Genomic DNA, 103163 nt, shown 5'->3' on the forward strand with positions numbered 1-103163 from the left:
TTCAATGGTGAAGTGGAGAGGGGTTGTAAAACAAGCAATAATCCAGGGTCAGGGAATGCATGGTGTGGACTGAGAAGAATCTTTGAACTGGCAGTATCTCCAACACCAGGGAATATGCCACCATAAAAAATGTTCCAGCTGCCATTCACTTTCCCAAATGTATTCACCTGTGGGAGGATCTAGGAATGTACTCATGTTTTCTTACCATTCTGGTAGTTTCAGATCTGTTTCTGATCCAACTCACTGTCATTTTAAGCTTTGCAAACTCTGAGCATTTGGAACAAGCTGGAAGTTCTGCTCCAATTTCACACCCCTTTTCTTAATACAAGTACATCCCTCCATTAATTTTTTAAAAATTAATTATCAGGATGTTGGCGTCACAGGCTCATGTATTATTTAACCTGCAGGAAGTATTCTTGAGCAGATCAAAGCCTGAGTGCAACGATGGTGCTCCAAAAAACCTTTGGCTTAGTGCTCGGCTGTCTTCTGTGTGCTTGCACTAAAAACTGTTCCAGTGTAAAGTTGGTGAACAATGGATATAGAGACATAGTTATTGCTATTAACCCTGGCATCCAACAGAATGACAAGCTCATTGAAAACATTCAGGTGAGGTACTGATTTTCTGGCATTGTATGTTCCTTCCGTTGTATTTTATTGTTCTGAATTTAGGATTTGGTGAGGGGAGTTACAGGAATATATTGTATCCTTTTCCCTTCACCATTTGATTAAAATGCAGCGAGGTATTGATATTAAACCTGTGGTTGCTTTCAGGAAATGGTGACTGAAGCCTCCTCCTACCTGTACAGAGCTACCAAACAGCAAGTTTATTTTTCAGATGTTAAAATCCTGCTGCCTGTCAATTGGACAGTTAATTCTAAGCAGGTTCGAAGACCGACTAATCAATCCTACGAGAAGGTAAGAATTGAGAGGAGAAGACTGAAAATTTCCTCGGGGCTTCTCCCGTTCCACCGGAGGAAATTCCCGGCAGAATTTGACACTTTCTAAGGATTTTCTACCCCTGAAGATTATCTATTAATTAGCAGCTTTCCGCAGCGAGTCAGGTGATAGACTATTTGACAATAAGAGGGAGTTATACCTTGTAATGAATAATTATATTATCAGTCACTGGTGACCGAATAAGATTAAATTTGATTTTTATTGTATGTTTTTCTGCAATTTTTACTGGTGCTTTAGGGATTGTGTTCCACAACTCTGTCTATCTTTCCATGGAGACAGTAACTCAGTGGCTTTGAATATTATTATATGTTCCTTTACCTGTGTATTCGATTTTTATCTCTTACCTATTTGAAAGCCGAGCATCCATTGTTTCAGCAGTACTGGGGACTGGGTTGTGGGATTCTGGAGTAGTTATAGGGGTTGCTGGGCTTCAGTAGCATTAGGAGGTAGTCTGGGGTCTGGCACTAATATTAGGTGGATGGTATATTGGGCTTGGGAACAGTGGGCAGAGGAGGTCGGTCCAGATTCTGACAATACTGGGAGGAGTGGGAGTATGGCTGCACTGGTTTTGAAGTTTGGCAGCAGTGGCAGCAGGTGTGGGGTGGGGGACCAAGAAGATCTAGACTGACCTGGACTGTTCTAGGTCATCAGGCACTCCTGCACAAAGTTCTCAGACTGTGAGACATGCTCCCAGCCAGTTTTGAGCACACAGGGCACTTTAACACTGTAGTTGCTGACTGTGTACTTATTCTATAACGAACACAGCATTAATTAATTAGAATGTTTACAATTGGACAACACAGGCCAAAGTTGTGGCAACAGATTGGGAGAATCCCCACAGAAATTCTATTCCAAGTACTGCGACAGGATCTACATTTCTGCTCAAAGCAGTGCAACTCTTCATAGTGTGTGTCTGTGTGCCAGTAATTTTCAAATGAAAACATGCAATTGTCTCTTCATAGGCTGACGTGATCATTGCTGAACCATACCTTAAATATGGAGATGACCCATACACCCTGCAGTATGGTGGATGTGGTGAGAAGGGACGGTACATTCACTTCACCCCGAACTTTATACTTAAACAATAGTCTGACCCCAGTTTATGGCTCCAGAGGTAAATTACTTTAAGTACGTTAACACTGTTGTAGCCTGTGCTTTGAGCACGGGATTAAGTCTGTTTAGTTAGTGGATATGACACCAGTTGATATAACCCTGATTGTGATGAATGTTTGGATTGGGGTTTCCCTGGCCTCAAATGGGGGGGTTGGGGGGGTGTAAGATGAAGGTCAAAATGGAAGTAAGCTGTCTTGGTGAAAGAATTAAATCAGCAATATTACAAATAAAACAATACATTTCTAAGCTCCTCTCCCATCAGTTTAATAGAGCACTAAAATTTTCAGCTAAATCCTTTGGCACAACAATTTTCTCAACCTTTCTCAGAGACATTGCAGCAGAACAGAACAGAATATTATTTATTTTTGTGATGCCACGAAATAACTGGACGCTACTGAATATATTTGCCATTGTTACATCCATGAGAGAATTGTGCCATCATTGAAACTTTCTGAAATGTCAAGTGGAAGTATCATTTATATCTCACAGAAAATGGAAGAATTGGTTTCATTATTTTGAACAAAAATACTTCTGTTTTTACAGGTAGAGTATTTGTTCATGAATGGGCCCATTTTCAGTGGGGAGTGTTTGATGAATATAATGATCTGGTGCCCTTTTATTTGTCTACCAACGGAATCACTGAAGCAACGAGGTAGAACAAATCTAATTGTATGATTCCGTTCAGTGAGAAAAGTCTTTTGGGACTTCTAGACAAGGATACAATACCGAGAAATGCCTTTCCGTTCTTGTAACCTGCTGCAGTAGATGTGTTGACACAGTTAAGCCAGCAAATTGCTTGGTGGTGTTGCTATGTCATGGACGGGAAGGACTTGTGTTTCTGGCAACAACTGCCAACAAAGGTGGTGAAATTCTTCCTAGCTGTGCAGCCTCTTAACCGCTATAAATAGTGCAATGTGGGCAATCCAGCTGTGGAGTACACAATGGCCCATGCCCACTTTTCCCAGGTTCTTCCATCGGGCAGCCTAAGTGCCCATTTGAATTTTTTTTTATTGGTTCATAGGATGTGGGTGTCGCTGGCAAGGCCTGCATTTATTGCCCATTCCTAATTGCCCTTGAGAAGGTGGTGGTGAGCCGCCGCCTTGAGCCACTGCAGTCCGTGTGGTGAAGGTTCTCCCACAGTGCTGGTAGGCAGGGTTTTCCAGGATTTTGACCCAGCAACGGTTAAGGAACGTTGATATATTTCCAAGTCAAGATGGTGTGTGACTTGGAGGGGAACATCCAGGTCGTGTTGTTCCCAGGTGCCTGCTGCCCTTGTCCTTCTAGGTGGTAGAGGTCGCGGGTTTGGGAGGTGCTGTCGAAGAAGCCTTGAGCGAGTTGCTGCTGTGCATCCTGTAGATGGTACACACTGCAGCCACGGAGCACTGCTGGTGGAGGCAGTGAATGTTTAGGGTGGTGGATGGGGTGCCAATCAAGCGGGCTGCATTGTCCTGGATGGTGTCGAGCTTTTTGAACGTTGTTGGAGCTGCAGTGGAAAGGCTTTGGGGAGCCAGGAGGTGAGTCACTCGCCACAGAATACCCAGCCTCTGACCTGCTCTTGTAGCCACCGTATTTATGTGGCTGGTCCAGAATCAGGTGAAAGACTGTTGGGAAAGACACGTTTTTTGTAATTACGTGGGAGACACAGACACCTAATGTGTTTGTACGTGACCCCAGTGGAATGATGTACAATAACGGTGACTTTAACTTCAATAGAACTGCACTTACAGCCCAGCTTAGGATTAATGGCACTGCACAGGTATGGATCAAAATACTTCCTTCAATTGTTTCTGTTTTGCAGTCTATTTACCGTTAATCTAATTTTTTTCTGGTAGTATTGTCTAGTTGAAGCCTGCTTACTGTATCCATCCTCTATTCAGAGAAGTCCCAGTTCTAACAACTGTCTGTCATTGGCCAGTTGACTACACAATGCAAACAGAATAAAGCAAATGGTTTCTTTCCTTCCGATTCCCACGATGTGAAATGTATCACATCTGCGTGATACAGCTTCCAGTGCATTGGTGAGAAAGCTGGGTACGACAACAACAACAACTTGCATTTATATAGCACCTTTGACTTAGTCCCAAGGCGCTTCACTGAAGCGTTATCAAACAAAATTGACACCGAGCCACATAAAGAGATATTAGGACAGATGAACGAAAGCTTGATCAAAGAGGTAGGTTTTAAGGAGTGTCTTAAAGGAGGAGAGAGATGCGGAGATATCTAGGGAGGGAATTCCAGAGTTTAGGGCCTAGGCAGCCGAAGGCACGGCCGCCAATGGTGGAGCGATTAAAATCGGGGATTCATAAGAGGCAAGAATTGGAGGAGTGCAGAGATCTTGGAGGTTTGTAGGGCTGGATGAGTCTACAGAGATAGGGAGGGGCGAGGCCATGGAGGGGTCTGAAAACAAGGATAAGAATTTTCAAATCAAGGTGTTCCTGCACCGGGAGCCAATGGAGTTCAGCGAGCACAAGGGTGATGGGTGAATGGGACTTGGTGTGAGTTAGGATACGGGCAGCAGAATTTTGGATGAGTTCAAGTTTATGGAGGGTGGAAGATGGGAGGCCGGTCAGGAGAGCACTGGAATAGTCGAGTCTAGAAGTGACAGAGGCACGGATTAGGGGTTCAGCAGCAGATGAGCTGAGGCAGGAGCAGAGATGGGTGAGGTTACAGAGGTGGAAGTAGGTGGTCTTGATGACGGAGCGGATATGTGGTGGGAAGCTCATCTCAGGGTCAAATAGGATACCAAGGTTGCGAATGGGGCTGGTTCAGCCTCAGACAGTGGCCAGGGAGAGGGATGGAGTCAGTGGCTAGGGGACGGAATTTGTGGCGGGGACCAAAGATAATGGGGCAGAAATTGCTCGGAGCAGCAAAGTAATGGTTACCTTAATTTTCAGCCATGGTCATAAGCAGACCTCCGTTGCCACTGATTCCATTCCCCTCCCGGGCTACTTGCTCAGGCTGAACCAGATCATGGAAAACCTCGGCATCTTCTCCAATCCTGAATTGAGCTTCAAACCCTAAATCCTCATTCCAGCTGAGCAACAATGCTTACCTCAACCTCTACCTAAGCTCCTCCATACTGACACTCTTATTCACGTCTTTGTTACTTCTGGACTCAATTATTCCAATGGCCTCCTTTCTGGCCTCCCATCCTCCACAAACTCCAACTTATTTACAATGGCCTCACCTGTACTCTGCACGAAGTCCCGTTCACCCATCACCCCCATCACTGTCCACATTGGCACCCCCCACCCCACCCGTGTATCTTCAAATCCCTCCACATCCGATCTCCCTTCCTTTCTTTGCAACCTCCTGCAGCCTTCTATCTTCCATTATATCTTTGGTCCCAGACTGTGGCCTTTTGTTCGTTCACCCGCCACTTCACTCAACCATTGCTGGCAGAGTCTTCAGTCGCCTTGATCCCACTCTCTGGATCTCCCACCCTAATTCCCGTTGCTGCTCCACTTCTCTGTTCCCCCTTTAAAAGCTTTCTCAAAATTCACCTCTTTGATTCGGGGTTTGGTCACTCAATCTCTCCAACCAAGGCTCAGCCTCCCGTTCCTTGTTAATTTCCATTTGTGAACCTCGTTGGTTTATTTTGTCACATTAAAGGTGCCACGTAAATGCAAGTTATTATTGTTGACGATTTTAAATATGGAACTTTAATTGTATAAATCACTGGTTTTTAAACTTTTATGTGCGAGGGTCCAACTCCAAATATTGTCACAGTTCCAGGAATTCTCTTCACTAATTTCTGAAAGATGGTGTCAGCCACCCAAAGAAAACAATGATATCGCTGATGAAAATATTTTTTTTATTAATGCAGAACGACAGAAATAACATCAAAATAAATCAACAAATACAATACAGATTCCTTCCCTTTGAGGACACATGAAATTTCCCAAATACAGAGAACTTAGACGTAAGTTGGCAAGAGCCAAAGTTTAGATACCCTGGAGTACTACTGGAGTTTAACCAACTAAAACCATGTAGCCTTCCTACCTCCCCCAAGAGGATAAGCAAAGAGTTAGGGGGTGAAATTCCGCAGGGATTCTCCCGAGTGTCCGCTGTAACTTTGGCGGAAGAGCCGTGGAAACCCTGGAAAAATGGCGTAAATGCTGGAGAACCCCTGTGGATCTCCTCAACCTCCCCCCATTCCACACCCACCCCTCACCCCCCAAGTCTATATTTGTATAAAGTGCAACCTGATTAAGTGTTTGGATTATGAGCCTCATTAAGTGCGTGCTGGCTGTTCATTCCCACTGCGAGGACGTTACACAAGCACGGAACTTCAATTGTGGATTTTCTTGCGCACAACGTAAGCAGTGATCCCAGCGAGCAAGCACACAATAATTACGACAACTACTACAATCCAAACAATCTTCGACACATTATTATCTTTTGGGTGCTCAATCAAAGGCACAAAGACAAAAACCTTGGCTACATTAGACATTTCAGAGGATGCATTGCTTTTATCATATGCGAGGAGAGCGAAGTAGACAGTTGTCCCATTTTGCAGTTCTGTATTCTCAGGAACAATTGTAACTGTTTCCCTGGAGCCATATGGTCGTGGATTCAAACTGGTCAAATTAACCATTGCGGCTTTTGTGAAATTGTCCCGCAGCTGTAGTAGGTTGTCACTCATTCTCATGTCATAGCGGGATGCTAAGAAAAGAAGAAATAAAAAAATTGAAAAATAAATGAATGCATCACGTGTGATTGAAAAAGCATACGGGATCCTTGGCTTTATAAATAGAGACACAGGAGGTTGTATTGGATAGCCCCCGAAACCGGGCGTGGGGGTGGCGGTGCGCGATTAACTCGCACCCAGTCGTTGAGATGTGTAACATTCGTGCTGCCTGCTGATTTACCTGATTGTTGCAAGCAGCCAGGCCAACCTGCGCTGTTGAGTGGCTGCTCACCATCAGGAGGGCCCCGATATCGCGAGTGGCCAGCACCACTTAAAGACAGTCTGCACCTCTTATTTGGAAAATAGAAAATACGGGTCCGCACAGATCTGAACGGAGATCAGACATCGCACACGTAAAACACAGATGCGGGTCCTGCCCCTATGTTTACAAACTGTTGAGTTACTTTAAAACATTGAATAAATGTTGCACATTAATAAATCTCACATCCTCCAATCTGCACGCCAGACCTCACCAATCTGCTGATTTGAGTTTTTACCTGGTCTGCAAGACAGCGTGCACCAAGGTTCTCTGCTGATGCACTGGAGACCTTGGTGCAAGAGATGGACAGAAGGATGGGCATCCTATATCCACGAGGGAGGGGGGGTGAGGTGGCTAGAGGGGCTCCAGACATATGCTCCCTAGGGCAGTGGGAGGCAGTAGGGGATGAAGTTAATGCCAGGCGATTAGCACCACAAACATGGATGCAGTACAGGAAGAAATTCAATGCTTGACACGAGACGTCAAGGTGAGTGAAGTCAACTGGCAAGTGGCGTCTCCCACCAACTGTACCACTAGCCACATCCACTGGTCCACGCACTAAAGCACCCATCACCCACATACCAACAAACTCTTTCAATCAGTATTCAACCCTTCCAATCAGATGCTTCCTCTCACCCTCACACATTACCACTGTTGCAAGCTGCACACCCTCAACTCACAGGTCATACGCACTGACAGTTATTCAACCATGACAGCCACATCACCCAAACATCTTGTAGAACACTCACCGACACATGTTCCGCTTTCTTGCAGGAGAAGGTGGCGCATAACAGGAGGCTGCAAGTGGCAGAGGCTCCATGGAACATGAACCTGCTGTCCTCTCTCAGGATGACAGCATTCCTGTTCCACCCCGGCCACTCCACTTGCGGAAGAGCGTTCCAACCTTCTACCACCCTTTGCGTGTAGAAGCATGGCCGAACTTCACTCCTGCAAGTCCCGGCTCTAATTTTTATGTTATGTCCTCTGGTCCTAGTATTCAAGTATAGGAGACCTCCAAAAACAGGTACAAATGCATCAGCAGCCAGAAGCAGTAATCCAGCAACTAATCTGTAACTCCTGCATGATCCCTTTAAATAGGGCTGGTGGGGGTTCTCCATCCTGTTTAAGACCTGTTCAGCTGTGCGAGGTTGAGATGGTTCGTTGGCTGGAGCTTTGAGTTCCAAAATTGCATTTGTCACTTTAAATCAGCATTGCACACTGATCTACCGCATATTCCCCCTACTTTACATGGTGCCAGAGTCCATTATCTGCACATGCACGAACACCTTTACCAAGATGGCGTCCGGCGCACATCACACTAGAAGTGTGCTTGCACAATCCGGATGCCATTTTGGGTCCTTAGGAATCCACATGGCGCCTACAAAACGGGCACTATGTGGCCTAATTTAGAACTCAGAGTACAAAAGCAAGGAAGTTGTGCTAAACCTTTGTAACTCACTGGTTAGGCCTCAGCTGGAGTATTGTGTCTAATTCTGGGCACCACACTTTACGAAGGATGCCAAGGCTTTGGAGAGGGTGCAGAGGAGATTTAATAGAGTGGTACCAAGGATGAGGGACTTCAGTTATATGGAGAGACTGGAGAAACTGTGATTGTCCTCCTTAGAGCAGAGACGGTTAAGGGGAGATTTAATAGAGGTGTTCAAAGTTTTGAAGGGTTTTGATACAGTAGGTAGGGAGAAACTGTTTCCACTGGTAATCAGAGGACACAAATTTAAGATGATTGGCAAAAGAAGCAGGGGGTCGATGAGGAATTTTTTTTTAACACAGTGTGTTGTTACGATCTGGAATGCACTGCCTGAAATAATAGTGTGTGTGTCTGTGTGTGTTTTGGGAGGGGGGGTGCGGGTGGGGATGCTGTGATTAAACAGCAGTTGATTCCAATTCACTTTGTGACCAATTGGTCATGAGTTTGACTTCATGACTGTCTGATTTTGGGATCTGTCTGAATTAAGATTTGCAGAAGACACAAAACTTGGAAGTATAGTAAACAGTGAGGAGGAGAGCAATAGACTTCAAGAGGTGAAATGGGCAGACACACAGCAGATGAAATTTAACGCAGAGAAGTGCGAAGTGATACATTTTGACATGAAGAATGAGGAAAGGCAATATATGCTCCAATTCTAAAGGGGCACAGGACCACAGAGACTTGGGGGTAGATGCACACAAATCTTTGAAAGTGGCAGGAAAGGTTGAGAAAGCGGTTAAAAAAGCTTACGGGATCCTGGGCTTCATAAATGGAGACAGAGTACAAAAGCAAGGAAGTAATGTTCAACCTTTATAAAACACTGGTTTGGCCACAGCTAGAGTATTGTGTTCAATTTTGGGCACTGCACTTTAGCAAGGATGTGAAGGCCTTGGAGAGGGTGCAGAAAAGATTTACAAGAATGGTTCCAGGGATGAGAGTTTTGAAGAAAGACTGGAGAAACTGGGTTTGTTCTCCATAGAGCAGAGAAGGTTAAGAAGAGATTTGATAGAAGCATTCAAAATCGTGAGGGTTTAGATAAAGTAAATAAAGAGAAACTGTTCCCATTGGCGGAAGGGTCGAGAACCAGAGGACACAGATTTAAGGTGATTGGCAAAAGAACCAAAGGCAACAGGAGGAAAAACTTTTTTACGCAGCGAGTAGTTATGATCTGGAATGCGCTGCCTGAAAGGGTGTGGAAGCAGATTCAATCGTGGCTTTCAAAAAGGAACTTGAAGGGCTCGATGGGCCGAATGGCCTCCTTCTATGCTATAACCATTCTATGATTCTAAGATTATTTTTCGCCCTGAACTCAGCAATGTGAAGTGTATCGCAAAGCAAACTATTTTAAGAGGAAACATGGCTTACGCACGAAACAACACCTTGGCTCATTCGTAGCACTCTCACCTCTGGGTCAGAAGGTTGTGAATTCAAACCCCACCCCAGGACTTGAGCATATGGCCTAGGCTGACACATTGAGTGTGCTGCCTTGTCATCTTTCAAAACGAAACATTAAACTGAGGTCTTGCCTGTTCAGTGGTACTATTTCAAGAAGAGCAATCAAGTTCCCTTGGTGTCCGGACCAACATTTATCTCTCAACACCACTAAAACTGGTCATTTATTTCATTGCTTTTTGTCACACTGCTCACATCATACACCATAAACCATCCCTGGAAACGGAACACAGGCAGCCCAAGTCACTGGTCTATCTTGAATTGACCAAATCTCCCAGGCTTGACTTGGCCGTCAATATTCCTTGGTCCCTGTGGGCAGGTGCTTTTCTTCTGTGCGTGAAACCTCCGCTGGTCAGCAGCATTCATCAACTATCTGTTCAGTTCACTCCTAGAAAGAAACATTCCTTACAAGTAACTTGAATTCAGCAACAATTACCTGTTCCCTGATCATAGTCTTCTCCTGGTGCTGTCCATTCCAGCTCAAATTTATCTTTAACTATTGTTGCTTGAAGGTCTGTGATTTTAGATGGTGGAAAGTCAACAATGGGTGTTCCTGGAGGAAGTGAAATTGATCCTCCTGATTTGACCCTGCTGAAGCTTCCGAATTGAGGCTGAAGATCTTCCTCATTGACTGGAGGCCTTGGTGGATTTGTCTGAATATTGCCTACATGAAAACAAAGACATGCATCTCTTAGATCCAGACCACATAAACTTAACCAGCACAACTCTTTAACAAAATGCTGCTCTTTAATGGAAATCCATTAGACCTTGGTCTACAGGGCTTGCCTACAATTTCCCACATGGTGAGCTTCTGATCTTGGCTGAACGATGTGGGGGGGGCGGGGGGGGGGGGGGGGGGGAAGTGAGTAAAACTCATCACTTCCTCACAGAAGGAGAAAAGATCACAGCTTGACTCAATCCAGGATCCTCTTGTAGTTGGGGACCAGCAGGCAGAAAGCCTACAGGACCAAAGATCTGTTTTACTCTGACTCTTTCTCTCGGTTGTTTTATCCTGACTTGTTTCTTTCTTTAAAACAAAAAACAAAATACTGCAGATGCTGGAAATCTGAAATAAAAAAAGAGAAAATGCTGGAAACATTCAGCAGATCAAGCAGTACGTTCTGACGAAATGTCATCAACCTGAAACGTTAACTCTGTTTCTCTGTCCACAGACGCTGCCTGACCTTCTGAGTGTTTCCAGCACTTTCTGGTTTTATCCTGAATTTCTTCTCTTTGTTTTATTTTCTTCTTATTCTGACTCTTCTTTCTCTCTGTTGTTTTATTCTGAGTCTTTTATCTATCAGTTTTATTCGGACTCCCTTCTTTCTCTCTGTTGTTTTATTTTGAAATTTAATAACAATTAATATTTTGCTGATTTGGCTCCAGTGTGGGTCAAATCCCTTATAACAGGAGCCGAACACGTGAACTTTCTCAGGTAGTCCCGGGAACAAACTTTTATGGGACAAATTATTTTTATAGTAAATGTTTCGATTGGATTATAAGGCTTACCGGTGTTGATTGTTGACGTTAAAGAATCTAACAACAGATATTTGGCACTTTCACTTCTAAGATACTGCTGTCCACTACGGTTCAAAATTAGCGGAAGTACATCAAGTTCTTACAAAGATGACTCTGTCTGAGGATGGGCAGGTATAGATCATTAAATAGAATAAGCTAGTTGGCATTATATAATATTGAGCTAGAGTTATTAGGTTAAAACACAGATTCCTATCAGCAAGAGAAGTAGCACACTTCAGAACAAACCTTCTCCCCCCCCCCCCACTGCCACCCACCCCCAACCCATCATTTTAGGAACTTAGGAACAGGAGTAGGCCATTCAGCCCCTCGTGCCTGCTCCGCCATTTGATAAGATCATGGCTGATGTGTGATCTAACTCCATATACCTGCCTTTGGCCCATCTCCCTTAATACCTTTGATTGCCAAAAAGCTATCTATCTTAGATTTAAATTTAGCAATTGAGCTGGTATCAATTGCCGTTTGCGGAAGAGAGTTCCAAACTTCTACCACCCTTTGTGTGCAGAAATGTTTTCTAATCTCACTCCTGAAAGGTCTGGCTCTAATTTTTGGACTGTGCCCCCTACTCCTAGAAACCCCAACCAGCGGAAATAGTTTTTCTCTATCCACCCTATCCGTTCCCCTTAATATCTTATAAACTTCGATCAGATCACCCCGAAACCTTCTAAACTCCAGAGAATATAACCCCAATTTGTGTAATCTCTCCTCGTAACTTAACCCTTGAAGTCCGGGTATCATTCTAGTAAACCTACGCTGCACTCCCTCCGAGGCCAATATGTCCTTCCGAAGGTGCGGTGCCCAGAACTGCTCACAGTACTCCAGGTGCAGTCTAACCAGGGTTTTGTATAGCTACAGCATAACTTTTTCTTTATTTGTTCATGAGATGTGGACGACGCTGGCGAGGCTGTCTTTTATTGCCCATCCCTAATTGCCCTTGAGAAGGTGATGGTGAGCCACCTTCTTGAACCACTGCAACCCGTGTGGTGAAGGTTCTCCCACAGTGCTGTTAGGAAGGGAGTTCCAAGATTTTGACCCAGCGACGATCAAGGAACGGCGATATATTTCCAAGTCGGGATGGTGTGTGACTTGGAGGGGAACGGCAGGTGGTGTTGCTCCCATGTGCCTGCTGCCCTTTCCTTCTCGGTGGTAGAGGTCGCGGGTTTGGGAGGTACTGTCGAAGAAGCCTTGGCGAGTTGCTGCAGTGCATCCTGTAGACGGTACACATCGCAGTCACTGTGCACCGGTGGTGAAGGGAGTGAATGTTTAGGGTGGTGGATTGGGTGCCAATCAAGTGGGCTGCTTTGTCCTGGATGGTGTTGAGCTTCTTGAGTGTTGTTGGAGCTGTACTCATCCAGGCAAGCGGAGAGTATTCCATCACACTCCTGACTTGTGCCTTGTAGATGGTGGAAAGGCTTTGGGGAGTTAGGAGGTGAGTCACTCGCCGCAGAATACCCAGCCTCTGACCTGCTTTTGTAGCCACAATATTTATATGGCTGGTCCAGTTAAGTTTCTGGTCAATGGTGACCCCCAGGATGTTGATGGTGGGGGATTCGGCGATGGTAATGCCGTTGAACGTCAAGGGGAGGTGGTTAGACTCTCTCTTGTTGGAGATGGTCATTGCCTGGCACTTGTCTGGCGCAAATGTAACTTGCCACTTATGAGCCCAAGCCTGGATGTTGTCCAGGTCTTGCTGCATGCGAGCTCGGAATACTTCATTATCTGAGGGGTTGTGAATGGAACTGAACACTGTGCAATCATCAGCAAACATCCCCATTTCTGACCTTATGATGGAGGGAAGGTCATTGATGAAGCAGCTGAAGATGGTTGGGCCAAGGACACTGCCCTGAGGAAATCCTGCAGCAATGTCCTGGGGCTGAGATGATTGGCCTCCAACAACCACTACCATCTTCCTTTGTGCTAGGTATGACTCCAGCCACTGGAGAGTTTTCCCCCTGATTCCTATTGACTTCAATTTTACTAGGGCTCCTTGGTGCCACACTCGGTCAAATGCTGCCTTGATGTCAAGGGCAGTCACTCTCACCTCACCTCTAGAATTCAGCTCTTTTGTCCATGTTTGGACCAAGGCTGTAATGAGGTCTGGAGCCGAGTGGTCCTGGCGGAACCCAAACTGAGCATCGGTGAGCAGGTTATTGGTGAGTAAGTGCCGCTTGATAGCACTGTCGACGACACCTTCCATCACTTTGCTGATGATTGAGAGTAGACTGATGGGACGGTAATTGGCCGGATTGGATTTGTCCTGCTTTTTGTGGACAGGACATACCTGAGCAATTTTCCACATTGTCGGGAAGATGCCAGTTTTGTAGCTGTACTGGAACAGCTTAGCTGGAGGTGCAGCTGGTTCTGGAGCACAAATCTTCAGCACTACAGCCGGGATGTTGTCAGGGCCCATAGCCTTCTGCCCCCTTGTACTCTCGTCCTCTAGATATAAAGGCCAGCATTCCATTAGCCTTCTTGATTATTTTCTGCACCTGTTCATGACACTTCAATGATCTATGTACCTGAACCCCTAAGTCCCTTTGGACATCCACTATTTTTAACATTTTACCATTTAGAAAGTACCCTGTTCTATCCTTTTTTGATCCAAAGTGGATGACCTCACATTTGTTTATATTGAATTCCATTTGCCACAGTTTTGCCCATTCACCTAATCTATCAATATCGCTTTGTAATTTTATGTTTTCATCTACACTGCTTACAATGCCACCAATCTTTGTGTCATCGGCAAACTTAGATATGAGACTTTCCATGCCTTCATCTAAGTCATTAATAAATATTGTGAATAATTGAGGCCCCAAGACAGATCCCTGCAGGACTCCACTGGTCACATCCTGCCAATGTGAGTACCTACCCATTATCCTTACTCTCTGTCGCCTTTCGCTCAGCCAACTTCCTAACCAAGTCCGTAATTTTCCCTCGATTCCATGGGCTTCTATCTTAGCTAACAGTCTCTTATGTGGGACCTTATCAAATGCCTTCTGGAAGTCCATATAAATAACATCCATTGACATTCCCCTGTCCACTACTTTAGTCACCTCTTCCAAAAATTCAATCAGGTATGTCATGCACGACCTACCTTTCACAAATCCATGCTGGCTCTCTCTGATTAACTGAAAATTCTCGAGGTGTTCAGTCACCCGATCCTTAATTATAGACTCCAGCATTTCCCCCACAACAGATGTTAGGCTAACTGGTCTATAATTCCCTGGTTTCCCTCTCTCTCCTTTCTTAAAAAGCGGAGTGACATGTGCAATTTTCCAATCTAGAGGGACAGTTCCTGAATCTAGAGAACTTTGAAAGATTATAGTTAGGGCATCTGCAATCTGCTCACCTACTTCCTTTAAAACCCTGGGATGGAAACCATCTTCCTCAGGCCTTGATATGGGTTGTAAGAACTGATATGAATTCCTGTACTTCATTATGAGAAAGCATAAGCATTATGTAAGTTCTCTGGGCAGCTGCAGGTAGGAATCTTATAGAATCATAGAATCTGACAGCATAGAACGAAGCCATTCGGCCCATTGTGCCTGTGCTGGTTCTTTGAAAGAGCTATCCAATTAGTCCCATTACCCTGCTCTTTTCCCATAGCCCTATGATTTTCTCCCCTTGAAGTATTTATCCAATTGCCTTTTGAAACTTACTATTGCATTTGCTTCCACCACCATTTCAGGCAGTGCATTTCAGATCTTAATAACTAAGAACAGGCCAGTTAGGGCCGAGCACAGTCAGGTTTCTTGTGCAGCCGCACCAGATTCTAAACCTACAGCTTGGGCTGCGGTGTTTTATAGAACGTTATGCTTGATAAGGGGTTTATTCATTTTTGTCTACCCATTTGTTTCTAAATGATTATATTGGGAGAGGTCTAGATCACTGAATCACCACTGAGCCAAGTCAACAGCTTTGTGTCCTCTCCAATTAACAGCAGGAGTGAGTGTGCACGTGAAGAATTGCTTTGGACCCTGATGTTCTTTTCTTGGCCTTCCCCCTTACTCAGTCGGAGTGTCTGCTGGGGGAGAGGGGAGTTACACAGCTAGGTGCTGAATCCTAAACAAGCTGGTTAGCACTCAGTTCATATAGCTGACTTACAACTCAATAGTGCACCATGGTATAAAATCATACACCACTGCGATGGCTGCTCTACATACTCTTCTTTGCCATTACCAAATATTTATTACCATTTTCCGTGTATCCTGGTATGTACATGGCACGTCCCCCTTTTCTGATTGCCATCCTTGTAGCCCCATCCTTTCCCTGTACACGCAATTTAAAGTTGTATCTTCCATAGTCTTTGAAGTCGAGGAAATACTTAGAGTAGATACCATCATTCCTGACAATATCAGCACCTAAAGGCAAGCAAAGGATAAATAGCTGTAGACTGAGAGGAGCATGAATACTAATACTGTACTAAGGTTACATCGAGTTACATCAAAACTACAGCACTGAAACAGGCCATTCGGCCCAACTGGTCTATGCCGGCATTTATAGTCCATGCGAGCCTCCTCCCTCCCTACTTCATTTAACCCTATCAGGATACCCTTCTATTTCTTTCTCCCTCATGTGCTTATCTAGCTTCCTCTTAAATTTATCTGTACTATTTGCCTCAACTACTCCTTCTGGTAGCGAGTTCCACATTCTTACCACTCCTTGAGTAAAGAAGTTTCTCCTGAATTCCCTATTCGATTTATTAGAGACTATTTTATGTTCATGATCATTAGTTTTAGACACCCCCAAAAATGGAAACATTTTCTCTACGTCTATCCTATCAAACCCTATCATTATCTTAAAGACCTCTATCAAGTCACCCCTCCGCCTTCTCTTTTCTCGATTAAAGATCCCCAACCTGTTCAACCTTTCCTGATAAGGATATCCTTTCACTTCTGGTATCATCCCTGTGCATCTTCTTTGCACCCTCTCCAATGCTTTTATATCTTTTCTATAATACGCAAGTGTGGTCTAAACAAGATTCTAAACAAGTTTAACATAACTATTTTGTCTTTTAATTCTACCCCTCTAGAAATGAACCCTAGTGCTTGATTTGTCTTTTTTATGGACTTATTAACCTACATCACTACTTTTAGTGCTTTGTGTATCTGTACCCCGAGATCCCTGTGCTCCTCTATCCTATTTTAACTCTTATTATCTAAGCAGTATGTGGCCTCCTTATTCTTTCGACCAAAATGCACCACCTCACACTTATCTATATTGAAATTCATTCGCCAATTACACGCCCATTCTGCAAGTTTATTAATGTCCTCTTGCATTTTGACGCATTCTTCCTTTGTATTAACTACATCCCCCAATTTGGTGTCGTTCACTAATTTTGAAATTGTACATCTGATTCCTGAATCCAAATCGTAATTGTGAACAACAGTGATCCTAGCACTGATCCCTGTGGAGCATCGCTTCCAATCTTTTGCCAGTCTGAGGAGCTACCCTTAACCCCTACTCTCTGTTTTCTGTTTTGCAGCCAGCTTGCTATCCATTCTGCTATCTGTTCCCTGACTCCACATGCTCTGACAGTAGTCATGAGTCTACGATGCAGTGCCTTATCGAAGGCCTTTTGAAAATCCAAATATATTACATCTACTACATTACCCTTGTCTACTCTTTCTGTTACTTCTTCAAAGAATTCAATATGGATATTATGTGCTTATCCTTTTAAAACAATGAATCCTCTGGTAAACTGTGAGCAGTCGCATGGAAAATCCATCAGTAATATATTCAATATTCTGCTCGTTTCAGTTGTCGCACTTTAAAAGTGCCCACACTACAATAAAATCTGGTGTTTGATTTGTTCAGATTACCCATAAAGTAAATAATTATCCTGATTGGCTCAGATTTTGAACCAATTAAAAATACTGCATTATCCACTTATTTCACCATGTGTCACCAGATCTCTCTCAAACTTTCATCATATCCTCCATTTCATTATAAGCAACTTCACGAGTTCCACTTCTATTGTTTAAATTTCAACGATCTGGAAAGTTGAATCATAAATACAAAATTCTTGTACTCTAACTCTTATTTTATTGGATGGGCAATGGAAAATGCAAAGATCTTCCAAAGCTAACCCATGTCACAAAGCTTTTCTGCACTTTTTTTAATATATCTTTTGTGGAAGGGAAGCTGAAATTATATTTCAGATGCTGAAAATATAAGTATATTTTCTATTTCACGCAGTCAGTTTATGTATCCTACCTAGGCCGTCATCAGAAAGTTTAAGTACAATCGGAGGACCAGTGGGACGTTCAGTAATAGCTGTCACATTTGCAAACAGGACTGGTAAAAATCCATGACTGACTTCCGCATAGACTATAATTGGGCTGGTTGAATCCTTTCTGCTGATATGCCCATTGACTGTGACTGGGGGAACTTTCTCATCTGCTGCTCGGGATGTTACCGTGATGGTTATTGCCTGTTTGATTCCAGGATTCAGGATTGCGTACATCCAAGTTCCTGTCTGGGAAATAAATATTCATTATTAATTTTAGGACAGATAGGAGCTCCCTTAATGTCTCATTGATTTTTTTTCCATTCATTCTCACGATATCAGCAGGAATTTATTGTCCATCCCTAGATGCCCTTGAGGAGGTGGTGGTGAGCCTTCTTCTTGAACCACTGCGGTCCATGTGGTGAAGGTGCTCCCACAATCTTGTTAGGTAGGGAGCTCCAAGATTTTGACCCAGTGACCATGAAGGAATGGCGTTATATGTCCAAGTCGGGATGGTGTGTGATTTGGAGGGGAACATGGAGGTGAAGGAGTAACCCTTGCAACTGCTGCCCTTGTCCTTCTAGGCGGTGGAGATTGCGGGTTTGGGAGGTGCTATCGAAGAAATCTTGGTGAGTTGCTGCAGTGCATCCTGTAGTTATTCGATACAGTCCAGGCAAGTCCCAAATTTAAATGCTGGCCTGTGCCGACTGAGCTGATTTCAGCCAAGGTAGTGTTAGAGGCTCTACATTTAGCCTCAGTGCCACTTGTTGGGGAGGGAAAGAACAGCCAAGGCACCTCCTTCTGATCGACGCTAAGTTAGGTGGCACAGTAAGTAGTGTAGATGGAAGCAGAAAGTTGCAAATGGACATTGATAGATTAAGTGAGTAGGCAAAACTGTGGCAGATGGAGTTCCACGTGGGGAAGTACAAGGTCATCCAATTTGGACTCAAGAAAGATAGATCAGAGTATTTTTTAAATGGCGAGAAGCTAGGAACTGTGGAGGAGCAGAGAGAGTTAGGGGTCCACGTACAGAAATCACAAAAAACTAGTGGACTGGTACAAAAAATAATTAAAATAGCTAATGGAATGTTAGTCTTCATCACAAGGGGGCTAGAATTCAAAGGGGTGGAAGATATGCTACAGTTATATAAAGTCCTGGTTATACTGCATCTGGAGTATGGCGTTCAGTTCTGGGCACCGCACCTCAGGAAGGGGATATTGACCTTGGAACATAGAAACATGGGACCAGGAGTAGGTCATTTAGCCCTTTGAGCCTGTTCCACCATTCAATGAGATCATGACTGATCTGTGACCTAACTCTAAAAATCCACTTTAACATCATATCCCTTAGATTTTTGTTAACCAAAGGTATTATCAATCTCAGATTTAAAATTAACAATTGAGCTAGCATCAACTGCCATTTGCAGAAGAGAGTTCCAAACTTCTACCACCCTTTGTTTGCAGAAGTATTTCCTAACTTCACTCCTGAAAGTCCTGGCTCTAATTTTTAGGCTATGTCCCCTAGTCCTAGGCTCCCCAACCAGCGGAACTAGTTTCTCTCTATCTACCATATCGGTTCCCCTTAATATCTTGGGGTTTGAGGGGCTAAGGGACTCAAGGGGGTACAGTGCAGATTCACCAGAATGATACCGGGGCTAAAAGGGTTAAATTATGAGGAAAGGTTGCATAGACTGGGCTTGTATTCCCTCGAGTATAGACGATTAAGGAGTGATCTAATTGAGGTGTTTAAGATTATTAAAGAATTTGATTGGTTAGCTAGAGAGAAACTATTTTCTCAGGTGGGGGAGTCCAGAACAAGGGGGTGTAAAATGTCAAAATATCTCATTGAAACATACAAAATTCTTACAGGGCTCGACAGGGTAGATGCAGGGAGGATGTTTCTCCTGGCTGGAGAATCTAGAACCAGGGGTCACAGTCTCGGAATAAGGGGTAGGCCATTTAGGACTGAGATGAGGAGAAATTTCTTCACTCAGAGGGTGGTGAATCTTTGGAATTCTCTACCCCAGAGGGCTGTGGAGGCTCAGTCATTGAGTACATTCAAAACAGAGATCGATAGATTTCTAGATATTAAAGGTATCAAGGGATATGGGGATAGTGCAAGAAAATGGTGTTGAGGTAGAAGATCAGCCATGATCTTGTTGAATGGCGGAGTGGGCTCGAGGGGCCGGATGTCCTACTCTGGCTGCTATTTTTTATGTTCTTATCTTCCTAACCTTAAAATTAGAACTAGGCTTTTCAAGGGTGATGTCAAGAAACACTTCTTCACACAAAGGGTAGTGGAAATCTGGAACTCCTCCCAAAAAGCTGTTCAGGCTGGGAGTCAATTAAAAATTTCAAAACGGAGATTGATAGATTTTTGTTCGGCGAAGGTATTTAGGGATATGGAATGAAGGCGGGTAAATGGAGTTCAGATCATGGCTGATCTGTATCTTATTGAATGGCGGAACAGGCTCAAGGGGCTGAATGGCCTACTCCTGTTCCTATATTCCTACGCTATCTAGCCACCATCGCTACAAATATGTCTGTGTGAAAATCAGGTGAACTCAGGATTAGACTCAACTGCGATGCATCCCAAGGCCATCATTCAGATTGAATGAATGTTTCCCAGTACCTCTCCTCATCCTTCTCGATCACGGTTGACCACACCATCTTCCTCCATTGTCCAGTTGGTTGGGACTGCGCTTGCCTGGTTCCATTCTTATCTATCCAGCCGTAGCCAGAGAATCACCTGCAATGGCTTCTCTTCCCGCTCCTGCATCGTTACCTCTGAAGTCCCCCCTGGATCTATGCTTGGCTCCCTCCTAGTTCTCATCTTCATGCTGCCCCTCAGTGACAGCATTTGAAAACACAATGTCAGGTTCCACATGTAAACTGACGACACCCAGCTCTACCTCACCACCACTTCTCTCGACCCCTCCACTGTCTCTGATTTGTCACATTGCTTGTTGGACATTCAGTACTGGATGAGCAAAAGTTTAATCCAACCAAATATTGGGAAGACGAAAGCCAATTGGTAAAGAACGGTGAGCTCAATAGAGCTCTCCGTCGTTAGTGGCGAAATGGAGGAGCAAGTTCCGGCATTCGCACATGGGCAGTGAAATGCGGAAATCTGGAACTTGCACCTAGTGGTTCGTCGGTGATATGACAGCTTTGAATTAAAGGGCCATCGCACTCTGCAATCAGAGAAATCATTGAAAAAACACCAACTTGCTCATTTGCCCAACTGGAAAGTAAATAATATCGCCACAAAACAAGTACGCTTAAAAATACCAGGTTTAAACTAAGTTTTAATGACTGCCAAACAACTAAAAATTAACTTTTAAAAATGTGGAGACTCATTGCACCTTTTTTTATTAGTTTTTGCTCATTTAAAAAAATGAAAATTTTTTTTTACTTTTTCCTTCTGTTTCTTTTATTTAATTCCATTATTTCTCACCCTCTCTTTTCTTCGCTGTCTATAACTGCTTTTACATTGATTTTAATGTTGTACCTTTCACTTCCTGGTTTTCACATTCCAAGCCTGCAGAGACAGTTAACGCAGCTTGTCAAAAATGCTGTGATCTGATTGGTCGAGGAGAGAGTGTGATCCTTTTGCTTCTCCCACAGGTCTGAGCTTCACTTGAACTGACGCTGGGCTCTTCTCCAGTTCTTATTTGAGGAAGTGCCTGAAGTAAGTTAGTTCGTTAATTTAAAACTAACGAGCGGCAGTAACAGTTACTTTGCTGCTCCGAGCAATTTCTGCCCCATTATCTTTGGTCCCCGCCACAAATTCCGTCCCCTAGCCACCAACTCCATCCCTCTCCCTGGGCACCGTCTGAGGCTGAACCAGCCCTGTTTGCAAATTTGGCATCCTATTTGATCCTGAGATGAGCTTCCCACCACATATCCGCTCCGTCATCAAGACCACCTACTTCCACCTCCGTAACATCACCCATCTCTGCTCCTGCCTCAGCTCATCTGCTGCGGAACCCCTCATCCATTCCTTTGTCACTTCTAGACTTGACTATTCCAGTGCTCTCCTGACCGGCCTCCCATCTTCCACCCTCCATAAACTTGAACTCATCCAAAATTCTGCTGCCCGTATCCTAACTCACACCAAGTCCCATTCACCCATCACCCTTGTGCTCGCTGATCTCCATTGGCTCCCGGTGCAGGAACACCTTGATTTGAAAATTCTTATCCTTGTTTTCAGACCCCTCCATGGCCTCGCCCCTCCCTATCTCAGTAGCCTCTTCCAGCCCTACAAACCTCCAAGCTCTCTGCACTCCTCCAATTCTTGCCTCTTGTGCATCCCCGATTTTAATCGCACCACCATTGGCGGCCGTGCCTTCGGCTGCCTAGGCCCTAAACTCTGGAATTCCCTCCCTAAATATCTCCGCATCTCTCTCCTTTAAGACACTCCTTAAAACCTACCTCTTTGATCAAGCTTTTGTTCATCTGTATTAATATCTCTTTATGTGGCTCGGTGTCAATTTTGTTTGATAACGCTCCAGTGAAGCGCCTTGGGACGTAAGTCAAAGGTGCTATATAAATGCAAGTTGTTGTTGTTGTAGTATCCAGCTTTCTCACCAATGCACTGGAAGCTGTATCACGCAGATGTGATACAATTCACATCATGGGAATCGGAAGGAAAGAAACCATTTGCTTTATTCTGTTTGCATTGTTTAGTCAACTGGCCAATGACAGACAGTTGTTAGAACTGGGACTTCTCTGAATAGAGGATGGATACAGTAAGCAGGCTTCAACTAGACAATACTACCAGAAAAAAATTAGATTAACGGTAAATAGACTGCAAAACAGAAACAATTGAAGGAAGTATTTTGATCCATACCTGTGCAGTGCCATTAATCCTAAGCCGGGCTGTAAGTGCAGTTCCATCGACCTTAAAGTCACCGTTATTGTACATCATTCCACTGGGGTCACGTACAAACACATTAGGTGTCTGTGTCTCCCATGTAATTGCAAAAAATGTGTCTTTCCCAACAGTCTTATCAATATCAACTGTACCATTGAACCAATCGTTGCCCTCAATCCTCATTCCGGAATTTTCAAGCTGGGGCCAAACACACAGAATTTTTTTTTTTTAAACTGTAAAGCACTTGGTTTGCACAAGAATAATTAGAAAGTAGTTCTCTGAAAGGTAATCATACCTGGATTGACTGTTGGTTAATGTCGCCATTTCCTGATACTAATCCAGTGAAAGCATCAATTAATCCACTTGTATTCACATTATCAGTGGCTGCAAACTGTAAACCCCCTAAAGAATGAAGATTAAAAATTATAAACACAGATTATCCCCATGGTCAATGCTAATTAAGAACTAAATTCAGAAATAGAAACCATGGATTTTTACAATTCAGCAGAATCTGTCCAATGAAAAACAGTTGGGAATAAAACTATTAAACACGTTAGCTCCGATTTTAACACTATCCGTCCGGTGGGAACGATGGGGGTTGGGAGGTGAGGGTTAAAATGGCAGCTGGGCTCTAGCCGCTGTATTCCCGCCACCCGCAATCTTAACGGGAAGCTTGGGGACTCGAGTGTGGCAGACCAGAAATATGCACAGGCATAATAGGAACATAGGAACAGGAGTAGGCCATTCAGCCCCTCGAACCTGATCCGCCATTCATGGCCAATCAGTATCCTAACTCCACCGCCTTGGTTCCATATCCGTTAATACCCTTGGCTCGCAAAATCTATCGATCTCAGATTTAAAATTATTATTTGAGCTCGCATCTACTGCTTTTTGTAGGAGAGAGTTCCACATTTCTAACACCCGTTGCATGAAGAAGTGTTTCCTAATTTCTCTCCTGAATGGCCTGGCTCTGATTCTAAGGTTATGTCCCATTGTCCTAGATTCCCCCACCAGCGGAAAAAGTTTCTCTCTCTCCATCCTATGAATTCCTTTCAAAATCCTAAAAACCTCAATCAAATCACCCCTTAACCTTCTATATTCCAGGGAATACAAGCCTAGTTTATGTACTCTCGCCTCATAATCCAACCCTTGAAGCCCTGGTAACATTCTGGTGAATCTGCGCTGCACTCTTTCGAAGGCCAATATATCCTTTCTTTAGTGCGGTGCCAAGAACTATACACAGTTTTCCAGATGTGGTCTAACCAGGGCTTTGTACAGCTGTAGCAAAACTTCCCTCTTTGTGAGAGAGTGTTTCACACATCCACCACCCTTTGTGTGAAGAAGTGTTTCCTAATTTCTGTCCTGAAAGGCCTGGCTCTGATTTTAAGCTTATGTACCAGTGTCCTAGACTCCCCCACCAGCAGAAAAACTTTCTCTCTATCTACCCTATTAATTCCTTTCAAAATCCTAAAAACCTCAATCAAATCACCCCCTAATTAGCCCTCTAGTTATAAAAGCTAACATTCCATTAACCTTTTTGATTATTTTTTTGTACCTGACAACTACATTTTAGTGATCTGTGTACGCGGACCCCTAAATCTCCACTGTCCTTAGCTTTTCACCATTTAAAAAATACTCGGATCCATCCTTTTTTTGGTCAAAAATGGACGACCTCACACTTACCTGTGTTGAAATCCATCTGCCACAGTTTTGCCCACTCACTGAATCTATCAATGCCTCATTGTAATTTTATGCTCCCACCTACACTACTTATGATGCCACCAACCGTCGTGTCATCAGCAAACTTGAATATATGGCTCTCTATTGTGTTATCTGTATAATATTTTTATTATACTATTATTGAATTTTCTGTGACATTGCTTATGATAAATTAAATAATACACTAGGGCTAGTTTTCTTCTTGTTACCACTGTGTTTATGGCTGAAAGGGGGAAGCAGCAGGACCAAAATCTGGAACAAAAGGTCCCACCAACTTTCTTTGGGAGGTCCGCCAATTCCAATTTTTGGGTGGATCTCAATTTAATGCAATCACCTGAAATTCCTTTGTCCATTATTTTAGAAGAGATGTTGACCAACTTATTGTAAACCTGTTAACACCTCCACTACAATAGCGGAGGGAAGAATTTGAAATAAACACATGTTGGATAAATACTTGAAGGGAAAAAATTTGCAGGGCTACAGGGAAAGAGCGCGGGAGTGGGACTGACTGGATTGCTCTTACAAAGAGCCGGCATGAGCTCGATGGGCCAAATGGCCTCCTTGTGTGCTGTAACCATTCTATGATGTGTTCTCACTCCAGTCTCCCAAGGCAGAATTGCAGGGCCTTTCAGTGCTAATTACCTGTCATAGCTGATAGCTTTTCTAATTCAACAGCTGCATTTGGTCCTAATGCTATGGTGTGGATAACAGCTCCACTTTGTTCCACCTCTCGAAAGCAAGTGCTTATTCTACCGTCCTTCCCATCAGTCAGCAAAACTATTTCATCACCATTCGTAACACTGTCATCCCCACGAAGTACCTGCAAAGCAATCAGTTATCATCAACTTGGGAAAAATGTAATAACTGAAAATAATGGATTATTGAAAATTCCTTAAGCTTTTCGGGTCTTACCTGAAAACTAGATTGAATCCCTGCACAGATATTTGTTCCACCTCCAGCTAATGTAGGTAGCAATTGAACAAGTTCATTCCTTATATCATCATTATCAATCGCTTTCAAACCTGTTTGAATAGTTGCAGAACTGCTAAAAGTGACAATTCCAACATGTGATCTTGTTTCAATGATCTGCAGTAAAAATATCTCTGCTGCTTGTCGGAGCCTGTTAATACGATTCTCCTATTTACAAAAAGAACATATCAGATATTAGATGAAATGTCTAACAAACAGCCATTTGTTTGTTTTCTTTATACCTGTATTAAAAAAACATTTTTAAAAATTAATTTAAAGTTAGTGTCGATGAAGCAGACTGCTTTGCCCTGGATGGTGTCGAGCTTCTTGAATGTTATTGCAGTTGCTCCCATCCAAGTGGAGCGTATTCCGTCACACTCCTGACTTGTGCCTTGTCGGTGGTGGATTTGGGGAGTCAGGAGATGAGCCACTCGCCACAGAATACCGAGCCGCTGACCTCCTCTAGTTTCTTGTGTGAAGCCACAAAACAGCAGGGACTTGTTGCAAAATTAATTTTACAAAAGGCCTTACCGAACCCATGCTTCCGGAAACATCAAGGACTAAACATAGCACTCGGTCTTTGGCCTGTAGCAATGTAAATGTTGGCACCAGTGAACCATTATGGGGAAGGGAATTGTTTCTGAAATCTTCTGACTTGCTGATCACATCCCAAGTGCTCCTGAGGTTGCACATCTTGTTCTGCATGTTTGGTGCTTCAGGGTTGTGAGTCTTATCGTCACAGAATTCAACCACCTGAATATTTGAAAAACAGATGTAATGTGTTAAAGGAGCTGTGTCTAGTACAAGGGAAACAGCTCTGCATAAAAGCGCTGAGCAAATTCTTGCAAAATGTAAAAATCTCAAATATATTAAAAATCTTACTGGGGCTTGAACCCATGACCTTCTGACTTAGAGGCAAAATTGCTACCATTGAGCCAAGCTGACACATAGGAGGAGTAATTTTTACCTTCACCGCCTGGGCGGAGCCATCACCCGCCTGTAGAACACCCACCTGATTGGCATCGGGTTTCTATAACAGGTGGGAAACCACAACGCCAGGTTTACACCTGCGCGCAAGGTTGAAAACTTACCCTATAATGTGTTGATAAAATCATAAACAAGCAAAAGACAGATCTGCCAAATGCTTTTTCATAAAGCCCCTCTTTATAGGCGATAGCTTGCCCTCAACAACAGGTGCATACTGCCCTCCTCAATCAAAGTCATCCTATAATATAAAGAAGGAACACTCTGCATGTTCAACAGTCTCCAGGGCCCGACTCTTGGTGTGTCCCGAAAGAGGAGGCTGGAGGTATGGAAAATGCAGGTTTTTTCTATTGGCCATCTAATGGAGACTGTTTCCTCCGAATATGCTGTAAAAAGGGGGGAGCGATTCTCAAAGATTGCAGATCTCCATTAAAGTGAAACGCTACCAGAGAGGTGGCACCAACACAAAAGCCCCCTTTAAAGAAAATATATACTGAGGAACAAAACTGTTAACAATGAGAAAAGTACCTTCCAGTGACTCTACTTACATTTGACAGTCCCTGTAGGTACATGATTGAAGATGATGAACTCTGGCCCTTCTCTGGGAAAAATTTACAACCAACATTATACAACCCTGTGTTAGCATCAGTGCTACATGGTGAACAGGAACTGCCTGTGCAAACAGCAGTCTTTCCTTTTACTGCTATTGAACATCTGAAAGTGAAAAAAATAAAAAAGAATCTTTGATTCTGAGTAACACATCTATAACAAGAAAATATTTAACAAGATTTACATCAGTTTATTTGGAAAAGATTAAGAAGAGGAATTTCCTTTTGGGCACATTTTCGCTCAGCCCATTTATCCTTCTAGATTGCACTGGGGTTCTACATTTGTAATAGGATCTTGATTTACATACAATAACGAGGCTTCCACCTGATTCTGGTCACCATTGACCAGAAACTTAACTGGACCAGCTACATAAATAATGTGGCGACAAGAGCAGGTGAGAGGCTGGGTATTCTGCGGTGAGTGACTCACCTCCTAACTCCCCAAAGCCTTTCCACCATCTACAAGGCACAAGTCAGGAGTGTGATGGAATACTCTCCACTTGCCTGGATGACTGCAGCTCCAACAACACTCAAGAAGCTTGACACCATCCAGGACAAAGCAGCCCGCTTGATTGGCACCCCATCCACCAGCCTAAACATTCATTCCCTTCACCACCGGTGTACCAAGGCTTCTTCGAAAGCACCTCCCAAACCCGTGACCTCTACCACCAAGAAGGACAAGGGCAGCAGGCACATGGGAACAACACCACCTGCACGTTCCCCTCCAAGTCACACATCATCCTGACTTGGAAATATATCGCCGTTCCTTCATCGTTGCTGGATCAAAATCCTGAAAAACCCCGCCTAACAGCGCTGTGGGAGAACCTTCACCACACGGACTGCAGTGGCTCAAGGCGACAGCTCACCACCACCTTCTCAAGGAGAATTTGGGATGTGCAATAAATGCAGGCCTTGCCAGCGACGCCCACATCTCATGAACGAATAAAAAATAATGCAAATGGGCACTTGGGCTGCCCGACGGAAGGACCTGGGAAAAGTGGGCATGGGCCATTGTGTATTCCACAGCTGGATTGCCCACATTGCACTATTTATAGCGGTTAAGAGGCTGCACAGCTAGGAAGAATTTCACCACCTTTGTTGGCAGTTGTTGCTAGAAACACAAGTTCTTCCCATCCATGACATAGCAACATCACCAAGCAATTTGCTGGCTTAACTGTGTCAACACATCTACTGCAGCAGGTTACAAGAACGGAAAGGCATTTCTCGGTATTGTATCCTTGTCTAGAAGTCACAAAAGACTTTTCTCACTGAACAAAATCATACAATTAGATTTGTCCTACCTCGTTGCTTCAGTGATTCCATCGGTAGACAAATAAAAGGGCACCAGATCATTATATTCATCAAACACTCCCCACTGAAAATGGGCCCATTCATGAACAAATACTCTACCTGTAAAAACAGAAGTATTTTTGTTCAAAATAATGAAACCAATTCTTCCATTTTCTGTGAGATATAAATGATACTTCCGCTTGACATTTCAGAAAGTTTCAATGATGGCACAATTCTCTCATGGATGTAACAATGGCAAATATATTCAGTAGCGTCCAGTTATTTCGTGGCATCACAAAAATAAATAATATTCTGTTCTGTTCTGCTGCAATGTCTCGGAGAAAGGTTGAGAAAATTGTTGTGCCAAAGGATTTAGCTGAAAATTTTAGTGCTCTATTAAACTGATGGGAGAGGAGCTTAGAAATGTATTGTTTTATTTGTAATATTGCTGATTTAATTCTTTCACCAAGACAGCTTACTTCCATTTTGACCTTCATCTTACACCCCCCCAACCCTCCCATTTGAGGCCAGGGAAACCCCAATCCAAACATTCATCACCATCAGGGTTATATCAACTGGTGTCATATCCACTAACTAAACAGACTTAATCCCGTGCTCAAAGCACAGGCTACAACAGTGTTAACGTACTTAAAGTAATTTACCTCTGGAGCCATAAACTGGGGTCAGACTATTGTTTAGTATAAAGTTCGGGGTGAAGTGAATGTACCGTCCCTTCTCACCACATCCACCATACTGCAGGGTGTACGGGTCATCTCCATATTTAAGGTATGGTTCAGCAATGATCACGTCAGCCTATGAAGAGACAATTGCATGTTTTCATTTGAAAATTACTGGCACACAGACACACACTATGAAGAGTTGCACTGCCTTGAGCAGAAATGTAGATCCTGTCGCAATACTTGGAATAGAATTTCTGTGGGGATTCTCCCAATCTGTTGCCACAACTTTGGCCTGTGTTGTCCAATTGTAAACATTCTAATTAATTAATGCTGTGTTCGTTATAGAATAAGTACACAGTCAGCAACTACAGTGTTAAAGTGCCCTGTGTGCTCAAAACTGGCTGGGAGCATGTCTCACAGTCTGAGAACTTTGTGCAGGAGTGCCTGATGACCGAGAACAGTCCAGGTCAGTCTTGATCTTCTTGGTCCCCCACCCCACACCTGCTCCCACTGCTGCCAAACTTCAAAACCAGTGCAGCCATACTGCCACTCCTCCCAGTATTGTCAGAATCTGGACCGACCTCCTCTGCCCACTGTTCCCAAGCCCAATACACCATCCACCTAATATTAGTGCCAGACCCCAGAACTACCTCCTAATGCTACTGAAGCCCAGCAACCCCTATAACTACTCCAGAATCCCACAACCCAGTCCCCAGTACTGCTGAAACAATGGATGCTCGGCTTTCAAATAGGTAAGAGATAAAAATCGAATACACAGGTAAAGGAACATATAATAATATTCAAAGCCACTGAGTTACTGTCTCCATGGAAAGATAGACAGAGTTGTGAAACACAATCCCTAAAGCACCAGTAAAAATTGCAGAAAAACATACAATAAAAATCAAATTTAATCTTATTCGGTCACCAGTGACTGATAATATAATTATTCATTACAAGGTATAACTCCCTCTTATTGTCAAATAGTCTATCACCTGACTCGCTGTGGAAAGCTGCTAATTAATAGATAATCTTCAGGGGTAGAGTGTACAATTGAGAAAATCTTTAGAAAGTGTCAAATTCTGCCGGGAATTTCCTCTGGCGGAACGGGAGAAGCCCCGAGGAAATTTTTAGTCTTCTCTCAATTCTTACCTTCTCGTAGGATTGATTAGTCGGTCTTTGAACCTGAGTAGAATTAACTGTCCAATTGACAGGCAGCAGGATTTTAACATCTGAAAAATAAACTTGCTGTTTGGTAGCTCTGTACAGGTAGGAGGAGGCTTCAGTCACCATTTCCTGAAAGCAACCACAGGTTTAATATCAATACCTCGCTGCATTTTAATCAAATGGTGAAGGGAAAAGGATACAATATATTCCTGTAACTCCTCTCACCAAATCCTAAATTCAGAACAATAAAATACAACGGAAGGAACATACAATCAATACCTCACCTTGATGTTTTCAATGAGCTTGTCATTCTGTTGGATGCCAGGGTTAATAGCAATAACTATGTCTCTATATCCATTGTTCACCAACTTTACACTGGAACAGTTTTTAGTGCAAGCACACAGAAGACAGCCGAGCACTAAGCCAACGGTTTTTTGGAGCACCATCGTTGCACTCAGGCTTTGGTCTGCTCAAAAATGCTTCCTGCAGGTTAAATAATACATGAGCCTGTGACGCCCACATCCCGATAATTAATTATAAAAAAATTAATGGAGGGATGTACTTGTACTAAGAGAAGGGGTGTGAAATTTGAGCAGAACTTCCAGCTTGCTCCAAAACCCAGCCAACTGGCTCCTCCCCTGCGAAACAAACTTACTTTGACTTAAACTGGTGACGCAGCAGATTTTCTCCCTCTTACTCACAACAACAACTTGCATTTATTTCGCATCTTTAACATAGTAAAGTGCCCCAAGGTGCTTCACAGGAGTGATTATCAAACACAATTTGACACTGAGCCACATAAGGAGATATTAGGACTGGTGACTAAAAGCTTAGACAAAGTGGTAGGTTTTAAGGAGCGTTTTAAAGGAGGAGAGAGAGGTAGAGAGGCTGAGAGGTTTAAGGAGGGAATTCCAGAGTCTAGGGCCTAGGCAGCTGGAGACACGTCCGCCAATAGTGGAGCAATTAAAAATGGGGATGTGCAAGAGGCAAGAATTGGAGGAGCACAGAGATCTCAAAGGGTTTTAGGGCTGGAGGAGGTTACAGAGATAGGGAGAGGTGAGGTTATGGAAGGATTTGAAAACAAGGATGAGAATTTTAAAATCGAGGTGTTCCCGGACCGGGAGCCAATGTAGGTCAATGAGCATAGGGGTGTTGGGTGAACAGGACTTGGTGCGAGTTAGGATACAGGCAGCAGAGTTTTGGATGAGCTCAAGTTTATGAAGCAGGGAAGATGGGTGGCCGGCCAGCAAAGAATTCAATTATTTTAGAACCACGGTTTCTTGTCAACAAGATGTGTTTTGATACCAGTTTCAGTTATGTATTGGATAGCTCGTGTCCGAATAAGTGAAAAATATACCGTGCATGAAGCAGAACCTTGCATGATTCAAGTTGCCTTATTCAGGCAACCAGCTGAAATTCTGGGTATTGTTGAGCTTGATTCCATTGTGACCTGTGTCCTTCTCCACCAATTGATAAATTTTTCTCTTCGTCTGAATAAACTGATTAATCGTATACGTCTGTGTTGAGCACTTCATTCAGATTTGTTGACAGTGCAGGAATTTATGGTCTGTGCTAAAAGAATTGGACCACCAGATGTGACACTTAGTTACAGATGCACAAAAGTCGTCTTCTTATAAAAGGAAACTAAAAGCCAGTTATTGACCTGGAAACTGAAATTAACAAGTAGTAACAGCTGCCCTCCGATTGACTTATAAGCAGCTACAATTACCTTGATTTGCCCATTTAGAACGTGGCCTGAAAGGCACAGGTCAGGTTAATAACTAAACAATGACAACTCGATTCCAAAGCCAACACTACCTGTAAACCACCAGCTCGTAGTCCAAATTGTCCCCTCCCAAGATAATCACTAAATTTCATCTATCTCAAGAGGTTGTTTTACCTACCCCATTCTTTGGAGGTGGCCCACCATTGTGAATCTGCCAATTAATCTTTGCCGTTTATGTTCAGAGAAGAATGACTTCTATGCAACGAGATAATTATTTGTTTCTTGAGGTTCTCAAACTGCATGTATACTGTCACTCTTGCATCGAAGTTAACTGGTTTTGGGTGCAAGTTAACACAGAAGTGACAGTGTCACTCAGGAGACTACTGAGCGCACTAAAGCCCTGAATTGTGACATTGCCTCCAGGAGGCAGGAAGAAAATTTTCTTGAATGATTTAGGTCTCACAGACTCCACCACTATTATTCAAATGAATCTTGCCTTATGCCTGATAAAGGCGGGCGTGCTGCTCACCCATTTACAAGCCCACCTGAATATTGCATCGGGTGGGCCTCGGCCGTCAATGGGGTGGCCGTGGAGCCCCTTCCCCAATTTTCAACTGTCGGACACCTGTTTTTTTCAGGACAGAAACAGGCGGCCGGCAGTTGAAATTCACCCTCGATGTGTTTTCCCAGAGCACATAGTGACCAGAGGAACTCGAAGCTCATTGATTCTTACAAGTCAATGTCGGGCTGCAATTTTAACTTTTCTTTACCTGTATAAATTGGTTAATAACATCAACTCCCCAGGTTAAAGTTAAGGAGTGAAATTCTTTATCATATAGCTATAAATATTACTGTTCAATGGTACCATTGATTGAGTTTGACCCTCAGATTGTTTTATAACATTATCTGCAAATCACCATCATTTGCACAATCTGATAACCTAGATCCTCCCACAGGTGAATACATTTGGGAAAGTGAATGGCAGCTGGAACATTTTTTATGGTGGCATATTCCATGGTGTTGGAGATACTGCCAGTTCAAAGATTCTTCTCAGTCCACACCATGCATTCCCTGACCCTGGATTATTGTTTGTTTTACAACGCCTCTCCACTTCACCATTGAAGGCAGACCCTTCAGCCATTGCAACCCACACTCTCGAATTCTCTTTCAAAACCATTTTTCCCAGCTACCCCTCTGTCTGCCTTCGAAAGGCTGCTCAATAGTTTACCTCTTTCACCGTGCCTTTATTCCTAAATCCCTTCACTCACTGCTTGATGTATATCTCTCCCTCCTACAGAACATTGTGAGGTGTATGTTTTCTTACACGAGGAGCACCACATAAACACTGTTTATTGCTCTGTAAATGATGGTACCGGTTAGACCCCCAGCATTGGGACCCAATTAAAACAATAATTATGGGCAAGATCCAAAAAACTGCCCCAGTTTCAATTTTGAAACTCAAACAGCATTAAGCACTCGAGATAATAAGGCTAATTGAAGTTCGATATACGTCTGCTGGACTAGTAGAGAAGTGTACTAAGATGTACCTGACACAACATTTTAGTGCTCTGTGTACATGGACCCCTAAATCACTTTGGATCTCCACTGTTCCTAGCTTTTCACCATTTCAAAAATACTCAGATCTATCCTTTTTTGATCCAAAATGGATGATCTCACACTTACCCCTGCGTTCAAATCCATCTGCCGCAGTTTTGCCGGCTCACTTAATCGATCAATGTCTCTTTGTAATTTTATGTTCCCATCTACACTACTTACAATGCCACTTATCTTTGTGTCATTGGCAAACTTGAATATACGGCTCTCTATTGTGTTATTAAGTCATTAATAAATATCATGAATCGTTGAGGCCTCAGCACAGACCCTTGTGGGACGCCACTAGTCGCTTCCATCCAATTCGAGTACATACCCATTATCCCTGCTCTAAGTCTTCTACCGCCTAACCAATCTCCTAACCAGGTCAATAATTTGCCTTCAATTCCATGAGCTTCAATTTGAATTAACAGTCTCTTATGTGGTACCTTATCAAAAGCCTTCTGGAAGTCCATATAAACGACATCCATAGACATTCCCCTCTGTACTACTTTAGTTACTTCATCGGAACATTCAATTAGGTTCGTTAGACATGACCTACCCTTTACAAATCCATGTTGGTTCTCTCTAATCAGATCAAATTTCTCTAAGTTCTCAGGCACACTGTCCTTAATTATAGATTCCAATTACTTCCCCACTATAGATGTTAGACTAACAGATTTATAATTAACTGCTTTCTCTCTCATCTTTCTTCAAAAATGGAATTACATTTGCAATTTCCCAAACTAAAGGGACAATTTCTGAATCAAGAGCTGTGGAAAGTTTTGGCTAAAGCATCTGGAATTTCATCATCGACTTCCTTCAAAACCCTGGGGTGGATCCATCAGCTCCTGGGGATTTGTCAGATTTCCCATTAATTTTTCTAACACTATTTTCTTCCTTATCTTAACTCTACTGAGTTCCAGTCCTTGATTCATTATTAATTTCCCTGGAATGTCAGGTATATTATCCTCTTCCTCCGCTGTGCAGATTGACACAAAATAATTATTCAACAAGACTGCCATTTCCATATTTTCATTTGGAATATTACCCACATCTGTTTTTAAAGAGCCCACATTACTCTTGATTACCCTTTTTCTTTTAATATAATTGTAAAACGTTTCGTGTTAATCTTGATATCCCTCGCAGGTTTCTTTTCATATTCCCTTTTGCAGCTCTAACTACCTTTTTTGTCTTCCTTTGCTGTTCTTTAGATGCCCCACCCCACCCCACACCTGCTCCCACTGCTGCCAAACTTCAAAACCAGTGCAGCCATACTGTCACTCCTCCCAGTATTGTCAGAATCTGGACCGACCTCCTCTGCCCACTGTTCCCAAGCCCAATACACCATCCAACTAATATTAGTGCCAGACCCCAGAACTACCTCCTAATGCTACTGAAGCCCAGCAACCCCTATAACTACTCCAGAATCCCACAACCCAGTCCCCAGTACTGCTGAAACAATGGATGCTCGGCTTTCAAATAGGTAAGAGATACAAATCGAATACACAGGTAAAGGAACATATAATAATATTCAAAGCCACTGAGTTACTGTCTCCATGGAAAGATAGACAGAGTTGTGCAACACAATCCCTAAAGCACCAGTAAAAATTCCAGAAAAACATACAATAAAAATCAAATTTAATCTTATTCGGTCACCAGTGACTGATAATATAATTATTCATTACAAGGTATAACTCCCTCTTATTGTCAAATAGTCTATCACCTGACTCGCTGCGGAAAGCTGCTAATTAATAGATAATCTTCAGGGGTAGAAAATCCTTAGAAAGTGTCAAATTCTGCCGGGAATTTCCTCCGGCGGAGCGGGAGAAGTCCCGAGGAAATTTTCAGTCTCCTCTGTTCTTACCTGCGCGTAGAATTGAGGAGTCGGTCTTTCAACCGGAGTAGAATTAACTTTCCAAGTAACAGGCAGCAGGATTTTTACATCTGAAAAATAAACTTGCTGTTTGGTAGCTCTGTACAGGTAGGAGGAGGCTTCAGTCACCATTTCCTGAAAGCAACCACAGGTTTAATATCAATACCTCGCTGCATTTTAATCAAATGGTGAAGGGAAAAGGATACAATATATTCCTGTAACTCCCCTCACCAAATCCTAAATTCAGAACAATAAAATACAACGGAAGGAACATACAATGCCACAAAGCAGCGGCTATTAGATCTCTTCAGACAGCAAATCAATACCTCACCTGAATGTTTTCAATGAGCTTGTCATTCTGTTCGATGCCAGGGTTAATAGCAATAACTATGTCTCTATATCCATTGTTCACCAACTTTACACTGGAACAGTTTTTAGTGCAAGCACACAGAAGACAGCCGAGCACTAAGCCAAAGGTTTTTTGGAGCACCATCGTTGCACTCAGGCTTTGGTCTGCTCAAGAATGCTTCCTGCAGGTTAAATAATACATGAGCCTGTGACGCCCACATCCCGATAATTAATTATAAAAAAATTAATGGAGGGATGTACTTGTACGAAGAAAAGGGGTGTGAAATTGGAGCAGAACTTCCAGCTTGTTCCAAATGCTCAGAGTTTGCAAAGCTTAAAATGACCGTGAGTTGGATCAGAAACAGATCTGAAACTACCAGAATGGTTAGAAAACATGAATACATTCCTGGAATAAATCCTACTAAAAGGCTTTGGGAGGCCCTTGTTTGAGGGACAAATTGAGTCAAATGGGGTCAACTTAATTTGTGACTTCAGTCCCATCAAATTCAATGTCCTGCTTACCAAGGCTTAAACACCCCAGGCAGATTGATAATCAGAAGGATGCCAGCAAACACATATCTTCCTACACTCACATAGTCTACATACCAACAATGCATGGAGTAACAATGTGGACAAGTGTTTACGGGCTTAGGTTATCATTCTATTTTGATACCTGGGAAAAAAACCCAGCCAACTGGCTCCTGCCCTGCAAAACAAACTTACTTTGGCTTAAAGTGGTGACGCAGCAGATTTTCTCCCTCTTACAATAACAACTTGCATTTATCTCGTGTCTTTCACGTAGTAAAGTGCCCCAAGGTGCTTCACAGGAGTGAATATCAAACAAAATTTGACACCGAGCCACATAAGGAGATATTAGGACTGGTGACTAAAAGCCTAGACAAAGAGGTAGGTTTTAAGGAGCGTTTTAAAGGAGGAGAGAGAGGTAGAGAGGCAGAGAAGTTTAAGGAGGGAATTCCAGAGTCTAGGGCCTAGGCAGCTGGAGGCACGTCCGCCAATAGTGGAGCAATTAAAAATGGGGATGTGCAAGAGGCAAGAATTGGAGGATCTCAAAGGGTTTTAGGGCTGGAGGAGGTTACAGAGATAGGGAGAGGTGAGGCTATGGAAGGATTTGAAAACAAGGATGAGAATTTTAAAATCGAGGTGTTCCCGGACCCGGAGCCAGTGTAGGTCAATGAGCATAGGGGTGTTGGGTGAATGGGACTTGGTGCGAGATGGATACGGGCAGCAGAGCTTTGGATGAGCTCAAGTTTATGGAGTATGGAAGATGGGTGGCCGGCCAGCAGAGAATGCAATTATTTTAGAACCACGGTTTCTTGTCAACAAGATGTGTTTTGATACCAGTTTCAGTTATGTATTGGATAGCTCGTGTCCGAATAAGTGAAAAATATACTGTGCATGGAGCAGAACCTTGCATGATTCAAGTTGCCTTATTCAGGCAACCAGCTGAAATTCTGGGAATTGTTGAGCTTGATTCCATTGTGACCTGTGTCCTTCTCCACCAATTGATAAATTTTTCTCTTCGTCTGAATAAACTGATTAATCGTATACGTCTGTGTTGAGCACTTCATTCAGATTTGTTGACAGAGCAGGAATTTAAGGTCTGTGCTAAAAGAATTGGACCACCAGATGTGACACTTAGTTACAGATGCACAAAAGTCGTCTTCTTATAAAAGGAAACTAAAAGCCAGTTATTGACCTGGAAACTGAAATTAACAAGTAGTAACAGCTGCCCTCCGATTGACTTATAAGCAGCTACAATTACCTTGATTTGCCCATTTAGAACGTGGCCTGAAAGGCACAGGTCAGGTTAATAACTAAACAATGACAACTCGATTCCAAAGCCAACACTACTTGTAAACCATCAGCTCGTAGTCCAAATTGTCCCCTCCCTAAATAATCACTGAATTTCATCTATTTCAAGAGGTTGTTTTACCTACCCCATTCTTTGGAGGTGGCCCACCATTATGAATCTGCCAATTAATCTTTGCCGTTTATGTTCAGAGAAGCAATGACTTCTATGCAACTAGATAATTATTTGTTTCTTGAGGTTCTCAAACTCACTCTTGCATCGAAGCGACCTGGTTTTGGGTGCAAGTTAACACAGAAGTGACAGTGTCACTCAGGAGACTACTGAGCGCACTAAAGCCCTGAATTGAGGCAGGAAGAAAATTTTCTTGAATGATTTCGTTCTCACAGACTCCACTACTATTATTCAGATGAATCTCGCCTTATGCCTGATAAAGGCGGGCGTGCTGCTCGCCCATTTACAAGCCCACCTGAGTATTGCATCAGGTGGGCCTTGGCCGTCAATGGGGTGGCCGTGGAGCCCCTTCTCCAATTTTCAACTGTGGGACGCTTGTTTTTCTCAGGACAGAAACAGGCGGCCGGCAGTTGAAATTCTCCCTCGATGTGTTTTCCCAGAGCACATAGTGACCAGAGGAACTCGAAGCTCATTGATTCTGACAAGTCAATGTCGGGCTGAAATTTTAACTTTTCTTTACCTGTATAAATTGGTTAATAACATCAACTCCCCAGGTTAAAGTTAAGGTGTGAAATTCCTTATCATATAGCTGTAAATATTACTGTTCAATGGTACCATTGATTGAGTTTGACCCTCAGATTGTTTTATAACATTATCTGCAAATCACCATCATTTGCACAATCTGATAACCTAGATCCTCCCACAGGTGAATACATTTGGGAAAGTGAATGGCAGCTGGAACATTTTTTATGGTGGCATATTCCATGGTGTTGGAGATACTGCCAGTTCAAAGATTCTTCTCAGTCCACACCATGCATTCCCTGACCCTGGATTATTGCTTGTTTTACAACGCCTCTCCACTTCACCATTGAAGGCAGACCCTTCAGCCATTACGCCCCAAGTTCTGGAATTCTCTTTCAAAACCATTTTTCCCAGCTACCCCTCTGTCTGCCTTCGAAAGGCTGCTCAATAGTTTATCTCTTTCACCGTGCCTTTATTCCTAAATCCCTTCACTCGCTGCTTGATGTATATCTCTCCCTCCTATAGAACATTGTGAGGTGTATGTTTTCTTAAACGAGGAGCACCACATAAACACTGTTTATTGCTCTGTAAATTATGATACTGGTTAGACCCCCAGCTTTGGGACCCAATTAAAACAATAATTATGGGCAAGTTTCCAAAAAACTGCCCCAGTTCCAATTTTGAAACTCAAACAGCATTAAGCACTCGAGATAATAAGGCTCATTGAAGTTCAATATAAGTCCGCTGGACTAGCACAGAAGTTTACTAAGATGTACCTGACATGACATTTTAGTGATCTGTGTATATGGACCCCAAAATCTCTTTGGATCTCCACTGTTCCTAGCTTTTCACCATTTAAAAAATACTCAGATCTATCCTTTTCTGATCCAAAATGGATGATCTCACACTTACCTGCGTTCAAATCCATCTGCCGCAGTTTTGCCCATTCACTTAATCTATCAATGTATCTTTGTAATTTTATGTTCCCATCTACACTACTTACTATGCCACTTATCTGTGTCCTCAGGCAAATGTTTCAAGATCTCCTTGAAGCCTACGCATAAATGCGTAGGCTTCAAGGAGATCTTGAAACATTTGCCTGAGGAAGGAGAAAATCTCCGAAAGCTTGTGAATTTAAAATAAAATTGCTGGACTATAACTTGGTGTTGTAAAATTGTTTACAATTGTCAACCCCAGTCCATCACCGGCATCTCCACATCATGACTTATCTGTGTGGCATTGGGAAACTTGAATATATGGCTCTCTATTGTGTTATCTAAGTCATTAACAAATATAATGAATAGTTGAGGCCCCAGTACAGAACCTTGTGGGAAGCTATTACTCGCTTCCTTCCAATTCGAGTACATACCCATTATCCCTGCTCTAAGTCTTCTACCACCTAACCAATCTTCTAACCAGGTCATTAAGTTGCCTTCAATTCCATGAGCTTCAATTTTAGCTAACAGTTTCTTTCGTGGAACCTTATCAAATGCCTTCTGGAAGTCCATATAAACGACATCCATAGCTATGCCCCTGTGTACTACTTTAGTGATTTCCTCAAAAAATTCAATTAGGTTCATTAGACATGACCGACCCTTTACAAATCCATGTTGGTTCTCTCTAATCAGATCAAATTTCTCTAAGTTTTCAGTCACACTGTCCTTAATTATAGATTCCAATAACTTCCCCACTACAGATGTTAGACTAACAGATTTATAATATCCTACTTTCTCTCTCTCACCTTTCTTAAAAAATGGAATTACATGTGCAATTTCCCAATCTAAAGGGACAATTTCTGAATCAAGAGAGCTTAGGAAAGTTAAGGCTAAAGCATCTGGAATTTCATCATCTACTTCCTTTAAAACCCTGGGGTGGAAACCATCAGGTCCTGGGGATTTGTCAGATTTGTCATTATTTTTTCTAATTCTATTTTCTTCCTTATCTTAACTCGACTGAGTTCCAGTCCTTGATTCATTATTAGTTTCCCTGGAATGTCAGGTATATTATCCTCTTCCTCCACTGTGCAGATTGACACAAAATAATTATTCAACAGGACTGCCATTTCCTTATTTTCATTTGGAATATTTCCCGCATCTGTTTTTAAAGAGCCCACATTACTCTTGACTACCCTTTTTCTTCTAACATAATTGTAAAAACTTGTGTTAATCTTGATATCCCTCGCAAGTTTCTTTTCATATTCTCTTTTGCAGCTGTAACTGCCTTTTGTGTCTTCCTTTGCTGTTCTATATCACTCTCCCAGTCCCTTGGATCTACACTATTCTTTGCACTTTTATATACTCTTTGCTTTATTTTTATGTTATCTCTCATCTCTTTTGTAGACCATGGATATTTTATTTGGTAAGTAGAGCTCTTGCCCTTTGGGGTATATACTGGCCCTGCATTAAGCTAAATTTTTTTTTGAACACCTCCCACTGTTCTTCTGTAGTTTTACCCCAATAATAGTTTTGACCAGGTGCTGTCGACAGTCTTTGTCTCATCACCTTAAAGTTAGTCTTACCAAAATCGAGATTCTTAGTAACTTGTGTTAAGTTTCTCCATTTTAAACCTAACATTGAATTCAATCTTATTATGATCACTGTTAGATAAATGTTCCCTTACTGTTAGATTATTAACTAAGTCTGGCTCATTACTCAATACTAAATCTAGTATGGCCTGCTCTCTTGTTGGTTCCAGAACATATTGCTCCAGAAAACTATCTTGAATGCACTCTAGAAATTCACTACCTTTCTGACTTGAGCCACTCTGCTCTTCCCAATCTATATGAAAATTAAAGTCTACCATTAAAACAACTCAACTACACCTTTTCAGGCAGTGCATTCTAGATCACAACAATTCGCTGTGTAAAAATATTTTTGCTCATTGTCGCCTCTGGTTCTTTTGCCAAGCACTTTAAATCTGTGTCTTCTGGTTACCGACCCTTCTGCCACTGGAAACAGTTTCTTCTTATTTACATTATCAAAACCGTTCATGATTTTGAACACCTCTATCAAATCTTCCCTTAACCTTCTCTGTTCTAAGGAGAACAACCCCAACTACTCCAGTCTCTCCACATAACTGAAACCCCTCATCCCTGGTACCATTCTAGAAAATCTCTTCTGCACCCTCTCTAAGGCCTTCACATCCTTCCCAAAGTGTGGTGCCCAGAATTAAACACAATACTCCAGCTGAGGCCTAACCAGTGATTTATAAAGGTTTAGCATAACTTCCTTCTTTTATACCCTATGCCTCTATTAATAAAGTCCAGGATCCCATATGTTTTTTTAACAGCCTTCTCAATTTTCCTGCCACCTTCAAAGATTTTTGTATGTGCACCCCCAGGTCTCTCTGTTCCTGCACTCCCTTTAATTTTGAACAATTTAGTTTATATTGCCCCTCTTCATTCTTCCTACCAAAATGCATCACTTCACACTTCTCTGCATTAAATTTCATCTGCCTTGTGTCTGCCCAACTCACTAGTCTTCTACGTCCTCCTGAAGTCTGTTACTATATGCTCCACATTGTTGACGACATTTCTGAGTTCCGCGTCATCTGCAAACTTGGAAATTATACCCTCTATACCCAAGTCCATGTGATTAATATATATCAAAAAGACCAGTGGTCCTAATACCGACCCTTGGGAAACACCACTGTATATTTCCTTCCAGTCTGAAAGACAACCGTTCACCACTATTCTCTGCTTTCTGTCCCAAGCCAATTTTGTATCCATGCAGCCACTGTCCCTTTAATGCCATCGTCTTTAATTTTAATAACAAGTCTATTATGTTGTACTTTATCAAAAGCTTTTTCAAAGTCCATATATACAACATCAACAGCACTACCCTTATCAATCCTTTCCATTACTTCATCAAGGAACTCAATCAATTTAGTCAAACATGAATTACTTTCTAAAAATCTGTGCTGACTTTCATCTATTACTTTTCCAAGTGCCAATTAATTTTGTCCCTCATTATTGTCTTTAAAAGTTTCACCACCACCGACAGGCTGACTGGCCTGTAATTGCCGGGTTTATCACTCTCCTCTTTTTTGAACAGGGGTGTAACATTTGCAATCCTCCAGTCCTCCGGCACCGTCCCCATATCTAAGGAGGATTGGAAGATTGTGCCCAGAGTCTCCATAACTTCCACCCTTACTTCCCTCAGTAACGTAAGGTGCATCCCAGCTGGACAGGGTAACTTTTCTACTTTGAGTACTGCCAATCTTTTAACTAACTCGTCTTTATCTATTTTTATCCTATCCAATATCGCTACTATCTCTTCATCCTTTACTGCTATATCTTAGTTAAGAGCAGATTTTATCTACAAATAGAATCTATTTTATGACTGCCAAAAACATTTTTGCTTCAAAACATGTTTGATCTGGAAAAACACCATTAACCGCTGACATTGCAGATATACAATTGTATATATGCAATGCCTTTATTGCAACTGAATTTAAAATTGCAGATGAAATTGCTATTGCACACATCCATGGATTAGAGTTCAGGTCCTGTGCAAGTATGTGCTTGATTTAAAAACAGAAAATGCTGGAAATACTCAGCAGGTCTGGCAGCATCTGTGAAGAGAGAAACAGAAATAAAGTTTCAGTTCGATAACCTCTCCATAGATGTTGCCTGACCTGCTGAGTATTTTCAGCATTTTCTGTTTTTATTTCAGATTTCCAGCATCCGCAGTATTTTGCTTTTGAATTATGTGATTGATTGTCTGAAATTGATCCTTTAATGAAATCCAGGGCAATCATTTGCTTTGACGTGGATAAAGAGGTTCACTCTTGTGCACCCCTGCTCCTCCTGGCCCCACAAGTAAAGTCAAAAAAAGAAAAAGGACATCTTTTTGGGCCTCTTCTGGCCCTGACTCCTCTTCCCATAGATGGTTTGAACAGATTAATTGATGCATTTACTGGAATATCTTCCAGATCTTGTGATACCAGTGGGGTTCTGCAAGACTCAGTACTAGGTCCCTTGCTTTTTGTGGTACATATTAATGATTTGGACTTCAATGTGGGGGCTTGATCAAGAAGTTTGCAGATGATACAAAAATTGGCCATGTTGTTGATAGTGAGGAAGAAAGCTGCAGACTGCAGGAAGACATCAATGGACAGGTCATAGGAACATAGGAACTGTAGTAGGCCATTCAGCCCCTCGTGCCTGCTCCGCCATTTGATAAGATCATGGCTGATCTGTGATCTAACTCCATATACCTGCCTTTGGCCTATATTCCATAATACCTTTGGTTGCCAAAAAGCTCAGATTTAAATTTAGCAATTGAGCTAGTATCAATTGCCGTTTGCGGAAGAGAATTCCAAACTTCTACCACCCTTTGTGTGTAGAAATGTTTTCTAATCTCGCTCCTGAAAGGTCTGGCTCTAATTTTTAGACTCTGTCCCCTACTCCTAAAATCTCCAACCAGCGGAAATAGTTTCTCTCTATCCACCCTATCTGTTCCCCTTAATATCTTAGAAACTTCGATCAGATTACCCCTTAACCTTCGAAACTCAAGAGAATACAACCCTAATTTGTGCAATCTCTCCTCGTAACTTAACCCTTGAAGTCCGGCTAATATGTCCTTCCGAAGGTGCGGTGCCCAGAACTGCTCACAGTGCTCCAGGTGCGGTCTAAACAGGGTTTTGTATAGCTGCAGCATAACTTCTGCCCCCTTGTACTTCATTCCTCTAGATATAAAGGCCAACATTCCATTTGCCTTCCTGATTATTTTCTGCACCTGTTCATGACACTTCAATGATCGATGGATCTGAACCCCTAAGTCCCTTTGGACATCCACTGTTTTTAACTTTTTACCATTTAGAATGTACCCTGTTCTATCCTTTTTTGATCCAAAGTGGATGACCTCACATTTGTCTACATTGAATTCCATATGCCACAATTTTGCCCATTCACCTAATCTATCAATATCGCTTTGTAATTTTATGTTTTCATCTACACTGCTTACAATGCCACCAATCTTTGTGTCATCAGCAAACTTAGATATGAGACTTTCTGTGCCTTCATCTAAGTCGTTAATAAATATTGTGAATAATTGAGGCCCCAAGACCGATCCCTGCGGGACTCCACTAGTCACATCCTGCCAATGTGAGTACCTTCCCATTATCCCTATTCGCTGTCGCCTTTCGCTCAGCCAACTTCCTAACCAAGTCCGTATTTTTCCCTCAATTTCATGGGCTTCTATCTTAGCTAACAGTCTCTTATGTGAGACCTTATCAAATGCCTTCTGGAAGTCCATATAAATAACATCCATTGACATTCCCCTGTCCACTACTTTAGTCACCTCTTCCAAAAATTCAATCAGGTTTGTCAGGCACGACCTACCTTTCACAAATCCATGCTGGCTCTCTCTGATTAACTGAAAATTCTCGAGGTGTTCAGTCACCCTATCCTTAATTATAGACTCCAGCATTTTCCCCACAACAGATGTTCGGCTAACTGGTCTATAATTCCCCGGTTTCCCTCTCTCTCCTTTCTTAAAAAGCGGAGTGACATGTGCAATTTTCCAATCCAGAGGGACAGTTCCTAAATCTAGAGAACTTTGAAAGATTATCGTTAGGGCATCCGCAATGTGCTCACCTACTTCCTTTAAAACCCTGGGATGGAAACCATCTGGTCCTGGGGATTTGTCACTCTTTCGTGCTATTATTTTCTTCATTACTGTTGCTTTACTTATGTTAATTTTATCGCGTCCCTGTCCCTGATTCAATATAAGTTTTCTTGGGATTTCCGGCATGCTATCCTCTTTTTCGACTGTAAATACTGACGCAAAGTAATTGTTCAACATGTCCACCATTTCCCATTGTCAATGACAATAACCCCACTTTCAGTTTTTAAGGGGCTAACATTGCTCCTGACCACCCTCTTTTTCCTAATATAACTATAAAAGTTCTTCGTATTGGTTTTGATATTCCTTGCAACTTTCTTTTCATACTCTCTTTTTGCAGCCCTTACTATCTGTTTTGTGACCTATAAGGTCTCTGTTGGCTGCTTACCTCTCGTTATATTCCCCTTTATCATTGAAGTGATTTCATCTCTAATCTCAGGCAAGTGGAATTCAATCCAGAGAAGTGTGAAGTATGAGGAAGAAAAAGGGTGGCTAAGGCAAACGTAGGTCCCTTAGAGGATGAGACCGGGAAATTAATGGTGGGAAACATGGAGGTGGCAAAAATGCTGAACAAATATTTTGTTTCAGTCCTTACGGTAGAGGACACTAAGAATATCCCAACACTGGACAAACAGGGGGCTCGAGGGGGGGAGGAGCTAAATACGATTAAAATCACTAAGGAATTGGTACTCAGTAAATTAATGGGACTCATGGTGGATAAATCCCCTGGACCTGATGGCTTACATCCTAGGATCTTGAGGGAAGTGGCAGTAGGGATTGTGGATGCTTTGGTAATAATTTTCCAAAATTCTCTGGACTCGGCAAAGGTCCTGGCAGATTGGAAAACTGCTAATGTAACACCCTTATTTAAAAAGGGTAGTAGGCTGAAGGCTGGAAATTATAGACCAGTTAGCCTAACATCTGTGGTGGGTAAAATTTTGGAGTCTATTATTAAGGAGACAGTAGCGGAACATTTGGATAAACATAATTTAATAGGACAAAGTCAGCATGGCTTTACGAAGGGGAAGTCATGTCTGACAAATTTGCTTGAGTTCTTTGAGGACATAACGTACGGGGTGGATAAAGAGGAACCAGTGGACGTAGTGTATTTAGACTTCCAGAAGGCATTCGACAAGGTGCCACATAAAAGATTATTGCTCAAGATAAAGAATCACTGGATTGGGGTAATACTCTTGCATGGGTGGAGGATTGGTTATCTAACAGGAAGCAGAGAGTTGGGATAAATGGTTCATTCTCGGACTGGCAACAAGTAGCCAGTGGTGTTCCGCAGGGGTCGGTGCTGGGTCCCCAACTCTTTACAATCTATATTAACGATTTGGAGGAGGGGACCGAGTGTAACATATCAAAGTTTGCAGATGATATAAAGATGGGAGGGAAAGTAGAGAGTGAGGAGGACATAAAAAACCTACAAGGGGATATAGACAGGCTGGGTGAGTGGGCGGAGATTTGACAGATGCAATACAATATTGGAAAATATGAGGTTATGCACTTTGGCAGGAAAAATCAGAGAGCAAGTTATTATCTTAATGGCGAGAAACTGGAAAGTACTGCAGTACAAAGGGATCTGGGGGTCCTCGTGCAAGAAAATCAAAAAGTTAGTATGCAGGTGCAGCAGGTGATCAAGAAGGCCAATGGAATGTTGGCGTTTATTGCTAGAGGGATAGAATATAAAAACAGGGAGGTATTGCTGCAGTTATATAAGGTATTGGTGAGACCGCACCTGGAATACTGCATACAGTTTTGGTGTCCATACTTAAGAAAAGACATACTTGCTCTCGAGGCAGTACAAAGAAGGTTCACTCAGTTAATCCCGGGGATGAGGGGGTGGACATATGAGGAGAGGTTGAGTAGATTGGGACTCTGCTCATTGGAGTTCAGAAGAATGAGAGGCGATCTTATTGAAACATATAAGATTGTGAAGGGGCTTGATCGGGTGGATGCGGTAAGGATGTTCCCAAAGATGGGTGAAACTAGAACTAGGGGGCATAATCTTAGAATAAGGGGCTGCTCTTTCAAAACTGAGATGAGGAGAAACCTCTTCACTCAGAGTGTCGTAGGTCTGTGGAATTTGCTGCCTCAGGAAGCTGTGGAAGCTACATCATTAAATAAATTTAAAACAGAAATAGACAGTTTCCTAGAAGTAAAGGGAATTAGGAGTTACGGGGAGCGGGCAGGAAATTGGACATGAATTCAGATTTGAGGTTAGGATCAGATCAGCCATGATCTTATTGAATGGCGGAGCAGGTTCGAGGGGCCGATTGGCCTACTCCTGCTCCTATTTCTTACGTTCTTATGTTCTTATGTTCTTATGCATTTGGGGAGGGCAAACAAGGCAAGGGAGTACACAATAAATGGGAGGAGACTGAGAGTTGCAGAGGAACAAAGGGACCATGGAGTGCATGTCCATAGTTCGCTGAAAGTAGCAGAACAGGTAGGTAAGGTGGTTAAAAAGTCATACGGGATGCTTTCCTTTATTAGCCAAGGCATAGAATATAAGAACAGGGAGGTAATGCTAGAACTGTGTAAAACATTGGTTAGGCCACAGCTTGGGTACTGTGTACAGTTCTGATCACCACATTTCAGGAAAGATGTAATTGCACTAGAAAGCGTTTTTTTTTCTTCGTTCATGGGATGTGGGCATCGCTGGCAAGGCCCATTTATTGCCCTTCCCTAATTGCCCTTGAGAAGGTGGTGCTGAACAGCCTTTTTTTTTGGAAAATGTACGGCACAGAAGGAGACCATTCGGCCCATCGTGTCCGTTGGGCTGAGAAACGAGCCACCCAGACGAATCCCACTTTGCCGCATTTGGTCCGTAGCCCTGCCGGTAACGGCTCTCCAGGTGCACATCCAGGTAATTTTTAAATGAGTTGAGGGTTTCTCCTCTACCACCCTCTCAGGCAGTGAGTTCCAGACCCCACCACCCTCTGGGTGAAAACATTTTTCCTCATTTCTGCTCTAATCCTTCTACCAATCACTTTAAATCTATGCCCCTTGGTTATTGACTCCTCTGCTAAGGCAAATAGGTCCTTCATATCTGCTCTATCTAGACCCCTCACAATTTTGTGCACCTCTCAGCCTCCTCTGTTCCAAGGAAAACAACCCCAGCCTATCCAATCTGTCATCATAGCTAAAATTCTCCAATGCTGGCAACATCCTCGTAAATCTCCTCTGCACCCTCTCTAGTGCAATTACATCCTTCCTATAATGTGGTGACCAGAAACGTGCGCAGTGCTCAAGCTGTGGCCTAACTAGTGTTTTATACAGTTCCAGCATAACATCCCTGCTTTTATATTGAATGCCTTGGCTAAGAAAGGAAAGCATTCTATATGCCTTCTTAACCATCTTATCTACCTATCCTGCTATCTTCAGGGATCTGTGGACATGCACTCCAAGGTCCCTCACTTCCTCTACACCTCTCAGTATCCTCCCATTTATTGTATATTCCCTTGCCTTGCTTGGTCTCCCCAAATGCATTACCTCACACTTCTCCGAATTGAACTCCATTTGTCACTTTTCTGTCCATCTGATCAGTACATTCATATCTTCCTGCAGTCTACAGCTTTCCACCTCACTATCAACCACAAGGCCTATCTTTGTGTCATCCGCAAATTTCTTAATCATGCCTCCTATGCTTAAGTACAGACTGAGTACAGAGGAGATTTACGAGGATGTTGCCAGGGCTGGAGAATATTAGCTATGAGAAAAGATTGGATAGGCTCGGGTTGTTTTCTTTGGAACAAAGGAGGCTGGGGGAAATTTAATTGAAGTATATAAAATTCCGACAGGACTAGATAGAGTGGATACAGAGGACATATTTCCCTCAGCAGAGGGGTCAGTGACCAGGGGGCATAGATTCAAAGTAATTGGTAGAAGGATTAGAGGGGAGCCGTGGAGAAATGTTTTCACCGAGAGGGTGGTGGGGGTCTGGAACTCACTGCCTGAAAGGGTGGTGGACGCAGAAACCCTCAACTCATTAAAAAGTACTTGGATGTGCACTTGTAGTGCTGTAACCTACAGGGCTACGCACCAAGTGCTGGAAAGTGGGATTAAGCGGATCGCTCTTTTTCAGCCAGCAAGGGCACGATGGGCCAAATTGCCTCCTTCTGTGCCGTGACTTTCTATGATTCTATGATCCTATGAAACCACCAAAAAGGCTATTCAGATTTGATTGGAAATTCTGAATGGTTCTTGCTGAAAATGCATTACGTTAATCGTTTTCAATATCACGTTGATTCATTTTTTGTAATAATTTGAAAGCACAGGGAAAACATCTAGACTGGGGATTGTATGAATGGGACAGTGTTCTTTGATGAGGTTGTTGAGATTGGGACAATTTTTGTTGGGCATGGAGTGGAGTTCTGCTCTCCAAAGTCTGTGCATGACCCCAATGGAAAGGCATTGAGTCTCGTTGAAACTGATAGTATCTTGCACATAGGTAGCTAATTATTATTACAGGTATTATTATCCTGTTTCCATTGGAAGAATTCCAGCATTTTGAATAACTAAGCACAGGATTATTCATCAGCAAAGCCATTCATTTAATTTAAAGGTATTCTATTCTCGAACTGTAACAAGGTCCTTCAAGTCTCAAAGTATAACTCTCAGGCCAGACACGAATACTTTTTTGGTTTCTAAATTCTGATCAAGTGGATAGAACAGAACACTTTATTGAGACAAGGATCAATCAGTACGACAGACCACATATCATCTTACAAACAAGCTCAGCAATACACATAATTAAGCTCATTGCAACAGATTAACTAAACCCTTCTGTTTTATGGAGTGGAAGATCTGAACTTAGTGGTGGGCAAACTAATTGCTATAGAGCTTTGCAACAAAGACCTACTAACAAAACACATATGCTTAACACCTGTAGCAAAGAGAGAGAGACTGAGCTCTGAGGCAGAAGAAAAGGATTTCCTAGCTCCAGTCCAATTATGGTACATAGGCTGCCCTGCAAGCTGGCTAAATCATAATAGTCACGGAAAAGAAGGTTTTTTCCCTCACATTACTTGTCTGGCTGTACTTTACATCACCAGCTCTGCACAAGCTGCTAAGATGGTGGCCCTTATCACCAGGTTACACCTTGATCTCTCCTCCTGGTCTTCTGGTACCTTCTCCTCTTTCAAGCTCCTCATCTTGCTCCACCCCTTTCACCACTCCTTTAAAATCATCATTGTCCACCGCTCCACCTCCCCAAGTACCACCCTGAGTTTCTCTCTGAGATATCATCTCTTCTTTCCTCCCCCAGCCTCTGTACTGAGCAACTCATCAACCTCGGTGATTTCAATCTCAATTTGGATGTACTTGTACGAAGGAAAGGGGTGTGAAATTGGAGCAGAACTTCCAGCTTGTTCCAAATGCTCAGAGTTTGCAAAGCTTAAAATGACAGTGAGTTGGATCAGAAACAGATCTGAAACGACCAGATTGGCAAGAAAACATGAGTACATTTCTGGAGTAAATCCTACTTTTTTTTTATTCGTTCATGGGATGTGGGCATCGCTGGCAAGGCCAGCATTTATTGCCAATCCCGAATTGCCCTTGAGAAGGTGGTGGTGAGCCACCTTCTTGAACCACTGCAGTCCACGTGGTGAAGGTTCTCCCACAGTGCTGTTAGGATGGAAGTTTCAGGATTTTGACCCAGCGACGATGAAGGAACGGCGATATATTTCCAAGTCAGGATGGAGTGTGACTTGAAGGGGAACGTGCAGGTGGTGTTGTTCCCATGTGCCTGCTGCCCTTGTCCTTCTAGGTGGTAGAGGTCGCGGGTTTGGGAGGTGCTGTTGAAGAAGCCTTGGCAAGTTGCTGCAGTGTGTCCTGTGGATGGTACACACAGCAGCCTACATGCGTCGGTGGTGAAGGGAGTGAATGTTTCGGGTGGTGGATGGGGTGCGAATCAAGCGAGCTGCTTTGTTTTGGATGGTGTCGAGCTTCTTGAGTGTTGTTGGAGCTGCACTAATCCAGGCAAGTAGAGAGTATTCCATCACACTCCTGACCTGTGCCTTGTAGATGGTGGAAAGTCTTTGGGGAGTCAGGAGGTGAGTCATTCGCCGCAGAATACCCAGCCTCTGACCTGCTCTTGTAGCTACAATATTTATGTGGCTGGTCCAGTTAAGTTTCTGGTCAATGTGAACCCCAGGATGTTCATGGTGCGGGATTCGATGATGGTAATGTCGTTGAATGTCAAGGGGAGATGGTTAGTCACTCTCTTGTTGGAGATGGTCATTGCCTGGTACTTGTCTGGTGCGAATGCTACTTGCCATTAATCAGCCAAAGCCTGGATGTTGTCCAGGTCTTGCTGCATGTGGGAACGGACTGCTTCATTATCTGACGGGTTGCGAATGGAACTGAACACTGTGCAATCTTCAGCGAACATCCCCATTTCTTGTGATGGATGGAAGGTCATTGATGAAGCAGCTGAAGATGGTTGAGCGTAGGACACTGCCCTGAGGAACTCCTGCAGCAATGTCCTGGGGCTGAGATGATTGGCTTCCAATAACCATTACCATCTTCCTTTGTGCTAGATATGACTCCAGCCACTGGAGAGTTTTCCCCCTGATTCCCATTGGCTTCAATTTTACTCGGGCACCTTGGTGCCACACTCGATCAAATGCTGCCTTGATGTCAAGGGCAGCCATTCTCACCTCACCTCTGGAATTCAGCTCTTTTGTCCATGTTTGGAGCAAAGCTGTAATGAGGTCTGGAGCCGAGTGGTCCTGGCCGAAACCAAACTGAGCATTGGTGAGCAGGTTATTGGTGAGTAAGTGCCGCTTGATAGCATTGTCGACGACACCTTCCATCACTTTGCTGATGATTGAGAGTAAGCTGATGGGGCGGTAATTGGCCGGATTGGATTTGTCCTGCTAGTTGTTGGCAGGACATATCTGGGCAATTTTCCATATTTTCGGGTAGATGCCAGTGTTGTAGCTGTAATGGAACAGTTTGGCTGGAGGCACAGCTAGTTCTGGAGCACAAGTCTTCAGCAGTACAGCCGGGACGCTGTCGGGGCCCATAGCCTTTGCTGTACTAAAAGGCCTTGGGAGGACCTTGTTTGAGGAACAAATTGAGTCAAGTGGGGTCAACTTAATTTGTGACTTCAGTCCCATCAAAGTCAAAGTCCTGCTTACCAAGGCTTAAACACCCCAGGCAGATTGATAATCAGAAGGATGCCAGCAAACACATATCTTCCTACACTCACATAGTCTACATACCAACAATGCATGGAGCAACAATGTGGACAAGTGTTGTCGTGTTTTGGTTTTCTTTCTATTTTGGTACTTGGGAAAAAGCCCAGCCAACTGGCTCCTGCCCTGCAAAACAAACTTACTTTGGCTTAAAGTTGTGACACAGTAGATTTTCTCCCTCTTACTCACAAGTACTCACAACAACAACGTGCATTTATCTCGTGCCTTTAACGTAATAAAGTGCCCCAATGCGCTCCACAGCAGTGATTATCAAACAAAATTTGACACCGAGCCACATAAGGAGATATTAGGACTGCCAATTAATCTTTGCCGTTTATGATCAGAGAAGCAATGACTTCTGTGCAACTAGATAATTATTTGTTTCTTGAGGTTCTCAAACTGCATGTATACTGTCATTCTTGCATCAAAGCGAACTGGTTTTGGGTACAAGTTAACACAGAAGTGACAGTGTCACTCAGGAGACTACTGAGCGCACTAAAGCCCTGAATTGAGACATTGCCTCCAGGAGGCAGGAAGAAAATTTTCTTGAATGATTTCGGTCTCACAGACTCCAGCACTATTATTCAGATGAATCTTGCCTTATGCCTGATAAAGGCGGGCGTGCTGCTCGCCCATTTACAAGCCCACCTGAATATTGCATCGGGTGGGCCTTGGCCGTCAATGGGGTGGCCGTGGAGCCCCTTCCCCAATTTTCAACTGTTGCACACTTGTTTTTCTCAGGACAGAAACAGACAGCCGGCAGTTGAAATTCTCCCTCGATGTGTTTTCCCAGAGCACATAGTGACCGGAGGAACTCGAAGCTCATTGATTCTTACAAGTCAATGTCAGGCTGCAATTTTAACTTTTCTTCACCTGTATAAATTGGTTAAAAACATCAACTCCCCAGGTTAAAGTTAAGGAGTGAAATTCTTTATGATATAGCTGTAAATATTACTGTTCAATGGTACCATTGATTGAGTTTGACCCTCAGATTGTTTCACAACATTATCTGCAAATCACCATCATTTGCACAATCTGATAACCTAGATCCTCCCACAGGTGAATACATTTTTTTTTTATTCGTTCATGGGATGGGGCCGTCGCTGTCGAGGCCAGCATTTATTGCCCATCCCTAATTGCCCTTGAGAAGATGGTGGTGAGCCGCCTTCTTGAACCACTGCAGTCCGTGTAGTGAAGGTTCTCCCACAGTGCTGTTCGGAAGGGAGTTCCAAGATTTTGACCCAGCGACGATGAAGGAACGGCGATATATATCAATGTAGGGATGGTGTTTGACTTGGAGGGGAACGTGCAGGTGGTATTGTTCCCATGTACCTGCTGCCCTTGTCCTTCTAAGTGGTAGAGGTCGCGGGTTTGGGAGGTGCTGTTGAAGAAGCCTTGGCAAGTTGCTGCAGTGTGTCCTGTGGATGGTACACACAGCAGCCTACATGCATCGGTGGTGAAGGGAGTGAATGTTTCGGGTGGTGGTTGGGGTGCGAATCAAGCGAGCTGCTTTGTCCTGGATGGTGTCGAGCTTCTTGAGTGTTGTTGGAGCTGCACTCATCCAGGCAAGTAGAGAGTATTCCATCACACTCCTGACCTGTGCCTTGTAGATGGTGGAAAGTCTTTGGGGAGTCAGGAGGTGAGTCATTTGCCGCAGAATACCCAGCCTCTGACCTGCTCTTGTAGCTACAATATTTATGTGGCTGGTCCAGTTAAGTTTCTGGTCAATGTGACCCCCAGGATGTTCATGGTGCAGGATTCGATGATGGTAATGTCGTTGAATGTCAAGGGGAGATGGTTAGACACTCTCTTGTTGGAGATGGTCATTGCCTGGTACTTGTCTGGTGCGAATGCTACTTGCCATTAATCAGCCAAAGCCTGGATGTTGTCCAGGTCTTGCTGCATGTGGGAACGGACTGCTTCATTATCTGACGGGTTGCGAATGGAACTGAACACTGTGCAATCTTCAGCGAACATCCCCATTTCTTGTGATGGATGGAAGGTCATTGATGAAGCAGCTGAAGATGGTTGAGCGTAGGACACTGCCCTGAGGAACTCCTGCAGCAATGTCCTGGGGCTGAGATGATTGGCTTCCAATAACCATTACCATCTTCCTTTGTGCTAGATATGACTCCAGCCACTGGAGAGTTTTCCCCCTGATTCCCATTGGCTTCAATTTTACTCGGGCTCCTTGGTGCCACACTCGATCAAATGCTGCCTTGATGTCAAGGGCAGCCATTCTCACCTCACCTCTGGAATTCAGCTCTTTTGTCCATGTTTGGACCAAAGCTGTGATGAGGTCTGGAGCCGAGTGGTCCTGGCCGAAACCAAACTGAGCATTGGTAAGCAGGTTATTGGTGAGTAAGTGCCGCTTGATAGCATTGTCGACGACACCTTCCATCACTTTGCTGATGATTGAGAGTAAGCTGATGGGGCGGTAATTGGCCGGATTGGATTTGTCCTGCTAGTTGTTGGCAGGACATATCTGGGCAATTTTCCATATTTTCGGGTAGATGCCAGTGTTGTAGCTGTAATGGAACAGTTTGGCTGGAGGCGCAGCTAGTTCTGGAGCACAAGTCTTCAGCAGTACAGCCGGGATGCTGTCGGGGCCCATAGCCTTTGCTGTACTAAAAGGCCTTGGGAGGACCTTGTTTGAGGAACAAATTGAGTCAAATGGGGTCAACTTAATTTGTGACTTCAGTCCCATCAAAGTCAAAGTCCTGCTTACCAAGGCTTAAACACCCCAGGCAGATTGATAATCAGAAGGATGCCAGCAAACACATATCTTCCTACACTCACATAGTCTACATACCAACAATGCATGGAGCAACAATGTGGACAAGTGTTGTCGTGTTTTGGTTTTCTTTCTATTTTGGTACTTGGGAAAAAGCCCAGCCAACTGGCTCCTGCCCTGCAAAACAAACTTACTTTGGCTTAAAGTTGTGACACAGTAGATTTTCTCCCTCTTACTCACAAGTACTCACAACAACAACATGCATTTATCTCGTGCCTTTAACGTAATAAAGTGCCCCAATGCGCTCCACAGCAGTGATTATCAAACAAAATTTGACACCGAGCCACATAACGAGATATTAGGACTGCCAATTAATCTTTGCCGTTTATGATCAGAGAAGCAATGACTTCTGTGCAACTAGATAATTATTTGTTTCTTGAGGTTCTCAAACTGCATGTATACTGTCATTCTTGCATCGAAGTGAACTGGTTTTGGGTACAAGTTAACACAGAAGTGACAGTGTCACTCAGGAGACTACTGAGCGCACTAAAGCCCTGAATTGAGACATTGCCTCCAGGAGGCAGGAAGAAAATTTTCTTGAATGATTTCGGTCTCACAGACTCCAGCACTATTATTCAGATGAATCTTGCCTTATGCCTGATAAAGGCGGGCGTGCTGCTCGCCCATTTACAAGCCCACCTGAATATTGCATCGGGTGGGCCTTGGCCGTCAATGGGGTGGCCGTGGAGCCCCTTCCCCAATTTTCAACTGTTGCACACTTGTTTTTCTCAGGACAGAAACAGACAGCCGGCAGTTGAAATTCTCCCTCGATGTGTTTTCCCAGAGCACATAGTGACCGGAGGAACTCAAAGCTCATTGATTCTTACAAGTCAATGTCAGGCTGCAATTTTAACTTTTCTTTACCTGTATAAATTGGTTAAAAACATCAACTCCCCAGGTTAAAGTTAAGGAGTGAAATTCTTTATGATATAGCTGTAAATATTACTGTTCAATGGTACCATTGATTGAGTTTGACCCTCAGATTGTTTCACAACATTATCTGCAAATCACCATCATTTGCACAATCTGATAACCTGGATCCTCCCACAGGTAAATACATTTTTTTTTTATTCGTTCATGGGATGGGGCCGTCGCTGTCGAGGCCAGCATTTATTGCCCATCCCTAATTGCCCTTGAGAAGATGGTGGTGAGCCGCCTTCTTGAACCACTGCAGTCCGTGTAGTGAAGGTTCTCCCACAGTGCTGTTCGGAAGGGAGTTCCAAGATTTTGACCCAGCGACGATGAAGGAACGGCGATATATATCAATGTAGGGATGGTGTTTGACTTGGAGGGGAACGTGCAGGTGGTATTGTTCCCATGTACCTGCTGCCCTTGTCCTTCTAAGTGGTAGAGGTCGCGGGTTTGGGAGGTGCTGTTGAAGAAGCCTTGGCAAGTTGCTGCAGTGTGTCCTGTGGATGGTACACACAGCAGCCTACATGCGTCGGTGGTGAAGGGAGTGAATGTTTCGGGTGGTGGTTGGGGTGCGAATCAAGCGAGCTGCTTTGTCCTGGATGGTGTCGAGCTTCTTGAGTGTTGTTGGAGCTGCACTCATCCAGGCAAGTAGAGAGTATTCCATCACACTCCTGACCTGTGCCTTGTAGATGGTGGAAAGTCTTTGGGGAGTCAGGAGGTGAGTCACTCGCCGCAGAATACCCAGCCTCTGACCTGCTCTTGTAGCTACAATATTTATGTGGCTGGTCCAGTTAAGTTTCTGGTCAATGTGACCCCCAGGATGTTCATGGTGCAGGATTCGATGATGGTAATGTCGTTGAATGTCAAGGGGAGATGGTTAGACACTCTCTTGTTGGAGATGGTCATTGCCTGGTACTTGTCTGGTGCGAATGCTACTTGCCATTAATCAGCCAAAGCCTGGATGTTGTCCAGGTCTTGCTGCATGTGGGAACGGATTGCTTCATTATCTGACGGGTTGCGAATGGAACTGAACACTGTGCAATCTTCAGCGAACATCCCCATTTCTTGTGATGGATGGAAGGTCATTGATGAAGCAGCTGAAGATGGTTGAGCGTAGGACACTGCCCTGAGGAACTCCTGCAGCAATGTCCTGGGGCTGAGATGATTGGCTTCCAATAACCATTACCATCTTCCTTTGTGCTAGATATGACTCCAGCCACTGGAGAGTTTTCCCCCTGATTCCCATTGGCTTCAATTTTACTCGGGCTCCTTGGTGCCACACTCGATCAAATGCTGCCTTGATGTCAAGGGCAGCCATTCTCACCTCACCTCTGGAATTCAGCTCTTTTTTTCCATGTTTGGACCAAAGCTGTGATGAGGTCTGGAGCCGAGTGGTCCTGGCCGAAACCAAACTGAGCATTGGTGAGCAGGTTATTGGTGAGTAAGTGCCGCTTGATAGCATTGTCGACGACACCTTCCATCACTTTGCTGATGATTGAGAGTAAGCTGATGGGGCGGTAATTGGCCGGATTGGATTTGTCCTGCTAGTTGTTGGCAGGACATATCTGGGCAATTTTCCATATTTTCGGGTAGATGCCAGTGTTGTAGCTGTAATGGAACAGTTTGGCTGGAGGCGCAGCTAGTTCTGGAGCACAAGTCTTCAGCAGTACAGCCGGGATGCTGTCGGGGCCCATAGCCTTTGCTGTACTAAAAGGCCTTGGGAGGACCTTGTTTGAGGAACAAATTGAGTCAAATGGGGTCAACTTAATTTGTGACTTCAGTCCCATCAAAGTCAAAGTCCTGCTTACCAAGGCTTAAACACCCCAGGCAGATTGATAATCAGAAGGATGCCAGCAAACACATATCTTCCTACACTCACATAGTCTACATACCAACAATGCATGGAGCAACAATGTGGACAAGTGTTGTCGTGTTTTGGTTTTCTTTCTATTTTGGTACTTGGGAAAAAGCCCAGCCAACTGGCTCCTGCCCTGCAAAACAAACTTACTTTGGCTTAAAGTTGTGACACAGTAGATTTTCTCCCTCTTACTCACAAGTACTCACAACAACAACGTGCATTTATCTCGTGCCTTTAACGTAATAAAGTGCCCCAATGCGCTCCACAGCAGTGATTATCAAACAAAATTTGACACCGAGCCACATAAGGAGATATTAGGACTGCCAATTAATCTTTGCCGTTTATGATCAGAGAAGCAATGACTTCTGTGCAACTAAATAATTATTTGTTTCTTGAGGTTCTCAAACTGCATGTATACTGTCATTCTTGCATCAAAGCGAACTGGTTTTGGGTACAAGTTAACACAGAAGTGACAGTGTCACTCAGGAGACTACTGAGCGCACTAAAGCCCTGAATTGAGACATTGCCTCCAGGAGGCAGGAAGAAAATTTTCTTGAATGATTTCGGTCTCACAGACTCCAGCACTATTATTCAGATGAATCTTGCCTTATGCCTGATAAAGGCGGGCGTGCTGCTCGCCCATTTACAAGCCCACCTGAATATTGCATCGGGTGGGCCTTGGCCGTCAATGGGGTGGCCGTGGAGCCCCTTCCCCAATTTTCAACTGTTGCACACTTGTTTTTCTCAGGACAGAAACAGACAGCCGGCAGTTGAAATTCTCCCTCGATGTGTTTTCCCAGAGAACATAGTGACCGGAGGAACTCAAAGCTCATTGATTCTTACAAGTCAATGTCAGGCTGCAATTTTAACTTTTCTTTACCTGTATAAATTGGTTAAAAACATCAACTCCCCAGGTTAAAGTTAAGGAGTGAAATTCTTTATGATATAGCTGTAAATATTACTGTTCAATGGTACCATTGATTGAGTTTGACCCTCAGATTGTTTCAAAACATTATCTGCAAATCACCATCATTTGCACAATCTGATAACCTGGATCCTCCCACAGGTGAATACATTTTTTTTTTATTCGTTCATGGGATGGGGCCGTCGCTGTCGAGGCCAGCATTTATTGCCCATCCCTAATTGCCCTTGAGAAGATGGTGGTGAGCCGCCTTCTTGAACCACTGCAGTCCGTGTAGTGAAGGTTCTCCCACAGTGCTGTTCGGAAGGGAGTTCCAGGATTTTGACCCAGCGACGATGAAGGAACGGCGATATATATCCAAGTAGGGATGGTGTTTGACTTGGAGGGGAACGTGCAGGTGGTATTGTTCCCATGTACCTGCTGCCCTTGTCCTTCTAAGTGGTAGAGGTCGCGGGTTTGGGAGGTGCTGTTGAAGAAGCCTTGGCGAGTTGCTGCAGTGCATCCTGTGAATGGTACACACTGCAGCCAATGTGCGCCGGTGGTGAAGGGAGTGAATATTTAGGGTGGTGGATGGGTGTTCAACCAAGCGAGCTGCTTTGTCCTGGATGGTGTTGAGCTTCTTGAGTGTTGTTGGAGCTGCACTCATCCAAGCAAGTGGAGAGTATTCTATCACACTCCTGACTTGTGCCTTGTAGATGGTGGAAAGGCTTTTGGGAATCAGGAGGTGAGTCACTCGCCGCAGAATACCCAGCCTCTGACCTGCTGTTGTAGCCACAGTATTTATATGGCTGGTCCAGTTAATTTTCTGGTCGATGGTGACGGCCAAGATATTGATGGTGGGGGATTCGGTGATGGTAATGCCGTTGAATGTCAAGGGGAGGTGGTTAGACTCTCTCTTGTTGGAGATGGTCATTGCCTGGCACTTGTCTGGCACGAATGTTACTTGCCAATTATGAGCCCAAATCTGGATGTTGTCCAGGTCTTGCTGGATGTGGGCTTGGACTGCTTCATTATCTGAGGGGTTGCGAATGGAACTGAACACTGTGCAATCATCAGCAAACATTCCCATTATGATGGAGGGAAGGTCAATTATGAAGCAGCTGAAGATGGTTGGGCCTAGGACACTGCCTTGAGGAACTCCTGCAGCAATGTCCTGGGGCTGAGATGATTGGCCTCCAACAACCACTATCATCTTCCTTTGTGCTAGGTATGGCTCCAGCCACTGGAGAGTTTTCCACCTGATTCCCATTGACTTCAATTTTACTAGGGCTCCTGGTGCCACACTCGGTCAAATTCTGCCTTGATGTCAAGGGCAGCCACTCTCACCTCACCTCTGGAACTCAGCTCTTTTTTCCATGTTTGGACCAAGGCTGTAATGAGGTCTGGAGCTGAGTGGTCCAGGCGGAACCCAAACTGAGCATCGGTGAGCAGGTTATTGGTGAGTAAGTGCCGCTTGATAGCACTGTCGACGACACCTTCCATCACTTTGCTGATGATTGAGAGTAGGCTGATGGGGCGGTAATTGGCCGGATTGGATTTGTCCTGCTTTTTGTGGACAGGACATACGTGGACAATTTTCCACATTCTCGGGTAGATGCCAGTGTTGTAGCTGTACTAGAACAGCTTGGCGAGAGGCGCAGCTAGTTCTGGTGCACAAGTCTTCAGCACTACAGCCGGGATGTTGTCGGGGCCCATAACCTTTGCTGTATCCAGTGCACTCAACCGTTTCTTGATATCACATGGAGTGAATTGAATTAGCTGAAGACTGGCTTCTGTGATGGTGGGGATATCGGGAGGAGACCGAGATGGATCATCCACTTGGCAATTCTGGCTGAAGATGGTTACATTTGGGAAAGTGAATGACAGCTGGAACGTTTTTTTGGTGGCATATTCCCTGGTGATGGAGATACTGCCAGTTCAATGATTCTTCTCAGTCCACACCATGCATTCCCTGACCCTGGATTATTGCTTGTTTTACAACCCCTCTCCACTTCACCATTGAAGGCAGACCCTTCAGCCATTACGCCCCACACTCTCGAATTCTCTTTCAAAAACATTTTTCCCAGCTACCCCTCTGTCTGCCTTCGAAAAACTGCTCAAAAGTTTACCTCTTTCACCGTGCCTTTATTCCTAAATTCCTTCACTCGTTGCTCGGTGTATATCTCTCCCTCGTATACAGGTATATGTTATCATGCACGAAAAGCACGACATAAACATTGTTTATTGCTCTGTAAATGATGATACTGGTTAGACCCCCAGCATTGGGACCCAATTAAACCAATAATTATGGGCAAATTTCCAAAAAACTGCCCCAGTTCCAATTTTGAAACTCAAACAGCATTAAGCACTCGAGATAATAAGGCAAATTGAAGTTCAATATAAGTCCGCTGGACTAGTACAGAAGTTTACTAAGATGTACCTGACACAACATTTTAGTGATCTGTGCACATGGACCCCTAAATCTCTTTGGACCTCCACTGTTCCTAGCTTTTCACCATTTAAAAAATACTCAGATCTATCCTTTTCTTATCCAAAATGGATGATCTCACACTTACCTGCATTCAAATCCACTCACTTAATCTATCAATGTATCTTTGTAATTTTATGTTCCCATCTACACTACTTACTATGCCAATTATCTGTGTGTCATTGGCAAACTTGAATATATGGCTCTCTATTGTGTTATCTAAGTCATTAACAAATATAATGAATAGATGAGGCCCCAGCTCAGACCCTTGTGGGAAGCTATTACTCGCTTCCGTCCAATTCGAGTACATACCCATTATCCCTGCTCTAAGTCTTCTACCACCTAACCAATCTCCTAACCAGGACAATAATTTGCCATCAATTCCATGAGCTTCAATTTTAGCTAACAGTCTCTTACGTGGAACCTTATGAAATGCCTTCTGGAAGTCCATATAAACGACATCCATAGACATGCCCCTGTTTACTATTTTAGTTATTTCCTCAAAAAATTCAATTAGGTTCATTAGACATGACCTACCCTTTACAAATCCATGTTGGTTCTCTCTAATCAGATCAAATTTCTCTAAGTTTTCAGTCACACTGTCCTTAATTATAGATTCCAATAACTTCCCCACTACAGATGTTAGACGAACAGATTTATAATTTCCTGCTTTCTCTCTCTCACCTTTCTTAAATAATGGAATTACATTTGCAATTTCCCAATCTAAAGGGACAATTTCTGAATCAAAAGTTTTGGAAATTTATGGCTAAAGCATCTGGAATTTCATCAACTACTTCCTTTAAAACCCTGGGGTGGAAACCATCAGGTCCTGGGGATTTGTCAAATTTGTCATTATTTTTTCTAATTCTATTTTTTTCCTTATCTTAACTCGACTGAGTTCCAGTCCTTGATTCATTATTAATTTCCTTGGAATGTCAGGTATATTATCCTCTTCTCCGCTGTACAGACTGACACAAAATAATTATTCCACAAGTCTGCCATTTCCTTATTTTCATTTGGAATATTACCCACATCTGTTTTTCAAGAGCCCACATTACTCTTGATTACCCTTTTTCTTCTAATATAATTGTAAAAACATAGTGTTAATCTTGATATCTCTCGCAAGTTTCCGATCATATTCCCTTTTTGCAGCTCTAACTACCTTTTGTGTCTTGCTTTGCTGTTCTTTAGATCTCTCCCAGTCTCTTGGATCCACACTATTCTTTGCACTTTTATATGCTCTTTGCTTTAGTTTTATGTTATCTCTCATCTCTTTTGTAGACCATGGATATTTTATTTGGTAAGTAGAGCTCTTGCCCTTTGGGGTATATACTGGTCCTGTATTAAACTAAATTCCTTTTTGAACACCTCCCAATCTGTAGTTTTACCCCAATAACAGTTTGACCAGTTTACTGTCATCAGTCTTTGTTTCATCACCTTAATATTAGTCTTACCAAAATCGAGATTCTTAGTAACTTGTGTTAAGTTTCTCCTTTTCAAACCTAACATTGAATTCAATCATATTATGATGACTGTTAAATAAATGTTCCCTTACTGTTAGATTAATAACTAAGTCTGGCTCATTACTCAATACTAAATCTAGTATGGCCTGCCCTCTTGTTGGTTCTAGAACATATTGCTCTAGAAAACTATCTTGAATGCACTCTAGGAATTCACTACCTTTCTGACTTGAGCCACTCTGCTCTTCCCAATCTATATGAAAATTAAAGTCTCCCATTAAAACAACTCAACTACACCTTTTCAGGCAGTGCATTCGAGATCACAACAAGTCGCTGTGTAAAAAATCTTTTTGCTCATTGTCACCTCTGGTTCTTTTGCCAATCACCTTAAATCTGTGTCCTTTGGTTACTGACCTTTCTGCCACTGGAAACAGTTTCTCCTTATTTACACTATCAAAACCGTTCATGATTTTGAACACCTCTATCAAATCTCCCCTTAACCTTCTCTGTTCTAAGGAGAACAATCACAGCTTCTCCAGTCTCTCCACATAACTGAAACCCATCATCCCAGGTACCATTCTAGAAAATCTCTTCTGCACCCTCTCTAAGGCCTTCACATCCTTCCTAAAGTGTGGTGCCCAGAATTGAACACAATACTCCAGCTGAGGCCTAACCAGTGTTTTATAAAAGTTTAGCATAACTTCCTTGCTTTTATACTCTATGCCTCTATAAATAAAGTCCAGGATCCCATATAAATTTTTAACAGCCTTCTAAATTTTTCCTGAAACCTTCAAAGATTTTTGTATGTGCACCCCCGGGTCTCTCTCTTCCTGCACCCCCTTTAATATTGTACCATTTAGTACTTATTGCCTCCCTTCATTTTTCCTACCAAAATGCATCACTTCACACTTCTCTGTGTTAAATTTCATCTGCCTTGTGTCTGCCCAATTCACCAGTCTGTCTACGTCCTCCTGAAGTCTGTTACTATATTCCACATTGTTTACTACATTTCGGAGTTTCATGTCATCTGCAATCTTTGAAATTATACCCTCTATACCCAAGTCCATGTGATTAATATATATCAAAAAGACCAGTGGTCCTAATACCGACCCCTGGGGTACACTACTGTATATTTCTTTTCAGTCTGAATAACAAACGCTCAGCACTACTCTCTGCTTTCTGTCCCCTAACCAATTTTGCATCCATGCAGGCACTGTCCCTTTAATCCCATCGGCTTTAATTTTGATAACAAGTTTATTATGTGGTACTTTATCAAAAGCTTTTTGAAAGTCCATATACACAACATCAACAGCACTACCCTTATCAACCCTTTCCATTATTTCATCAAATGACTCAATTAAATTAGTCAAACATGATTTACATTTAATAAAATCTGTGGCTGACTTTCATCTATTAGCCCATACTTTTCCAAGTGCCAATTAATTTTGTCCCTCATTATTGTCTCTAAAAGTTTCCCCACCATCGACAGACTGACTGGCCTGTAATTGCCAGGTTTATCACTCTCCTCTTTTTTGAACAGGGGTGTAACATTTGCAATCCTCCAGTCCTCCGGCACCGTCCCCATATCGAAGGAGGATTGGAAGATTGTGCCCAGAGTCTCCGTAACTTCCACCCTTACTTCCCTCAGTAACCTCAGGTGCATCCCATCTGGACAGGGTAACTTTTCTACTTTGCGTACTGCCAATCTTTTAACTAACTCGTCTTTATCTATTTTTATCCTATCCAATATCACTACTACCTCCGCAATGCCTTTATTGCGACTGAATTTAAAATTGCTAATGAAATTGCAATTGTACACATCCATTGATTAGAGTTCAGGTCCTGTGCAAGTTTGTGCCTGATTTAAAAACAGGAAATGCTGGAAATACTCAGCAGCATCTGTGGAGAGAGAAAAACAGACTTAACGTTTCAGTTCGATGACCTCTCCATAGATGTTGCCTGACCTGCTGAGTATTTTCAGCATTTTCTGTTTTTTTTCAGATTTCCAGCATCCGCAGTATTTTGCTTTTGAATTATGTGATTGATTGTCTAAAATTGATCCTTTAATGAAATCCAGGGCAGTCATTTGCTTTGACGTGGATAAAGAGGTTCACTCTTGTGCACCCCTGCTCCTCCTGGCCCCACAAGTAAAGTCAAAAAAAGAAAAAGGACATCTTTTTGGGCCTCTTCTGGCCCTGACTCCTCTTCCCGTAGATGGTTTGAACAGATTAATTGATGCATTTACTGGAATATCTTCCTGATCTTGTGATACCAGTGGGGTTCCGGAAGATTCGGTACTTGGTCGCTTGCTTTTTGTGGTACATATTAATGATTTGGACTTGAATGGGAGAGGCTTGATCAAGAATTTCACAGATGATACAAAAATTGGCCGTGTGGTTGATAGTGAGGAAGAAAGCTGCAGACTGCAGGAAGATATCAATGGACAGGTCAGGCGGGCAGAAAAGTGACAAGTGGAATTCAATCCACAGAAGTGTGAGGTAATGTATTTGGGGAGGGCAAACAAGGCAAGGGAGAACACAATAAATGGGAGGCGACTGAGAGGTGCAGAGGAACAAAGGGACGTTGGAATGCATGCCCACAGATCCCTGAAGGCAACAGGACAGGTAGATAAGGTGGTTAAAAAGGCATACGGGATGCTTTCCTTTATTAGCCGAGGCATAGAATATAAGAAGAGGGAGGTAATGCTAGAACCGTATATAACATTGGTTAGGACACAGCTTGGATATTGTGTACAGTTCTGGTCCCCACATTACAGGAAAGATATGATTGCACGAGAGACGGGTGTTTTTTTTATTCGTTCATGGGATGTGGGCATCGCTGGCAAGGTCAGCATTTATTGCCCATCCCTAATTGTCCTTGAGAAGGTGGTGGTGAGCCGCCTATCCTTTCAGAAAACTTACGGCACAGAAAGAGGCCATTCGGCCTAATTCAGCCACCCAGCCTAATCCCACTTTCCCGCATTTGGTCCGTAGCCCTGTAGGTCACAGCTTTTCAGGTGCACATCCAGGTATTTTTTTAAATGAGTTGAGGGTTTCTCCTCTACCACCCTCTCAGGCAGTGAGTTCCAGATCCCCACCACCCTCTGGGTGAAAACATTTTTCCTCATTTCTGCTCTAATCCTCCTACCGATCACTTTAAATCTATGTCCCTTGGTTATTGACCCCTCTGCTAAGGCCCTTCCTATCCGCTCTATCTCGGCCCCTCACAATTTTATACACCTCAATCAAATCACCTCTCAGCCTCCTCTGTTCCAAGGAAAACAACCCCAGCCTATCCAATCTGTCATCATAGCTAAAATTCTCCAGTCCTGGCAACATCCTTGTAAATCTCCTCTGCACCCTCTCTAGTGCAATTACATCCTTCCTATAATGTGGTGACCAGAACTGTGCGCAGTACTCAAACTGTGGCATAACTAATGTTTTATACAGTTCCAGCATAACATCCCTGCTTTTATATTCAATGCCTCGGCTAATAAAAGAAAGCATTCTATATGCCTTCTTAACCATCTTATCTACCTATTCTGCTATCTTCAGGGATCTGTGGACATGCACTCCAAGGTCCCTCACTTCCTCTACACCTCTCAGTATCCTCCCTTTTATTGTATATTCCCTTGCCTTGTTTGCTCTCCCCAAATGCATTACCTCACACTTCTCCGAATTGAACTCCATTTGCCACTTTTCTGCCCATCTGACCAGTCCATTGATATCTTCCTGCAGTCTACAGCTTTCCACTTCACTATCAATCACCTGGCCTATCTTTGTGTCATCCGCAAATTCCTTAATCATGCCTCCTATGCTTAAGTACAGACTATGCTTAAGAGCAGAGAAGATTAACGAGGATGTGCCAGGGCTGGAGAATATTAGCTATGAAAAAAGATTCGATCGGCTGAAGAGACTACATGATGACATCAACAAGTTCCATCCCACCATCAAACTCACCATGGACTACTCCTCAGAATCAGTTTCATTCTTGGACACACGAATCTCCATCAAAGACGGGCACCTCAGCACCTCACTCTACCGCAAGCCCACGGACAACCTCACGATGCTCCACTTTCCCAGCTTCCACCCTAACCACGTCAAAGAGGCCATCCCCTATGGACAGGCCCTGCGAATACACAGGATTTGCTCAGACGAGGAGGAACGCGATGGACATCTACAGACGCTGAAAGACGCCCTCGTAAGAACGGGATATGACGCTCGACTCGTCGATCGACAGTTCCGACGGGCCACAGCGAAAAATCGCATAGACCTCCTCAGAAGACAAACAATTGACACAACCAACAGAGTACCCTTCGTCGTCCAGTACTTCCCCGGAGCGGAGAAACTACGCCATGTTGTTTGCAGCCTTCAACATGTCATCGATGACGACGAACACCTTGCTAAGGCTATCCCCATGCCTCCACTACTCGCCTTCAAACAGCCACCTAACCTCAAACAGACCATCGTTCGCAGCAAATTACCCAGCTTTCAGGAGAACAGCGTCCACGACACCACACAACCCTCCCACAGCAACCTCTGCAAGACATGCCAGATCATCGACACAGATACCACCATCACACGAGAGGACACCACCCACCAGGTACATGGTTCATACTCCTGCGACTCGGCCAACGTTGTCTACCTCATATTTGCAGGAAAGGATGCCCCGGACAGCGAGACCATGCAGACACTGCGACAACGGATGAACGGACACCGCACAACAATCGCCAGACAGGAGGGTTCCCTCCCAGCCGGGGAACACTTCAGCAGTCAAGGACATTCAGCCTCCGATCTTCGGGTAAGCGTTCTCCAAGGCGGCCTTCGAGACACACGACAACGCAAAATCGTCGAGCAGAAATTGATAGCCAAGTTCCGCACCCATGAGGACGGCCTCGACCGGGATCTTGGGTTCATGTCACGCTACATGTAACCCCACCAGCAGAAAACAAAGTTATCTGTTTTTAATACAACTGGTCATTCTCTCTCTTTCTCTGCCTTTCGGGTGTGTGTCTCTCTCTCTCTCTCTCTCTGTGTTGTGACCGTTTGTGTATTCGGTAGTCTTGTATGTAATGTTTCCCTGTCTGAACACCATTCAAGTCCTTTCATTGCTTTGATAACGGGCAGTTGGAAAGATTATCTGTGATCACCAGGCATTGTTCTCTGACTATATATGCTGTACTTTTATGGAATCCCACACTCACCTGACGAAGGAGGAAGCCTCCGAAAGCTTGTGATTTCAAATAAAACTGTTGGACTATAACCTGGTGTTTTAAGACTCCTTACGTTTATCCACCCCAGTCCATCACCGGCATCTCCACACCTTAGCAGAGGGGTCAGTGACCAGGGGGCATAGATTTAAAGTAATTGGTAGAATGATTAGAGGGAGGCCGAGGAGAAATTTTTTCACCCAGAGGGTGGTGGGGGTCTGGAACTCACTGCCTGAAAGGGTGGTAGAGGCAGAAACCCTCAACTCATTAAAAAGTACTTGGATGTGCACTTGTAGTGCTGTAACCTACAGGGCTACGCACCAAGTGCTGGAAAGTGGGATTAAGCGGGATAGCTCTTTTTCGGCCAGCAAGGGCACGATGGGCCAAATTGCCTCCTTCTGTGCCGTAACTTTCTATGATTCTATGATCCTACGAAACCACCAAAAAGGCTATTCAGATTTGATTGGAAATTCTGAATGGTTCTTGTTTTATAATGCATTACGTTAATCGTTTTCAATATCACGTCGATTCTTTTTTTGTAATAATTTGAAAGCACAGGGAAAACATCTAGACTGGGGATTGTATGAATGGGACAGTGTTCTTTGATGAGGTTGTTGAGATTGGGACAAATTTTGTTGGGCATGGAGTGGAGTTCTGCTCTCCAAAGTCTGTGCATGACCCCAATGGAAAGGCATTGAGTCTCGTTGAAACTGATAGTATCTTGCACATAGATCGCTAACTTAAAATGGAAAAGTACAGGTATTATTATCCTGTTTCCATTGGGAGAATTCCAGCATTTTGAATAACTAAGCACAGGATTATTCATCAGCAAAGCCATTTAATTTAGAAGTATTCTATTCTAGAACTGTAACAAGGTCCTTCAATCCTCAAATTATAACTCTCTCAGGCCAGTCACTAATCCTTTTTTGATTTCTAAATTCTGATCAGTTGTATAGAACAGAGCACTTTATTGAGACAAGGATCAATCAGTGCGGCAGATCACACGGCATGTTATGAACAATACACATAATTAAGCTCATTACAACAGACTTTCCAAGGTAAATTAACTAAACCCTTCTGTTTTATGGAGTGGAAGATCTCAACTTAGTGGAGGGCAAACTAATTGTTATAGAGCTTTGCAACAAAGACCTACTAACAAAACACATATGCTTAACACCTGCAGCAAAGAGAGAGAGACTAAGCTCTGAGGCAGAAGAAAAGGATTTCCTAGCTCCAGTCCAATTATGGTACATAGGCTGCCCTGCAAGCTGGCTAAATCATAATAGTCACGGAAAAGAAGGTTTTTTCCCTCACATTACTTGTCTGGCTATACTTTACACCACCAGCCCTGCACAAACTGCCAAAGTGGTGGCCCTTATCACCAGGCCACACCTTGATCTCTCCTCCTGGTCTTCTGGTACCTTCTCCTCTTTCAAGCTCCTCATCTTGCTCCACCCCTTTCACCTCTTCTTTTAAATCATCATTGTCCACCGCTCCACCACCCCAAGCACCACCCTGAGATTCTCCGAGATATCATCTCTCCTTTCCTCCCCCAGACTCTGTACTGAGCGACTCATCAACCTCGATGATTTCAATCTCAATTTCCGCTCCCCTTGCCTTCTCTCCTCTGAATTCACTGCTTTCCCCAAATCTTTCCCTCTATACAAACTCTCCTACCCAATTTCACGGCCACCCCCTCACACTTGCCATGTCATGTGGCTTCTCCACTCCCACGGTCTCAATCATTGACAAGGCCATCTGTGACCACTTCCATGTATCCCTCACCACTCACATCCCACTACCCCTTTCCAACCCCACTTCTTTCTGTGCTGGCCCTGGAAAAGACCCTCCCCCAAGTTACTGACAAACGCACTTTCAAACTCCCAACTTCCATTCACTACAAAACTTCTACACCAGTCAATTTGCTCAATCACCCCCTCACCTCCACCTTTGATGTCCCTGCCCCCAGCAAAATCTTTATTCACCAATGTTTTCTTTTGGCCCCTAGGAATGTCCATTAGCAGTCTATTCCAATTCCATCACAGTTGGTGACTTCAATGTTGTCAAATTATATATTTGGCAGGAAAAACCATAGTTGAAAGTAAAGTCATTGATTTCTTACAGCATTTCAGGTTTTCTTCCATAATACTCCACATCTAACAGCTGATTGAATTGTTGTTCTTCTTTTCAACCAAATTTTCTGATACTTCTTACCAGAAGCTAACAATGGAGGGGCATCAGCCTAACGTGTGAAGATTCCCTGCGACTTTACCATATTATCTCCTCTATCTATCATTCATCGTTATTTTGGATTGACACAACCAATCAGGCCTAAAAGCAAAAGAAAGAACTTGCATTTAGACAGCACCTTTCATGACCTCAGGACATCCCAAAGCACTTTACAGCCAATTAAGTATTTTTGAAGTATAGTCGCTGTTGTAACGTAGAAAACGCAGCAGCCAATTTGTGCAAAGCAAGGTCCCATAAACAGCAATGAGATAAATGACCAGATAATCTGTTTTAATGATGTTGGTTGAGGGATAAATATTGGCCAGGACACCAGGGAGAACTCCCTTGCTCTTCTTCAAAATCGTGCCATGGAGGCTTAATTGTGCAAAACTGTGGTAGCCTCTTGTTCACCTGCCCAATATGTTTTTCTTCTCCAGTTGGTGCAGTCCGATGCAAAGCATTAGCATTTTGAGGAATTTTTCATTGTAGGAGCAAATAGTTTGATTTTACATAACTTGCTTGTTCGTGAGCAGTTTTTGTCAGGAATTTGACTCTCAATTAGACAGTTTCATAAGTATATAATGAACTAGAGCCATCATTTTGAAGTTTAAGCTCATGTCTTTCAGCTCAGCTGGGATCAGAAATTGTTATAACAAGATTTGTAATGACAGAAGCCTAGAAGTGACTGCTCTATTAGTGCACAAATGCTTAATACGTTTACGTACTTTGATTGCATAGTTATTTTAGCAAAGGTATCAATTTGTCTAAAATAAGTAAGATACTTCTTTTAGCATGACAAACAAAGAAATACCATGCAAATCTGGGAACGCAAATTCATAAATTATATTTCTTCTGAGCCTCATTTTGAATGGAAAATGCGAGCGCAGGCAGGCTAAACTGCATTTGCTTATCACACACCAATCTGCTGTAGTGTGTTAAATACACTCTCCAGTTACTTCAGGGACTTGGGTTCAGATCCAGCCCAGACAGATGAGGTGATGATTACCTATCTCTGGCTGCACTATAATATGGCACATAGTAATTTCTGGGCTGAAGTCTTTCCAATAGGAGGTTTGTAATAATAGTGTTAATTATAATGATGTTTGACTATTTTCTTAGTGGAAGTGTGTTTTATTCTCAAGGGTCCAAATTGACATATTTAGATTATATACAAGTATTCTTTGTTAATGCATAGTAAAAGATTTTGCCATATTTTAAGATGTCTCCTCTTATGCATATTAAATCCTATGTTTATCCATTCAATAAAGACATGTTAATTACGGGCTTTTTATCCTTTCATGTAACAATTTTACTCTTGACATCACATTATTTTACATCATGCAATTACTATTTAAAAGAGTAATCTATAATAGATGACCAAGGTTCACAATTTTAATTTTACAATAACCTCATTTTTCACTACGCTTGTATTTATTTCAGCTTCATAGCTGTTGTGCGTCAAACACAGACAAGTGGGGCTTGAATTTTCCTCGACCTGCCTCAATGCTGAGCCAAGAAGTAGCAAAGCTGATTGGAAAAGGTAGCAAATGTTTCTCAAGAAAATATTAGCATTATCAGCAACTTTCAAATGTCCTACAAAGCACATATCCACCAATGGAATAATGGGGCACAAATCGCCGCAGAAAAATCGGAGGAGCTCAACAGCGCTCTCCGTCGTTAGTGGCGAATTAAAGGAGCATTCGCACATGGGCAGTGAAATGCGGAAATCCGGAACTTGCTCCTCGTGGTTCACCAGCGATATGAGAGCTTCAAATTAAAGAGACCTCGCACGCTGCAATCAGAGAAATCTTTGAAAAAGTGCCAACTTGCTCATCTGCCAGCTGGAAACTAACTAATTACGCCACCAAACAGCTACGCCTAAAAATACCAGGTCAAAACCAAGTTTTAAACTTAGCCCGCAGTAAGTAATTTTGTTAAATTATTTTGCAGAAACGGCAGTGAACATTTCCTCACCACTCCGAGTAATTTCTGGCCCATTGTGTTCTAAATTAAGTTTCAAATAACTAAAAATTAACTTTTATAAATGTGGACTGTCATATTACTCCTTAGTTTAGAAGTTTTTGGTCAGTAAAAAAAAAATTCCCTTCTGTCTCTTTTATTTAATTCAATTATTTCTTTGGCGTTTTATTAAAAAAATGTAATTTTTTATTTACGGTTACATTCAGAATACTAACTTTCAATAAATGAAGTCTGCTTGCCTGTTTGAGCAATGCAGGCTGGATCTGTGGGCGGGACTTCTCCTCTCACAGACTTTTCCACTCGCAGCAACTCACGCTGCTCAGAGGCTGGGTTGATGGCGCACAATTTTTTTAAAGTTCAAATTCAAGCAATTCAACGCCACAGAGCCCACCATAAGTAATTTCATTACTATATTTCGCAGGGACAGCAGTGACCGTTGCCTCTCCGCTCCGAGCGATTTATGGCCCATTGTGTGCGTATTTGGCAGGCTACAGAGAAAACTCATCTCTTGCTTAAGTACACAGTACAATTGAAAGCTACACCGAACAATGGACTCCAACATTATCTTGTACTTGCCACAGACAATATATTAACATATTAAAATGAAATATGATTCATTGCATTCAAAGCATTAATAATAACTGAAATGTAAGAATCTCATGACAGTACTTAACTTTTAGATGTAGGAATCATGTTGCCTGAGCCCTCCCACCTGCAAGTAAAGCCAACAAAAATATAAAGCTTGTTGTCGGGCTGACTAGAATTCTCAGTCCTCTACAACATTATGAGAGGTGAAGCACCAGAAGAGTCGTTAGAGCTTAAACCAGACATCCATGTGTACCATGGGCACCAGACATAGGTGGATTCAAAGTCAGTTGTTGACATATCAGGAAGTTTTCAGACAGGCCCAGTTCCCAGAACTGCTAAAAAAAAACCTGGTCTGACAACTGAACTAACAATCCATTAAACATGGCTACATTGTCACTTTTCTCCCCTCCTTTCCTCCAGACGCTGAATCTTGCTGGGATACAGTTGCACGGTTGCCAGCAGCCATCTCGTGCCTCGTTCCAGTATGAACCTGCACATCTACAAGCTTGTATGTCATGCATGGCCCTCAGCAGATGTCTATATACACACACTTGTCAGCAGCTGTCACTGGACTGGAACCCTAGGGAATTTTCCCTCCCTAACTGAAGTGGGTGTTGAGGCCAGCTGAAGTGGTCCTCCTGCTATCCAAACCAAGATCAGCTACCTTCACTCAGGGTTCAAACCTGGGACTCTCCTGGTCTGTATGGCTTAGCTACTCACTAGATCATTTGATTTGAGCCATCAAGGGACCCATAAATGTATTAGTAGCAATCTACTGCACTGGATTGAGAACTGCCTGGAAGCCCATAGGCAGAAAGTGGTTTTAGATAGGTTTGGTTCTGCTTGGAGACTGCTCATCAGCGGTGTCCCTCGGGAATCAGTGTTGGGACCGTTGCTGTTTACTATTTTTATTAATGATCTAGATGTAGGTGTTGAGGGATCGATCTGCAAGTTTGCATATGATACCAAGTTATGTGCAAGAGAATGGACTGTCGAAGATGGTCGACTACGACAGACAGATCTAGATGCGCTGGGGGATTGGGCTCATGACTGGCAAATTATGTTTAACTTAGAAAGGTGTAGTGTTCTGCATGTGGGCAGGGTGAATGATGAACATATTTACACCCTTCAGGGAAAAGTACTGAAGCCGGTAGGAAAAGAAAGAGATCTGGGTGTTCTAATGCATAGATCTCTAAAGAAAGAAAGACTTGCATTTATACAGCGTCTTTCACAACCGCAGGACGTCCCAAAGCGCTTTACAGCCAATGAAGTACTTTTGAAGTATAGTCACTGCTGTAGTGTTGTAATGAAGTATTGTAATGTATGAAACATGGCAGCCAAATTGCCAGTAAGCTTCCACAAACAGCAATGTGATAATGATCAGATAATCTGTTTTTAGTGATGTTGGTTTAAGGGATAAATATTGGCCAGGACATTGGGGAGAACTTCCCTGCTCTTCTTTGGAAGAATGAGAGGTGATCTCGTTGAAACATATAAGATTCTGAGAGGGCTTGACAGGGTAGATGCTGAGAGGCTGTTTCCCCTGGCTAGAGAGTCTAGAACTAGGGGGCATAGTCTCAGGATAAGGGGTTGGCCATTTAGGACTGAGATGAGAAGAAATTTCTTCAGAGGGTTGTGAATCTTTGAAACTTTCTATCCCAGACGGCTGTGGATGCTCAGTCGTTGAGTGTATTCAAGGCTGAGATCAATAGATTTTTGGACTCTAAGGGAATCAGACAGGAAAGTCTGAGATTGAAGATCAGCCATAATCGTATTTAATGGCGGCGCAGGCTCGAGGGGCCTTATGACCTACTCCTGCTCCAATTTCTGATGTTCTTCTAAATAGTGCCATGGAATCTTTTACGTCCACCTGAGAGGGCAGATAGATCCTCAGTTTAACATCTCATCCGAAAGACGGCACCTCGGACAGTGCAGCACTCCCTCAGTACTACACTGGGAGTATCAGTCTAGATTTTATACTCAATTCTCTGGGACTTGAACCCACGACCTTCTGACTATATGTTTTGTATATGTTTTTGATCTCATCGAAACATATAAAATTCTAACAGGACTAGACAGACTAGGTGCAGGGAGGATGTTCCCGATGGCTGGGGAGTCCAGAACCAGGGGTCACAGTCTCAGGATACGGGGTATTCCATTTAGAACCGAGATGAGGAGAAATTTCTTCATTCAGAGGGTGGTGAACCTGTGGAATTCTCTACCACAGAAGGCAGTGGAGGCCAAGTCATTAGATGTATTCAAGAAGGAAATAGATATATTTCTTAATGCTAAAGGGATCAAGGGATATGGGGAAAAAGCAGGAACAGGGTACTGAGTTAGACGATCAGCCATGATCATTTTGAATGGCGGAGCAGGCCCAAAGGGCCGAATGGCCTACTCTTGCTCCTATTTTCTATTTTTCTATGACTCAGATGTGAGAGTGCTACCAACTGAACTACGGCTGACACCTAAAGGCTCATGACCAATGCCATGAAGCAATAGCTGGAACGAATAGGGTGCTAGGGTGTATTTATAGGTTAATTCACTATAAGACAAATCATATTATTTTGTCCTTATACACGATCTTGGTCAGACCTCAGTTAGAATACCGTGTCCAGTTTTGCTCTCCTGGTGGGTGATATTGAGCCTTTGGAAAGGGCGCAGAGGAGGGCCACAAGATTAATTCCCAGTTGAAAGCATCTTAGTTACAAAGATAGGCTCAAAGAGTTGGGACTTTACACTTTAGAGAAGCGTAGACTTAGGGGTGATTTGATCGAAGTTTATAAGATGATGAAGGGAATAGATTGTGTTTGTGTAAACAGTTTGTTTCAACTAAATAGATTAGGGAGGACCGGGGTCACAATCTCAAGTTATGTAAGGCCAGATCGAGATTAGATGTCAGGAGGTGATTCTTTTCCACAGGACCACTATTCTCTGGGAACAGGCTCTGACTCGTGCGGTGAATGTAGAATCGCTAAATTCCTTTAAGTGAGAGCTGGACATGTTTCTGGCTGGGGCGGAGATCACCTTGTTTAAAAGGTAGGCACTGTATAACATTAATCAGGGCTAGAGTGATCTCCTCGACTTGTTTTGATTGCCTAAGGCGGTTGGAGAGGAATTTTCCAGATTTTTGTTCCCTAATTGGCCTGGGTTTTTATCTGGTTAACATCCGCCTTTTCCTGTTTACTGTTAAGAAACAAAGCAGCTTAAAAATGGAAACGCTGCAACTGCAGTGCTTTTTTTTGTGCCAAATAACAGATAAATACAGTATTTTTAATAGCTAGTTATTATTCCCAGTTAATTTATACCAACAGAAACCACCACCCTTTCAGACTGCACACAGCCCATTGCATTGCTCCCTAGTTGGAATGCCTGCATCTGTGAGCAAAAAATCGCATAGACCTCCTCAGGAGACTAACACGGGATGCAACCAACAGAGTACCCTTTGTCGTCCAGTACTTCCCCGGAGCGGAGAAACTACGCCATGTTCTCCGCAGCCTTCAACATGTCATCAATGAGGACAAACACCTCGCTATGGCCATCCCCACACCTCCACTACTCGCCTTTAAACAGCCACCCAACCTCAAACAGACCATCGTTCGCAGCAAATTACCTAGCTTTCAAGAGAACAGCGTCCACGACACCACACAACCCTGCCACGGTAACCTCTGCAAGACATGCCAGATCATCGACACAGATACCACCATCACACGAGAGGACACCACCCACCAGGTGCATGGTTCATACTCCTGTGACTCGGCCAACGTTGTCTACCTCATACGTTGCAGGAAAGGATGCCCCAGAGAATGGTACATTGGCGAGACCATGCAGACGCTGCGACAACGGATGAACGGACACCGCGCAACAATCGCCAAACAGGAGGGTTCCCTCCCAGTCGGGGAACACTTCAGCAGTCATGGACATTCATCCACCGACCTTCGGGTAAGCGTTCTCCAAGGCGGCTTTCGAGACACACGACAACGCAAAATCGTCGAGCAGAAATTGATAGCCAAGTTCCGCACCCATGAGGACGGCCTCAACCGGGATCTTGGGTTCATGTCACGCTACACGTTACCCCACCAGCGAACAAATGTTATCTGTTTTTAATATAACGGGTCAGTTGCTGTCTTTTCTATGTTTCTACCTCTCTATCTCTGTTTTTTTTTTGTTTGTTGTTTTTTTTTTGGTGATTTGTATATTCTGTGAGACCTGGCAGGTAACACCTGTCTGTCTGCACACTGATTGCCTTGGCAACGGGCAGTTGAAAAAACTGTCTGTAATCACCAAGCATTGTTCTGTGAATTATAAATGCGATTTCATTTCGAGGATTTCATTTTCACATCGTTCACCTGACGAAGGGGGAAGCCTCCGAAAGCTTGTGAATTTAAAATAAAATTGCTGGACTATAACTTGGTGTTGTAAAATTGTTTACAATTGTCAACCCCAGTCCATCACCGGCATCTCCACATCTGTGAGGACTGACTGACCTTGACCTGTGGTGGAGCATTCCACATTCACCTGAGGAAGGAGGAAGCCTCCGAAAGCTTGTGGATTTTAAAATAAAATTGTTGGACTATAACTTGGTGTTGTAAAATTGTTTACAATTGTGGTGGAGCAGTTCACTTTGTGGCATCCAATTTGAAGCATCGTCTTGTTATTCACACAGGACCGGAAAGCTATGGAGATGTAGAGGTATAAAAGCAGTCTGGTTCACACAAATATTGACTTCGAACACACTGCAGACCAGAAGTTGGAAAAAGGAGGTAAACAGAGGGATGATGGTGACGCCTACTGCTAGCACAGGGAAACTGCAGAGATGTCTCGCGAAGAGACTGAGAGTGCATCATGGAAAAGAGAACGCCATCTGCAGGTGGTAGACAGGGAATGCTGAGACAGGATTAGGAGGAAAAGGCAGGAAAAATACAGCCTGGAGTGTTAATAGATGGACACAGAGTGCGATAATGAAAGAAGTGGAGGAATGATGCAAAAGGAAAAATAGAATGAGAAACATCGCAGAAGGAGAAGAGACAGGGAAACTGTAACAGATTTTAAATCTCCCTCAGATTGTTTCTTTTAGTTATATTTAATTTAGTGAGTTAAGTTACGAGGAATGTGCGGCATTTTTCTGTTACTGGCAGGTTTACCTTGATTTTAATTGGGATTGTGCAATTTGCACAAATTCATGCAAAAGCTACCCAAACGACACCAAGCAAATAGCAGGGGTGCAGAATTTTCCCCATGTTCGTTCCTGCCAGGAGCAGTGAAGTGCAAAATATAAGATGGTTAATACTCACAGTTGGACTGCACAATAAAATAAATCTCACTGTTTCCCACTGTAAGAGATGAGAACCAAAAAGAACACAGCTTCCAATAAGAGACGTTGAATTAATTTCCTGTCAATTTGTTTATTTTCTTTTGTGCTGATCAAGGTGAGAGATATTCCTGTGGAATGGAACTCTTACTGTTTAAACATCCACTGTCAGCATCAAGTGCTCCCAGATCAGGTATAGCACAGCTAGGCGCAGAGTAAAGTTCGCTCTACTATGTCCCAGCAACATGCCTTAGCTACAATCTCAGAAGAGTACACCCTACTGAATCAGTGACTCAATTTTTCCATTTCCTATCAGCCATCCTCTGGCCTCTCTGAGTGATGTTGCCAATTAGTGCTGAACTGGAAGCAGTTTTGTGCAGTAGGCCCTTGCCTACGACCAACTGGATTGAGACAGTCAGCTGACAAAGGAAGCTTTCATCCCATCAGTCTGGGCTACATTTGCAGCCAGGTCACAGAGGTGAAAGGTTAACCCACAGAGCCACCAATTTCCACTATATTTCACTTTTTTAAAAAAATAATATTCAGAACCGTAATCTGGTTTGTCTATTTGTTCAGTTTGTGTTTTTTTAATTACAATGTAACTTTCTTTCTTTAGTCCTTTGAGTATAGAATTCTCACATCTTCTATGATGTAGTACGATTGTAAAAAAAAATATAGGTTTTAGGTTTTAAAAGGTATTTAGGGGAACTAGGCTCAAAAAGAGTTAATTAGTTAAAACATTAGTTGAAGTTACTGTACTATAGCATGGAATGCTTTTAAATTAACTTACTGCAACTACAGGCAATAAAAGCCATTAGAATCTTGTTACAAAATAAGGGAAGAACATATGGGTAATCCCCCACTGCTTCAGACACCCTGGAATGCTGAAACTCGGTATGTCTTGTCACTTTCGGAGCCTATAGAGTGATTTATCAACTGTAGGGTCTGCAACAAATTAAACAAAGAGAGATTAAAGGTCTCCAACTTAGAAGGAGGTAACCCTTGGGTATGTAAACATCACCAGCTCAGGGCCCAATATTGGCAGGCCCCCATTGGCCCACTGAGTAATTAAGAGACAAGGGAAAGTAACCTGAATGGGTTAATGCCTGTCAATCATCAGACATCATTCTATAAAGAAGAGCCCAAAACTCATGCTTGTTGTAGAGGACAGGAAACAAGGTACCCAGCAGGTAAACGAGAACGAGAACGAGAGTACGTGCATGCGGGAACGTGGAACGAAGTCGCGGACTCTACCCAAAGGAAATTGGGTAATATAATTCTCAATTGTGCTTTGTAAACTACTGCTTAAATACTGTAATGTATTGATTCTTCCTTGTGCTAAATAAAGTCATATGGCTATTAACCATTATGGTGTCAGTCTTGAACATTGAATAGAGAGTCAAAATTGACTGCAAATTGGCGAGAGCCAGACAGGAGACTGACACAATAGCCATTGGCATATTTGGTGTAAGTGAGATCCTAGGACTGACATGGACCGATATCACCTAGTCAGTTAAGGAAAGGAACCTTCGGGGAGTGTAGGACACTACGACCTACCAGTAGTATAGTGACGGTTCATTAACACTTTAGTGTCGGAAGAATGGCTAGCTCAACCAATGTTGAGAGAGCTCGAGATAGGAAGTTTGAGAAATTATGGATAAGAGATATAGTATCGTTTTTGACTAGTCCAGAAGAGGACTCATGTCAAAAGGCGACAAAATAGATTCAAAGTTAAGTAACTGAGGGTAAAATTGTGCAGGAGGATGAGGAGAACATAGGAACTTGTACAGTATTAGTTAAAATCTGTCAGATTTTGTGTGAGGTAGAGACTAAGTTAAAGAAACTGGTAAGGGAGGAGAAAATTAAAGAGGATTGGAAATTAAAGGGAGTCTTGTCATTTCAGCCACAGGAGTTAGGGAGGTTGAGAGAGGGAGTTAAAATTCAGAAGAGTAGGTTGAAAGATGAGGAAGAAAGAAGAACAAAAAGAAAGATGGAGGGACCTTCACCACACCAGGCTTGGGTGAGGACACAGACTGTGAGCTTGAGACTTTGAGTTGGTATAGAAAGGGGTTCTATGATGGAATCAAGAAGGAGAACAGGAGAGGATCATAAGCTAGAAGAATGTGATCTTTTGTTTTCAGTGTACTGTCTCTTTAAAAAAGTCTGTCCTCATTGTGAGTGCTTTCTTTTCACTATTGCAGGCTAGCCCTTTCTAATGTTTGTTATGTGTTTTCCTCTTTTATGTAATGTAACAAAGATTTTGTTTAGCTGTGAAAGCAGTTATTTCCAGTAGTTTTACAGTTTTGGAAAGGTGTGCCTGAAGAAAGAACGAAACGAAAGACAATGTAATTTAATGAGTTTCAGTAAGTGGGTCCTATATTGATGATCTTATCTCTTTGTCTTGTGTTTAATAGTTTTTTGTCCTGTGTTTACTATCTGTTTTGCCATGTGTTTAATTCTGATATCGCTGAATTAAAATTGGAGTTATTAAGAACATAAGAACATAAGAAATTGGAGCAGGAGTAGGCCAATCGGCCCCTCGAGCCTGCTCCGCCATTCAATAAGATCATGGCTGATCTGATCCCAACCACAAATCTAAAGAACACAAGAAGTCGGAGCAGGACCCGGCCACATAGCCCCTGGGCCCTCTCCGCCACCCACAGGGCATTGACCGATCCGAACTCAGCTTCATGTCCAATTTCCTGCCCGCTCCCCATAACCCCTAATTCCCTTTACTTCTAGGAAACTGTCTATTTCTGTTTTAAATTTATCTAATGATGTAGCTTCCACAGCTTCCTGGGGCAGCAAATTCCACAGACCTACCACCCTCTGAGTGAAGAAGTTTCTCCTCATCTCAGTTTTGAAAGAGCAGCCCCTTATTCTAAGATTATGCCCCCGAGTTCTAGTTTCACCCATCTTTGGGAACATCCTTACTGCATCCACCCGATCAAGACCCTTCACAATCTTATATGTTTCAATAAGATCGCCTCTCATTCTTCTGAACTCCAATGAGTAGAGTCCCAATCTACTCAACCTCTCCTCATATGTCCGCCCCCTCATCCCCGGGATTAACCGAGTGAACCTTCTTTGTACTGCCTCGAGAGCAAGTATGTCTTTTCTTAAGTATGGAGACCAAAACTGTATGCAGTATTCCAGGTGCGGTCTCACCAATACCTTATATAACTGCAGCAATACCTCCTTGTTTTTATATTCTATCCCCCTAGCAATAAAAGCCAACATTCCGTTGGCTTTCTTGATCACCTGCTGCACCTGCATACCAACTTTTTGATTTTCTTGCACTAGGACCCCCAGATCCCTTTGTACTGCAGTACTTTCCAGTCTCTCGCCATTAAGAAAATAACTTGCTCTCTGATTTTTCCTGCCAAAGTGCATAACCTCACATTTTCCAATATTATATTGCATCTGCCAAATCTCCGCCCACTCACCCAGCCTGTCTATATCCCCTTGCAGGTTTTTTATGTCCTCCTCACTCTCTACTTTCCCTCCCATCTTTGTATCATCTGCAAATTTTGATATGTTGCACTCGGTCCCCTCCTCCAAATCGTTAATATAGATTGTAAAGAGTTGGGGACCCAGCACCGACCCCTGTGGAACACCACTGGTTACTGGTTGCCAGTCCGAAAATGAACCATTTATCCCAACTCTCTGCTTCCTGTTCGATAACCAATCCTCCACCCATGCCAGAATATTACCCCCAATCCCGTGATTTTTTATCTTAAGTAATAATCTTTTATGTGGCACCTTGTCGAATGCCTTCTGGAAGTCTAAATACACTACGTCCACTGGTTCCCCTTTATCCACCCTATACGTTATATCCTCGAAGAACTCAAGCAAATTTGTCAGACATGACTTCCCCTTCATAAAGCCATGCTGACTTTGTCCTATTAAATTATGCTTATCTAAATGTTCCGTTACTGTCTCCTTAATAATAGACTCCAAAATTTTACCCACCACAGATGTTAAGCTAACTGGCCTATAATTTCCAGCCTTCTGCCTACTACCCTTTTTAAATAACGGTGTTACATTAGCAGTTTTCCAATCTGCCGGGACCTCTCCTGAGTCCAGGGAATTTTGGAAAACTATCACCAAAGCATCCACAATCCCTACTGCCACTTCCCTCAAGACCCTAGGATGGAAGCCATCAGGTCCAGGGGATTTATCCGCCTTGAGTCCCATTATTTTACCGAGTACCATCTCTTGAGTGATTTTAATTGTATTTAGCTCCTCCCCCCCGAGAGTCCCCTGTTTGTCCAGTGTTGGGATATTCTTAGTGTCCTCTACTGTAAAGACTGAAACAAAATATTTGTTCAGCATTTTTGCCATCTCCATGTTTCCCACCATTAATTTCCCGGTCTCATCCTCTAAGGGACCTATGTTTGCCTTAGCCACCCTTTTTCTTTTTATATAACTATAGAAACTCTTGCTATCTGTTTTTATATTTTTTGCTAATTTCTTTTCATAATCTAACTTCCCTTTCTTAATCAATCCTTTAGTTACTTTTTGCTGTCTTTTGAAGAATTCCCAATCTTCTATCCTCCCACTAAGTTTGGCTACCTTATATGTCCTTGTTTTTAGTCGGATACTATCCTTGATTTCTTTACTTAGCCACGGGTGGCTGTCATTTCTTTTACACCCTTTTTTCCTCAGTGGAATATATTTATTTTGAAAGTTGTAAAATAACTCCCTAAATGAACACCACTGCTCATGTACCGTCTTACCCTTTAATCTATTTTCCCAGTCCACTTTAATCAATTCCGCTCTCATACCATCATAGTCTCCTTTATTCAAGCTCAGTACGCTTGTTTGAGAATCAACCTTCTCACCCTCTAATTGGATATGGAATTCAACCATGTTGTGGTCGCTCGTTCCAAGGGGATCCTTAACTAGGACATTATTAATTAATCCTGACTCATTACACAGGACCAGGTCCAAGGTTGCCTGCCCCCTTGTAGGATCAGTTACATACTGCTCAAGAAATCCATCCCTGATGCACTCAATGAACTCGTCCTCAAGGCTGCTCTGCCCAATTTGATTTGTCCAGTTAATATGATAATTAAAATCCCCCATAATTATGGCTGTTCCCTTATTACATGCCCCGACTATCTCCTGATTAATACTTCTTCCAGCAGAGTTGCAACTATTAGGAGGCCTATATACTACGCCCACTAATGTTTTTTTTCCCTTATTATTCCTTATCTCCACCCAAACTGTTTCATTATCTTGATGCTTTGTCCCAATATCATTTCTCTGTATTACAGTGATTCCTTCCTTTATTAACATAGCCACCCCACCTCCCCTTCCTTCCTGCCTGTCCTTCCTGATTGTTAAATACCCTGGCATATTTAATTCCCAGTCGTTGTCACCCTGCAGCCATGTTTCTGTAATGGCCACAAGATCATACCCATACGTAGTTATTTGTGCCGTTAACTCGTCCATTTTATTACGAATGCTACGTGCATTCAGATAAAGAACTTTCAAATCTGTTTTGTGACGCTTAGTTCCTGCTTTTTCCTTTTTTAACACTTTACCTATTACTCCATACCTTCTGTCCCTTCCTGTTACGCTTTCCTCTCTCTCCCTGCTCAGGTTCCCAACCCCCTGCCACTTTAGTTTAAACCCTCCCCAACAGCACTAGCAAACACTCCTCCTAGGACAGCGGTCCCGGCCCTGCCCAGGTGCAGACCGTCCGGTTTGTACTGGTCCCACCTCCCCCAGAACCGTTTCCAGTGTCCCAGGAATTTGAATCCCTCCCCCTTGCACCATTCCTCTAGCCACGTATTCATTTGAAATATCCTCCTATTTCTACTCTGACTAGCACGTGGCACTGGCAGCAATCCTGAGATTACTACCTTTGAGGTCCTATTTTTTAATTTACCTCCTAACTCCCTATATTCTGCTTTTAGGACCCCATCCCCTTTTTTACCTATATCGTTGGTGCCTATGTGCACCACGACAGCTGGCTGTTCGCCCTCCCCCTCCAAAATGTTCTGTAGCCGCTCCGAGACATCCTTGATCCTTGCACCAGGGAGGCAACACACCATCCTGGAGTCTCGGTTGCGGCCGCAGAAACGCCTGTCTATTCCCCTTACAATTGAGTCCCCTATCACTATAGCTCTGCCACTCTTTTTCCTCCCAGCCTGTGCAGCAGAGCTACCCGTGGTGCCAGGAAGTTGGCTGCTGCTGCCTTCCCCTGATAAGTCATCCCCCCCAACAGCATCCAAAGTGGCATATCTGTTTGAGAGGGGGATGGACACAGGGGACCCCTGCACTACCTGCCTGCATCTCTTACTCTTCCTGGTGGTCACCCATTCACTTCCTGCCTGTATACCCTTTACCTGCGGTGTGACCAACTCGCTAAACGTGCTATCCACGAGTTTCTCTGCATCGCGGATGCTCCACAGTGAGTCCACCCGCAGCTCCAGCTCCGAGATACGATCGGTCAGTAGCTGCAGGTGGACACACTTCCCGCACACATGGTCGGCAGGGACACTGGTAGTGTCCATGACTTCCCACATCTTGCAGGAGGAGCATATCACGGGTGCGAGGTCTGCTGCCATGACTTGCCTTAGCTGAGTTACCCCTTTTAAATTACGTTGAAATTAGAAAATGTTAACTATACTAGGGACCTAGGTTCACTAAAAAAAAAACACTATCTGCTATAAAACCTGCAGATCTTCCCTTTCTTATTACTTTACTTACAGTAAAATGGTAGAAATACTCACTGAGGTTAACTGACCTATTAAATTGTGGAAACCAGACTTTTATTGTGGCCAAATAAAACTCTGTTTCTTATAAAAATGTGAATGTCTCAAATTCCAGACATGAGATCATCACATAAAAAATTGGCATTTTGAATTTCTTAAATGCTTAATGAATTGAAGTAAATGTCGAGTGATTTGAAGTTAAGTTGTGTTGAGTATTGGTGAGTGTGAATTGATGTGTTAAAATATTGGGACATTTTGAAGTAACTTCTATTTGTTTAATCGTGTTTTACTGGAATGTGATAGCTGTTAGCAAATTAACACTTTGATCTTTTGATTTGATGGCGGTCAAACCAAAGTGACCATGAAGGAAGAGGAAGAACAGAATGGTTAAAAGATCTCTGTGATAACGATCTAAAATAGTTAGATTGTACAGTAGAATTGTTTCATTGAATATTTAAAATTAATAGAAGGAAATAGTATTGATTTCTGCTGTTGTAACAGATTTTCAATTAAGGATCTTTGTGCAAATTATCACTGTTAGAAAAGCGCAAAGACCTTTTAGGAAAAGATCCATTTTTGAACTTCTTTAAAGCACTTGTGTTTTAAGGGGATTACAGCTAATAAAAACTGCTATTGTGATAGACTCTCCCCGCCACCCACTGAGCTTCCAGCAGGTTAGTCTGCTGACTCATAAGCAGTTTTATTGTCCCTTAGTGAGTTCCAAGAGAGAGAGAGAGAAACTTTGGGAGATAGACAGAAAAGCTAGTCAGTCTCTCCCATGTTCCTCTGAACACATTTTTCTAGGTTTGTTTCAGTTTAACGGGATTATTCTTTAAAATAGATCATTTAGTGCTGTTGGCGCAGTGCTTCAGATAAGCGTTTGAGATTTTTAAGGTTCTTAATTTCAGTGGATGTTTCCCCGCGTGATAGAATCGTAGAAGGGTTACAGCGCAGAAGGAGGCCGTTCGGCCCATCGAGTCCGCGCCAGCTCTATGCAAGAGCAATCCAGCTAGTCCCACTCCCCCGCCCTATCCCCGTAGCCCTGCAATATTTTTCCTTTCAAGTACTTATCCAGTTTCCTTTTGAAAGCCATGATTGAATCTGCCTCCATCACCGGGCAGTGCATTCCAGATCATAACCACTCGCTGCGTAAAAAAGTTTTACTCATGTCACCTTTGGTTCTTTTGCCAATCACCTTAAATCTATGTCCTCTGGTTCTTCACCCTTCCGCCAATGGGAACAGTTTCTCTCTATCTATTCTGTCTAGGCCCTTCCTGATTTTAAATACCTCCAACAAATCTCCTCTCAACCTTCTCTGTTCCAAGGCAAAAAAGCCCAGCTTCTCCAGTCTATCCACGTAACTAAAGTCCCTCATCCCTGGAATCATTCTAGTAAGTCTTTTCTGCACCCTCTCTCAGGCCTTCACATCTTTCCTAAAATACGGTGCCCAGAATTGGACACAATACACCAGTTGTGGCTGAACCAGTGTTTTATAAAGGTTCATCATGACTTCCTTGCTTTTGTACTCTATGGCCCCGATATTACCAGGGAGGAAGGTTGGCAGCGGGGGATCGAATGGGCGCCCAGTAAAATCGATGGGTTCCCCACACGATCGCGAGTAAATTGAAGCCACTTACCTTGGGTTCCGGGTTTCCCGTTGGAAACCTGCGCAGTGGGTGGACTGCGCACCCGCATCACAGACTGTCAGCTGGAGGAGCCCTGTTTAAAGGGGCAGTCCTCCAATGCTGCTCCTGCAGCAAACAGCCAAAATTACGGCATGGAGAGGCCCAGGGGAAAGGCTGCTCCCAGATTTAATGATGCCTCACTCCAGGTTTTACTGGATGGGGTGAGGAGGAGGAGGAGAGAGATCTTCTACCCGGCAGACGGGAGGAAGTGGCCTGCCTCTGCCAACAGCAAGGCCTGGCTCGAGGTGGCAGAGGAGGTCAGCAGCACCAGCAACATATCCCGCACCTGGATACAGTGCAGGAAGCACTTCAGTGACCTAACTGGTCAGCCAAAGTGAGCACACTTACTCATTCCCCTACACTCCATCTTCCACATCACCACCCCCACCCCACAACTCCTTCTCAACTGCCAACACTATTCTATCACATCAGTCCTCACACCCACTCAAACCTCATCCTCAACTTACCTGCACTTACTCACCTCCCCAGTACTCATCCCACCACTACCACTCAACCCAATCCTCATGCAATCTCATGGCTCTGTCTCATGCTCACCCTCTGATGCATCTCTTTCACGGTCACCCTCACCCAACCTGCCACTACCTATGCTGCAGCCACAGGGGATGCATCACGTAGGAGTAGTAGGAAGCGTAAGGCAAAGGTTTTGTGAGCACAAAGGGGATGCACAAGGGTGTTTGACGGTTTGTCATGTTTTTTATTTATATTTGATTTTGGTTCAACTCACATTAAATATTATATTGTCACCACCACTGCCACATCTTGGCCATTCTTGACTGGCTTGTGCAATAAGTCCCTTTCATGAGGTTCTCTATGAACACCCACACTTGATGCCACCCATTGGGTCACCCTACAGTGGGTGTATGTGTAGTTGTATGACTATTTTGTGCAGGTGCCTATGGCGCAGCAGTGTGTTGCGGAGCTCCACGTGGCGGAGGTGGACGGTGTGCCTGGCGAGGCTGCTCGACCTCGGATGAAGTGATGAATGCAGCCATGGCGCCCCTCCATCCTGACGGTGTGAGTTTGAGGGGGTCCACAAAGTAGGTAAATGTGTTTGTAGAGCAGAGTTTAGGGTATAAATTAATAATTTTGAGTGGAAAGACAAAGGTGTTGCAGCCAAAACTTTGTCTGAAGTGACAGAGTGCCCTGCTGCAATAAATGAGGTATCCCCCACAACTGTCAAAAAATCCTTTGCATCTCCCACTGGCTGCTGACTGAAACACGTCTGCTCCAACAGGGAGTGTTTCCCACAGCACGGGAAACAGGCTGAGAATCCATGAAAATTGGATCCCTGCCAAAATCTCCTGTCAATGAGGTCTGTCAAGGACCTTAACTAGGTAAGTAAGTATTTAAATTATTAGAACATAGGAACAGGAGTAGGCCATTCAGTCCCTCGTGCCTGCTCCGCCATTTGATAAGATCATGGGTGATCTGTGATCTAACTCCATATACCCGCCTTTGGCCCATATCCCTTAATATCTTTGAGTGCCAAAAAGCTATCTATCTCAGATTTAAATTTAGCAATTGAGCTAGTATCAATTGCCGTTTGCGGAAGAGAGTTCCAAACTTCTACCACCCTTTGTGTGTAGAAATGTTTTCTTATCTCGCTCCTGAATGGTCTGGCTCTAATTTTTAGACTGTGCCCCCTACTCCTAAAATCCCCAACCAGCAGAAATAGTTTCTCACTATCCACCCTATCTGTTTCCCTTAATATCTTATAAACTTCGATCAGATCACCCCTTAACCTTCGAAACTCCAGAGAATACAACCCCAATTTGTGTAATCTCTCCTCGTAACTTAACCCTTGAAGTCCGGGTATCATTCTAGTAAACATACGCTGCACTCCCTCCAAGGCCAATATGTCCTTCCAAAGGTGCGGTGCCAAAAACTGCTCACAGTATTCCAGGTGCGGTCTAACCAGGGTTTTGTATAGCTGCAGCATAACTTCTGCCCCCTTGTACTCCATTCCTCTCGATATAAAGGCCAGCATTCCATTTGCCTTATTGATTATTTTCTGCACCTGTTCATGACACTTCAATGATCTATGTACCTGTCCCTTTGGACATCCACTGTTTTTAACTTTTTACCATACAGTACCCTGTTCTATCCTTTTTTGATCCAAAGTGGATGACCTCAAATTTGTCTACATTGAATTCCATTTGCCACAATTTTGCCCATTCACGTAATCTATCAATATCGCTTTGTAATTTTATGTTTTCATCTACACTGCTTACAATGCCACCAATCTTTGTGTCATCGACAAACTTAGATATGAGACTTTCTATGCCTTCATCCAAGTCGTTAATAAATATTGTGAATAATTGAGGCCCCAAGACAGATCCCTGCAGGACTCCACTAGTCACATCCTGCCAATGTGAGTATCTACCCTTTATCCCTACTCTCTGTCGCCTTTCGCTCAGCCAACTTCCTAACCAAGTCCGTACTTTTCCCTCGATTCCATGGGCTTCTATCTTAGCTAACAGTCTCTTATGTGGGACCTTATCAAATGCCTTCTGGAAGTCCATATAAATAACATCCATTGACATTCCCCTGTCCACTACTTTAGTCACCTCTTCCAAAAATTCAATCAGGTTTGTCAGGCACGACCTACCTTTCACAAATCCATGCTGGCTCTCTCTGATTAACTGAAAATTCTCGAGGTGTTCAGTCACCCGATCCTTATTTATAGACTCCAGCATTTTCCCCACAACAGATGTCAGGCTAACTGGTCTATAATTCCCTGGTTTCCCTCTCTCTCCTTTTTTAAAAAGCGGAGTGACGTGTGCAATTTTCCAATCCAGAGGGACAGTTCCTGAATCTAGAGAACTTTGAAAGATTATAGTTAGGGCATCTGCAATGTGCTCACCTACTTCCTTTAAAACCCTGGGATGGAAACCATCTGGTCCTGGAGATTTGTCACTCTTTAGTGCTATTATTTTCTTCATTACTGTTGCTTTACTTATATTAATTTTATCGAGTCCCTGTCCCCAATTCAATATTAGTTTTCTTGGGATTTCCGGCATGCTATCCCCTTTTTCTACTGTAAATACTGACGCAAAGTAATCGTTCAACATATCCGCCATTTCCCCATTGTCAATGACAATATCCCCACTTTCAGTTTTTAAGGGGCCAACACTGCTCCTGACCACCCTCTTTTTCCTAATGTAACTATAAAAGTTCTTTGTATTGGTTTTGATATCCTTTGCAAGTTTCTTTTCATACTCTCTTTTTGTAGCCCTTACTATCTGTTTTGTGACCCCTCGTTGATCTTTGTATCTTTCCCATTTGCCAGGATCTGTGCTATTTTTTGCCTTTTTGTATGCCCTTTCCTTATGTCTTATACTGTCCCTTACCTCTTTAGTTGTCCATGGCTATTTTTTTTGGCAAGTAGAGTTCTTGCCCCTCAGGGGTATAAACCGATTCTGTATCATGTTAAATGTTTCTTTAAACATTTCCCACTGATCATCAGTCGTTTTACCCATTAACAGATTTGCCCAGTTTACTGTGGACAGTCTCTGTCTCATCCCTTTGAAGTCGGCCTTACCCAAGTCTAGAATCTTAGCAGCTGACTCACTTTTTTCCCTTTCAAACACTACATTGAACTCTATCATGTTATGATCGCTATTGGATAGATGTTCACGCACAGTTAAGCCGTTAACTAAATCTGGTTCATTACTCATTACTAAATCTAGTATGGCTTGCCCCCTTGTTGCCTCCAGGACATACTGCTGTAGAAAACTATCCCGAACACACTCAAGAAATTCACTACCTCTGACAGTTGCTAGTCTGCTTTTCCCAATCGATGTGAAAGTTAAAGTCCCCCATTAAGACCACTATGCCTTTCTTACACGCTTGTCTAATCTGCATTTATACAATCTAGCACTTCAGAGCTGCTGCCAGGGGTCCTATACACAATTCCCACTATAGTCTCAGATCCTTTCCTATTTCTCAATTCAACCCATAAGGTCTCTGTTGGCTGCTTACCTCTCGTTATATCCTCCTTTATCATTGAAGTGATTTCATCTCTAATCATTAAGGCTACTCCTCCCCCTCTTCCATTTTCCCTGTCTCTCCTGTCGACCTTATAACCCGGTATATTTAGTTCCCAATCCTGACCATCCTGCCATATCATGTCATACCCTCCAATTTGAATTTCAACCTGTAGTTCATTTAATTTATTCCTTATACTCCGTGCATTTGTATATAGAACTCTTAGTTGGGCCACACACCCTAGCCTGACCTTCAGCTTTGATGCTGGATTAATCGCCTTACACCTTCTAGTTTTTACTTTATCTGTAGTGTCTAAAGTACACTTTCTTTCTGCTGCTCTATGCTTTTCCCTTTCACTTGTTCTTGAACATCTGTTTGTACTATTTGTATTGTAAATTTCCCCTGGGTCTTCCCCTCTCTTGCTGCTCTCAACTTTACTCCCTTCTGACTCCCCGCTCAGGTTCCCATCCCCCTGCCACTCTAGTTTAAACCTTCCCCAACAGCACTAGCAAACACCCACGCGAGGACATTGGTCCCAGTCCTGCTCGGGTGTAGCCTGTCCCACTTGTACAGGTCCCACCTCCCTCAGAACCGGTCCCAATGTCCCAGGAATCTAAATCCCTCCCTCCTACACCACCCCTGCAGCCACGCATTCATCCGGTCTATTCTCCTGTTCCTATACTCACTAGCACGTGGCACTGGTAGTAATCCTGAGATCACTACCTTTGAAGTCCTGCTTTTTAATTTATCTCCTAACTCCTTAAATTCACCTTGCAGGACCTCATCCCTTTTTTTACCTATGTCGTTGGTACCAATATGGACCACGACTACTGGCTGTTCACTCTCCCCCTCCAGAATGTCCTGCAGCCGCTCCGCAGCATCCTTGACCCTAACACCAGGGAGGCAACATACCATCCTGGAGTCACGTTTGCGGCCGCAGAAACGCCTATCTGCTCCCCTTACAATTGATTCCCCTATCACTATAGCCCTGCCACTCTTCTTCCTCCCCTCCTGTGCAGCAGAGCCACCCGTGGTGCCACAAACTTGGCTCTTGCTGCTTTCCCCTGATAAGCCATCTCCCCCAACAGTATCCAAAGCGGTCTATCTATTTGAAGTGGGGGAAGGAGGTGCTGCTTTGCCTTGCTTTTCCTAACTTTTTCCACAGAGCGGCGGCGGCCCCAGGAGACTCCTGCTCTACCTGCCTAGTCCTTTTACTCTGTCTGGCGGTCACCCATTTCCTTTCTGCCTGCGTAATCTTTACCTGCGGTGTGACCACCTCACTGAACGTGCTATCCACGATAGTCTCAGCATCGCGGATGCTCCACTGCGAATCCACCCGCAGCTCCAGCTCCGAAATGCGGTTAGCCAGTAGCTGCAGCTGGACACACTTCCTGCACACGTGGTCGCCAGGGACACTGGTAGTGTCCATGACTTCCCACATAGTGCAGGAGGAGCATATCACGGGTGCGAGCTGTGCTGCCATGACTTGCCTTAGATATACCCTGCGTTCACCTCTCAGACTCTCCTCCCGCTCTCGGTCTCTCCTTTTATACTGTGCTCACCTCTCAGACTCTCCTCCCGCTCTCGGACTCTCCTTTTACACTGTGCTCACCTCCCGGACTCTCCTGCCTCACCTCACCTGCTGCTTTTATTCCCCACTCTCAGTCTTCTGCTGCTCAGGTTTGCCGCCGCTCTGCGGAAAAAGTTAGGAAAAGCAAGGCAGAGCAGCACCTCCTTCCCCCACTTCACCGGACTCCCACACTCACCAAACTCTCAGCTGTTCACACTGTGCTCCGTTGCTGCCGCCGGCTTTAATTGCCGGTGGGAAGCCTGCATGCGGGAGCTGCGCGCGCACCTGAACGCGTCACTGGGGAACCCAGAAGTGACGGGTTGGAGCCGGGCTCCGGACCCGCTCCGGGATTCCCCGATTTTGCGAGCCTGCCCCCAACGCACCCACTCGGCCATCCTAAAATCGACCCCTATGCCTCTATTTATAAAGCCCAGGATCCCACATGCTTATTTAACCGCTTTCTCAACTTGCCCTCCGCCTTCAATGATTTGTGCACATCTACCCCCAGAACTCTCTGTTCCTATACCCCTTTTAGAGTTGTGCCCTCATCAGGTAGTCACTTTACCCACTGAGCCACTGCGGCTGCCACGATTTAATTTGTAAACAATGTAGCAATGTTGAGGCTGCCTCTTTACTATTAAAAAATGTTGAAATTGATTATTTTGATGAAATTTACCCACATTTTACTGATGTGTTTTGGGTCCACTTACCGACCTGCCCGTTTGTAAGCTACACTCACAGGCAGATAATGATACTTATATGGAAGGCAGAGAAAACAAGGGCGAAAAACAAATATGGCCATAGTGCAAAATAATACTAAGATGACTAGCAATCTTAAGAAGACAAGTTTAAGGGCATTGTGACTTAATGCGCGAAGCATTCGCAATAAGCTAGATGAATTAACAGCGCAGATAGATATTAACGGTTATGATATAGTTGCGATTATGGAGACATGGCTGCAGGGGGACCAAGGATGGGAACTGAACATCCAGGGGTATTCGATATTTAGGAAGGACAGGCAAAAAGGGAAAGGAGGCGGGGTAGCGTTGTTAGTAAAGGAGGAAATCAATGCAATAGTGAGGAAGGATATTGGCTCGGAAAATCACGATGTGGAATCTGTATGGGTGGAGCTAAGAAACACCAAGGGACAGAAAACGTTGATGGGGGTTGTCCATAGGCCCCGAAGCAGAAGTGGAGATGTAGGGGAGGGCATTAAACAGGAAATTAGAGAGGCATGCAAGAAGGGTACAACTATGATCATGGGTGACTTTAATATACATATAGATTGGTCAAACCAAATTAGCAATAATACTGTGGGGGAGGAATTCCTGGAGTGTGTACGTGATGGTTTTCTCGACCAATACATTGAGGAACCAACAAGAGAACAGGCGATCCTAGATTGGGTATTGTGCAATGAGAAAGGATTAATTAACAATCTTGTTGTGCGGGGTCCCTTAGGGAAGAGCGACCATAACACGATAGAATTCCTCATTAAGATGGAGAGTGAAGTAGTTGAATCTGAAACTAGGGTCCTGAATCCAAATAAAGGAAATTACGAAAGTATGAGGTGCAAGTTGGCTATGATAGATTGGGGAACTTTACTAAAAGGGATGACGGTGGATAGGCAATGCCCAATATTTAAAGAACGTGTGCAAGAGTTACAACAATTATTCATTCCTGTCTGGTGCAAAAATAAAACAGGAAAGATGGCTCAACTGTGGCTTACAAAAGAAATTAGGGATAGTATTAGATCCAAAGAGGAGACATATATAAAATGGCCAGAAAAAGCAGCAAGCCTGAGGATTGGAAGCAGTTCAGAATTCAGCAAAGGAGGACAAATAGAATCATAGAAGTTTACAACATGGAAACAGGCCCTTCGGCCCAACATGTCCATGTCGCCCAGTTTATACCACTAAGCTAGTCCCAATTGCCTGCACTTGGCCCATATCCATCTATACCCATCTTACCCATGTAACGTCCAAATGCTTTTTAAAAGACAAAATTGTACCCGCCTCTACTACTGCCTCTGGCAGCTCGTTCCAGACACTCACCACCCTTTCAGTGAAAAAATTGCCCCTCTGGACCCTTTTGTATCTCTCCCCTCTCACCTTAAATCTATGCCCCCTTGTTATAGACTCCTCTACCTTTGGGAAAAGATTTTGACTATCTACCTTATCTATGCCCCTCATTATTTTATAGACTTCTATAAGATCACCCCTAAACCTCCTACTCTCCAGGGAAAAATGTCTCAGTCTATCCAACCTCTCCCTATAAGTCAAACCATCAAGTCCCGGTAGCATCCTAGTAAATCTTTTCTGCACTCTTTCTAGTTTAATAATATCCTTTCTATAATAGGTGACAAAGAGATTGATTAAGAGGGGAAAAATAGAGTATGAGAGTAAACTAGCAGGGAACATAAAAACTGACTGTAAAAACTTCTATATATATGTCAAGAGAAAAAGATTAGTGAAGACAAATGTAGGTCCCTTGCAGTCAGAAATGGGGGAAATTATAATGGGGAACAAAGAAATGGCAGAACAATTAAACACATACTTTGGTTCTGTCTTCACAAAGGAGGACACAAATAACCTGCCAGAAATGTTAAGGAACCAAGGGTCTAGTGAGAGGGAGGAACTGAAGGAAACCAATATTAGTAAAAATAATAGTGCTCGGGAAATTAATGGGGCTAAAGGCTGACAAATCCCCAGGGCCTGATAATCTACATCCCAGAGTACTAAAGGAAGTGGCCCTGGAAATAATGGATGCATTGGTGATCATCTTCCAAAATTCTATAGACTCTGGAACAGTTCCTACAGATTGGAGGGTGACAAATGTAACCCCTCTATTTAAAAAATGAGGGAGAGAAAAAACAGGGAATTACAGACCAGTTAGCCTAACATCAGTAGTGGGGAAAATGCTAGAGTCTATTATAAAAGATGTGATAACAGAACACTTGGAAGGCACTAACGGAATTGGACAAAGTCAGCATGGGTTTATGAAAGGGAAATCATGCTTAACAAATCTACTGGAGTTTTTTGAGGATGTAACTAGTAGAATGGATAAGGGAGAACCAGTGGATGTGGTGTATTTGGATTTTCAGAAGGCCTTTGATAAGGTCCCACACAAGAGGTTAGTGTGCAAAATTAAAGCACATGGGATTGGGGGGAATATACTGGCATGGATTGAGAATTGGTTGACAGACAGGAAACAGAGAGTAGGAAAAAACGGGTCTTTTTCCGGGTGGCAGGCAGTGACTAGTGGGGTACCGCAGGGATCAGTGCTTGGGCCCCAGCTATTCACAATATATATCAATGATTTGGATGAGGGAACTAAATGTAATATTTCCAAGTTTGCAGACGACACAAATCTGGGGTGGAATGTGAGCTGTGAGGAGGATGCAAAGAGGCTTCAACATGATTTAGACAAGTTGGGTGAGTGGGCAAGATCATGGCAGATGCAGTATAATGTGGATAAATGTGAGGTTGTCCACTTTGGTTGTAGAAATATAAAGACAGATTATTATCTGAATGGTGATAGATTTGGAAAAGGGGAGGTGCAATGAGACCTGGGTGTCCTTGTACACCAGTCGCTGAAAGCGAGCATTCAGGTGCAGCAAGCAGTTAGGAAGGCGAATGGTATGTTGGCCTTCTTTGCAAGAGGATTTGAGTACAGGAGCAGGGATGTCTTACTGCAGTTATACAGGGCCTTGGTGAGACCACATCTGGAGTATTATATGCAGTTTTGGTGTCCTTATCTGACGAAGGATGTCCTTGCCATGGAGGGATTGCAACGAAGGTTTACCAGACTGATTCCTGGGATGGCAGGACTGACGTATGAGGAGAGTTTGGGTCGACTAGGCCTATATTCACTAGCGTTTAGAAGAATGAGATGTGATCTCATCGAAACATATAAAATTCTAACAGGACCAGACAGACGAGATGCAGGGAGGATGATCCCGATGGCTGGGGAGTCCAGAACCAGGGGTCACAGTCTCAGGATACGAGGTATGCCATTTAGAACCGAGATGAGGAGAAATTTCTTCACTCAGAGGGTGGTGAACCTGTGGAATTCTCTACCACAAAAGGCAGTGAAGGCCAAGTCTTCAAGAAGGAGATAGATATATTTCTTCGTACTAAATAATCAAGAGATATGTGGAAAAAGCGGGAACAGAGTACTGAGTTAGATGATCAGCCATGATCATTTTGAATGGCGGAACAGGCCCAAAGGGCCGTATGGCCTACTCTTGCTCCTATTTTCTATGTTTCTGTATCAAACCATCCGACGTGGTTGGTTGTGAAGGAAATATTGGGCATTACTTTTGTGCTCCCTTTCCTGACTACGCCTCCTGGAGTGGGGTAATTAGATTCATTCACAGAAACGTGCATGGAGTCCTCTCTAGTCTCGGGATAAAGGGTGACAGAAGAAATTTAATGAATTGTTTGTTATTTTTAACCCCTGGGCCTCTCAAGAAGAGCTACAATGGATTTCCTATTTTTCTTTTTAAACAGGAAGCCATGGTTTTTGGGACCACAAAAGTGTTGGTGCAGGAAACAATCCAATGGCGTTAGGAATTTAAGACCTCGTCTATAGACATCGGCAGATATCAAATGTCATAGAAGAGTGATGTTTTGAACTATGACTTGTGACTTGGATTTTGAAAATTCAAAATTACATAGAGAAGGAAAAGTAATCATCAGCCTTGATCCAAGCTGCTTTTCCTCTTTTGAAAATGTTTTGCCAAAAGTAATTATAAGCACTTCTGTCTCTACTGTAAAACCACAAAGCCTGGACATAATTTGTTTCTGAAATTGGAATTGATAAGATAAATAGATATGTGTTGCTGTTCAAGCACTCGAGAAGGGAAAATTTATCTGTAGTTTAAGGGGATAAATTATATTTTAAAATAAAATGAGTCCAGTCTAAATGGTTCTTTATCCAATGATGCGTATCAAGGAAGAAAGTATTTTGGGGGAAAATAAAATTGTACATGATTGACAAGTCCTGTCAGTCTAACAATACTGCTCTCAAATTAGGATAATTTTGAAATAATGGAGTGGACTCAGGCATAACGTAACGAGATATTTTGGGAAATGAAAAGCGGTCCAAGAAAAATTTAAGTAAAATAAACCAAAATTGTATTGATTTTGGACCAGCCTTCAAATATTGTATTGGACAGTAAAGCTCCTCCAGGGCTCATGAATGAGATGAAATGGTAATAGAATGCGATGTGTAAAATTGGATGAGAGGAAGTGATTGAGAATTAAAGTATAGAAGCAGAGAACTTACACCACCAAATGGGAATTTCTCTAAAGTCATTGACCTGGGCATGATTTACCAAAAGATAGCAATCTGACATAAATGTACAATCTAGTGAAAGTCAGGGAAGTGTAGTTGAGAACAGTAAATTGACAGCTTTCTCTTGGAGATGTTTATATCCTTGCCTTTACTGATGTGAAAACTGCATTTGATAGCCTGTCTGCTACCTGAGACATCAGGACCATGCAGGGAGAGATAAGCAAAAATCTCCAGACAACCCGCCCCCACCGCCCGATCTTTTTAATAAGATAACCTGAAAGTGCAAGAATGGCTACAGTGGACATGAAAGATACAAATGTATGTTGCCATCATCGTAAACGGAGACCAGGATGAAGAACATGATTACAAAGCTCTATGTTCTGGTGAGCCATTGCAACCATTCTTTAAACAGACTAGTTGCTCTTACAGGATTGAATCTTACTGGGCATGTGACGTGTGCCATGGAAAGCCATGAAATATCATAAGGAGATAAGAGACTGGTCTGCAGAAAGTTACTATCCAATAACATTACCTGTGATTTGTTGCGTGTGAGGCAACTAGTATGCAGGAATACATGATGAAGATGAATTGAAGAACGGGTCTCAGACATGCTCAGTTACTTGACAACAGCACGACATGAAATGGTTAATGTGACTCAAGAGAGTGAGAAAACCTTTTAAGCAAGGCACTGCTCCATAGAGAAACCGAATAATTAATGAAACAGTCAGAAAACACTGGTACCAATCAGAGGGATTGAAATTAAAATAAAGAGGGGCATAGTAATTTGGATTTCCAAAATTCAGGGTTAGGTTCCTTTCAATTCACAATGAAATCGGGACAAGTGAGGAAACATATTCATAAGATGGATATTAGCAAAAGGAGAGCTGGAGAATCTTTTAAGTCCATGATTTCTTGATAATATGGTACACTGTAGTTTCTGTACAGTGTATAATGATTTTTTTTTATATCACGATATGTGATATTAACCAAATGAAACTTAGGAGCAATATGTATATTTCTATGTGTGTTTATGTAATAAAATGTAACTCAAGATGATCTTAGACAAGACCAGGAAGAAAGTTACGTAGTAAGGTGATCATAGTTAGAGGGGTACAGTAGCATAGTGGTTATGTTACTGGACTAGTAATCTAGTATACCTAGACTAATAATCCAGAGTCATGAGTTAAAATCCCACCACAGCAGCTGGGGAATTTAAATTCAATTAATTAACTAAAAAAACAATCTAGAATAAAAAAAACTAGTATCAGTAATGGTAGCTGTGAAACTACTAGATTGTCATAAAAACCCATCTGGTTCACTAATCCCCTTTAGGGAAGGAAACCTGCCGTCCTTACCCAGTCTGGCCTATATGTGACTCCAGACCCACAGTGATGTGGTTGATTCTTAATCACCCTCTGAAGTTTAAGGTAGTGGCTCATCACCACCTTCTCCAGGGCAATTAGGGATGGGCAATAAATGCTGGCCTTGTCAGTGATGCCCACATCCCATGAACAAAAAAAAAATTGACCCTGTGGGAGTTCAGGTTCAGTGGGAGTGGGATAATTTCTGACTAGGTGATAAAAACCAGAGATGCATATATGCAACCTCAACAGCTGAATAGTATAAAGATAGGGCACTCTGCGCCAAAAATTCGAGCTCTTGGGACAGTTGGAAGTCCACTGCCTCTTGACTTTTGTTGAGTGAGGTGTTCTGCAGGTGGGGAATACTCGTATAGGTCGACAGCAACCAGGGTTCCCACTTTACTGCTAATATTTTTATGTAATTGCAAAAGTTAATGGGAATCAAACATAAATTGCATGTGAGTCATCATCCGCAATCATCCGGCATGGTGGAAAGAGGCAATCAAACCCTAAAAATCGTGCTTAAAAAGTTCTGTGTAGAACACCCCACTCATGGGCAAATATGCTGCCAATGTGTCTTATGGCTATACAGTCGACCCCCCTCTCCACCACCCCCCCTCGAACTCAACAACCGGTGTGTCCCCACATCAAGCCATAACTGGGAGACTAATGCATACGCGAGGATACCTGTTGCTACCCACGGCCACACCACTGCTGATGGGAACGGCTAACAATACCTGGTTGAGACAGATGGTGGCGCACGTAAACAAGACTAATCAGTTCATAGCCAACGATAAGCAAATTCAGGATAAGATTAACGATCTCATCAAAGGAAAGAGAGATATGTCCAACGACGACTCCCAAAGGGTCACCTGTAGTATGTATGAAGCTTTTGTGTTTTCACAGGTACAACATGGATTGGATGACATGGAGATGGGTAGAGTACCTGCCTTCATAACTGATGAACAATATAAAAGAATGGAATATACGAGGGATAGTCAACTCCACAAATTCCACCTGTGAATTAAGGAGCTTCGGAAGGGTATTCCCAGCATGTCATGCCTGCCATATTCAGGCGAAAGGTGTGAAAGAAGTTAGTTTGGCCATGCCAGTGTTAATTCACCACTAGGCAACCTGAGTTTGGGCAGTAGAGTCTATTGGAACTTTGGAAGATGACACTGATAAAGAATACAAGCCACATCCAAGATACTACAGTTGGGAGACACTTGGACAACCCCAGACATGTCGTCATATACGCTAATTAAGGATACATGGATGTGCCGCTACGATGTAATTGAAGCAAGTATTCCCGCGTGTGGATTCAATTGGGATCAGGGTACTTTAAATTGCACAATCACCTTCCAGAAATGGCGTAAGAACCAGACGAAGCATAGCTATGGGGGAAAGGGAGATATTACATTCTGACCACGGCCTCTAATTTTGGGTACGCACCTATCACCTGTTCCGTAACTGCCCTTTTAGTGTGACCCCCGCTAAGATTGTTAGGATTGGACGTGTCTTTCTGATACCAGTCCCGATGCACAATCAAACAAGGGTGCAAGTGGATGTTGGACTACAGGCTGAGACCCAAAGAGCACTCGCACAGTATGGATATCCTAGTCCCCATTTGAGTTTAAAACTCAAAGAAATTATTGAACGGACAGAAGCTTCTGTGCACCACGTACACCAGCTACGTCAGGATAATGAGGTCTTTGGAGAAAAAGATAGATGGTATTGGGAAAAATGTTTGGATGGGTATAATAAGTAGTGTCTCTACCCACCCTTGGGTGAGAATTGCTTTGCATGTATTAGTAGTTTTACAAGTTGTTATTGTAATAGTGTTGGTCATTACGATGTGTTCCTTGAAACATATGCTTAAAAGACTTGGCCGACACACTAATAACCTAGAGATAGCGACCCTGTTACAGCAAGGTAAGAAATAAAATTGAGTGAGGAGTCGGAGGTAGCTCCTCCTCCTCAAGGTGGGGATCTGTAAGAAAATATAATGTTACAAACTAAGGGAGAAACATATGGGTAATCCCCCACTGCTTCAGACACCCTGGAATGCTGAAACTCGGTATGTCTTGTCACTTTCGGAGCCTATAGAGTGATTTATCAACTGTAGGGTCTGCAACAAATTAAACAAAGAGAGATTAAAGATCTCCAACTTAGAAGGAGGTAACCCTTGGGTATGTAAACATCACCAGCCCAGGGCCCACTGTTGGCAGGCCCCCATTAGCCCACTGAGTGAGTAATTAAGAGATAAGGGAAAGTAACCTGAATGGGTTAATGCCTGTCAATCATCAGACATCATTCTATAAAGAAGAGCCCAAAACTCATGCCTGTTGTAGAGGACAGGAAACCAGGTACCTAGCAGATAAACGAGAACGAGAGTACGTGCATGCGGGAACGTGGAACGGAGTCGCAGACTCTAAACAAAGGACAATGGGGTAATACAATTCTCAATTGTGCTTTGTAAACTATTGCTTAAATACTGTAATGTATTGATTCTTCCTTGTGCTAATTAAAGTCATATGTCTATTAACCATTATGGTGTCAGTCTTGAACATTGAATAGAAAGTCAAAATTGACTACAAATTGCTGCAATGATTTTCTTTATTTTGAACATAATGTGGAAAGAGCCAATGCATAATATTAATTTACAATATTCTTTGACTAGATTTTAAAAAATTCAGTAAGATGGTCCTAGTGTCTTGTTACTTTCTGTTTTTCACTGACAATGGACTAGTTATTTTGGTGGAACTACTTTTGGCATAAATATGGCAAGCCTGCATTTCCTACATTTGAAGGACCAATTAAGCTGACTTTTGTGTGAATTTTGTGCGTGTCAAGTTGAGCAATAGGAAGAGAGCACTTTCCATTTAGAGCATCAAGTGCTTTCAAGTCAGCTGTAACACACAGGTACGGTAGTGTAGGGAGTACTGCGATGTTGGAGTTGCCATCTTTCGGATGCGACGTTAAACCTCTCAAGTTGGCGTAAAAGATCCCATGGCAGTATTTCGAAGAAGAGCAGGGGAGTTCTCCTGAGTGTCCTGGCCAATATTTATCCCACAACCACCAATTAAAAACAGATTCTCTGGTCATTATCATATTGCTGCTTGTGGAACCTTGCTGTGCGCAAATTGGCTGCCGCATTTCCTCCTCTTCAAAAGTACTTCATTAGCTGTAAAGTGCCTTGGGACGTCCTTAGACCATGAAAGGCACTATATAAATTCAAGTCTTTTTTTTCTTTTTATGTTATGGGTCTAGTAATCCAGAAGCCTTGTGAGAATGTGAGTTCAAATCTCACCATGGCAGTTTAAGAATTTGAATGAGAAAAATCTGGAATAAAAAGCTGGTATCAGTAAAAGTGACTGTGAAGCTGTTGAATTGTCATAAAATCCCAACTAATGCCTTTACTTCTTCTGACCTATATGTGATCTCAGTCCCCCACCAATGTGGCTGACTCTTAACTGTCCTCTGAATTGGCCTAACAAGCCACTCAGTGGTTCAAGAAGGTGCTCACCACCACCTTCTCAGGGAAACTAGGGATAGGCAATATATGTCAGCCTTGCTAGCAATGCCCACATCCTGAGAATGAAAAGAAAATGCAGGGTAAAGCTTCCTTTCATCTGCCCCAATAAGTATCTCAAGCCAAACCTCAGTCATTGCCAGAATCAATTTTCCATTTCCCACATTTGTTCCATTTCCCACACCTCTGACCCCTCTGAGTGAGATTACCAAATTAATACCAAATTAGATGCAGTTTGTGATACAGTTTTATGCTGTGGGTTCAGGTCCACCAGGAATGGGTGGTGGGGGGTGGGGGTGGAGAGAGGGAGGTTTCCTGTGGTTTCTATGTATTCATAACATCATAAACATAGAGATAAAATTGTGAAATTTGGAAATCTTCTCACTATCTTTGAGATGTTGCTAACATCTAGAAACCAGAAGAAATCTTTCCCTTGTATTAAAACTGCCCAAACTCACTTCACATTAGACTGATAGCCATCAAACAGAAGAGACATTCATCCCATCAGTCCAGGCTAGATTTAAACTTATGTCTCAGAGAAATATCCAACATCAATGCACCATCCAAAATTAAACTTAAGTATTAAAGTGTGGATGTGATTTTAAGGGACATCAAAAGCAAGAGCAAAGCTTGACTAGTCTATTGACTCATTACCCAGAATCCAGAGCAACCTTTTAACAAAAACCTTAAATGTTGGTCTATAATATTTTATAAATATTATTTTCAGAATAAAATGTTTATTATAGTTGACACTTATGATCAGCTCTCACAACATTTCTTCAAATGATCCACATTAATTATCTGTGGGTCCTTGTCATAAGGGTACCCAAAATTAATTAATAATAAATTCAAACTTTTACACTGGTAAAACAATTGCCCAATATATTACATAACAGCAGAACATTGTCTAAAAGGGTTACAGGAAGCAATGTGTTAGATGCTAGAGTCTGCTTTCATAACTAGAGGATGCACAAGTTGCCTCTTCCAAAAAATTGTGGTCTCACAGCATGTTGTAATTTTTCTGATTTTCTTTTTTATATAAGCTTCTGTACATTGTCCCTTTCTTGATTTTTCATAGAACCTGGAAGAGGAGGGAGAGTAGGAGAGTTGTAGAGATGTGTGAACTTTTCTGAAATTACCCAAGTTGTGACACCTCACTTTCAATTAAATATAGGCTGAACAGAATTGAATTGAATGGATTAGAATTTGCCACTTTCATCAAAAATGAAGGATTGAGTGAGAGCTTCATTTAAACCATACATAATCGTGGGGAGAGAATAGTTGCTTTTAAAATACTTACATTGGCTTTGAAATTCCTTAGCAGTTCCACCAGTCTCCAGCTGTAACTCC

General features: G+C 43.1%; 2 protein-coding genes across 3 annotated transcripts; one reads left to right on the forward strand and one right to left on the reverse strand.

The window, feature by feature from the left end:
• Positions 1 to 444: 444 nt before the first annotated feature.
• Positions 445 to 2726, forward strand: LOC137325656 (calcium-activated chloride channel regulator family member 3-like). Its single transcript, XM_067990920.1, has 4 exons — positions 445 to 606; positions 772 to 915; positions 1920 to 1992; positions 2614 to 2726. The coding sequence occupies exons 1-4, from the start codon at positions 445 to 447 to the stop codon at positions 2724 to 2726; spliced, it is 492 nt and encodes a 163-aa protein (XP_067847021.1).
• A 3137-nt stretch (positions 2727 to 5863) lies between these two features.
• LOC137325130 (calcium-activated chloride channel regulator 1-like) lies at positions 5864 to 77858 on the reverse strand. Of its 2 annotated transcripts, none has more exons than XM_067989874.1 (15): positions 77621 to 77858; positions 35196 to 35339; positions 29998 to 30141; positions 28831 to 28981; positions 28180 to 28288; positions 26819 to 26984; positions 25818 to 26039; positions 25230 to 25454; positions 24960 to 25137; positions 22894 to 23000; positions 22575 to 22796; positions 17710 to 17971; positions 15687 to 15854; positions 10394 to 10621; positions 5864 to 6735 (listed from the first exon to the last, which is right to left on the reverse strand). In XM_067989874.1, exons 2-15 carry the CDS (start codon positions 35334 to 35336, stop codon positions 6362 to 6364), a joined length of 2697 nt encoding a protein of 898 aa, XP_067845975.1. In that variant the 5' UTR covers positions 35337 to 35339; positions 77621 to 77858; the 3' UTR covers positions 5864 to 6361. The 2 variants fall into 2 exon arrangements, with proteins under 2 accessions (XP_067845975.1, XP_067845973.1); XM_067989872.1 differs by lacking the exon at positions 77621 to 77858 and adding an exon at positions 35536 to 36036.
• Positions 77859 to 103163: the final 25305 nt, after the last annotated feature.

This window comes from Heptranchias perlo, chromosome 9 (genome assembly GCF_035084215.1).
Source record: "Heptranchias perlo isolate sHepPer1 chromosome 9, sHepPer1.hap1, whole genome shotgun sequence".
NCBI lineage: Eukaryota > Metazoa > Chordata > Chondrichthyes > Hexanchiformes > Hexanchidae > Heptranchias > Heptranchias perlo.

What these genes read in the sequence shown, in the direction of transcription:
- LOC137325130 (XM_067989872.1), bottom strand. Translation starts at nt 35,697, where the DNA reads ATGGTGCTCCAAAAAACCTTTGGCTTAGTGCTCGGCTGTCTTCTGTGT. An exon ending in GGAATCACTGAAGCAACGAG is followed by an intron (nt 26,985 to 28,179) that starts GTAGGACAAATC and finishes TTTCACTTTCAG; the next exon opens with ATGTTCAATAGCAGTAAAAG. An exon ending in TTTCCGGAAGCATGGGTTCG is followed by an intron (nt 25,455 to 25,817) that starts GTAAGGCCTTTT and finishes TTTTGTAAATAG; the next exon opens with GAGAATCGTATTAACAGGCT.
- LOC137325656 (XM_067990920.1), top strand. Translation starts at nt 445, where the DNA reads ATGGTGCTCCAAAAAACCTTTGGCTTAGTGCTCGGCTGTCTTCTGTGT. An exon ending in AGCTCATTGAAAACATTCAG is followed by an intron (nt 607 to 771) that starts GTGAGGTACTGA and finishes GGTTGCTTTCAG; the next exon opens with GAAATGGTGACTGAAGCCTC. An exon ending in CCTGCAGTATGGTGGATGTG is followed by an intron (nt 1,993 to 2,613) that starts GTGAGAAGGGAC and finishes CTGTTTTTACAG; the next exon opens with GTAGAGTATTTGTTCATGAA.